The sequence below is a fragment of the Bombina bombina genome, chromosome 12 (assembly GCF_027579735.1).
Source record: "Bombina bombina isolate aBomBom1 chromosome 12, aBomBom1.pri, whole genome shotgun sequence".
NCBI lineage: Eukaryota > Metazoa > Chordata > Amphibia > Anura > Bombinatoridae > Bombina > Bombina bombina.
In genome coordinates this window covers 103,627,268-103,771,446 of record NC_069510.1, presented here as the reverse complement: position 1 = coordinate 103,771,446, position 144,179 = coordinate 103,627,268, and the positions used below count along the sequence as shown (strand labels likewise).

Below are 144,179 nucleotides of genomic sequence, written 5' to 3'. Positions count from 1 at the left end.
ATAGTAGTCAATGGGAATCGGAAAACAGAAATCTTATGTTCGATGCTGCTAGAGTGAAGCATATCACCTAATAAAACTCAATGGAAAGCATTATTAAATATGTATACCCTGAAAAATATATATATATATATATATATATTATTGATCTACATTTAATGCATTATTAGATATAGAGATAAAAAAATTGCTTTGAATGGATTATGCTCCAACTTTGTCTCTCTTTAAAAATCAGGGATTACATATTTTGTGCACAGTTTTGCACCTAACTTGTCGCAATAATAAATATACAAAGACAAAAGAACTACATAATAGGCTTAATTAGCAGCTAGCTCCCACTATTGTAAATTAAATATTTTATTTCCTATCCCTTTCAAATAGTGATAGATCTCAAATACATATACTCTGTATATACACACACATAGAAGTTGCAAATATAACGTAATCGTAGTAAAATATGTACAGTATATACAAATTTTAAAAAAAATAATTCCCTCTCCATTTTGCTAAGAATATGTCGCTACTTGCTATCTTTAAAATTTGATTTAAACAAACCAAATTACAATCTATATACAATCATGTGCTGACAAGGTATGTGCTATGTTCGTGTACTGTACTGCGATGATATAAATAAAGTTGTGAAAAACCCGAATAGCTGCAACATCGATGACTGTTAGTTAACAACAGTCCGATCCTCTTTGAACCGTACTTGACGTGCATGTTTTTGAAGTTTTTTTTTTGATAATTATGGCGAGCGTATTAAGGTTGCGATGTATGACGAAGTTTGGCGATCGTATTGACGCCCGCGAATGCACCATAGTTGACGCTTTGATAAATAGAGGCCATAGTGTGGTCATCTGTCTGAAGTAGAATGTATGGAGAATGTATGGGATTGTCAACAGCCTGAAGACACAGAACCGTCAGCATGTCTGTGTGTAGTGTAACATTGCTCAGTGACCACAAATAATTTACTTACATTTGCATGTTTGTTACTAATTAAATATGCAAATTATATCCACATGGCAATTTGCATACTGATATAACCTATATCTTATAAGCAGCAAACAAAACTTTGTAGAATCTATGAGCTGCTGGCGGTTCTGCAGTTAAGGGTCCTGGGTGGATTTATGTGAGGTGCAGAGTTTAAATCTGATCTAAGCCCAACCTCACACTCCCTGAAGGAAAAACACAATGGGTCATACTGTTTTATTTTCCAGGTTTTTTTTTTTTTTTTTAGGAAAACTGTCTTGCAGGAAAGTTGAAGTTTTTAGCAAACAGCCCTTAAGCGCAAGTCAGTAACTGGTTAATTCTAAGTGCAATTTAAACACCCCATACACTTGACCCCACTGGGTATGAGCAAATGTATTTGACATTTAACCACACTTAGAATTGGCCAATTACTGGCCATAGGAAAGAGGAACAAAGAAGTTACCCCATATATTCCCCTTCAGACAGACAGCCATCCCTAGTCTTCTCCTTCATGCCAAATAGTCCTAGAGAACAAAGTGAAAGCAGTTAGTGACAGATGGCCCTGCCCAGTGATTCTTCTAATAAAGCAAACTAATGTAGTGAAATAAGGACAGACATAAAAAACGAGTCCCTTAATTTAAAGGGGTATGCTCAAATTAGGAATCACTGAGGGACGCTGTACCTTTAATTTAAGTAAATACACGCAAACACTTATATGGTCAGTGTACACAAATCAGGGCGCTGACAAAGACCGGCCAAATATACATAAACAACTCATACTGTGAATCCCACTGGTTACAGGAGACTGTGTGTGTGGCTACTGGAGGTAGTGTTTTTGTACTGTGAAGCAGTGTGACTGTGTGTGTCTGTATGTGTTAGGGTGTGTTGGTGCTATGAGGCAGTGTGGCTGTATGTGTCTGTATGTGTAAGGGTGTGTTGGTGCTGTGAGGCAGTGTGACTGTATGTGTCAGGGAGTGTTGGTGCTGTGAGGCAGTGTGACTGTGTGTCAGGGTGTGTTGGTGCTGTGAGGCAGTGTGACTGTATGTGTCTGTATGTGTCAGGGTGGGTTGGTGCTGTGAGGCAGTCTGTCTGTATGTGTCAAGGTGTGTTGGTGCTGTGAGGCAGTGTGACTGTATGTGTCTGTATGTGTCAGGGTGTGTTGGTGCTGTGAGGCAGTCTGTCTGTATGTGTCAAGGTGTGTTGGTGCTGTGAGGCAGTGTGACTGTATGTGTCTGTATGTGTCAGGGTGTGTTGGTGCTGTGAAGCAGTGTGACTGTGTGTGTCTGTATGTGTCAGGGTGTGTTGGTGCTGTGAGGCAGTGTGACTGTGTGTGTCTGTATGTGACAGGGTGTGTTGGTGCTGTGAAGCAGTGTGACTGTGTGTGTCTGTATGTGTCAGGGTGTGTTGCTGCTGTGAAGCAGTGTGACTGTGTGTGTCTGTATGTGTCAGGGTGTGTTGGTGCTGTGAGGCAGTGTGACTGTATGTGTCTGTATGTGTCAGGGTGTTTTGGTGCTGTGAGGCAGTGTGACTGTATGTGTCTGTATGTGTCAGGGTGTGTTGGTGCTGTGAGGCAGTGTGACTGTATGTGTCAAGGTGTGTTGGTGCTGTGATACAGTGTGACTGTACGTGTCAGGGTGTGTTGGTGCGTTTTTGTATGTGTCAGGGTGTGTTGGTGCTGTGAGGTAGTGTGACTGTGTGTCTCTGGGTGTGTCGGTGATGTGAAGCAGTGTGACTGTGTGTGTCTGTATGTATGTGTCAGGGTGTGTTGGTGCTGTGAGTCAGTGTGACTGTATGTGTCAGGTTGTGTTGGTGCTGTGAAGCAGTGTGACTGTATGTGTTGTTGCTGTGAATCAGTGTGACTGTGTGTGTCTGTATGTATGTGTCAGGGTGTGTTGGTGCTGTGAGGCAGTGTGACTGTATGTGTCAGGGTGTGTTGGTGCTGTGAGGCAGTGTGACTGTATGTGTCAGGGTGTGTTGGTGCTGTGAGGCAGTGTGACTGTATGTATCAGGGTGTGTTGGTGCTGTGAGGCAGTGTGACTGTATGTATCAGGGTGTGTTGGTGCTGTGACGCAGTGTGACTCTGTGTGTCTGTATGTGACAGGGTGTGTTGGTGCTGGAGGCAGTGTGACTGTATGTATCAGGGGGTGTTGGTGCTGTGACACAGTGGGACTCTGTGTGTCTGTATGTGACAGGGTGTGTTGGTGCTGTGAGGCCGTGTGACTGTATGTGTCTGTATGTGTCAGGGTGTGTTGGTACTGTGATGCAGTGTGACTGTGTGTCTGTATGTGACAGGGTGTGTTGGTGCTGTGAGGCAGTGTGACTGTATGTATCAGGGTGTGTTGGTACTGTGACGCAGTGTGACTGTGTGTCTGTATGTGACAGGGTGTGTTGGTGCTGTGAGGCAGTGGGACTGTATGTGTCGGTGCTGTGAGGCAGTGGGACTGTGTGTCTGTATGTGTCAGGGTGCGTTGGTGCTGTGACGCAGTGTGACTGTGTGTCTGTATGTGACAGGGTGTGTTGGTGCTGTGAGGCAGTGTGACTGTATGTATCTGTATGTGACAGGGTGTATTGGTGCTGTGAGGCAGTGAGGCAGTGCGACTGTGTCAGGGTGTGAGGTAGTGTGACTGTGTGTCTATGTGTGTCTGTATGTGACAGGGTGTGTTGGTGCTGTGAGGCAGTGTGACTGTATGTGACAGGGTGTATTGGTGCTGTGAGGCAGTGTGACTGTGTCAGGGTGTGAGGTAGTGTGACTGTGTGTCTATGTGTGTCTGTATGTGTCAGGGTGTGTTGGTGCTGTGAAGCAGTGTGACTGTTTTTGTATGTGTCAGGGTGTGTTTGTGCTGTAACGTAGTGTGACTCTGTGTCTGTATGTGTCAGGGTGTGTTGGTGCTGTGAGGCAGTGTGACTGTATGTGTCTGTATGTGACAGGGTGTGTTGGTGCTGTGAGGCAGTGTGACTGTATGTGTCTGTATGTGACAGGGTGTGTTGGTGCTGTGAGGCAGTGTGACTGTGTGTGTCTGTATGTGACAGGGTGTGTTGGTGCTGTGAGGCAGTGTGACTGTATGTGTCTGTATGTGACAGGGTGTGTTGGTGCTGTGAGGCAGTGTGACTGTATGTGTCTGTATGTGACAGGGTGTGTTGGTGCTGTGAGGCAGTGTGACTGTGTGTGTCTGTATGTGACAGGGTGTGTTGGTGCTGTGAGGCAGTGTGACTATATATGTCTGTATGTGTCAGGGTGTGTTGGTGCTGTGAGGCAGTGTGACTGTGTGTGTCTGTATGTGACAGGGTGTGTTGGTGCTGTGAGGCAGTGTGACTGTATGTGTCTGTATGTGACAGGGGGTGTTGGTGCTGTGAGGCAGTGTGACTGTATGTGTCTGTATGTGACAGGGTGTGTTGGTGCTGTGAGGCAGTGTGACTGTATGTGTCTGTATGTGACAGGGTGTGTTGGTGCTGTGAGGCAGTGTGACTGTATGTGTCTGTATGTGACAGGGTGTGTTGGTGCTGTGAGGCAGCGTGACTGTATGTGACAGGGTGTGTTGGTGCTGTGAGGCAGCGTGACTGTATGTGTCTGTATGTGACAGGGTGTGTTGGTGCTGTGAGGCAGCGTGACTGTATGTGTCTGTATGTGACAGGGGGTGTTGGTGCTGAGAGGCAGTGTGACTGTATCAGGCCCATTTATCAAGCTCCGTATGGAGCTTGAAGGGCCGTGTTTCTGGCGAGTCTTCAGTCTAAGGACAGCTACTCCATAACCCTGCCCGCCTGCTCAGAGCAGGCGGACAGGAATCGCCGGACATCAACCCGATCGAATACGATCGGGTTGATTGACAGCTCAGGGGCGGCGTTGCAAAGTTAAATGCGGAGAGCGTATTGCTCTACGCATTTAGTGAGGTCTTGCGGACCTGATCCGCAGTGTCGGATCAGGTCCGCAAGCCCTTTGATAAATGGGCCTGAAAGTGCCTGAAAGTGTCAGGGTGTGTTGGTGCTGTGGGGCAGTGTGACTGTATGTGTCTGTATGTGTCAGGGTGTGTTGGTGCTGTGAGGCAGTGTGTCTGTATGTGTCAGGGTGTGTTGGTGCTGTGGGGCAGTGTGACTGTATGTGTCTGCATGTGTCAGGGTGTGTTGGTGCTGTGAGGCAGTGTGACTGTATGTGTCAGTGTGTGTTGGTGCTGTGACGCAGTGTGACTGTATGTGTCAGGGTGTGTTGGTGCTGTGACGCAGTGTGAATGTATGTGTCAGGGTGTGTTGGTGCTGTGACGCAGTGTGACTGTATGTGTCAGGGTGTGTTGGTGCTGTGGGGCAGTGTGACTGTATGTGTCAGGGTGTGTTGGTGCTGTGGGGCAGTGTGACTGTATGTGTCTGCATGTGTCAGGGTGTGTTGGTGCTGTGAGGCAGTGTGTCTGTATGTGTCAGGGTGTGTTGGTGCTGTGGGGCAGTGTGACTGTATGTGTCTGCATGTGTCAGGGTGTGTTGGTGCTGTGGGGCAGTGTGACTGTATGTGTCAGGGTGTGTTGGTGCTGTGAGGCAGTGTGACTGTATGTGTCAGGGTGTGTTGGTGCTGTGAGGCAGTGTGACTGTGTCTGTATGTGACAGGCTGTGTTGGTGCTGTGACGCAGTGGGACTCTGTGTGTCTGTATGTGACAGGGTGTGTTGGTGCTGTGAGGCAGTGGGACTGTATGTGTCGGTGCTGTGAGGCAGTGTGACTGTATGTGTCAGGGGGTGTTGGTGCTGTGAGGCAGTGTGACTGTATGTGTCTGTATGTGTCAGGGTGTGTTGGTGCTGTGACGCAGTGTGACTCTGTGTGTCTGTATGTGACAGGGTGTGTTGGTGCTGTGAGGCAGTGGGACTGTATGTGTCTGTATGTGTCGGTGCTGTAAGGCAGTATGTCTGTATGTGTCAGGGTGTGTTGGTGCTGTGAAGCAGTGTGACTGTGTGTGTCTGTATGTGTCAGGGTGTGTTGGTGCCGTGAAGCAGTGTGACTATATGTGTCTGTATGTGTCAGGGTGTGTTGGTGCTGTGAGGCAGTGTGACTGTGTGTGTCTGTATGTGTCAGGGGGTGTTGGTGCTGTGAGGCAGTGTGACTGTATGTGTAAGGTTGTGTTGGTGCTGGTGCTGTGAGGCAGTGTGACTGTATGTGTAAGGTTGTGTTGGTGCTGTGATACAGTGTGACTGTAAGTGCCAGGGTGTGTTGGTGCTGTGAGGTAGTTTGACTGTGTGTCTGGGTGATGTGAAGCAGTGTGACTGTGTGCGTTTGTATGTGACAGGGTGTGTTGGTGCTGTGAGGCAGTGTGAATGTATGTGTCTGTATGTGTCAGGGTGTGTTGGTGCTGTGAGGCAGTGTGACTATGTGTGTCTGTATGTGCCAGGGGGTGTTGATGCTGTGAGGCAGTGTGAATGTATGTGTCTGTATGTGACAGGGTGTGTTGGTGCTGTGAGGCAGTGTGAATGTATGTGTCTGTATGTGACAGGGTGTGTTGGTGCTGTGAGGCAGTGTGACTGTATGTGTCTGTATGTGACAGGGGGTGTTGGTGCTGTGAAGCAGTGTGACTGTGTGTGTCTGTATGTGTCAGGGTGTGTTGGTGCTGTGAGGCAGTGTGACTGTATGTGTCTGTATGTGTCAGGGTGTGTTGGTGCTGTGAGGCAGTGTGACTGTATGTGACAGGGTGTGTTGGTACTGTGAGGTAGTGTGACTGTATGTGTCAGGGTGTGTTGGTGCTGTGAGGTAGTGTGACTGTATGTGTCAGGGTGTGTTGGTGCTGTGACGCAGTGTGACTGTATGTGTCAGTGTGTGTTGGTGCTGTGACGCAGTGTGACTGTATGTGACAGGGTGTGTTGGTGCTGTGAGGTAGTGTGACTGTATGTGTCAGGGTGTGTTGGTGCTGTGACGCAGTGTGACTGTATGTGTCAGGGTGTGTTGGTGCTGTGACGCAGTGTGACTGTATGTGTCAGGGTGTGTTGGTGCTGTGACGCAGTGTGACTGTATGTGTCAGTGTGTGTTGGTGCTGTGACGCAGTGTGACTGTATGTGACAGGGTGTGTTGGTGCTGTGAGGTAGTGTGACTGTATGTGTCAGGGTGTGTTGGTGCTGTGACGCAGTGTGACTGTATGTGACAGGGTGTGTTGGTGCTGTGAGGCAGTGTGACTGTGTGTGTCTGTATGTGTCAGGATGTCTTGGTGCTGTGATGGAGTGTGTTTGTATGTGTCTGGTGTGTTGGTGCTGTGAAGCAGTGTGACTGTATGTGTAAGGTTGTGTTGGTGCTGTGAAGCAGTGTGACTATGTGTAAGGTTGTGTTGGTGCTGTGAAGCAGTGTGACTGTATGTGTAAGGTTGTGTTGGTGCTGTGAAGCAGTGTGACTGTATGTGTAAGGTTGTGTTGGTGCTGTGAAGCAGTGTGACTGTATGTGTCTATATCAGGGTGTGTTGGTGCTGTGAGGCAGTGTGACTGTATGTGTCAAGGTGTGTTGGTGCTGTGATACAGTGTGACTGTACGTGTCAGGGTGTGTTGGTGTATTTTTGTATGTGTCAGGGTGTGTTGGTGCTGTGAGGTAGTGTGACTGTGTGTCTCTGGGTGTGTCGGTGATGTGAAGCAGTGTGACTGTGTGTCTGTATGTATGTGTCAGGGTGTGTTGGTGCTGTGAGTCAGTGTGACTGTATGTGTCAGGTTGTGTTGGCGCTGTGAAGCAGTGTGACTGTATGTGTTGTTGCTGTGAATCAGTGTGACTGTGTCTGTATGTGTCAGGGTGTGTTGGTGCTGTGACGCAGTGTGACTGTATGTGTCAGGGTGTATTGGTGCTGTGACGCAGTGTGACTGTGTGTCTGTATGTGTCAGGGTGTGTTGGTGCTGTGAGGCAGTGTGACTGTATGTATCAGGGTGTGTTGGTACTGTGACGCAGTGTGACTGTGTGTCTGTATGTGACATGGTGTGTTGGTGCTGTGAAGCAGTGTGACTGTGTGTGTCAGGGTGTCTTGGTGCTGTGATGGAGTGTGTTTGTATGTGTCTGGTGTGTTGGTGCTATGAGGCAGTGTGACAGTATGTGTAAGGTTGTGTTGGTGCTGTGAAGCAGCGTGACTGTATGCGTCTGTATGTGTCAGGCTGTGTTGGTGCTGTGAGGCAGTGTGACTATGTGTCAGGGTGTGTTGTTGCTGTGAAGCAGTGTGACTGTATGTGTCAGGGTGTGTTGGTGCTGTGAGGCAGTGTGACTGTATGTGTCAGGGTGTGTTGGTGCTGTGAGGCAGTGTGACTGTATGTGTCAGGGTGTGTTGGTGCTGTGAGGCAGTGTGAATGTATGTGTCAGGGTGTGTTGGTGCTGTGATGCAGTGTGACTGTTTTTGTATGTGTCAGGGTGTTTTGTGACTGTGTGTTTGTGTGCGTCAGGGTGTGTTGGTGCTGTGAGGCAGTGTGACTGTGTGTGTCTGTATGTGTCAGGGGGTGTTGGTGCTGTGAGGCAGTGTGACTGTGTGTGTCTGTATGTGTCAGGATGTCTTGGTGCTGTGATGGAGTGTGTTTGTATGTGTCTGGTGTGTTGGTGCTGTGAGGCAGTGTGACTGTATGTGTAAGGTTGTATTGGTGCTGTGAGGCAGTGTGACTATGTGTAAGGTTGTGTTGGTGCTGTGATACAGTGTGACTGTACGTGTCAGGGTGTGTTGGTGCTGTGAGGTAGTTTGACTGTGTGTCTGGGTGTGTCGGTGATGTGAAGCAGTGTGACTGTGTGTGTCTGTATGTGTCAGGGTGTGTTGTTGCTGTGAATCAGTGTGACTGTGTGTGTCTGTATGTGTTTGTATGTGTCAGGGTGTGTTGCTGCTGTGAAGCAGTGTGACTGTGTGTGTCTGTATGTGTCAGGGGGTGTTGGTGCTGTGAGGCAGTGTGACTGTGTGTGTCTTTATGTGTCAGGATGTCTTGGTGCTGTGATGGAGTGTGTTTGTATGTGTCTGGTGTGTTGGTGCTGTGAGGCAGTGTGACTGTATGTGTAAGGTTGTGTTGGCGCTGTGAAGCAGTGTGACTGTATGTGTCTATATCAGGGTGTTTTGGTGCTGTGGGGCAGTGTGACTGTATGTGTCAGGGTGTGTTGCTGTGAAGCAGTGTGACTGTATGTGTCAGGGTGTGTTGGTGCTGTGATACAGTGTGACTGTACGTGTCAGGGTGTGTTGGTGCATTTTTGTATGTGTCAGGGTGTGTTGGTGCTGTGAGGTAGTGTGACTGTGTGTCTCTGGGTGTGTCGGTGATGTGAAGCAGTGTGACTGTGTGTGTCTGTATGTATGTGTCAGGGTGTGTTGGTGCTGTGAGTCAGTGTGACTGTATGTGTCAGGGTGTGTTGGTGCTGTGAGGCAGTGTGACTGTGTGTCTGTATGTGTCAGGGTGTGTTGGTGCTGTGAGGCAGTGTGACTGTATGTATCAGGGTGTGTTGGTACTGTGACGCAGTGTGACTGTATGTATCAGGGTGTGTTGGTACTGTGACGCAGTGTGACTGTATGTATCAGGGTGTGTTGGTACTGTGACGCAGTGTGACTCTGTGTCTGTATGTGACATGGTGTGTTGGTGCTGTGAAGCAGTGTGACTGTATGCGTTGTTGCTGTGAATCAGTGTGACTGTGTCTGTATGTGTCAGGGTGTGTTGGTGCTGTGACGCAGTGTGACTGTATGTGTCAGGGTGTGTTGGTGCTGTGACGCAGTGTGACTGTGTGTCTGTATGTGTCAGGGTGTGTTGGTGCTGTGAGGCAGTGTGACTGTATGTATCAGGGTGTGTTGGTACTGTGACGCAGTGTGACTGTATGTATCAGGGTGTGTTGGTACTGTGACGCAGTGTGACTCTGTGTCTGTATGTGACATGGTGTGTTGGTGCTGTGAAGCAGTGTGACTGTATGCGTTGTTGCTGTGAATCAGTGTGACTGTGTCTGTATGTGTCAGGGTGTGTTGGTGCTGTGACGCAGTGTGACTGTATGTGTCAGGGTGTGTTGGTGCTGTGACGCAGTGTGACTGTGTGTCTGTATGTGTCGGGGTGTGTTGGTGCTGTGAGGCAGTGTGACTGTATGTCTGTATGTGTCAGGGTGTGTTGGTGCTGTGAGGCAGTGTGACTGTATGTATCAGGGTGTGTTGGTACTGTGACGCAGTGTGACTGTGTGTCTGTATGTGACATGGTGTGTTGGTGCTGTGAAGCAGTGTGACTGTGTGTCAGGGTGTCTTGGTGCTGTGATGGAGTGTGTTTGTATGTGTCTGGTGTGTTGGTGCTGTGAGGCAGTGTGACAGTATGTGTAAGGTTGTATTGGTGCTGTGAAGCAGCGTGACTGTATGCGTCTGTATGTGTCAGGGTGTGTTGGTGCTGTGAGGCAGTGTGACTGTGTGTGTCAGGGTGTCTTGGTGCTGTGATGGAGTGTGTTTGTATGTGTCTGGTGTGTTGGTGCTGTGAGGCAGTGTGACAGTATATGTAAGGTTGTGTTGGTGCTGTGAAGCAGCGTGACTGTATGCGTCTGTATGTGTCAGGGTGTGTTGGTGCTGTGAGGCAGTGTGACTATGTGTCAGGGTGTGTTGTTGCTGTGAAGCAGTGTGACTATGTGTTTGTATGTGTCAGGGTGTGTTGGTGCTGTGAGGCAGTGTGACTGTGTGTGTCAGGGTGTGTTGGTGCTGTGATGCAGTGTGACTGTTTTTGTATGTGTCAGGGTGTTTTGTGACTGTGTGTTTGTATGTGTCAGGGTGTGTTTGTGCTGTAACGTAGTGTGACTCTGTGTCTGTATGTGACAGGGTGTGTTGGTGCTGTGAGGCAGCGTGACTATATGTGTCTGTATGTGTCAGGGGGTGTTGATGCTGTGAGGCAGTGTGACTGTATGTGTCTGTATGTGTCAGGGGGTGTTGATGCTGTGAGGCAGTGTGACTGTATGTGTCTGTATGTGTCAGGGTGTGTTGGTGCTGTGAGGCAGTGTGACTGTATGTGTCTGTATGTGTCAGGGTGTGTTGGTGCTGTGAGGCAGTGTGACTGTATGTGTCTGTATTTGTCAAGGTGTGTTGGTGCTGTGAGGCAGTGTGACTGTGTTTGTCAGGGTGTTTTGGTGCTGTGAGGCAGTGTGTCTGTATGTGTCGGTGCTGTGAGGCAATGTGACTGTGTGTGCCTGTGTGTGTCAGGGTGTGTTGGTGCTGTGAGGCAGTGTGACTGTATGTGTCTGTATGTGTCTGTGCTGTGAGGCAATTTGACTGTGTGTCTGTATGTGACAGGGTGTGTTGGTGCTGTGAGGCAGTGTGACTGTGTGTGTCTGTATGTCTCGGTGCTGTGAGGCAATGTGACTCTGTGTCTGTATGTGACAGGGTGTGTTGGTGCTGTGAGGCAGTGTGCCTGTGTGTGTCAGGGTGTGTTGGTGCTGTGAGGCAATGTGACTGTGTGTCTGTATGTGTCGGTGCTGTGAAGTAGTGTGACTGTTTGTATCAGTGCTTTGGGGCACTGACACTGTGTGTGTGGCTACAGGAGGTGGTGTGTTTGTGATGTGGTGTGTGTGTATGTGTCAGGTGTCTAACTATATTTAAAGGGACAGAGTGCAGGCGTTTCTATGCTTCTGACCTTAGTACTGTGTCGCACACACCCAGTTCAGAATTTGATGGTTTGTTCAGCACTGTGGGTAAGTAGTGGGGAAGCTGTCCTTGCATATAGGGAACTGATCAGTGTGTGATTGTATTATATGGCATTGGGGCAGTACAAGCACTGAAGGACATACATGTGTATTCTTGCAGACTTTGGTCATTTCTATTGCACTTAGTGACACTCTTTATTGCCTATTGTATGCCTCTACGTATAGTGACCTCCTCAGACTGTGATGGTTTGTATGGCACTGGGGACACAGTACCAGAATGAGAGGTTGTCTATATATATATTGGGATCTGCTCAGTATGTGATTGGTTCTATTGCACTGGTTTGCATTTCACTGGGGACCTAGAACTGTCATGGCGGAGTGCCCTTGTATATAGTGATCTCCTCAGAGTGTCTGTATGGCTTAGGAGGGTCAGATAACTGGAATGGGAGGGTGGTCCTACGTACGGGGAACAACTCAGACTGTGATTGTTAATGCTAGGGGCATGGGATGGTGTCCCTGTGTATAGTAATTTACTAAGACTGTGATAGTCTGTAACACACTAAGGAACATAGTACCAGCATGATAGGGTATTGTGTGTATGGGGACCTATTCAGGTTTGTGTGTTTTTTATGACATTAAGAGTAGAGTACTGGCATGGGAGGGCGTCCCTGTGTATAAAGAGCTACTATTATGATTGTTTATATGACGAGGGTGGGGGGGGCAGAGAATGGGCACGAGAAGCTATCCCTTTATATAGGGATCTGCTCAGGCTGTTAAGGTTTTGAAAACACTTTAGGCACAATGTTGGCTTGGGAGATGTAACTGTATATAGGGATGTTATCAGAGTGTGATGGTTTCAGTGCACAAGCAGAATACTGGAATGGGAGGTTGTTCCTGTATAGACACCTGCTCAGACTGTGAGGGATTGTATGGAGCAGGGGACACATTGGGAGGGTACCTTTGTGTACAGGGACCAAATCACTCCTATGATAAGGTGTCACTGTGATCTGCACAGAGGTCATTTCTATGGCACTGGAAGGTGCACTATTGTCTCTGTGTATAGGGATTAGTTAAGGCCATGACAGTTTATATGACACTGGGCCAGAGTAATGGTATAGAAGGGTGTTTCTGTGTATAGAAACCTATCAAGACTGTGACTGTGTTTATTTAATGCTAGATAGCATAGTACTGACATGAAAGGGTATAGAGACCTGTTATTTCTTATGACATTGAAGGTACAGTACAGGTATTGGTGGGCTCCATGTGTCTAGGAACCTGCTCAGCCAGTTGTACTTTGTATGGCACTGAGGGCCAAACCTGCTCAGACTGTGATGGCTTTTAAAACACTGAGTGCACAGTACTGGCATTAGAAGATGTATCTGTATAGAAAAATCAGCCCAGATTATAATAGTTTGTATGGTACTGGGGTCGGAGAACTGGCATGGGAGTGTGCCACTGTGTTTAGGGACCTCATCCGAATGTGGTGATTTTTATGGCACTAGGGGGAAGAGTACTGGTATATGGAGGGGCCCCTGTGTATAGGCACTTTCTACACGTTAAAGGCTTCCATAGCACTGGATGACTATTGAAGGATATAACAGGGTTCTCCATATACTGTGGCCCACCATTCGCCCTAAGGCTACCTCTTTCGCTAACATTTCCTCAACTGCTTGGGGGTGTTGAAATGCAGATTTAAGGTTACGGACTGCTGAGGAAGTGGACGCAGGATCTCCAACAGGGATGAGGAAACCAAATGATAACCTCAGGAACTCCGCCGCACTCCTATCGGGGTAGGCCATAAGCAAGTTACATATTTCTCCTAGGTTCAGTGGTGTATGGGCCCTTTCTAGCTGAAGCCGGTCTGAATTCCCTCCCCCCGACTAATGCCTGACGCCTGGAACAATCTGCACCTGCGTGAGGCCTACTGTAATAGATGGAGATGTGCCAAAAAAGACATAGGAAACCTTTCTTGCACTGTTTTTTTTTCTGGAAGCACCAGTATTCTCTACCTCCCTGCCTTTTAACTAGCTGTTCTGCATGCCTGTCGTTGCAGGCCTAACTGGTGGAATAGCTGCGCTATCAGATAGCTACCAACCGGAAAAGGGGTCAATTTCCTTCATCCCGAAATAGAGTAGTGGATTGGCTTCTAATCTACCCTGAAATCAGAGCCATATTGACGACAGGCTGCACAATTACCCTCCGCCATTTAAGTGGTGAGCCACCCTAGATAGCTCAAATATATTCACATACCTCCTATCTATTCTAGCTATTTGCTGCTTCAGGTGAGAATGCAGCGAGTGCACTATGCACTGGTGCATGTCTAAAAATGTTCGCTATGAGTGTCCTAGTGGAACAAGATTGGCTACCTGAGTGTTATTGGCGCTGCAACGCTCTGACCCCTTACTTCTATACCTAAATTCACTAAGCCCACTTCGCTAGCCCCTTTCACATCTACCAGTCTCCTCATGTACCTAAAGAATCCCCCATGGAGTAACTATCCTCATCCCTATTGTGTGGTGCAAGACATGACTCATCAGCTGCAGCCGCCACTGCATCTCCAGATGTTGTGGGTATCGCCACTAAAAGGGGTAGGCCTTAGGGCCTGCGTTGTGGCAGGGTCTGTTGGCGCTGCCACAGGCAGGACCTGGTGTTGTGTAGAGGTATCCCCGCTGGATGTCGTTGCTGCTGATGCCATGGGTACCGATTCCTGTAGCTGATGCACCTCCTGGAGTACTGGGTACCCCTACCAAAGGTGCTGGCCTGAGGGTCTGCAATGCCGTACCATCAGATGTTGAAGCTGCTGCTGCAGATACTGGTAGTGACTTCTTGGGGAGCATCCACACTGGACCTTGTCGCTGCTGCATCCATGGGTGCCTGTGGGACAAAAAATGCAAGTGGGGGTATCACAGGAACCAGCAATGATGCCCTGAACCCCTTGATCCTTACTCCCTGACCCACTGTCACCCTGAATCCCAACACACCTCCAGCGAGCAGCCGCTTGCGCAAACTTATCATAAGGTTCATATATCCAGGCTTTCTGACTGATCACCTGCTAGCATTGTTTAATTCCTGCACGCCAATATTGTTACTCTTTAATACCCTTTTTCTAATCAACCACAGCCCTTTTCCTTGCCCCATCTCCCTTATTTCTACCGCCACTCTGCCCTCTTAATCTATGACCCCGGCGGTCATCACTGGGTCCTGGCGCCACACTTACCTGTGAGTGTGCCAGAGTCGCTGACCGCCGAGAGTACTAAGGCTCTATCCGCTTTGCCGCAGCTGCCCGCCCTTATGCGCTGCCACCTACAACTAAGATGGCGATGTCACATGGGTGATCGCATGCTAGAGTGGAGGTGGGGCGTAGCAGAAGCGCGCAAAACCGGCACCATGTTGGAGGGGGCAGGGGGCGCTACACTGTGGGCCCTAGCCCCCGCCTGAAGCCAAACAAGCCCCAATTGCAGATTTGGCTCTCACCCAGAGGCCACTCGCTGGCCAGGATTAAGTAAAGGAGAAGCTGATGCTAAAGGGCTGACCGTTTCCTCCAATATCTGGTCTATAGCCTCAGGCCCCCTACCGGATAGGCATCTGAGGAGGAAGGATTAGTAGCCGCCATGTTAGAGGACAGGGGGACCTGTGGAGGAATGGTAGAAATATATAGAGGGGCAGAGGGGATAGAAGGAAAGGGAGAGATAACAGAATCAGAAACAAATGAGGAAAGAGACACTGAAGGGACAGAGGAGGGGGGAGAAAAGAAAGGAGCAGAAGAAAAAGCAGCAGGACAAAAAGGAAAATTGCATGCTGTCATCCGCAATGCTTCGTCCATAACTGGCAACCAAACAACCTGTAACTTGGAAGGGAAGACCAAAAACCGTTTAGAGACCCTACTTCCTGTCTGCAGTCACTAATATAGGCTCTGCAACATCTCCCTCTAGCTGCAAGACAACAGGTTAGTGACCCTACTTCCTGTCTGCAGTCACTAATATAGGCTCTGCAACATCCTCCTCTAGCTACAAGACAACAGGTTAATGACCCTACTTCCTGTCTGCAGTCACTAATATAGGCTCTGCAACATCTCCCTCTAGCTGCAAGACAACAGGTTAGTGACCCTACTTCCTGTCTGCAGTCACTAATATAGGCTCTGCAACATCTCCCTCTAGCTGCAAGACAAGAACAGGTTAGTGACCCTACTTCCTGTCTGCAGTCACTAATATAGGCTCTGCAACATCCTCCTCTAGCTACAAGACAACAGGTTAATGACCCTACTTCCTGTCTGCAGTCACTAATATAGGCTCTGCAACATCTCCCTCTAGCTGCAAGACAACAGGTTAGTGACCCTACTTCCTGTCTGCAGTCACTAATATAGGCTCTGCAACATCTCCCTCTAGCTGCAAGACAAGAACAGGTTAGTGACCCTACTTCCTGTCTGCAGTCACTAATATAGGCTCTGCAACATCTCCCTCTAGCTGCAAGACAACAGGTTAGTGACCCTACTTCCTGTCTGCAGTCACTAATAAAGGCTCTGCAACATCTCCCTCTAGCTGCAAGACAAGAACAGGTTAGAGACCCTACTTCCTGTCTGCAGTCACTAATATAGGCTCTGCAACATCCTCCTCTAGCTACAAGACAACAGGTTAATGACCCTACTTCCTGTCTGCAGTCACTAATATAGGCTCTGCAACATCCTCCTCTAGCTACAAGACAACAGGTTAATGACCCTACTTCCTGTCTGCAGTCACTAATATAGGCTCTGCAACATCCCCCTCTAGCTGCAAGACAAGAACTTTCTGTCTGCAGTCACTAATATAGGCTCTGCAACATCTCCCTCTAGCTGCAAGACAAGAACAGGTTAGAGACCCTACTTTCTGTCTGCAGTCACTAATATAGGCTCTGCAACATCCCCCTCTAGCTGCCAGATCAAATAATACACCTACACATAGACCTAGCAGTTCAGACAAAACGTAACCCTTAAGTTGCTGCGTGCTTAATCAGCCCTCCACTTTCCAAAAATGCATGTCTGGCTTCTCAGTATTTAGTTAAATCCTAAATTACAAATTTCACCCCTGCTATGTTAAAATTTAACCATAGGTGTCCATCCTCAGGCCCAAAGACAACCATTCAGCCCAATTTATTTATTTTAATTTGTTTTAATTGACCAGAGTGTATAGATTATAAACATATAAATACATTGTGTGTGAGTATAAAACAATATTAATTGTCAGGGGGAGGAAGTCTTGGTGGGTTCCCACACTTGTTTTTGTAGGACTTGAAATCAATCAACATGTCTGTCTAATTATCAACATGTCTGTCTAATTACAAGGTGTGCCCTTACACATTACTCAATATTGTGTGTGTATGGGATTTAAATTTATACTATATATGGAATCCCATGACCAGTTAATATCAGTCAGCATCTGAAACAAACCACCCCCCCAAAAAAAAATTGTAAAAAAAAATGCTGCTCTAAACCCCTATCATTCATCAACCTTTCCAAATCATTAGATAAGCATCTACTTCCAACCACACAATTTGTGGAGAAAGAATCAGTGACGGTTCCAGACTCAAGCCAGCCATCCTCTTCCACACCCAAAAACAGAGAAACAGAGTAAGTCCAGAACAATGTTTATCAGATTAACTATGGGAGGGGGGAGTCATCTGGGGTGGTCTCTGTGCCTCTTCCTCCAGCAGGAACTCACCAGGTCTGTATACAGGAACCTCTCCCCATCAACAGGTGTGCAGAGCCTGCAAAAGACAAATAGACACTCAGAATTTTCATCAGAGTAGCTGGGTCATAGATAAAAAGGGTCTCACTACCTCAGTGCTGTCCCTGCTAATCACTGGGGCATCATACAAAGGAACCAGAGCCCCTCAGAACGGGGGCAGCACTGAGGTAGTGAAAGGGGGACAAAATAACCCAATAGTTGTACTATATAATAGAGATGCGAACCATAGGTAGTTGTGTGGTATAATGCGCAGAACTTACAGTGGCCTTCTCACCTGAAAGACAGAAATGAGACAATTAGCAAGAGAAAAACCAGTGCTGTTATCCCCTAGGTTAGGGCATACTACATTGAGACAATGTTTCCTGTGAATTGATTACCCTCCATAACAAATCTAACAGTATGAACTCCAGCTCATTTTAGTTATAACCCACTTCGTTGGGCCCTGATATTATATAAATGGCTAACCAACATGTACCCCCCAGGATTAGCACATAGTTGGTCTCTAGGAGGATCTAGTACATTTTCTTGAATGTATGAGGCACTTGCACCAGAAAAAAATAAAAATATTGAAGTCAAAAGTTGCTTCAGAGGGAAGAAATGGGCACTGGGTTCATAGACAAAGTCTGGCAGTAACAAGAGGGAACAGCTCTGATCTACATACGAGCTAGGACATCTTTACAAGGATCACCTAAATCAGTGTTTCTGAGATCCAGTCCTTAAAGGGACACTGAACCCAATTTTTTTCTTTTGTAATTCAGATAGAGCATGCAATTTTAAGCAACTTTCTAATTTACTCCTATTATCAATTTTTCTTTGTTCTCTTGCTATCATTATTTATAAAAGAAGGCATCTAAGCTTTTTTTTTGGTTTCAGTACTCTGGACAGCACTTTTTTATTGGTGGATGAATTTATTCACCAATCAGCAAGGACAACCCAGGTTGTTCACCAAAAATGGGCATCTAAACTTAATTCTTGCATTTCAAATAAAGATACCAAGAGAATGAAGAAAATTTGATAATAGGAGTAAATTAGAAAGTTGCTTAAAATGTCATGCTCAATCTGAATCACGAAAGAAAATTTTTGGGTACAGTGTCCCTTTAAGTATTGCTAACATGTCAGCTTTTCAGGATACCTGAAGTAAAACAATCAGCTGATGGCTGAGATTTCACCTGTACTAGATCAGATAACATAAAAATGTTGCCTGTCTGAGTACTCAAAGGGACAGTCTAGTCCAAAACAAACTTTCATTATTCAGATAGGGCATGAAATTTTAAACTATTTTCAAATTTACTTCCATCACCAATATTGCTTTGTTCTCTTGGTATTCTTACTTGAAAGCTAAATCTAGGAGGTTCATATGCTAATTTATAAGCCCTTGAAGGCTGCCTCTTCTCTCAGGGCATTTTGACCGTTTTTCACCACTAGAGGGTGTTAGTTCATGTGTTTCATATAGATAACACTATGCTCACACACATGGAGTTCCTACGAGCCAGCACTAATTGGCTAAAATGCAAGTCTGTCAAAAGAACTGAAGGGGCAGTTTGCAGAGGCTTAGATACAAGATAATCACAGAGGTAAAAAGTATTAATATAACTGTTGGTTATGCAAAACTAGGGAATGAGTAGTAAATAAAGGGATTATCTATCTTTTAAAACAATATTCTAGTGTAGACTGTCCCTCAAGGAATAAGGAGACACACTGACCTAAATAAAAAAATAGTCAGAGAGATAGTTCATAATTCAGAGCTGGGAGGAAACTTAGATTAAGAGCAGGGGATAGGCAGAGCCCTAGATAAGGGCATAACGTGCCTATAACGTGTTATATTACAATAAGGACAGCAATGTGGCCATGTTACATGTAGGGGCAAAGGGTAAGCACCTGGGTATCTGCACACTGAGGCCTACATGAGTGATACAGATACTGGTGCCTACTCATCTGCCTTAGCACTCACATTCCCTATTGTACACAACTTTTAGGGGCACTACCCTGAGAGTGGGGTCCTCAGGCTGGTATGCGCTTTGGGGGCTCCACAATGTCAGGGATGAAGGTATGAGAAAGTGCAATGTACATTTTGTATTTAGAATTTGAAGAAGTGTTTATGGTATCAGGTGTAATATTTAGTATTACTTATACAAGTAATAGCGACATGGAATACATTGGGAGGAGAATATGGGCACTAGGCTGAAGAGCCTCACAAATGCTAAGGATGGCCCTGCAGTCAGGTTTACATAGACTGGGAGAGTAAAAACAATGGACTTCCCCAAAAGTTAAAGGACTCACCATAAGAAAAAGCAGTGACTTCCTCTCCATCATAGGAATCTACTGATATCAAAGCAAGAAGAAATTATCACCTGACCATCAAAAGATTACCCAAAACACCCATCCACAATATCCATTAACTACTATTCAGAGCATCTAGAAGATAATAACTGCTCCCTACTGTAGCAGAATAGTCTTTTATACCCTGCAGCCCAGCCCCTTCTGTGTCACATGACTCATTCCAGCCAGTAATGGCCATCCACTATTCAGCTCCCAGGACAGGTGTACAATTTCAATAATCAGTGTATATACTGTGTTAGGAAAGCACACGTGTCTCATCAGCAGAGCAGTCTTTTATACCCTGTAGCCCAGCCCCTTCTGTGTCACATGACTCATTCCAGCCAATAATGGCCATCCCTATTCAGCTCCCAGGACAGGGGTACAATTTCAATAATCAGTGTATATACTGTGTTAGGAAAGCACACGTGTCTCATCAGAAAATAATACAATATATCTGATTCTTATGCATGATTCATAAATATGTATTACTTCCCATTAACTGCAAAAGACTGGTTGCACATACATCTGTCCATTATCTGTCAGTGTCTCCCTGTCACTGTGCTCATGAAATCAGCTCTGCACCCCCTGCACTATATGTCTCCCTGTCAGTGTGCTCATGTCATCAGCTCTGTACCCCTGTACTATGTGTCTCCCTGTCACTGTGCTCATGTCATCAGCTCTGTACCCCTGTACTATGTGTCTCCCTCTCACTGTGCTCATGTCATCAGCTCTGTAACCCTGTACTGTGTGTCTCCCTGTCACTGTGCTCATGTCATCAGCTCTGTACCCCTGTACTATGTGTCTCCCTGTCACTGTGCTCATGTCATCAGCTCTGTACCCCTGTACTATGTGTCTCCCTGTCACTGTGCTCATGTCATCAGCTCTGTACCCCTGTACTGTGTGTCTCCCTGTCACTGTGCTCATGTCATCAGCTCTGTACCCCTGTACTGTGTGTCTCCCTGTCACTGTGCTCATGTCATCAGCTCTGTACCCCTGTACTATGTGTCTCCCTGTCACTGTGCTCATGTCATCAGCTCTGTACCCCTGTACTGTGTGTCTCCCTGTCACTGTGCTCATGTCATCAGCTCTGTACCCCTGTACTGTGTGTCTCCCTGTCACTGTGCTCATGTCATCAGCTCTGTACCCCTGTACTGTGTGTCCCCCTGTCACTGTGCTCATGTCATCAGCTCTGTACCCCTGTACTGTGTGTCTCCTGTCACTGTGCTCATGTCATCAGCTCTGTACCCCTGTACTGTGTGTCTCCCTGTCACTGTGCTCATGTCATCAGCTCTGTACCCCTGTACTGTGTGTCTCCCTGTCACTGTGCTCATGTCATCAGCTCTGTACCCCTGTACTATGTGTCTCCCTGTCACTGTGCTCATGTCATCAGCTCTGTACCCCTGTACTCTGTGTCTCCCTGTCACTGTGCTCATGTCATCAGCTCTGTACCCCTGTACTGTGTGTCTCCCTGTCACTGTGCTCATGTCATCAGCTCTGTACCCCTGTACTGTGTGTCTCCCTGTCACTGTGCTCATGTCATCAGCTCTGTACCCCTGTACTCTGTGTCTCCTGTCACTGTGCTCATGTCATCAGCTCTGTACCCCTGTACTATGTGTCTCCCTGTCACTGTGCTCATGTCATCAGCTCTGTACCCCTGTACTCTGTGTCTCTGTCACTGTGCTCATGTCATCAGCTCTGTACCCCTGTACTGTGTGTGTCCCTGTCACTATGCTCATGTCATCAGCTCTGTACCCCTGTACTATGTGTCTCCCTGTCACTGTGCTCATGTCATCAGCTCTGTACCCCTGTACTGTGTGTCTCCCTGTCACTGTGCTCATGTCATCAGCTCTGTACCTCTGTACTGTGTGTCTCCCTGTCACTGTGCTCATGTCATCAGCTCTGTACCCCTGTACTGTGTGTCTCCTGTCACTGTGCTCATGTCATCAGCTCTGTACCCCTGTACTGTGTGTCTCCCTGTCACTGTGCTCATGTCATCAGCTCTGTACCCCTGTACTCTGTGTCTCCCTGTCACTGTGCTCATGTCATCAGCTCTGTACCCCTGTACTATGTGTCTCCCTGTCACTGTGCTCATGTCATCAGCTCTGTACCCCTGTACTCTGTGTCTCCTGTCACTGTGCTCATGTCATCAGCTCTGTACCCCTGTACTATGTGTCTCCCTGTCACTGTGCTCATGTCATCAGCTCTGTACCCCTGTACTGTGTGTCTCCCTGTCACTGTGCTCATGTCATCAGCTCTGTACCCCTGTACTATGTGTCTCCCTGTCACTGTGCTCATGTCATAAGCTCTGTACCCCTGTACTCTGTGTCTCCCTGTCACTGTGCTCATGTCATCAGCTCTGTACCTCTGTACTCTGTGTCTCCCTGTCACTGTGCTCATGTCATCAGCTCTGTACCCCTGTACTCTGTGTCTCCCTGTCACTCTGCTCATGTCATCAGCTCTGTACCCCTGTACTGTGTGTCTCCCTGTCACTGTGCTCATGTCATCAGCTCTGTACCCCTGTACTGTGTGTCTCCCTGTCACTGTGCTCATGTCATCAGCTCTGTACCCCTGTACTGTGTGTCTCCCTGTCACTGTGCTCATGTCATCAGCTCTGTACCCCTGTACTGTGTGTCTCCCTGTCACTGTGCTCATGTCATCAGCTCTGTACCCCTGTACTGTGTGTCTCCCTGTCACTGTGCTCATGTCATCAGCTCTGTACCCCTGTACTCTGTGTCTCCCTGTCACTGTGCTCATGTCATCAGCTCTGTACCCCTGTACTGTGTGTCTCCCTGTCACTGTGCTCATGTCATCAGCTCTGTACCCCTGTACTGTGTGTCTCCCTGTCACTGTGCTCATGTCATCAGCTCTGTACCCCTGTACTGTGTGTCTCCCTGTCACTGTGCTCATGTCATCAGCTCTGTACCCCTGTACTGTGTGTCTCCCTGTCACTGTGCTCATGTCATCAGCTCTGTACCCCTGTACTATGTGTATCCCTGTCACTGTGCTCATGTCATCAGCTCTGTACCCCTGTACTATGTGTCTCCCTGTCACTGTGCTCATGTCATCAGCTCTGTACCCCTGTACTGTGTGTCTCCCTGTCACTGTGCTCATGTCATCAGCTCGGTACCCCTGTACTGTGTGTCTCCCTGTCACTGTGCTCATGTCATCAGCTCTGTACCCCTGTACTCTGTGTCTCCCTGTCACTGTGCTCATGTCATCAGCTCGGTACCCCTGTACTATGTGTCTCCCTGTCACTGTGCTCATGTCATCAGCTCTGTACCCCTGTACTATGTGTCTCCCTGTCACTGTGCTCATGTCATCAGCTCTGTACCCCTGTACTGTGTGTCTCCCTGTCACTGTGCTCATGTCATCAGCTCTGTACCCCTGTACTGTGTGTCTCCCTGTCACTGTGCTCATGTCATCAGCTCTGTACCCCTGTACTCTGTGTCTCCTGTCACTGTGCTCATGTCATCAGCTCTGTACCCCTGTACTATGTGTCTCCCTGTCACTGTGCTCTTGTCATCAGCTCGTGTACCCCTGTACTGTGTGTCTCCCTGTCACTGTGCTCATGTCATCAGCTCTGTACCCCTGTACTGTGTGTCTCCCTGTCACTGTGCTCATGTCATCAGCTCTGTACCCCTGTACTCTGTGTCTCCCTGTCACTGTGCTCATGTCATCAGCTCTGTACCCCTGTACTATGTGTCTCCTGTCACTGTGCTCATGTCATCAGCTCTGTACCCCTGTATTATGTGTCTCCCTGTCACTGTGCTCATGTCATTAGCTCTGTACCCCTGTACTGTGTGTCTCCGTCACTGTGCTCATGTCATCAGCTCTGTACCCCTGTACTCTGTGTCTCCCTGTCACTGTGCTCATGTCATCAGCTCTGTACCCCTGTACTCTGTGTCTCCCTGTCACTGTGCTCATGTCATCAGCTCTGTACCCCTGTACTATGTGTCTCCCTGTCACTGTGCTCATGTCATCAGCTCTGTACCCCTGTACTATGTGTCTCCCTCTCACTGTGCTCATGTCATCAGCTCTGTACCCCTGTACTGTGTGTCTCCCTGTCACTGTGCTCATGTCATCAGCTCTGTACCCCTGTACTGTGTGTCTCCCTGTCACTGTGCTCATGTCATCAGCTCTGTACCCCTGTACTGTGTGTCTCCCTGTCACTGTGCTCATGTCATCAGCTCTGTACCCCTGTACTGTGTGTCTCCCTGTCACTGTGCTCATGTTATCAGCTCTGTACCCCTGTACTCTGTGTCTCCCTGTCACTGTGCTCATGTCATCAGCTCTGTACCCCTGTACTGTGTGTCTCCCTGTCACTGTGCTCATGTCATCAGCTCTGTACCCCTGTACTGTGTGTCTCCCTGTCACTGTGCTCATGTCATCAGCTCTGTACCCCTGTACTCTGTGTCTCCCTGTCACTGTGCTCATGTCATCAGCTCTGTACCCCTGTACTAGTGTGTCTCCCTGTCACTGTGCTCATGTCATCAGCTCTGTACCCCTGTACTGTGTGTCTCCCTGTCACTGTGCTCATGTCATCAGCTCTGTACCCCTGTACTCTGTGTCTCCTGTCACTGTGCTCATGTCATCAGCTCTGTACCCCTGTACTATGTGTCTCCCTGTCACTGTGCTCATGTCATCAGCTCTGTACCCCTGTACTCTGTGTCTCCCTGTCACTGTGCTCATGTAATCAGCTCTGTACCCCTGTACTGTGTGTCTCCCTGTCACTGTGCTCATGTCATCAGCTCTGTACCCCTGTACTGTGTGTCTCCCTGTCACTGTGCTCATGTCATCAGCTCTGTACCCCTGTACTATGTGTCTCCCTGTCACTGTGCTCATGTCATCAGCTCTGTACCCCTGTACTGTGTGTCTCCCTGTCACTGTGCTCATGTCATCAGCTCTGTACCCCTGTACTATGTATCTCCCTGTCACTGTGCTCATGTCATCAGCTCTGTACCCCTGTACTGTGTGTCTCCCTGTCACTGTGCTCATGTCATCAGCTCTGTACCCCTGTACTATGTATCTCCCTGTCACTGTGCTCATGTCATCAGCTCTGTACCCCTGTACTATGTGTCTCCCTGTCACTGTGCTCATGTCATCAGCTCTGTACCCCTGTACTATGTGTCTCCCTGTCACTGTGCTCATGTCATTAGCTCTGTACCCCTGTACTGTGTGTCTCCCTGTCACTGTGCTCATGTCATTAGCTCTGTACCCCTGTACTGTGTGTCTCCTGTCACTGTGCTCATGTCATCAGCTCTGTACCCCTGTACTATGTGTCTCCTGTCACTGTGCTCATGTCATCAGCTCTGTACCCCTGTACTGTGTGTCTCCCTGTCACTGTGCTCATGTCATCAGCTCTGTACCCCTGTACTGTGTGTCTCCCTGTCACTGTGCTCATGTCATCAGCTCTGTACCCCTGTACTCTGTGTCTCCCTGTCACTGTGCTCATGTCATCAGCTCTGTACCCCTGTACTATGTGTCTCCCTGTCACTGTGCTCATGTCATCAGCTCTGTACCCCTGTACTATGTGTCTCCCTGTCACTGTGCTCATGTCATTAGCTCTGTACCCCTGTACTCGTGTGTCTCCCTGTCACTGTGCTCATGTCATCAGCTCTGTACCCCTGTACTATGTGTCTCCCTGTCACTGTGCTCATGTCATCAGCTCTGTACCCCTGTACTATGTGTCTCCCTGTCACTGTGCTCATGTCATCAGCTCTGTACCCCTGTACTGTGTGTCTCCCTGTCACTGTGCTCATGTCATCAGCTCTGTACCCCTGTACTATGTGTCTCCCTGTCACTGTGCTCATGTCATCAGCTCTGTACCCCTGTACTATGTGTCTCCCTGTCACTGTGCTCATGTCATCAGCTCTGTACCCCTGTACTGTGTGTCTCCTGTCACTGTGCTCATGTCATCAGCTCTGTACCCCTGTACTGTGTGTCTCCCTGTCACTGTGCTCATGTCATCAGCTCTGTACCCCTGTACTGTGTGTCTCCCTGTCACTGTGCTCATGTCATCAGCTCTGTACCCCTGTACTCTGTGTCTCCCTGTCACTGTGCTCATGTCATCAGCTCTGTACCCCTGTACTCTGTGTCTCCCTGTCACTGTGCTCATGTCATCAGCTCTGTACCCCTGTACTCTGTGTCTCCCTGTCACTGTGCTCATGTCATCAGCTCTGTACCCCTGTACTGTGTGTCTCCCTGTCACTGTGCTCATGTCATCAGCTCTGTACCCCTGTACTCTGTGTCTCCCTGTCACTGTGCTCATGTCATCAGCTCTGTACCCCTGTACTATGTGTCTCCCTGTCACTGTGCTCATGTCATCAGCTCTGTACCCCTGTACTATGTGTCTCCCTGTCACTGTGCTCATGTCATCAGCTCTGTACCCCTGTACTCTGTGTCTCCCTGTCACTGTGCTCATTTCCATCAGCTCTGTACCCCTGTACTAGTGTGTCTCCCTGTCACCTGTGCTCATGTCATCAGCTCTGTACCCCTGTACTCTGTGTCTCCCCTGTCACTGTGCTCATGTCATCAGCTCTGTACCCCTGTACTATGTGTCTCCCTGTCACTGTGCTCATGTCATCAGCTCTGTACCCCTGTACTATGTGTCTCCCTGTCACTGTGCTCATGTCATCAGCTCTGTACCCCTGTACTGTGTGTCTCCCTGTCACTGTGCTCATGTCATCAGCTCTGTACCCCTGTACTGTGTGTCTCCCTGTCACTGTGCTCATGTCATCAGCTCTGTACCCCTGTACTCTGTGTCTCCTGTCACTGTGCTCATGTCATCAGCTCTGTACCCCTGTACTATGTGTCTCCCTGTCACTGTGCTCATGTCATCAGCTCTGTACCCCTGTACTGTGTGTCTCCCTGTCACTGTGCTCATGTCATCAGCTCTGTACCCCTGTACTGTGTGTCTCCCTGTCACTGTGCTCATGTCATCAGCTCTGTACCCCTGTACTGTGTGTCTCCCTGTCACTGTGCTCATGTCATCAGCTCTGTACCCCCTGTACTGTGTGTCTCCCTGTCACTGTGCTCATGTCATCAGCTCTGTACCCCTGTACTCTGTGTCTCCCTGTCACTGTGCTCATGTCATCAGCTCTGTACCCCTGTACTCTGTGTCTCCCTGTCACTGTGCTCATGTCATCAGCTCTGTACCCTGTACTGTGTGTCTCCCTGTCACTGTGCTCATGTCATCAGCTCTGTACCCCTGTACTCTGTGTCTCCCTGTCACTGTGCTCATGTCATCAGCTCTGTACCCCTGTACTGTGTGTCTCCCTGTCACTGTGCTCATGTCATCAGCTCTGTACCCCTGTACTGTGTGTCTCCCTGTCACTGTGCTCATGTCATCAGCTCTGTACCCCTGTACTCTGTGTCTCCCTGTCACTGTGCTCATGTCATCAGCTCTGTACCCCTGTACTGTGTGTCTCCCTGTCACTGTGCTCATGTCATCAGCTCTGTACCCCTGTACTGTGTGTCTCCCTGTCACTGTGCTCATGTCATCAGCTCTGTACCCCTGTACTGTGTGTCTCCCTGTCCACTGTGCTCATGTCATCAGCTCTGTACCCCTGTACTGTGTGTCTCCTGTCACTGTGCTCATGTCATCAGCTCTGTACCCCTGTACTATGTGTCTCCCTGTCACTGTGCTCATGTCATCAGCTCTGTACCCCTGTACTGCTGTGTCTCCCTGTCACTGTGCTCATGTCATCAGCTCTGTACCCCTGTACTATGTGTCTCCCTGTCACTGTGCTCATGTCATCAGCTCTGTACCCCTGTACTGTGTGTCTCCCTGTCACTGTGCTCATGTCATCAGCTCTGTACCCCTGTACTGTGTGTCTCCCTGTCACTGTGCTCATGTCATCAGCTCTGTACCCCTGTACTATGTGTCTCCCTGTCACTGTGCTCATGTCATCAGCTCTGTACCCCTGTACTATGTGTCTCCCTGTCACTGTGCTCATGTCATCAGCTCTGTACCCCTGTACTGTGTGTCTCCCTGTCACTGTGCTCATGTCATCAGCTCTGTACCCCTGTACTTTGTGTCTCCCTGTCACTGTGCTCATGTCATCAGCTCTGTACCCCTGTACTATGTGTCTCCCTGTCACTGTGCTCATGTCATCAGCTCTGTACCCCTGTACTGTGTGTCTCCCTGTCACTGTGCTCATGTCATCAGCTCTGTACCCCTGTACTGTGTGTCTCCCTGTCACTGTGCTCATGTCATCAGCTCTGTACCCCTGTACTCTGTGTCTCCCTGTCACTGTGCTCATGTCATCAGCTCTGTACCCCTGTACTATGTGTCTCCCTGTCACTGTGCTCATGTCATCAGCTCTGTACCCCTGTACTATGTGTCTCCCTGTCACTGTGCTCATGTCATCAGCTCTGTACCCCTGTACTGTGTGTCTCCCTGTCACTGTGCTCTTTTTCCCCCCCCCCCCCCCCCTGTCATCAGCATCACTCGTACCCCTGTACTCTGTGTCTCCCTGTCACTGTGCTCATGTCATCAGCTCTGTACCCCTGTACTATGTGTCTCCCTGTCACTGTGCTCATGTCATCAGCTCTGTACCCCTGTACTGTGTGTCTCCCTGTCACTGTGCTCATGTCATCAGCTCTGTACCCCCTGTACTATGTGTCTCCTGTCACTGTGCTCATGTCATCAGCTCTGTACCCCTGTACTATGTGTCTCTGTCACTGTGCTCATGTCATCAGCTCTGTACCCCTGTACTGTGTGTCTCTCTGTCACTGTGCTCATGTCATCAGCTCTGTACCCCTGTACTGTGTGTCTCCCTGTCACTGTGCTCATGTCATCAGCTCTGTACCCCTGTACTGTGTGTCTCCCTGTCACTGTGCTCATGTCATCAGCTCTGTACCCCTGTACTCTGTGTCTCCCTGTCACTGTGCTCATGTCATCAGCTCTGTACCCCTGTACTCATGTGTCTCCCTGTCACTGTGCTCATGTCATCAGCTCTGTACCCCCTGTACTCTGTGTCTCCCTGTCACTGTGCTCATGTCATCAGCTCTGTACCCCCTGTACTGTGTGTCTCCCTGTCACTGTGCTCATGTCATCAGCTCTGTACCCCTGTACTATGTGTCTCCCTGTCACTGTGCTCATGTCATCAGCTCTGTACCCCTGTACTCTGTGTCTCCCTGTCACTGTGCTCATGTCATCAGCTCTGTACCCCTGTAATCTGTGTCTCCCTGTCACTGTGCTCATGTCATCAGCTCTGTACCCTGTACTCTGTGTCTCCCTGTCACTGTGCTCATGTCATCAGCTCTGTACCCCTGTACTGTGTGTCTCCCTGTCACTGTGCTCATGTCATCAGCTCTGTACCCCTGTACTCTGTGTCTCCCTGTCACTGTGCTCATGTCATCAGCTCTGTACCCCTGTACTATGTGTCTCCCTGTCACTGTGCTCATGTCATCAGCTCTGTAACCCCTGTTCTGTGTGTCTCCCTGTCACTGTGCTCATGTCATCAGCTCTGTACCCCTGTACTGTGTGTCTCCCTGTCACTGTGCTCATGTCATCAGCTCTGTACCCCTGTACTGTGTGTCTCCCTGTCACTGTGCTCATGTCATCAGCTCTGTACCCCTGTACTCTGTGTCTCTGTCACTGTGCTCATGTCATCAGCTCTGTACCCCTGTACTCTGTGTCTCCCTGTCACTGTGCTCATGTCATCAGCTCTGTACCCCTGTACTGTGTGTCCCCCTGTCACTGTGCTCATGTCATCAGCTCTGTACCCCTGTACTGTATGTCTCCTTGTCACTGTGCTCATGTCATCAGCTCTGTACCCCTGTACTCTGTGTCTCCCTGTCACTGTGCTCATGTCATCAGCTCTGTACCCCTGTACTATGTGTCTCTGTCACTGTGCTCATGTTATCAGCTCTGTACCCCTGTACTATGTGTCTCCCTGTCACTGTGCTCATGTCATCAGCTCTGTACCCCTGTACTATGTGTCTCCCTGTCACTGTGCTGATGTCATCAGCTCTGTACCCCTGTACTATGTGTCTCCCTGTCACTGTGCTCATGTCATCAGCTCTGTACCCCTGTACTGTGTGTCTCCCTCTCACTGTGCTCATGTCATCAGCTCTGTACCCCTGTACTATGTGTCTCCCTGTCACTGTGCTCATGTCATCAGCTCTGTACCCCTGTACTATGTGTCTCCCTGTCACTGTGCTCATGTCATCAGCTCTGTACCCCTGTACTATGTGTCTCCCTGTCACTGTGCTCATGTCATCAGCTCTGTACCCCTGTACTGTGTGTCTCCCTGTCACTGTGCTCATGTCATCAGCTCTGTACCCCTGTACTCTGTGTCTCTCTGTCACTGTGCTCATGTCATCAGCTCTGTACCCCTGTACTGTGTGTCTCCCTGTCACTGTGCTCATGTCATCAGCTCTGTACCCCTGTACTGTGTGTCTCCCTGTCACTGTACTCATGTCATCAGCTCTGTACCCCTGTACTGTGTGTCTCCCTGTCACTGTGCTCATGTCATCAGCTCTGTACGCCTGTACTATGTGTCTCCCTGTCACTGTGCTCATGTCATCAGCTCTGTACCCCTGTACTATGTGTATCCCTGTCACTGTGCTCATGTCATCAGCTCTGTACCCCTGTACTGTGTGTCTCCCAGTCACTGTGCTCATGTCATCAGCTCTGTACCCCTGTACTCTGTGTCTCCTGTCACTGTGCTCATGTCATCAGCTCTGTACCCCTGTACTCTGTGTCTCCCTGTCACTGTGCTCATGTCATCAGCTCTGTACCCCTGTACTCTGTGTCTCCTGTCACTGTGCTCATGTCATCAGCTCTGTACCCCTGTACTCTGTGTCTCCCTGTCACTGTGCTCATGTCATCAGCTCTGTACCCCTGTAAAATATGTCTCCCTGTCACTGTGCTCATGTCATCAGCTCTGTACCCCTGTACTATGTGTCTCCCTGTCACTGTGCTCATGTCATCAGCTCTGTACTCCTGTACTATGTGTCTCCCTGTCACTGTGCTCATGTCATCAGCTCTGTACCCCTGTACTATGTGTCTCCCTGTCACTGTGCTCATGTCATCAGCTCTGTACCCCTGTACTATGTGTCTCCCTGTCACTGTGCTCATGTCATCAGCTCTGTACCCCTGTACTGTGTGTCTCTCTGTCACTGTGCTCATGTCATCAGCTCTGTACCCCTGTACTGTGTGTCTCCCTGTCACTGTGCTCATGTCATCAGCTTTGTACCCCTGTGCTCTGTGTCTCCCTGTCACTGTGCTCATGTCATCAGCTCTGTACCCCTGTACTATGTGTCTCCCTGTCACTGTGCTCATGTCATCAGCTCTGTACCCCTGTACTGTGTGTCCCCCTGTCACTGTGCTCATGTCATCAGCTCTGTACCCCTGTACTCTGTGTCTCCCTGTCACTGTGCTCATGTCATCAGCTCTGTACCCCTGTACTGTGTGTCCCCCTGTCACTCTGCTAATGTCATGAGCTCTGTACCCCTGTACTCTGTGTCTCCCTGTCACTGTGCTCATGAAATAAGCTCTGCACCCCCTGTACTATGTGTCTCCCTCTCACTGTGCTCATGTCATCAGCTCTGTACCCCTGTACTATGTGTTCCCCTGTCACTGTGCTCATGTCATCAGCTCTGTACCCCTGTATTCTGTGTCTCCCTGTCACTGTGCTCATGTCATCAGCTCTGTACCCCTGTACTGTGTGTCTCCCTCTCACTGTGCTCATGTCATCAGCTCTGTACCCCTGTACTCTGTGTCTCCCTGTCACTGTGCTCATGTCATCAGCTCTGTACCCCTGTACTATGTGTCTCCCTGTCACTGTGCTCATGTCATCAGCTCTGTACCCCTGTACTGTGTGTCTCCCTGTCACTGTGCTCATGTGATCAGCTCTGTACCCCTGTACTCTGTGTCTCCCTGTCACTGTGCTCATGTAATCAGCTCTGTACCCCTGTACTCTGTGTCTCCTGTCACTGTGCTCATGTCATCAGCTCTGTACCCCTGTACTCTGTGTCTCTGTCACTGTGCTCATGTCATCAGCTCTGTACCCCTGTACTCTGTGTCTCTGTCACTGTGCTCATGTCATCAGCTCTGTACCCCTGTACTCTGTGTCTCTGTCACTGTGCTCATGTCATCAGCTCTGTACCCCTGTACTGTGTGTCTCCCTGTCACTGTGCTCATGTCATCAGCTCTGTACCCCTGTACTCTGTGTCTCCCTCTCACTGTGCTCATGTCATCAGCTCTGTACCCCTGTACTGTGTGTCTCCCTGTCACTGTGCTCATGTCATCAGCTCTGTACCCCTGTACTGTGTGTCTCCCTGTCACTGTGCTCATGTCATCAGCTCTGTACCCCTGTACTGTGTGTCTCCCTGTCACTGTGCTCATGTCATCAGCTCTGTACCCCTGTACTCTGTGTCTCCCTCGTCACTGTGCTCATGTCATCAGCTCTGTACCCCTGTACTGTGTGTCTCCCTGTCACTGTGCTCATGTCATCAGCTCTGTACCCCTGTACTCTGTGTCTCCCTGTCACTGTGCTCATGTCATCAGCTCTGTACCCCTGTACTATGTGTCTCCCTGTCACTGTGCTCATGTCATCAGCTCTGTACCCCTGTACTATGTGTCTCCCTGTCACTGTGCTCATGTCATCAGCTCTGTACCCCTGTACTATGTGTCTCCCTGTCACTGTGCTCATGTCATCAGCTCTGTACCCCTGTACTCTGTGTCTCCCTCTCACTGTGCTCATGTCATCAGCTCTGTACCCCTGTACTATGTGTCCCCCTGTCACTGTGCTCATGTCATCAGCTCTGTACCCCTGTATTGTGTGTCTCCTGTCACTGTGCTCATGTCATCAGCTCTGTACCCCTGTACTATGTGTCTCCCTGTCACTGTGCTCATGTCATCAGCTCTGTACCCCTGTACTCTGTGTCTCCCTGTCACTGTGCTCATGTCATCAGCTCTGTACCCCTGTACTGTGTGTCTCCTGTCACTGTGCTCATGTCATCAGCTCTGTACCCCTGTACTCTGTGTCTCCCTCTCACTGTGCTCATGTCATCAGCTCTGTACCCCTGTACTGTGTGTCTCCCTGTCACTGTGCTCATGTCATCAGCTCTGTACCCCTGTACTCTGTGTCTCCCTCTCACTGTGCTCATGTCATCAGCTCTGTACCCCTGTACTCTGTGTCTCTGTCACTGTGCTCATGTCATCAGCTCTGTACCTCTGTACTCTGTGTCTCTGTCACTGTGCTCATGTCATCAGCTCTGTACCCCTGTACTGTGTGTCTCCTGTCACTGTGCTCATGTCATCAGCTCTGTACCCCTGTACTATGTGTCTCCCTGTCACTGTGCTCATGTAATCAGCTCTGTACCCCTGTACTGTGTGTCTCCCTGTCACTGTGCTCATGTCATCAGCTCTGTACCCCTGTACTGTGTGTCTCCCTGTCACTGTGCTCATGTCATCAGCTCTGTACCCCTGTACTGTGTGTCTCCCTGTCACTGTGCTCATGTCATCAGCTCTGTACCCCTGTACTGTGTGTCTCCCTGTCACTGTGCTCATGTCATCAGCTCTGTACCCCTGTACTCTGTGTCTCCCTGTCACTGTGCTCATGTCATCAGCTCTGTACCCCTGTACTGTGTGTCTCCCTGTCACTGTGCTCATGTCATCAGCTCTGTACCCCTGTACTGTGTGTCTCCCTGTCACTGTGCTCATGTCATCAGCTCTGTACCCCTGTACTATGTGTCTCCCTGTGACTGTGCTCATGTCATCAGCTCTGTACCCCTGTACTGTGTGTCTCCTGTCACTGTACTCATGTCATCAGCTCTGTACTCCTGTACTGTGTGTCTCCCTGTCACTGTGCTCATGTCATTAGCTCTGTACCCCTGTACTCTGTGTCTCCCTGTCACTGTGCTCATGTCATCAGCTCTGTACCCCTGTACTGTGTGTCTCCCTGTCACTGTGCTCATGTCATCAGCTCTGTACCCCTGTACTATGTGTCTCTCTGTCACTGTGCTCATGTCATCAGCTCTGTACCCCTGTACTATGTGTCTCCCTGTCACTGTGCTCATGTCATCAGCTTTGTACCCCTGTACTATGTGTCTCCCTGTCACTGTGCTCATGTCATCAGCTCTGTACCCCTGTACTATGTGTCTCCCTGTCACTGTGCTCATGTAATCAGCTCTGTACCCCTGTACTGTGTGTCTCCCTGTCACTGTGCTCATGTCATCAGCTCTGTACCCCTGTACTGTGTGTCTCCCTGTCACTGTGCTCATGTCATCAGCTCTGTACCCCTGTACTATGTGTCTCCCTGTGACTGTGCTCATGTCATCAGCTCTGTACCCCTGTACTGTGTGTCTCCTGTCACTGTACTCATGTCATCAGCTCTGTACTCCTGTACTGTGTGTCTCCCTGTTACTGTGCTCATGTCATTAGCTCTGTACCCCTGTACTCTGTGTCTCCCTGTCACTGTGCTCATGTCATCAGCTCTGTACCCCTGTACTGTGTGTCTCCCTGTCACTGTGCTCATGTCATCAGCTCTGTACCCCTGTACTATGTGTCTCTCTGTCACTGTGCTCATGTCATCAGCTCTGTACCCCTGTACTATGTGTCTCCCTGTCACTGTGCTCATGTCATCAGCTTTGTACCCCTGTACTATGTGTCTCCCTGTCACTGTGCTCATGTCATCAGCTCTGTACCCCTGTACTATATGTCTCTCTGTCACTGTGCTCATGTCATCAGCTCTGTACCCCTGTACTATGTGTCTCCCTGTCACTGTGTTCATGTCATCAGCTCTGTACCCCTGTACTATGTGTCTCCCTGTCACTGTGCTCATGTCATCAGCTTTGTACCCCTGTACTATGTGTCTCCCTGTCACTGTGCTCATGTCATCAGCTCTGTACCCCTGTACTGTGTGTCTCTGTCACTGTGCTCATGCCATCAGCTCTGTACCCCTGTACTATGTGTCTCCCTGTCACTGTGCTCATGTCATCAGCTCTGTACCCCTGTACTATGTGTCTCCCTGTCACTGTGCTCCTGTCATCAGCTCTGTACCCCTGTACTGTGTGTCTCCCTGTCACTGTGCTCATGTCATCAGCTCTGTACCCCTGTACTCTGTGTCTCCCTGTCACTGTGCTCATGTCATCAGCTCTGTACCCCTGTACTGTGTGTCTCCTGTCACTGTGCTCATGTCATCAGCTCTGTACCCCTGTACTGTGTGTCTCCCTGTCACTGTGCTCATGTCATCAGCTCTGTACCCCTGTACTATGTGTCTCCCTGTCACTGTGCTCATGTCATCAGCTCTGTACCCCTGTACTATGTGTCTCCCTGTCACTGTGCTCATGTCATCAGCTCTGTACCCCTGTACTGTGTGTCTCTCTGTCACTGTGCTCATGTCATCAGCTCTGTACCCCTGTACTCTGTGTCTCCCTCTCACTGTGCTCATGTCATCAGCTCTGTACCCCTGTACTGTGTGTCTCCCTGTCACTGTGCTCATGTCATCAGCTCTGTACCCCTGTACTCTGTGTCTCCCTCTCACTGTGCTCATGTCATCAGCTCTGTACCCCTGTACTCTGTGTCTCTGTCACTGTGCTCATGTCATCAGCTCTGTACCTCTGTACTCTGTGTCTCTGTCACTGTGCTCATGTCATCAGCTCTGTACCCCTGTACTCTGTGTCTCCCTGTCACTGTGCTCATGTCATCAGCTCTGTACCCCTGTACTCTGTGTCTCCCTGTCACTGTGCTCATGTCATCAGCTCTGTACCCCTGTACTCTGTGTCTCCCTGTCACTGTGCTCATGTCATCAGCTCTGTACCCCTGTACTGTGTGTCTCCCTGTCACTGTGCTCATGTCATCAGCTCTGTACCCCTGTACTATGTGTCTCCCTGTCACTGTGCTCATGTCATCAGCTCTGTACCCCTGTACTGTGTGTCTCTGTCACTGTGCTCATGTCATCAGCTCTGTACCCCTGTACTATGTGTCTCCCTGTCACTGTGCTCATGTCATCAGCTCTGTATCCCTGTACTATGTGTCTCCCTGTCACTGTGCTCATGTCATCAGCTCTGTACCCCTGTACTGTGTGTCTCCCTGTCACTGTGCTCATGTCATCAGCTCTGTACCCCTGTACTATGTGTCTCCCTGTCACTGTGCTCATGTCATCAGCTCTGTACCCCTGTACTGTGTGTCTCCCTGTCACTGTGCTCATGTCATCAGCTCTGTACCCCTGTACTGTGTGTCTCCCTGTCACTGTGCTCATGTCATCAGCTCTGTACCCCTGTACTCTGTGTCTCCTGTCACTGTGCTCATGTCATCAGCTCTGTACCCCTGTACTGTGTGTCTCCCTGTCACTGTGCTCATGTCATCAGCTCTGTACCCCTGTACTATGTGTCTCCCTGTCACTGTGCTCATGTCATCAGCTCTGTACCCCTGTACTGTGTGTGTCCCTGTCACTGTGCTCATGTCATCAGCTCTGTACCCCTGTACTATGTGTCTCCCTGTCACTGTGCTCATGTCATCAGCTCTGTACCCCTGTACTATGTGTCTCCCTGTCACTGTGCTCATGTCATCAGCTCTGTACCCCTGTACTCTGTGTCTCCCTGTCACTGTGCTCATGTCATCAGCTCTGTACCCCTGTACTATGTGTCTCCCTGTCACTGTGCTCATGTCATCAGCTCTGTACCCCTGTACTGTGTGTGTCCCTGTCACTGTGCTCATGTCATCAGCTCTGTACCCCTGTACTATGTGTCTCCCTCTCACTGTGCTCATGTCATCAGCTCTGTACCCCTGTACTGTGTGTCTCCCTGTCACTGTGCTCATGTCATCAGCTCTGTACCCCTGTACTATGTGTCTCCCTGTCACTGTGCTCATGTCATCAGCTCTGTACCCCTGTACTCTGTGTCTCTGTCACTGTGCTCATGTCATCAGCTCTGTACCCCTGTACTGTGTGTCTCCCAGTTACTGTGCTCATGTCATCAGCTCTGTACCCCTGTACTGTGTGTCTCCCTGTCACTGTGCTCATGTCATCAGCTCTGTACCCCTGTACTGTGTGTCTCCCTGTCACTGTGCTCATGTCATCAGCTCTGTACCCCTGTACTGTATGTCTCTCTGTCACTGTGCTCATGTCATCAGCTCTGTACCCCTGTACTATGTGTCTCCGTCACTGTGCTCATGTCATCAGCTCTGTACCCCTGTACTGTGTGTCTCCCTGTCACTGTGCTCATGTCATCAGCTCTGTACCCCTGTACTGTGTGTCTCCCTGTCACTGTGCTCATGTCATCAGCTCTGTACCCCTGTAATCTGTGTCTCCCTGTCACTGTGCTCATGTCATCAGCTCTGTACTACTGTACTATGTGTCTTCCTGTCACTGTGCTCATGTCATCAGCTCTGTACCCCTGTACTGTGTGTCTCCCTGTCACTGTGCTCATGTCATCAGCTCTGTACCCCTGTACTATGTGTCTCCCTGTCACTGTGCTCATGTCATCAGCTCTGTACCCCTGTACCCTGTGTCTCCCTGTCACTGTGCTCATGTCATCAGCTCTGTACCCCTGTACTGTGTGTCTCCCTGTCACTGTGCTCATGTCATCAGCTCTGTACCCCTGTACTGTGTGTCTTCCTGTCACTGTGCTCATGTCATCAGCTCTGTACCCCTGTACTGTGTGTCTCCCAGTCACTGTGCTCATGTCATCAGCTCTGTACCCCTGTACTGTATGTCTCCCTGTCACTGTGCTCATGTCATCAGCTCTGTACCCCTGTACTATGTGTCTCTCTGTCACTGTGCTCATGTCATCAGCTCTGTACCCCTGTACTATGTGTCTCCCTGTCACTGTGCTCATGTCATCAGCTCTGTACCCCTGTACTCTGTGTCTCCCTGTCACTGTGCTCATGTCATCAGCTCTGTACCCCTGTACTGTGTGTCTCCCTGTCACTGTGCTCATGTCATCAGCTTTGTACCCCTGTACTGTGTGTCTCCCTGTCACTGTGCTCATGTCATCAGCTCTGTACCCCTGTACTCTGTGTCTCCCTGTCACTGTGCTCATGTCATCAGCTCTGTACCCCTGTACTGTGTGTCTCCCTGTCACTGTGCTCATGTCATCAGCTCTGTACCCCTGTACTGTGTGTCTCCCTGTCACTGTGCTCATGTCATCAGCTCTGTACCCCTGTACTCTGTGTCTCCCTGTCACTGTGCTCATGTCATCAGCTCTGTACCCCTGTACTATGTGTCTCCCTGTCACTGTGCTCATGTCATCAGCTCTGTACCCCTGTACTGTGTGTCTCCCTGTCACTGTGCTCATGTCATCAGCTCTGTACCCCTGTACTGTGTGTCTCCCTGTCACTGTGCTCATGTCATCAGCTCTGTACCCCTGTACTATGTGTCTCCCTGTCACTGTGCTCATGTCATCATCTCTGTACCCCTGTACTGTGTGTCTCTCTGTCACTGTGCTCATGTCATCAGCTCTGTACCCCTGTACTGTGTGTCTCCCTGTCACTGTGCTCATGTCATCAGCTCTGTACCCCTGTACTCTGTGTCTCCCTGTCACTGTGCTCATGTCATCAGCTCTGTACCCCTGTACTGTGTGTCTCCCTGTCACTGTGCTCATGTCATCAGCTCTGTACTCCTGTACTATGTGTCTCCCTGTCACTGTGCTCATGTCATCAGCTCTGTACCCCTGTACTGTGTGTCTCCCTGTCACTGTGCTCATGTCATCAGCTCTGTACCCTGTACTCTGTGTCTCCCTGTCACTGTGCTCATGTAATCAGCTCTGTACCCCTGTACTATGTGTCTCCCTGTCACTGTGCTCATGTCATCAGCTCTGTACCCCTGTACTATGTGTCTCCCTGTCACTGTACTCATGTCATCAGCTCTGTACCCCTGTACTATGTGTCTCCCTGTCACTGTGCTCATGTCATCAGCTCTGTACTCCTGTACTATGTGTCTCCCTGTCACTGTGCTCATGTCATCAGCTCTGTACCCCTGTACTGTGTGTCTCCCTGTCACTGTGCTCATGTCATCAGCTCTGTACCCCTGTACTATGTGTCTCCCTGTCACTGTGCTCATGTCATCAGCTCTGTACCCCTGTACTGTGTGTCTCCCTGTCACTGTGCTCATGTCATCAGCTCTGTACCCCTGTACTGTGTGTCTCCCTGTCACTGTGCTCATGTCATCAGCTCTGTACCCTGTACTCTGTGTCTCCCTGTCACTGTGCTCATGTAATCAGCTCTGTACCCCTGTACTATGTGTCTCCCTGTCACTGTGCTCATGTCATCAGCTCTGTACCCCTGTACTCTGTGTCTCCTGTCACTGTGCTCATGTCATCAGCTCTGTACCCCTGTACTCTGTGTCTCCTGTCACTGTGCTCATGTCATCAGCTCTGTACCCCTGTACTGTGTGTCTCCCTGTCACTGTGCTCATGTCATCAGCTCTGTACCCCTGTACTATGTGTCTCCCTGTCACTGTGCTCATGTCATCAGCTCTGTACCTCTGTACTGTGTGTCTCCCTGTCACTGTGCTCATGTCATCAGCTCTGTACCCCTGTACTATGTGTCTCCCTCTCACTGTGCTCATGTCATCAGCTCTGTACCCCTGTACTGTGTGTCTCCCTGTCACTGTGCTCATGTCATCAGCTCTGTACCCCTGTACTATGTGTCTCCTGTCACTGTGCTCATGTCATCAGCTCTGTACCCCTGTACTATGTGTCTCCCTGTCACTGTGCTCATGTCATCAGCTCTGTACCCCTGTACTATGTGTCTCCCTGTCACTGTGCTCATGTCATCAGCTCTGTACCTCTGTACTGTGTGTCTCCCTGTCACTGTGCTCATGTCATCAGCTCTGTACCCCTGTACTATGTGTCTCCCTCTCACTGTGCTCATGTCATCAGCTCTGTACCCCTGTACTGTGTGTCTCCCTGTCACTGTGCTCATGTCATCAGCTCTGTACCCCTGTACTATGTGTCTCCTGTCACTGTGCTCATGTCATCAGCTCTGTACCCCTGTACTATGTGTCTCCCTGTCACTGTGCTCATGTCATCAGCTATGTACCCCTGTACTGTGTGTCTCCCTGTCACTGTGCTCATGTCATCAGCTCTGTACCTCTGTACTATGTGTCTCCCTGTCACTGTGCTCATGTCATCAGCTCTGTACCCCTGTACTGTGTGTCTCCCTGTCACTGTGCTCATGTCATCAGCTCTGTACCCCTGTACTGTGTGTCTCCCTGTCACTGTGCTCATGTCATCAGCTCTGTACCCCTGTGCTCTGTGTCTCTCTGTCACTGCCCCTGCCAGTCTGTCACTATGCCCATGTCCTCAGCTCTGCGCCCCTGTGCTCTGTGTCTTCCTGTAACTGTCCTTGCCAGTCTGTCAGTGTGTCCAGTTCCTGGAGTCTGCACCATTTGTGCTCTGTCTCCCTCCTTCCACTTTGAAGGACATTGATGGGAACAGCTGAAATAAAGGGAAGGCAGTCTGCAATTTGCTAGATAGTATCTGACTTTTTCAGATTACAAAACTCAACAAGAAATGTAATATTTTTCTTTTATATGCTTTTAATTCTTTTTCATTACTGTACAGTCACTTGCGTTTATTAATAAGTGGGGGTCTTACAGGCTGGTATTAGCTGTATTACAAGTTATCAGTAAGTCAGTTTGCAGCAATAAAGCACTAATGTATCTGCTAGGTTGTACAATATGGTCTAGTCAGCTTCTGAGGTCTCTCCTCCTCAGGTGGGTTGTCTCTGTCCCACAGGAGGTAGGTCCCATAAGTAGGGGGAGGGTTCTGGTTTCAGGTGAAGGGAACTGAAGACCAGGAGACTGTGTGAGTGAACAGGAAGTGTCCCTGGGTCAGAATGTTCCGCAGTTCCAGGAGGCGGAGGTCTCAGGTGAGGGGGACAGTCACTAGACAGGTGGCTGGGGGGTACATTTATGCACTGCACATCTCCTTAGCTCTGTCTCTTTTGTGTGTGTCTCTCTTACAGGCTAAGGCACACAGCTGTCTCACCCTCTCCTTCTAGGCAAGGGATCACTCATTCAGTATCTGCCTGAATGTCTAGGATATGGCAGAAACTGTCAAAAATACAAAGAGATATAGTGCAGAGCTAAACATATTAACCTGAAAATGTCAAAGCAAATGACACCAACTGATCAGGTCTAGTGATGGTAGTAGGTGCATAGAATGGCCGCCCAGCTGAAATGTAAAATAATTCAACAATTTGTATTGTTAATATTAGAGAACAGATATATAACCAGAGTGTCACAGCCCTCAGCTGTTGTGTCACTTCAGTTAAGAACTGTGGTAGGAATATCTATCACTGTCCTGTCTTTAAAGAGATGTAAAACCCTGTGAGATTGTTATTTCATCAGCTCATGTATAACTGTCCCTAACTGGGCTCAGCAGAAGAGATAACAGACTCTTAAACTCAGGAAACCTAGCTTGCAACATGGTGGAGACCTATGATTTATGGAAAGTAACGTTATACTATTTTCTTCAATATTTAAAGTATTATATATCATCTAGCCTTTATTTACTGTTAAATGTTCCCTTAGGTGCAATAATAATGCAGTCTATAATTTTTTTTAGTGATTTATTGTTTTAGCGTTATATTGTCTATACTTCTTAGTACACAGTGTTTTTAATGTAATATTATTGTTATGTTAATAGAGTGGGGGGCTTATTTAGAGGTGTCATTTTAATTGTAACCACATATGGCTCGATTTATCAATCAAGGGCGGACAGGGGTGTACATATGCGCCCCTATCCGCCCAAGGGTGCCGATTTATTATTGTGCGGGCGGACATCGATAAATGTCAACAGCATACGCTGTCGACATTTATCATTGCACAAGCATTTCTAGTGAAATGCTTGTGCAATACCACCCCCTGCACATTTGCGGCCAATCGACCGCTAGCAGGAGATGTCAATCAACCCGATCGTATCCGATTGGGCTGATTGCTGTCCGCCACCTCAGAGGAGGCGGACGAGTTAAGGAGCAGCGTTATTATGACCGCTGATTCTTAACTTACATTTCCGGCGAGCTGGAAAGTACGGGGGTAGATAGCAGCATCCGCTGTTTGGTAAATCGACCCCAATTTCTCCTCTATGGCGGGCTGTCGGAATTTAACATTACACATGAGTGCTATTTTGCGCTTGCATGCAATCCCGCCCCATGCCCGCGCACAGCCAATCACATTCGGGCAGTAGCTGTCAATCTTGCCGGTCAGACGAGACTGGGGAGATTGAAATTCTCCACCTAATAGTTGGAGAAGAGGGTTGGTGATAAATCGTGGCTGCAGGTTCTCTTGTGAGAGCCTGCAGTCGTAGGGAAGGAGAAGAAGGGCTTGATAAATCGAGCCCATCATGCTCACCAAAGCTGAAAGTTCAGATCCACTGAATAACACTAAGCCAGGGATAAGAGCTTCCTTATACAAAACTCACTGGTAGGAAGAGACATCTCACAGTAAAAGAAACTTTCTTTTTTGAGCATTATATTGTTAAATTAGAGTTGACACCTGTCCGGGAATGACCCAGACAGTTCGGGTTTCCATTTGTGTGTCCAGGTTTGAAGATGAGTCAGACCTGGAGATGCAAATGTCTGGTTTTGGGGGGAACAGCCACAGCCAAAAAAGGTGACATTATGCATTTGTAACATACTACACAGGCCTACTGTTATTTCTCTTTTGCGTGTGTGTCTTTGTGTCTGAGTGTGCCTGAGTGTTAGTGTGTCTGTGTATAAGTGTCTTTGTGCATTAGAGTGTGTGTCTTTGTGTCTGAGTGTGCCTGAGTTTGCCTGAGTGTTAGTGTGTCTGTGTATAAGTGTCTTTGTGCATGAGAGTGTGTGTCTTTGTGTGGGAGTGTGTCTGTGTGAAAGTGTCTTTGTGCATGAGAGTGTGTGTCTTTGTGTCTGAGTGTGCCTGAGTGTTAGTGTGTCTGTGTATAAGTATCTTTGTGCATGAGAGTGTGTGTCTTTGTGTCTGAGTGTGCCTGAGTGTTAGTGTGTCTGTGTATAAGTGTCTTTGTGCATGAGAGTGTGTGTCTTTGTGTGGGAGTGTGTCTGTGTGTAAGTGTCTTTGTGCATGAGAGTGTGTGTCTTTGTGTCTGAGTGTGCCTGAGTGTTAGTGTGTCTGTGTATAAGTGTCTTTGTGCATGAGAGTGTGTGTCTTTGTGTGGGAGTGTGTCTGTGTGTAAGTGTCTTTGTGCATGAGTGTGTGTCTTTGTGTCTGAGTGTGCCTGAGTGTTAGTGTGTCTGTGTATAAGTGTCTTTGTGCATGAGAGTGTGTGTCTTTGTGTGGGAGTGTGTCTGTGTGTAAGTGTCTTTGTGCATTAGAGTGTGTGTCTTTGTGTCTGAGTGTGCCTAAGTGTGTCTGAGTGTTAGTGTGTCTGTGTATAAGTGTCTTTGTGCATGAGAGTGTGTGTCTTTGTGTCTGAGTGTGCCTGAGTGTTAGTGTGTCTGTGTATAAGTGTCTTTGTGCATGAGAGTGTGTGTCTTTGTGTGGGAGTGTGTCTGTGTGTAAGTGCATTTGTGCATTAGCGTGTGTCTTTGTGTCTGAGTGTTAGTGTGTCTGTGTATAAGTGTCTTTGTGCATTAGAGTGTGTGTCTTTGTGTCTGAGTGTGCCTGAGTGTGTCTGAGTGTTAGTGTGTCTGTGTATAAGTGTCTTTGTGCATTAGAGTGTGTGTCTTTGTGTGGGAGTGTGTCTGTGTGTAAGTGTCTTTGTGCATGAGAGTGTGTGTCTTTGTGTCTGAGTGTGCCTGAGTGTTAGTGTGTCTGTGTATAAGTGTCTTTGTGCATGAGAGTGTGTGTCTTTGTGTGGGAGTGTGTCTGTGTGTAAGTATCTTTGTGCATGAGAGTGTGTGTCTTTGTGTCTGAGTGTGCCTGAGTGTTAGTGTGTCTTTGTATAAGTGTCTTTGTGCATGAGAGTGTGTGTCTTTGTGTGGGAGCATGTCTGTATAAATGTATTTGTGCATGAGAGTGTGTCTTTGTGTGTTTGTCTTTGTGTTTGTCAGTCTTTGTGTGTGTGTGTGTGTGTGTGTGTGTGTGTAAGTGTGTGTGTGTGAGAGCATTAGTGTCTGTGTGTGTGTGTGTGAGAGCATTAGTGTCTTTGTGTGAGTGTGAATATCTATGTGCGACTTTGTGCTATTATACATAGTGCGTACTCTGCAAAAAAAAACTGTGCTGTGCACGGCACAAGAGTGTTTCGGACGGAACCAAAAGTGGCAAACCTAATTGTTCTGTATGTGTCTCTCATTTACCGTTCTAATATACTTTGCTGCGTCCTCGCAGTTCTGATGAGATTTCTTAGGTAATCTCACCAGACCAGACAGGTTTAGAGAATCGGGCCCTGAGTTGTCACCTAGTTAAAAATAGAAGACAAGCTGTACCTTCAGGTGACTTGTCATCTGCCAGCATCTCTACCACCTGAGAGATGTCATAGGTTTGCTGCGTTGTTGAGCGGCAAATTACAAATGAGCGGGGCACTTACGTTTCACCAGGATAGTTCACTAATGCCTAGAGCCCTGACATATAGTAACAAGTTATTTCCATAAAGTTGTATGAACCAATTGTGGAGCACAACCTCTTGTTCTAGCAGATTTATGATTTAGGTAGAACATACAATTTTTAACTTTCCAATTTACTTCTATTATCATAATTGCTGCATTCTCTTGTTATCATTTGTTGAAAAGCATACCCAGGTAGGCTCACGAGCAGCAATACACTACTAGGAGCTAGCTGCTGCATGGTGGCTAAACAGATATGCCTCTTGTCATTGGCTCACCAGATGTGTTAAGGTAGCTCCCAGTAGTGCACTGCTGCTTCTTCGACAAAGGATAACAAGAGAATGAAGCAAATTATATAATAGAAGTAAATTGGAACGTTGTTTAAAATGATCTAAATCATAAAAGAAAAAAAATGGTGTTTCATATCCCTTTAATGATACAATTCCCAGGCTTCTGAAATCCCTGAATGTTTAGCTCATACCCCCTCTAATGATTTGGTGATGACCCATCTATTTGTAAAAATAAATGTTTAAATGACTGTTTAATATTCTGTAATTTACTGAATTCCTTCATTGTGTTGTCATTTTCTACTGACCACTGTGTGTTATCAATGTAAACTGTACTGAGTTGTAAAATATTATATTCACTGTGTCACTCCTGCATATTTCTCACAGTGTGTCACAGATTCGCTCTGTCCCTTAAAAGATAGAGATTTTTACATATTTTAGCCTCTTCCACTTCTGCTGGAAGGTGACACCACGTATGTATCACTCCTTTAGTAAAGCAGTATATGCTCACATTGTACATGACGCACACCCGGTGCAGTAAATGTTTAATTCTTCTCCCCTACTAGGTACTGGACGCCAGTATAACAGGTGAGGGTCAGCCATGCAATTCCTGTACGGAACGATGCCCGGGTTTCCTCGCACACAGATGGAGGTACGCAATATCAGGATAAACTAAGAACATGTAACACACTTTGTGGCTCCGGTTGCCACTAGCGTGTCTCTGCTTGTCTTGTGGTCTGTGTCTGTCTCATATGTGGGAGAACCTGCCCTATATAACAGTGTCAGTCATTGTGTGTGTGTATCAGTCCCATGAGTCGCCCTTTGTAGTGTCAGCCATTTTTGTCCTGTTGTGAGCGCACAGTAGTGCACAAATTAAAGGGACATATTACTCAAAATTGTTCTATCTTATATATATATATATATATAAAAAAAAAAGAACATCAGTGCGCAAAAAGCCTATATCGCTCACATGCAACAGTTAGAGCGCCACTTGTAATCTAGCCCAAAAAGTTTGTGTAATAAAACTACTCTGCAATTTTAGTTTCGTTATATATTTTGCCCCCCTTTTGTGTAATTTAGCTCTTAAAATTGAGCAATTTGTAATGCTCAGAACATGAAATGCACCCTGCTATCTTCTCAAGGCTTACTCTACCACATATCTGTCCCTTATAGGCGTCAGCTGATACTGCAAATAAGTGCACTTTATACTAACATTCTAACTGTGGCTAGCCTTGTTGTCAGCTTACTAAAGCCCGGATTTGTTTTAAAAATGTTATCAGACTTAGCTGCTATGTTATTTTATAGCAACACAACAGAAAAGTCCTGTTACTGTCCCTTTAAAAGGATATTGTGATGCAAAAGTGATCCGCACTAATTCATTGGAGCATGCTATCTCTACATGACTGCCTCAAGCTTACAATATGTTTAACCCTTGCAAAGCACATAGCCATCAGTGAGCCAATCAGAAGTGGCAGATGCAGAACCCTCTAATCACTATTTCCTGCTCAGGATCTGCAGTGTTTGAGGCTCCCAAGAAGGCTCTTATGTGCTTAAAGGGACATGAAACCCAAACTTTTTCATTCATGATTCAAACAGAACATGTAATTTTAGGCAACTTTGCAATTAACTTCTATTATCTAGTTTGCTTAGTTCTCTTGATATTCTTTTCTAAAAAGAATACCCAGGCAGCTAGTGATTGGTGGCTGCACGTATATGCATGATATGTTCAGCTAGCTCCCAGTAGTGCATTACTGCTCTTTCAACAAATAATATCAAGAGATTGAAGCAAAGTTTACAATAGAAGTAAATGAGAAAGGTGTTTAAAATGATTTGCTCTGTCTGAATCATGAAATAAAATGTTTATTCTTTGTCCCTTTATCCCCATTGCGAAAGTTAAACACAAAGTTATCCAGGGTCCGCAATACAAAAATGAGATGCTCTAACAAATCAGCGCATGACATTGTCCCTTTAAAGGAACATGAAAGTCATGGATCAGAGACTTTTCAGTTTATGTATTCTTTGTTGAAAAGCATACCTAGGTAGGTTCAGCAATGCACTACTGGGTCCTGCCAGTGATTGGTGGATTCTCACATATGTTTTTATCCATTGTTTTACCCTGTTCAGCTAACTTCCAGCAGTCCACTGCTGCTCTTGTGCATACCTAGATATGCAGCTGACTTTAACTATGTGCTTAACCTTTTTGCACTATTCTTACATAGTTACACACACTATTTCTTACATAGTTAAATTTTTGCACTTGCGTGTCCTTTTAAACTTTTATATGTTATACATCTGTCAGCGTATGCTATATGGCCGTACACACTGTTCAGCAGAACATCCCTTCTTGCTGACAAGCCTATAATTTCAGTGGCCTCTGAACTATTTGCTCCCTGCACAAAAGCCAAGAAAAATCCACCAGCTATAATTATTCAGGATCAAAGGAACTACTCCAAAGGATCCAGCCTCTTTTCCCCATAGCCTGCGGACATATGGGGGCTGCAGACGTTAGTGTATACAGCGCTGCACATACTCTGAATGTTTCACTGGCCCTACCACATAGTTACAGACTAATTCTTCAGAGCCTGAGGCTTAGCAGATAAAGTGACATCCCTAGGGTAACCGGTAGCCAGTGCAGGAATTCCCAGATCTCCCTGTTGTAAAGCTGACTATGGGCAGCGCCCTGCTCCACCCCCCTCCCCTCTGTGTGATGTATATGTTGTCTTTTGTGTGGGATTAGGGAGGGAAGGTGTGTCCTGAAACTAGTGGGGATTGTGTTGATATTGGTGTCAACATCTGCATTTTATTGTGTGAGAGGCGAGATCTGTGTCAGTGCAGCTTGTTCAATACCTTCAATACTTCAATGCTTCAATACCTTTAAAGTTACAGTAAATGTTAAAGGGATAGTCTAGTCAAAAATAAACTTTTATGATTCAGATAGAGCATGGAATTTTAGGCAACTTTCTAATTTACTCCTATTATCAATTTTTCTTCGTTCTCTTGCTATCTTATTTTAAAAAGCTGAAAAGTAAGCTTTGGAGAATGCCCATTTTTGGTTCAGCACCAGGGTAGCGCTTGCTGACTGGATGGCTACATTTAGATACCAATCAGCAAGCACTACCAGGTGCTGAACCAATAATGGGCCGGCTTTTAAGCTTTATATTCCAGATTTTTTGAATAAAGATACCAAGAGAACAAAGAAAAATTGATAATAGGAATAAATTAGAAAGTTGCTTATAATTCCATGCTCTATCTCAATCACGAAAGTTTAATTTTGACTATACTATCCCTTTAAACGTGTTTTCAGATAATTGTGCAGCATGTACATAATCAATTAATAAGGGGCCACATTACAAGTAGCGCGCTAATTAATGCTTCCGCTCGAGTGTTAATTGCGCTAGAAGTTCGGCTTTTTGGGCTCGTCGGGTTGCGCTCGTATTATGAGTTGAAAGTGGAAAAAAAATCTACTACTCATTTGCAGTTTAGACTAAAGTCTTACAGGCCCATTTATCAAAGGGCTTGCGGACCTGATCCGACACTGCGGATCAGGTCCGCAAGACCTCGCTAAATGCGGAGAGCAATACGCTCTCCGCATTTAACATTGCACCAGCAGCTCACAAGAGCTGCTGGTGCAACGCCGCCCCCTGCTGACTCGCGGCCAATCGGCCGCCAGCAGGGAGCTGTCAATCAACCCGATCGTATTCGATCGGGTTGATGTCTGGCGATTCCTGTCCGCCTGTTCAGAGCAGGCGGACAGGGTTATGGAGCAGCGGTCTTTAGACCGCTGCTTCCTAAGTTGTGTTTCTGGCGAGTCTGAAGACTCGCCAGAAACACGGCCCTTCAAGCTCCATACGGAGCTTGATAAATGGGCCTGTTATTGTTTACTGGTGAGTAGTAGATTTTTTTTCTGACAAATTTTAGTTATGTCTCTTTATACTCCTACGTATCATGTGACAGCCATCAGCCAACCACAAATGCATATACGTATAGTCTGTGAATTCTTGCACATGCTCAGTAGGAACTGGTGACTCAAAAAGTGTAAATATAAACAGACTGCACATTTTGTTAATGGAAGTGAATTGGGAAGTTGTTTAAAATTGCATAATCTATCTGACTCATGAAAGTTACATTTTTTACCATGCATCAGTGTCAATGACGTAGAATCATTAAAACTCATTCTCATGGAAAAAAATACAACTTCAAAATTGTGAGCGCCCTTACTCACTGCTGTTCAGTTCCTTTATAATCAATGGAGCAGGATGCGTATTGTAACTGTTAACGTCTCAGCGCACTGTGAAAGAGATCAGTGTTACAAAAAAGCCTTCAAAACATTACTTAAAGGGATACTAAACCCATTTTTTTTCTTTTATGATTCAGATAGAGCATGTAATTTTAAGCAACTTTCTAATTTACTCCTATTATAAATGTTTCTTCGTTCTCTTGGTATCTTTATTTGAAAAGCAGGAATGAAAGCTTAGGAGCCGGCCCATTTTAGGTTCAGCACCTGGGCTCCGCTTGCTAAATGGTGGCTAAATGTACCCACCAATCAGCAAGCGCTATCCAGGGTGCTGATCCAAAAATGGCCCGGCAACTAAGCTTTCATTCCTGCTTTTTCAAATAAAGATACCAAGAGAATGAAGAAAATTTGATTATAGGAGTAAATTAGAAAGTTGCTTAAAATTGCATGCTCTTTCTGAATTATAAAAGAAAAAAAATTGGGTTTAGTATCCCTTTAAGAACAAACAAAAATGTAAAAAAAACCTCCCTATACAGAGCACTGGCACATATTCACAAAAGAAAAACGTGAAAACCATTAAAGAATGATAAAAAATTAGGCAACTTTGTTTTGAAATAGTGAGACAAGACAGATTCAATAGAGGATTTATAAATTCCGCAACCTTCAACGAGGTTTGGGTGAAAAATTCTGACCACAGAACTCCTACGGCCAGCCCAGGCCTACGGTTCCCACCTCAGCCCTGTTTTCCTGGACACTTATGATTTACACATGCTGCAGGGTGTGCAGAGAGGAACATGTATTGTGCTCCTGCACAGCTCTATTCATATCCCACCTTGCACACCCTGAAGCATGTGTAAATCATAAGTGTTCTGGAATACATGGCTTAGGTGCAACCCTAGGCCAGATCCTTGTAGCCATTTGCGAGTTTTCTGCGTCAAGATTACTTTATCCTAATAAAACAGATGTTTACATATTTTACAATAAGGAACCTTTACACAAACCGTTTTGCAAGCGCGTTTCTCTGTTTATTGTGGCTGTAATTCTCATTTTTCTGCATTGCTAGCGTTTCTCGCTCTCTAGTTGTGCTGAGGCATTTAACACAACTGTAGATGTTAACAGCAGGAGCGCGCTAACTTCTGAAACAATAGGAACGGTAAGTGAAGAGGGACTCAATGAATTGAGACAATGATGTCGCCTTAAAGGGACAGTGAACACCTTGAGATTCTACATATGAAGGGCTAGATTACAAGTGGAGCGCAAATTTGCCCGTTTGCAAGAGCGAGATAATCATCCAGCCATTACAAGTGGCTGGTTATTGCTACTGCAAGCTTGCGGTAGCAAATAGCGCTTATATAATTAACCAGAGATCGGATCTCTTGTTAATTTTATAAATCTGCCCCAAATGCCCCCAAAATGGCAGCATCTTTATTTTTTAATAAAATTGCTGCACTATCGTTATCGTGCACTGGTATTACAAAGTGGAGCACTAATATCGCTTGCTCTCAAGCGATATATAGCGCTCCACTTGTAATCTAGACCAAAATGTTTAGTTATGCAAAATAAAACAACTTTGCAACATACTTTCATTATTTATTTTGCCTCCTCTTTTAGCTCTGAAAATTAAGGATTTTCTAATTTTCAGAAATTTAAATACATTGTGTCGAATCCCAGCTGCATATCTGTAAATAATTCTCTTTTAATAACAACTGCAAAACAATGCACTTTATACTAACATTATGACAGTGGTTAGCCTTGTTGTCTGCAGACTAAAGCCCAGATTGGCTCCTCCAAATAAGGCAAATAGTGAGTGGAGTTTGGATATTAAAAACAATTGCTTAGGTGGGAATATTTATGGGAGGTCTTAGAAGCATTCAAATTCCCCTACAATGTTCAAATGGCAATACAGGCTCTCTACTCCACCCCCACAGCATCTGTCAAGGGGGTTGCTTTTTGCTCCCCAGCCTTTCCTATTTCCAACGGTACCAGGCAGGGCTGCCCCCTTTCACCATTACTTTTCGCCCCAGCCATTGAACCACTTGCTGAGCAGATTAGGACAGATCCCGGTATGGAGGGTATTACCCTATTTGGCACCACACACAAATTAGCGTTGTTTTCAGATTACATCACCATATTTTCTGCCAAGCCGGCGAAAACAATCCCAAGACTTTTAAGTATTTTAGAAACATTTGGGGAATTGTCCTACTATAAACTGAACCTATCGAAGACAGAAATTTACACTAATAGCTTTCAACAAGACTATATCCAATACCTAAAAACCCAATATCAGTTTAACTCTGGTAACCTTACTCACATTCCTCTTGCATCTAAAGCCACTACCCCTTTCACTTGTGCACTCTGGAACTCTCGCTCTGTTTACAACAAGCTCACTTATATACATGACCTCTTTATCTCTCGCTCCCTCAACCTTCTGGCTCTAACAGAAACCTGGCTCTCTCCCCTAGACACAGCATCCACTGCTGTCACATTGGGGTCTCCACTTCAGCCACACTCCTAGATCTGCTTATAGACAAGGAGGTGGTGTAGGCATTTTACTTTCCTCTCGTTGCACCTTTTAACAAATACATCTTATCTCTTCCCTCACATTTTCCCCATTCGAAACCCACATGATTCACTTATTCTCTCCCCTCTCTCTGTATGTGTTGCAGTTATATACCGACCCCCTGGCTCCTCAACGTAATTTCTAGACCACTTGGCTGCCTGGCTACCTTATTTCCTTTCCTCATTCTTGGCAACTTCAACATCCCTCTTGACAATCCCACTGCCTCCTCTGCAACAGCGACGTCACTAGGGTTGGTGTCACCTGGTCCGGTAACTCATGGTGTCCCCCCCCCCCCCCCGTAATGTTTTTTTTTTACTGATGTTACTTGTAAATCATAACTCCCATATATATACTGTGTGTGTGTGTGTGTCTGTGTATGTGTGTATATATATATATATATATATATATATATATATACATATATGTATATATACATATATGTCCCAAAAGAGTGCACTCTCACCGTCTGTTTATTGACCAAGGTGCAGGCAAATTAAATTTACTAAATCCACAACAGGCGTGCACTCACTGGAAATTTTTATATGTGCTTTATTTTGCATATTTATTTCCCTCAAAAGCCACTGACGTAACGTAGAGACCCAAAGACCCAAGTGATGTGATCTGTACAGAAGCATCTAACTAGACAGCAGATATTACTGATAGGAGAAACTTTCCCCTTGTGACTATTCTTCCATCAGATTAACTCTATCAGTTCCAGCAGCTACTGTACCTGTATTATCCCTCAGTCACTATGACAGAACTAAATATGCGCTCAGTGAATTGAACATGAGATTATTACTGGGTAAAAATTATGCATATTATATAATGTAAACGTACGTCAAAAATATTGCGTTACATCCAAGGTTCTCTTACCTGTCTGTGCCTTCGATAATTGGGTCTCAGCCTGGATAGGAAGCAACACTTTGGGACATGAAGCATCAACATTCAGAGTCCAAAGGGTCAAAAGAGGGAGGAAAGTACATAACACTTCCATTTTACCTCGATCCAATATAGGGGATGTCAGGAGGGACCCTGTAACCCGTCTGAAGTCTATAGTGCCAATAAAAGTATTCTATCACAGGACAGTGCCACACTCTGTGACCTTTCTCCTGTCACACTCCTCGTGCCCGCCCAGGATCAGCTCAGCTCTGCTCCACAGTAGCTGCAGATCCCCTCTCACACAGCAGCTTCCGGTCCACGTGACTCAGCCCCCAGTCTTGGCTGAAAAGCTCTGCCCTGCTCCTCTCTCTGTCCCGCAGACACTGTGTGGGTCCTACAGTCTGCTCATTGCCTGCCGGCCCGTCCCTTTTTCCATCCCCTTCTCACATAACCCGCGGCCGCGCACAAGAAGACACACTCACAGCAACGATTTAATAGGTGAGGTGACACCATCGCAGGAGGAGGCTTACTCGAGTAGAGTAAGTTCCTGCCTGGTGTTGTGTCACCCGGGTGCGGTCCGCACCCCCCCCTAGTGACGCCACTGCTCTGCAAAATAACTTCTGCAACTTACTTCCTCTTTCGGTTTGTCACAATGGACTGACTATCCCACTCACAAAGATGGTCACTCCCTTGATCTGATCTTTAGCTATCGATGCACTATTTCAAACTTCACAAACTCCCCTTTTCCTTTTTTTGACCACCATTTCCTCACTTGCAATATCTCATGCCTCCCTACAACTCTCTCTCCTTCTACTCCTCACACCAAACTTTACAGAAACATTATGTAATTAGATCAGCAACAGCTTGCTAATTCCCTCAAACCTCTCCTCTCATCCATCTCCTCCTTTTCCTGCCCAGACCAATCTATCTGCCACTATAATTCCACCCTTACATCAGTCCTTGACAATCTGACCCCTCTTACCATAGCTCGGAAATCACACACTCATCCTCAGCCCTGGCATACTCCTCTGACACGGTACCTACGCAGATGTTCCCGTACTGCTGAGCGGCACTAGAGAAAATCTTGGCGTTCAGCTGATTTTCTTCATTACAAGTACATCTTGAAATCCTACTATTCTGCCCTTAATCTCTATAAGCAACATTACTTCTCTACTCTTTTTTCAAACCCAAAATGTCTGTTCTCCACTTTCAATACTCTTCTCCGCCCACCCCCACCTCCTAATACAACTTCTCTGTCACATACTTCCATTCTCTCACCCCTTCAAATGCTTGCAATCAACCACAACCCACACAGCCATAAAGTTTGTTCTTTCTCCCCTGTTACTGAGGAAGAAGTTTCTGCACTTATACTGCACTCTAACCTCACTACCTGTCCCCTTGACCCTATCCCCTCACAGCTACTCCCTCCCTCTCTTCTACCCTTACACCTATACTCACACACATTTTCAACCTTTCCCTCAGCACCGGTATATTTCCCTCATCTCTGAAACATGCGCTGGTCACATCTATCCTCAAAAAACCTTCTCTTGATCCAACCTCCCCATCCAACTACCGCCGTATTTCCCTACTCCCTCTTGCCTCAAAGCTTATTGAAAAGCTAGTATATGCACGTCTATCCCATCCCTCCTCGACCCACTGTAATCTGGATTTCGTCCCCATCACTCCACAGACACAGCAATCGTTAAGGTTACCAATTACCTACTTACAGCAAAATCAAAAGGCCACTTCTCTCTGCTTATCCTCCTTGATCTGTCCGCAACCTTTGATACTGTTGACCACCCTCTTTTGCTCCAAATCCTCCAATCCTTCGGCATTTGTGACACAGCCCTCTCGTGGCTCTCTTCCTACCTGTCAAACCGTACCTTTAGTGTAGCCTTCTCTGGGACCTCCTCTGCCCTGTCACTACTTTCTGTTGGGGTACCGCAAGGCTTTATCCTTGGTCCCCTTCTCTTCTCAATCTACACGTCATCATTGGGTTCCCTAATAGTCCCATGGGTTACAATATCATTTGTATGCCGACCACACCCAAATTTACTTCTCTGCACCAGACCTATCGCCTTCCTTGCTAACCCGTGTCACTAACTGTCTTTCTCACATTTCTTCCTGGATTTTCTCTCACTACCTCAAGCTAAATCTCTCCAAAACTGAGCTCCTTTTTTCCCCCATTCTTCCAAAATCTCCACCCCCAATCTCTCTATAACTGTTGACAACTCCATCATTACCTCTACCTCGCATGCCCGATGTCTTGGGGTCAAATTTGACTCAGATCTTGTTTTCACTCCTCACATTCAGTGCCGCTTCCACCTTAAAAACATCTCTAAAATTAGACATTTCCTTACACAAGACACAACTAAGATTTTAATCCACTCTCTCATCCTTTGTGCCTCGATTACTGCAACTCTGTCCTCTCTGGTCTCCCCAGCTGCCGCCTATCTCCTTTACAATCCATAATGAATGCCTCTGCCAGGCTCATCTTCCTTACACGGCGCTCTTCATCTGCTGCACCTCTCTGCCAATCCCTTCACTGACTTCCTCTTGCCTCCAGGATAAAACACAAAATTCTCACTCTGACATACAAAGCCCTCAACTACACTGCTCCCCCCTATATCTCAGACCTTGTCTCCAGATACTGTCCCTCTCGTCCCCTTCGCTCTGCTCACGACCTCCTACTCTCCTCCTCTCTTGTTACCTCCTCACACTCCCGTTTACAGGACTTCTCCAGACTGGCTCCCATCTTGTGGAACTCTCTGAACCGCTCCACAAGACTCTCCCCTAGTTTTGAAAGCTTCAAGCGCTCCCTACAGACTCTACTGTTCAGGGATGCATACAACCTACACTAAACTTTCTCTATACCAGTTCCTCTCCTCCATAGCTATCTCCTTGAACCCCCTTAGCATGTAAGCCTAAGAGCCCAGCTGTTTGTAGATCACCTTCTTAAGAGCTGACTACAACAGTGCGACTCTCGACTGGGCCCTCTACCCTTTTGATGCCTATAAATGTTTCCTTGTATTCCGCCTATGTTTATAGCGCTGCAGAATCTGTTGACACAACTCCTTGGTTGCCTCCCACCCTTCCCCTATCCATTCTATAGCAGGTCTACTCACAGGCCTCCCAGAAACCTACCCAAATAATTGGACACGACTAGGGATTACACAAGACTTCAAATTTTTCTGAACAGTTGGAGATTTAAGACATCTCCCCGCCCATTCACCCCATGGGAAACTAGACGGAACCTCAGGGGTTGGCCACATAATCCCCTGTCCTTCCACTACACATTGATGGAAGGTGCCATACCTGATAATAAAGCCCCACACCTACTCAGATTGGAAAAAATCCTAAACTCCAACTTCACACCAAAGATTTGACAACAAACCATTATGACTACTAAAAAAAGCCATCGCCTGTGTCGCTCTCTTTAAAACGTACTACAAACTACTCACCCATTGGTACTATGTACCTTCCCGCCTATCTAAAATGACCCAGAATGTCATCCCTATGTGCTGGCGCAGATGTGGACATGTAGGGGACTTTAAACATATTTGGTGGGAATGTACCAAACTGAAATCTCTCTGGTACAGATGCTTTTCTACCCTATATAACCTAGGCCTCCAGCTCCCTAAAACCCCTGAATTAGCTCTCCTTCACATAGAACTACACTCCCTTCCCAAGCGACAATTATCTCTTTATTTATATCCTGATGGCGGTTAAACTATTCATAGCCAAATCCTGGAAACAGGAACTACCTCCGAGTTGGGCCACTGTTATAAACACCATGGCCTATATATACTCCATGGAAAAAAAAAAATTCTATGCTCAAAACCAATCCGACCTGTTTGAAATAATTTGGGCAGACTGGGTTTCACAGTACAACCACAACTGGACGCCAACATGCCAAGCACCATAATATAGTATGGGTTCCCTTAATACCCTCTCCCTCAATCTTACACACAAAGGACTCCCCGCTCATCTCATTAACAGCCTCCCCCCCCCATCTCCACTCTCTCTCCTTCCCTCTGCACCTCTCTTCTCCCTCTTGCCTTTCTCTCTCTCCAACTTTCTTATCAATATCCTTAAGGAAAGAGGATGTACCTAGATTGTTATACAATTGTCTTGAATTTCAGTCTGTATTTAAAATCTTTAGACCTGCGTGTCACATCCCACTGACAATCTACACCCTAGTTCTATGTGGATAATTTTGTTGTACACGTTTCATTATTGAAAATAAAAAAATATTTAATTTAAAAAAAAAAACAAAAAAACAATTGCAGTAAAAAGGATGTTAATTTGTTTTACAAATGTTAAGACTTGGTTGATATGTTATTCTATAGAAACACAACAAATGTTCTGTAATTAAAAATAGTTTACTGTCCCTTTAACAATGTGGTTGCCTGGCAACATAAAGAGCACCCATGCACCTAACAGATTGCGTACTGCTTCTAATGTACCGAGTGGTACAATATTATTAAATTATAACTATTTTTGCAGCATTAGTTTTATGGAAAATAATTTTAAAACTGATTATATCCATTGTAGAGTCATCTAATATTTTAGGTTAACGTTAATTTTTCACTGTATTAACCCCTTGCTGAACAAGAGGGCTGCAAAACAATTCACTTTATACTAACAATATGACTGTTGTTAGCTGCAGACTCAAGCCCAGATTGGCTCCTCCAAATTAGGCAAATGGTGGATGAAGTTTGGCTTTTGATAAACGATTGTAGCAAACACGATGTTAATTTGTTGTAATTCAAGGTTGTTGACCACAGCAATGTCGCTGTTTTGGGTGGCGACATATTGGTATAGCCAACATTCAACTCTGACATTCAAGCTACAAGACTGAAGAGTATCGTCCTTGTGGCAGTAAAAATCTGATGCCCTACACCATGTCCAAATATGGTTGATGGGACGTATAGAATTCCTATTAGGAATTCAGTGCACACACACACACCTTGATTACGAGTTTTGCTCTAAACGGGGTGCAAAAATGCGTTATTGCACTCTCCATATTGCTGCCATTACGAGTTACTGAAAAACCTTCTTGTGCTGTGCGTTATGGCGCGTTAAGCTCCATACCGCACAAAAACCAAGGGCTGAGTTTACGTGCTCGTGCATGCTTTCCCTCATAGACATCAATGGGGAGAAAGTGTTAGAAAAAAAACTTACACCTGTGATTGCGGAATGGCAAATCGCTGTAACACAACCCTATTGATGTCTATGGGGAAAATAAAGTTATGTTTAAACCTAACACCCTAAGATAAACTCCTAGGGGCATATTTATCAAGCTCCGTATGAAGGCTCGCCCGAAACAGAAGTTATAAAGCAACGGTCTAAAGACCGCTGCTTTATAACTTGTCCGGCTGCTCTGAGGCCGCAGACAGAAATCAACCTGATCGAATACGATCAGTTTGATTGACACCCCCTGCTAGCGGCCGCGAATCTGCAAATGCTGTCGGCATTTATCGATGTGTGGCGGACATGATGCGCTACTTCGTATTATGTCCACTCGCACATTGATAAATATGCCCCCTAGTCTAAACACCCCTAATCCGCCGCTCCCCGACATTACTGACATTAATAAAAGTTATTAACCCATAATCCGCCGCTCCCCAACACTGCCGACACTGATAAAAATTATTAACCCCTAATCCGGTTGGGTGGGGGGGTTACTTTTAGGGGGATTTAGTAATTTTTTAAAGTAAAAGAGCTGTTTAACTTAGGGCAATGCCCTACAAAAGTCCCTTTTAAGGGCTATTGGTAGTTTATTGTAGGTAAGGGGGTGTTTTTATTTTGAGGGGGCTTTTTTATTTTTATAGGGCTATTAGATTAGGTGTAATTGTTTTTATTTTTGATAATTTCATTTATTATTTTTTGTAATATTAGAGTTTTTTATTTTTCGGAATTTAGTGTTTTTTATTTTTTGTAATGTTTTTTTTATTTTTTTTTCGTAGTTTTAGATTTAAAAAAAAATGTAATTTAGGTTTTTAATTTGTAGTTTTTTTTTATTTTATTAGAATAGTTTAATTAGGTTAATTTATAGTTTAAACTTAGTTGTTTTTATTTTTTTAAAGATAGTTATATTGTAATTTTAATTTAAAGTTAGGGGGGTTTAGAGGTTAATAGTTTAATTTAGTGTTTTGCGATGTGGGGGGTGCGGCAGTTTAGGGGTTAATAGGTTTAGTTTATTAGTTACGATGTGGGGGGCTGGTGGTTTAGGGGTTAATAGGTTTATTTAATGTCAGTGATGTCGGGGGCTGCAGATTAGGGGTTAATCATTTTATTTAGTGTGGGCAATGTTGGAGAGTGGCGGATTAGGGGTTACTAGATTTATTTAGTGTTGGCGATGTTGGTGGACAGTGGATTAGGGGTTAATAGGTTTATTTAATAGTCGCGATGTGGGCGGCAGTTTAGGGGTTAATAGGTTTAATATAGTGTTTGCGATGCGGGAGGGTGGCGGTTTAGGGGTTAATAGGTAGTTTATAGGTGTTAGTGTACTTTGTAACATTTTAGTTATGAGTTTTTTTTAAACATTTTTGTCTCAGTGGAATGGATCGTGTCGGTATAGGCTGTAACGCAGGCATTTTAGCCGGACCGCACAACCTGTAATACAGGCGCTATGAAAATCATGCACTCAAACGTCATTTTTTGAGTGCAGAATGGACGTTGGATTACAGGCTAAAATGTTTGCGGTATAGCTATACTGCCGCGACTCGTAATATGCGTTCCCGGGCGCTCCACGCGCAATGGCCAATTTTACAGCGGTGTTCCGCAAAACTCGTAATCTAGCCGACAGTTAGCTATGAGGTCTTCTTGGTAATTTTAGACACATTCAAATAAGGTCTTCTGGCATGCTAGGGGTTAAGGTTTTGGTAACCCTAAATTTTGCGTTTTCTGTATATATCTAAATCTATAGTACATCTTTGTCTATTTGCATTATCTGCACATTTTATGCTTCTTCCGCTGCTAGAGAAACATGTAGCAACGTTAGGGACTCATCCTCCGCATTAGTAGCAGGCAGACCAGAGTGACGTATTAATAATAATGATGTAAGAACAGCTGTCAGCAAATTACAATTAAAGGAACCTGACATGTTTACAGGTTTAGCCAGTTTAGTCAGATTTATTATTTTATTATAGGATCTTTTTTTTTTTTTAAGTACAATGCAAAAATAAAATATAATTTTTTTGACAACTTAGTGAAAAATGTAGGGCACGGAAGCACAGAGAGGCAAGGGTTTCTCTGGCGTACAACTAATGGCGCTATTCTAAAATCATGTTAGGGAGAATTTAAAGGGAATAGAATTCAAAATCACGTTTTCATGATTCAGAGCGTACAATAAAAAAAGGGCTCTAGTTTACTTCTATTATGAATTTTCCATCTTCTCTTCATCTCCTTTGCTCAAAATTAACTGCTTTCTATTAGAGCATACTGAGGTATGCTCATTAGCATGCACATGACTTGAGTACATGGGGCGCGATCCGATATAGATCGCAGTTTGCGGCGCAAGCGAGGGAACCGGCGTCGCCCGCAGTTTAAGCTCGCAACTCGAGCTATCCCATATAAGTCGCCGTCAGATGCTAACGTGCCGTAAGTCTGACAAACCAGCGTTGTCCAGAAATCTGCGCAAGTACAAATTTCTGGCGTCGCCAGTGACTTGCGGCACGTTAGAAACTGCCGGCGCCTATAAAACCTGACTAAAGTCTAAAACACCCGCACTGTCTAACACGCCTCCCTAACATAGCCCGACACGTCTAACCCTCTATCCGCTATCCCCCCTCTCTAGCCTAACAATAAAAAAGCTATTAACCCCTAAACCGCCGCTCCCGTACCCCGCCGCAACCTAATAAAGTTATTAACCCCTAAACCGCCGCTCCCGTACCCCGCCGCCAGCTATATTATATCTATAACCCCCTAAAGTGAGCCCCTAACACCGCCGCCATCTATATTAAAATTATTAACCCCTAATGTAAGCCCCTTACACCGCCGCCATCTCTATTAAAATGATTAACCCCTAATTTAATCTACCTACCCCGCCGCCAGCTATATTATCTATATTAACCCTAAGTATATTATAGTTAATATAGGTATTACATTATATATATTAACTATATTAACCCTAATTATATTAGGGTTAATATAGTTAATATAGTTACTATAGTATTTATATTAACTATATTAACTCTATCTAACCCTAACTAAATTTATATTAAATTAATCTAATTCATTTATAAACTAAAATATTCCTATTTAAATCTAAATACTTACCTATAAAATAAACCCTAAGATAGCTACAATATAATTAATAATTACATTGTAGCTATGTTAGGGTTAATATTTATTTTACAGGTAAATTGTTAATTATTTTAACTAGGTATAATAGCTATTAAATAGTTATTAACTATTTAATATCTACCTAGTTAAAATAATTACCCAATTACCTGTAAAATAAATCCTAACCTAAGTTACAAATACACCTACACTATCAATAAATTTAATAAACTACAAACATCTATCTAAAAATACAATTAAATTAACTAAACTACAAAAAAAAAAAACACTAAATTACAAAAAATAAAAAAAAGATTACAAGATTTTTAAGCTAATTACACCTATTCTAAGCCCCCTAATAAAATAATAAACCCCCAAAATAAAAAAAAATTCCCTGCCCTATTCTAAATTAAACAAATTTCAAAGCTCTTTACCTTACCAGCCCTTAAAAGGGCCTTTTGTGGGGCATGCCCCAAAGAATTCAGCTCTTTTGCATAATTCTTCTTTGCCGCTTGGAGGAAGACATCGCCCGGATCGGATCAGGAGTTCGGCCCGGTGTGGTGAAGACAAGGTAGGGAGATCTTCAGGGGGGTAGTGTTAGGCTTTTTTAAGGGGGGTTTGGGTGGTTTTAGAATAGGGGTATGTGGGTGGTGGGTTGTAATGGGGGGGGGGTATTGTATTTGTATGCAAAAGAGCTGAATTCTTTGGGGCATGCCCCACAAAAGGCCCTTTTAAGGGCTGGTAAGGAAAAGAGCTTTGAAATTTGTTTAATTTAGAATAGGGCAGGGAATTTTTTTTTATTTTGGGGGTTTATTATTTTATTAGGGGGCTTAGAATAGGTGTAATTAGCTTAAAAATCTTGTAATAATTGTATTTTTAGATAGATGTTTGTAGTTTATTAAATTTATTGATAGTGTAGGTGTATTTGTAACTTAGGTTAGGATTTATTTTACAGGTAATTGGGTAATTATTTTAACTAGGTAGATATTAAATAGTTAATAACTATTTAATAGCTATTATACCTAGTTAAAATAATTAACAATTTACCTGTAAAATAAATATTAACCCTAACATAGCTACAATGTAATTATTAATTATATTGTAGCTATCTTAGGGTTTATTTTATAGGTAAGTATTTAGATTTAAATAGGAATATTTTAGTTTATAAATGAATTAGATTAATTTAATATAAATTTAGTTAGGGGTGTTAGGGTTAGATAGAGTTAATATAGTTAATATAAATACTATAGTAACTATATTAACTATATTAACCCTAATATAATTAGGGTTAATATAGTTAATATATATAATGTAATACCTATATTAACTATAATATACTTAGGGTTAATATAGATAATATAGCTGGCGGCGGGGTAGGTAGATTAAATAAGGGATTAATAATTTTAATAGAGATGGCGGCGGTGTAAGTGGTTTACATTAGGGGTTAATAATATTAATATAGCTGGTGGCGGTATAGGGGGATTAGATTAGGGGTTAATAATTTTTATATAGGTGGCGGCGGTGTAAGGGGTCAGATTAGGGGATAGATAAGGTAGATGACAGCGGTGTAAGGGGTTCTAATTAGGGGATAGATAAGGTAGATGGCGGCGGTTTTAGGGGCTCACAGTAGGGGGTTAGTTTATGTAGATGGCGGCGGGGTCCGGGAGCGGCGGTTTAGGGGTTAATAACTTTATTAGGGATTTCGGGGGGGGGATCGCGGTTGACAGGTAGATAGACATTGCGCATGCGTTAGGTGTTAGGTTTATTTTAGCAGATCGCGGTTGACAGGGAGATAGACATTGCGCATGCGTTAGGTGTTAGGTTTATTTTAGAAGATCGCGGTTGACAGGGAGATAGACATTGCGCATGCGTTAGGTGTTAGGTTTATTTTAGCAGCCAGTTTAGGAAGTTACGGGGCTCCAATAGTCAGCGTAAGGCTTCTTACGGCTGCTTTTTGTGGCGAGGTGAAAATGGAGTAAGTTTTCTCCATTTTCGCCACGTAAGTCCTTACGCTGCATATTGGATACCAAACTGCGCGGGTTTGGTATACCTGCCTATAGCCCAAAAAACTACGGGCGACAGCAGAAATATACGCGCGTAACTTCTAGGTTACGCCGTATATGTGATACCAAACCCGCGCAAATATTGGCGTCGCCGGCTTTTGCGGGCGACGATTTTTATCGGATGGACCCCTAGATGTATAATATTGTAACCAGCATTGTTGCAAACACTGTTGCCATATAATGCTTACGTTACGAGCACGCTCCTTAGCCTGCCTTAGTATGATCTCATGAAAATAAGTTATTAGGAATGGGAGACAGAGCAAAAACGTTTTTAGTTTTGATCATAAAAGTAAACTGAAAAGTTTAAAATCAGACACTCTACATAAAGCATGAAACTCTGACGTAGCCCCTTTAAAGTGATGGTAAGTCCTAGAGTTTTTGAAACGCTAGAATTTACCAGTGCTACAATTTAAAGGGGACTTTCAGTCATGAAGTTTAAAATACTTAATGCTGAAAGTTCCTTTATTTGTCTGCAGCGTATGCCGTGCTGAGCGCCTCAGGCCTCCCACGGCAGAACATTATTTTATTCAATGAGGTGACGTTTCCACCTCTCAGCCAATAGCCGTTCGACCCAGTTGGCATTAAGCTGTATGGCTAGCATGCTATTAGCTAACATCACCTCACTGATAAAATAGCATTCTGCTGTGGGAAACCTGAGGCGCTAAGCACGGCATACGCTGCAGGCAAACAAAGGAATGTTCAGCATGAAGTATTTTATACCCTTTATTCATAGCATTGGTAAATCCTAGTGTTTCAAAAACTCTAGTATTTACCATCACTTTAAGCTGAAATCATATATTATGTGCATCTGGGCTGATGAGCGTGTAACAGGTTATGTGTAATACAGTGAGGATCTCTTCAGCCCACTGGTAACCTAATAGGAAGGAAATTCGGTTTACACCACTTGCTCTTTAATTACTTAGTTTCTGTAATAAGACTGTAGTTTGGGAGTAACTGGAATAGTTTCCGTCTTATGTCATGGTTATGGAGTGTCATCCTCTGTTACAGTGCGTATTTGGGTGTCATCTTTTATTACAGTGTGTATCCTGGTGTCATCATCTGTTACAGTGCGTATCTGGGTGTCATCCTCTGTTACAGTGCGTATCTGGGTGTCATCCTCTGTTACAGTGCGTATCTGGGTGTCATCCTCTGTTACAGTGCGTATCTGGGTCTCATCCTCTGTTACAGAGCGTATCTGGGTCTCATCCTCTGTTACAGTGCGTATCTGGGTGTCATCCTCTTTTACAGTGTGTATCTGGGTCTCATCCTCTATTACAGTGTGTATCTGGGTCTCATCCTCTATTACAGTGTGTATCTGGGTGTCATCCTCTGTTACAGTGCGTATCTGGGTGTCATCCTCTGTTACAGTGCGTATCTGGGTGTCATCCTCTGTTACAGTGCGTATCTGGGTCTCATCCTCTGTTACAGTGCGTATATGGATCTCATCCTCTGTTACAGTGCGTATCTGGGTGTCATCCTCTGTTACAGTGTGTATCTGGGTCTCATCCTCTGTTACAGTGCGTATCTGGGTCTCATCCTCTGTTACAGTGCGTATCTGGGTCTCATCCTCTGTTACAGTGCGTATCTGGGTCTCATCCTCTGTTACAGTATGTATCTGGGTCTCATCCTCTGTTACAGTGTGTATCTGGGTCTCATCCTCTGTTACAGTGTGTATCTGGGTCTCATCCCCTGTTACAGTGTGTATCTGGGTCTCATCCCCTGTTACAGTGCGTATCTGGGTGTCATCCTCTGTTACAGTGCGTATCTGGGTGTCATCCTCTGTTACAGTGCGTATCTGGGTGTCATCCTCTGTTACAGTGCGTATCTGGGTGTCATCGTCTGTTACAGTCCGTATCTGGGTCTCATCCTCTGTTACAGTGCGTATCTGGGTGTCATCCTCTGTTACAGTGCGTATCTGGGTGTCATCGTCTGTTACAGTCCGTATCTGGGTCTCATCCTCTGTTACAGTGCGTATCTAGGTCTCATCCTCTGTTACAGTGCGTATCTGGGTCTCATCCTCTGTTACAGAGCGTATCTGGGTGTCATCCTCTGTTACAGTGCGTATCTGGGTGTCATCCTCTGTTACAGAGCGTATCTGGGTGTCATCCTCTGTTACAGTGCGTATCTGGGTGTCATCCCCTGTTACAGTGCGTATCTGGGTGTCATCCTCTGTTACAGTGCGTATCTGGGTGTCATCCTCTGTTACAGTGCGTATCTGGGTGTCATCCTCTGTTACAGTGCGTATCTGGGTGTCATCCTCTGTTACAGTGCGTATCTGGGTATCATCCTCTGTTACAGTCCGTATCTGGGTCTCATCCTCTGTTACAGTGCGTATCTGGGTGTCATCCCCTGTTACAGTGCGTATCTGGGTCTCATCCTCTGTTACAGTGCGTATCTGGGTGTCATCCTCTATTACATTGCGTATCTGGGTCTCATCCTCTGTTACAGTGCGTATCTGGGTGTCATCCTCTGTTACAGTGCGTATCTGGGTCTCATCCTATGTTACAGTGCGTATCTGGGTGTCATCCTCTGTTACAGTGCATATCTGGGTGTCATCATCTGTTACAGTGCGTATCTGGGTGTCATCCTCTGTTACAGTGCGTATCAGGGTGTCATCATCTGTTACAGTGTGTATCTGGGTGTCATCATCTGTTACAGTGCGTATCTGGGTGTCATCCTCTGTTACAGTGCGTATCTGGGTGTCATCATCTGTTACAGTGCGTATCTGGGTGTCATCCTCTGTTACAGTGCGTATCTGGGTGTCATCCTCTGTTACAGTGCATATCTGGGTGTCGTCCTCTGTTACAGTGCGTATCTGGGTGTCATCCTCTGTTACAGTGCGTATCTGGGTGTCATCCTCTGTTACAGTGCGTATCTGGGTGTCATCCTCTGTTACAGTGCGTATCTGGGTGTCATCCTCTGTTACAGTGTGTATCTGTATATATGTGTGTATATATATATATATATATATATATATATATATATATATATATATATATATATATATATATATATATATATATATATATATATATATATATATATATATATATATATATAGAGACAAAAGATAAATGAACCAGTAGAAAGAATCCACTGAATCACTCCCAGGCGCTCACTATCAAATAAAGCAATGCCACAAGGTATATACTCTATACCCAGCACCTCATAGAGGTATATATATTTTTTCAGTAGGTAGTATCCAGCTGCCAAAACCCAAAAAGAATAGAGGAGACCTATCACTCCTCAAAAAGGGACATAAAAAGAAAGGGGCAGGGTGGCGCAGACAGCTCAAACTAAAAATATATATAATAGATAAAAGATAAATATATAAAATTTATACAGTTTATAGTAAAATATTATAGCAATGCATAGTTAAAATAACATAAAATAAATAATTAATATAATGCAGTATGTTACAAATGTCCATAAGCAATATCAAAAATCCTAAACGATCAGAGGTAATCAGGAGCACATCAAATGTAGAGGATAGAGTCTTCAGATTTTAATCCCCTATTAGATGTGCACTTACTTGAATGAACCTCAATCACATGAGGTAAGAATGTAGCACTTTCAAAACAGAATGAGGCACTCCCTGTAGAAAAGATAGAATCATCCACTGGATCTCCCAGAATGCAGACTTCTGTATCTTGGAATATGGATAGTAGAATCCTCCAAAGATCCTCGTGCTCTCTTTAGTAAGTAGTAACTTACACAGATGAAGACTCCCTACAAAAGCAGCTGTACTGTGTGCTCAGAGACAGAGAGCATGGAGACCAGCAGTGTGCTCTGTGCTTAGACTCACGCACGTGAGTCTAAGCACAGAGCACACTGCTGGTCTCCATGCTCTCTGTCTCTGAGCACACAGTACAGCTGCTTTTGTAGGGAGTCTTCATCTGTGTAAGTTACTACTTACTAAAGAGAGCACGAGGATCTTTGGAGGATTCTACTATCCATATTCCAAGATACAGAAGTCTGCATTCTGGGAGATCCAGTGGATGATTCTATCTTTTCTACAGGGAGTGCCTCATTCTGTTTTGAAAGTGCTACATTCTTACCTCATGTGATTGAGGTTCATTCAAGTAAGTGCACATCTAATAGGGGATTAAAATCTGAAGACTCTATCCTCTACATTTGATGTGCTCCTGATTACCTCTGATCGTTTAGGATTTTTGATATTGCTTATGGACATTTGTAACATACTGCATTATATTAATTATTTATTTTATGTTATTTTAACTATGCATTGCTATAATATTTTACTATAAACTGTATAAATTTTATATATTTATCTTTTATCTATTATATATATTTTTAGTTTGAGCTGTCTGCGCCACCCTGCCCCTTTCTTTTTATATATATATATATATATATATATATATATATATATATATATATATAAAAGCATATACAGATATATTTACAGGGAACACACAGTTCCCCATAGACTGCATTGTAAAGCCACTTTTCAGTGCCAAAAAGGGACCTCACATGTTATTTTGGGGGCAATTGGGGACATTTAAAAAATGATGAACCAACTTGCAGTAGCAATAACCAGCTACTTATAATGGCTGGTTATTTATTGTGTGCCCGTAAATGGGCAAATTTGCCCATATGCAGGAGCGTGATAAATGAGTGCTCTACTTGTAAACTAGCCCTTAATGTTTGTTTCTGAAGCACAGGGTGTTAGCAACATTCTCGCTGGGATAGGAAGTCAGCACAATCGCCTCATGAGCATAGTTGAGTGACGTTATGTTAAACAATTTAGCTGTGATCACACTACACTACACTACATTACACTACACTACACTACCCTACATTACACTACCCTACATTACACTATCCTACATTACACTACACTACATTACACTACACTACATTACATTACACTACCGTACACTACACTACATTACACTACACTACATTACATTACACTACACTACACTACACTACATTACACTACACTACACTACACTACACTACACTACATTACACTACATTACACTACACTACACTACTCTACTACACCTTCACATTTACAACACACAGCAGGACTATCACAAGCTACTGAGAGATGAAGCTTGGTAATGTATGTTTGCGTTATTCCTGACTTGTAAGTGTGTCTTCAACATGCGTGTGGGTCTCTGTGTGCATGTAGGTTTGTAGCATAAGACAAAACATTAAAGGGACGTGACACCCAAACATTTTTATTCACTATTCAGATACAGTAAACGATTTTAAACAAATTTCCAGTTTACTGAACTACAAATTTTGCATTATTCTCTTGGTATCCTTTATTAAAGAAGTAGCAATGTACTACCGGGAGCTAGTTGAACACATCAGTATGCCAATGATAAAAGGTATATTTGTACAGCCACCAACCAGCAGCACATGAACCTACCTAGATATGCTTTTCAACAAAGGATACCAAAACGACAAAGCAAATTAGATAATAGAATTAAATGGGAAAGTTGTTTAAAATTGTATGCGCTATCTGAATCATGACAAATTATTTTTGGGGGGTTTCATGTCCCTTTAACGGGACAGAATTTGTTACAGCACTTCATGTCTTGTATTTCTGACCCTAGCTGACTACAGGGTCAATTTCAACTGTGTTGATTGTGTTAATCAGCTGTTTTTCATTTCACACATTGGCCAGAAATGTGTGCATGTCCTCAGCTCGGAAAAACAAGCAACAAAGGACCAGCTCCCAGGGCTAAGCTCGACTAAATTATATATATATATATATAATGTATCTGATCATCCTTCCTAAGCGTATAAAACATTAATGTAATATGCATTGGGGCCGATTTGCCCCTGATGCCCCTGTTTCTGCGCGAACAACAGCAGTTATGAAGCAGCGGTCTTAAGACTGCTGCTCCTTAACTCGTCCGTGCCTCTGAGGCTGCGGACATCAACCTGCCCGATCCTATACAATCGGGTTGATTGACACTCCCTGCTAGCGGCGAATCTGCAGGGAGCGGCATTGCACAAGCAGTTCACCAGAACTGCTTGTGCAATTTTAAATATGCTTTTCAACAAAGGATACCAAAACGACAAAGCAAATTAGATAATAGAATTAAATGGGAAAGTTGTTTAAAATTGTATGCGCTATCTGAATCATGACAAATTATTTTTGGGGGGTTTCATGTCCCTTTAACGGGACAGAATTTGTTACAGCACTTCATGTTTTGCATTTCTGACCCTAGCTGACTACAGGGTCAATTTCAACTGTGTTGATTGTGTTAATCAGCTGTTTTTCATTTCACACATTGGCCAGAAATGTGTGCATGTCCTCAGCTCGGAAAAACAAGCAACAAAGGACCAGCTCCCAGGGCTAAGCTCGACTAAATTATATATATATATATAATGTATCTGATCATCCTTCCTAAGCGTATAAAACATTAATGTAATATGCATTGGGGCCGGGCCGAACTCCTGATCCGATCCGGGCGATGTCTTCCTCCAAGCGGCAAAGAAGAATTCTTCCTCCGGCGACGTCTTCCTCCAAGCGGCAGCAAAGTCTTCATTCTTCCGGCGGCATCTTCAATCTTCTTTCTTCGCTCCGCCGCCGCGGAGCATCCATCCCGGACGACTGCTGAACTACGAATGAGGTACCTTTAAATGACGTCATCCAAGATAGCGTCTGCCGAATTTCGATTGGCTGATAGGATTCTATCAGCCAATCGGAATTAAGTTAGAAAAATCTGATTGGCTGATTGAATCAGCCAATCAGATTCAAGTTCAATCCGATTGGCTGATCCGAACAGCCAATCAGATTGAGCTCGCATTCTATTGGCTGTTCCGATCAGCCAATAGAATGCGAGCTCAATCTGATTGGCTGTTCGGATCAGCCAATCGGATTGAACTTGAATCTGATTGGCTGATTCAATTAGCCAATCAGATTTTTCTAACTTAATTCCGATTGTTATTCTGAATCCTATCAGCCAATCGGAATTCGGCGGACGCCATCTTGGATGACGTCATTTAAAGGTACCTCATTCGTAGTTCAGCAGTCGGCCGGGATGGATGCTCCGCGGCGGCGGAGCGAAGAAAGAAGATTGAAGATGCCGCCGGAAGAATGAAGACTTTGATGCCGCTTGGAGGAAGACGTCGCCGGAGGAAGAATTCTTCTTTGCCGCTTGGAGGAAGACATCGCCGGAGGAAGAATTCTTCTTTGCCGCTTGGAGGAAGACATCGCTCGGATCGGATCAGGAGTTCGGCCCGGTGTGGTGAAGACAAGGTAGGGAGATCTTCAGGGGGGTAGTGTTAGGCTTTTTTAAGGGGGGTTTGGGTGGTTTTAGAATAGGGGTATGTGGGTGGTGGGTTGTAATGGGGGGGGGGTATTGTATTTGTATGCAAAAGAGCTGAATTCTTTGGGGCATGCCCCACAAAAGGCCCTTTTAAGGGCTGGTAAGGTAAAGAGCTTTGAAATTTGTTTAATTTAGAATAGGGCAGGGAATTTTTTTTTATTTTGGGGGTTTATTATTTTATTAGGGGGCTTAGAATAGGTGTAATTAGCTTAAAAATCTTGTAATAATTGTATTTTTAGATAGATGTTTGTAGTTTATTAAATTTATTGATAGTGTAGGTGTATTTGTAACTTAGGTTAGGATTTATTTTACAGGTAATTGGGTAATTATTTTAACTAGGTAGATATTAAATAGTTAATAACTATTTAATAGCTATTATACCTAGTTAAAATAATTAACAATTTACCTGTAAAATAAATATTAACCCTAACATAGCTACAATGTAATTATTAATTATATTGTAGCTATCTTAGGGTTTATTTTATAGGTAAGTATTTAGATTTAAATAGGAATATTTTAGTTTATAAATGAATTAGATTAATTTAATATAAATTTAGTTAGGGGTGTTAGGGTTAGATAGAGTTAATATAGTTAATATAAATACTATAGTAACTATATTAACTATATTAACCCTAATATAATTAGGGTTAATATAGTTAATATATATAATGTAATAGGAGTCAAAGGGTAAACAGCGCTTATGGAGATTCTTAAAAACTGAATAATATTAAAATCTCGGCAGTGTTGGTGGGTAAAGAAAACAAAAAAAAAAAAAAAAAAAAAAAGGGAAGAGAAGTATATGAATATACGTATATATATTAGAGTCTTTGATAGGATATTGGAATCCTAGTGTAATGAAGGCGTAATAGATACCCTTACCAAAAGTTACCTCAATCCTATGAGGTAAGTTTGCCGCATTGGAGGATGTATCTAGTGGTTGAATGAATCCTGGATGTTCTGGTCTGTATAAAATCGCTGCCTCTTGGAGTAGAATGGGATGTGGGTCCCCTTTGTGCTGGTTTCTTTAGGAAACTTCCTGTATTTATTGCCTCTTGGAGCTTGGTTTTCTTGTCTTGGTATGAACTTTAGGATGTCAGAGCAGGTGACGTGGTTACAGGGTACTTATTTCTTTTTTCTTTTCTTATTTTTTTTTTTTATACTTCTCTTCCCTTTTTTTTTTTTTTTTTTTGTTTTCTTTACCCACCAACACTGCCGAGATTTTAATATTATTCAGTTTTTAAGAATCTCCATAAGCGCTGTTTACCCTTTGACTCCTATTCTTCCTATATTGTATAGACTTAGTCTATCATACAATATTTGTACCTTGTACCTTCATAGCTGCTCTATGAGATTTTCATACCTCTGACTAGCGCATTTACTTGAGTAACGCCTGTTTCCACTCACTGACACTGAATGGTAACATTCTACTTAATTCTATACATATATAATGTAATACCTATATTAACTATAATATACTTAGGGTTAATATAGATAATATAGCTGGCGGCGGGGTAGGTAGATTAAATAAGGGATTAATAATTTTAATAGAGATGGCGGCGGTGTAAGTGGTTTACATTAGGGGTTAATAATATTAATATAGCTGGTGGCGGTATAGGGGGATTAGATTAGGGGTTAATAATTTTTATATAGGTGGCGGCGGTGTAAGGGGTCAGATTAGGGGATAGATAAGGTAGATGACAGCGGTGTAAGGGGTTCTAATTAGGGGATAGATAAGGTAGATGGCGGCGGTTTTAGGGGCTCACAGTAGGGGGTTAGTTTATGTAGATGGCGGCGGGGTCCGGGAGCGGCGGTTTAGGGGTTAATAACTTTATTAGGGATTTCGGGGGGGGGGATCGCGGTTGACAGGTAGATAGACATTGCGCATGCGTTAGGTGTTAGGTTTATTTTAGCAGATCGCGGTTGACAGGGAGATAGACATTGCGCATGCGTTAGGTGTTAGGTTTATTTTAGAAGATCGCGGTTGACAGGGAGATAGACATTGCGCATGCGTTAGGTGTTAGGTTTATTTTAGCAGCCAGTTTAGGAAGTTACGGGGCTCCAATAGTCAGCGTAAGGCTTCTTACGGCTGCTTTTTGTGGCGAGGTGAAAATGGAGTAAGTTTTCTCCATTTTCGCCACGTAAGTCCTTACGCTGCATATTGGATACCAAACTGCGCGGGTTTGGTATACCTGCCTATAGCCCAAAAAACTACGGGCGACAGCAGAAATATACGCGCGTAACTTCTAGGTTACGCCGTATATGTGATACCAAACCCGCGCAAATATTGGCGTCGCCGGCTTTTGCGGGCGACGATTTTTATCGGATGGACCCCTAGATGTATAATATTGTAACCAGCATTGTTGCAAACACTGTTGCCATATAATGCTTACGTTACGAGCACGCTCCTTAGCCTGCCTTAGTATGATCTCATGAAAATAAGTTATTAGGAATGGGAGACAGAGCAAAAACGTTTTTAGTTTTGATCATAAAAGTAAACTGAAAAGTTTAAAATCAGACACTCTACATAAAGCATGAAACTCTGACGTAGCCCCTTTAAAGTGATGGTAAGTCCTAGAGTTTTTGAAACGCTAGAATTTACCAGTGCTACAATTTAAAGGGGACTTTCAGTCATGAAGTTTAAAATACTTAATGCTGAAAGTTCCTTTATTTGTCTGCAGCGTATGCCGTGCTGAGCGCCTCAGGCCTCCCACGGCAGAACATTATTTTATTCAATGAGGTGACGTTTCCACCTCTCAGCCAATAGCCGTTCGACCCAGTTGGCATTAAGCTGTATGGCTAGCATGCTATTAGCTAACATCACCTCACTGATAAAATAGCATTCTGCTGTGGGAAACCTGAGGCGCTAAGCACGGCATACGCTGCAGGCAAACAAAGGAATGTTCAGCATGAAGTATTTTATACCCTTTATTCATAGCATTGGTAAATCCTAGTGTTTCAAAAACTCTAGTATTTACCATCACTTTAAGCTGAAATCATATATTATGTGCATCTGGGCTGATGAGCGTGTAACAGGTTATGTGTAATACAGTGAGGATCTCTTCAGCCCACTGGTAACCTAATAGGAAGGAAATTCGGTTTACACCACTTGCTCTTTAATTACTTAGTTTCTGTAATAAGACTGTAGTTTGGGAGTAACTGGAATAGTTTCCGTCTTATGTCATGGTTATGGAGTGTCATCCTCTGTTACAGTGCGTATTTGGGTGTCATCTTTTATTACAGTGTGTATCCTGGTGTCATCATCTGTTACAGTGCGTATCTGGGTGTCATCCTCTGTTACAGTGCGTATCTGGGTGTCATCCTCTGTTACAGTGCGTATCTGGGTGTCATCCTCTGTTACAGTGCGTATCTGGGTCTCATCCTCTGTTACAGAGCGTATCTGGGTCTCATCCTCTGTTACAGTGCGTATCTGGGTGTCATCCTCTGTTACAGTGTGTATCTGGGTCTCATCCTCTATTACAGTGTGTATCTGGGTCTCATCCTCTATTACAGTGTGTATCTGGGTGTCATCCTCTGTTACAGTGCGTATCTGGGTGTCATCCTCTGTTACAGTGCGTATCTGGGTGTCATCCTCTGTTACAGTGCGTATCTGGGTGTCATCCTCTGTTACAGTGCGTATCTGGGTGTCATCCTCTGTTACAGTGCGTATCTGGGTGTCATCCTCTGTTACAGTGCGTATCTGGGTGTCATCCTCTGTTACAGTGCGTATCTGGGTGTCATCCTCTGTTACAGAGCATATCTGGGTGTCATCCTCTGTTACAGTTTGTATCTGGGTCTCATCCCCTGTTACAGTGCGTATCTGGGTCTCATCCTCTGTTACAGAGCATATCTGGGTGTCATCCTCTGTTACAGTGCGTATCTGGGTCTCATCCCCTGTTACAGTGTGTATCTGGGTGTCATCCTCTGTTACAGTGCGTATCTGGGTCTCATCCTCTGTTACAGTGCGTATCTGGGTCTCATCCTCTGTTACAGTGCGTATATGGATCTCATCCTCTGTTACAGTGCGTATCTGGGTGTCATCCTCTGTTACAGTGTGTATCTGGGTCTCATCCTCTGTTACAGTGCGTATCTGGGTCTCATCCTCTGTTACAGTGCGTATCTGGGTCTCATCCTCTGTTACAGTGCGTATCTGGGTCTCATCCTCTGTTACAGTATGTATCTGGGTCTCATCCTCTGTTACAGTGTGTATCTGGGTCTCATCCTCTGTTACAGTGTGTATCTGGGTCTCATCCCCTGTTACAGTGTGTATCTGGGTCTCATCCCCTGTTACAGTGAGTATCTGGGTGTCATCCTCTGTTACAGTGCGTATCTGGGTGTCATCCTCTGTTACAGTGCGTATCTGGGTGTCATCCTCTGTTACAGTGCGTATCTGGGTGTCATCGTCTGTTACAGTCCGTATCTGGGTCTCATCCTCTGTTACAGTGCGTATCTGGGTGTCATCCTCTGTTACAGTGCGTATCTGGGTGTCATCGTCTGTTACAGTCCGTATCTGGGTCTCATCCTCTGTTACAGTGCGTATCTGGGTGTCATCCTCTGTTAAAGTGCGTATCTGGGTGTCATCCTCTGTTACAGTGTGTATCTGGGTCTCATCCTCTGTTACAGTGCGTATCTAGGTCTCATCCTCTGTTACAGTGCGTATCTGGGTCTCATCCTCTGTTACAGAGCGTATCTGGGTGTCATCCTCTGTTACAGTGCGTATCTGGGTGTCATCCTCTGTTACAGAGCGTATCTGGGTGTCATCCTCTGTTACAGTGCGTATCTGGGTGTCATCCCCTGTTACAGTGCGTATCTAGGTGTCATCCTCTGTTACAGTGCGTATCTGGGTGTCATCCTCTGTTACAGTGCGTATCTGGGTGTCATCCTCTGTTACAGTGCGTATCTGGGTGTCATCCTCTGTTACAGTGCGTATCTGGGTATCATCCTCTGTTACAGTCCGTATCTGGGTCTCATCCTCTGTTACAGTGCGTATCTGGGTGTCATCCCCTGTTACAGTGCGTATCTGGGTCTCATCCTCTGTTACAGTGCGTATCTGGGTGTCATCCTCTATTACATTGCGTATCTGGGTCTCATCCTCTGTTACAGTGCGTATCTGGGTGTCATCCTCTGTTACAGTGCGTATCTGGGTCTCATCCTATGTTACAGTGCGTATCTGGGTGTCATCCTCTGTTACAGTGCATATCTGGGTGTCATCATCTGTTACAGTGCGTATCTGGGTGTCATCCTCTGTTACAGTGCGTATCTGGGTGTCATCATCTGTTACAGTGTGTATCTGGGTGTCATCATCTGTTACAGTGCGTATCTGGGTGTCATCCTCTGTTACAGTGCGTATCTGGGTGTCATCATCTATTACAGTGCGTATCTGGGTGTCATCCTCTGTTACAGTGCGTATCTGGGTGTCATCCTCTGTTACAGTGCATATCTGGGTGTCGTCCTCTGTTACAGTGCGTATCTGGGTGTCATCCTCTGTTACAGTGCGTATCTGGGTGTCATCCTCTGTTACAGTGCGTATCTGGGTGTCATCCTCTGTTACAGTGCGTATCTGGGTGTCATCCTCTGTTACAGTGTGTATCTGTATATATGTGTATATATATATATATATATATATATATATATATATATATATATATATATATATATATATATATATATATATATATAAAAGCATATACAGATATATTTACAGGGAACACACAGTTCCCCATAGACTGCATTGTAAAGCCACTTTTCAGTGCCAAAAAGGGACCTCACATGTTATTTTGGGGGCAATTGGGGACATTTAAAAAATGATGAACCAACTTGCAGTAGCAATAACCAGCTACTTATAATGGCTGGTTATTTATTGTGTGCCCGTAAATGGGCAAATTTGCCCATATGCAGGAGCGTGATAAATGAGTGCTCTACTTGTAAACTAGCCCTTAATGTTTGTTTCTGAAGCACAGGGTGTTAGCAACATTCTCGCTGGGATAGGAAGTCAGCACAATCGCCTCATGAGCATAGTTGAGTGACGTTATGTTAAACAATTTAGCTGTGATCACACTACACTACACTACATTACACTACACTACACTACCCTACATTACACTACCCTACATTACACTACCCTACATTACACTATCCTACATTACACTACACTACATTACACTACACTACATTACATTACACTACCGTACACTACCATACATTACACTACACTACATTACATTACACTACACTACACTACACTACATTACACTACACTACACTACACTACACTACACTACATTACACTACATTACACTACACTACACTACTCTACTACACCTTCACATTTACAACACACAGCAGGACTATCACAAGCTACTGAGAGATGAAGCTTGGTAATGTATGTTTGCGTTATTCCTGACTTGTAAGTGTGTCTTCAACATGCGTGTGGGTCTCTGTGTGCATGTAGGTTTGTAGCATAAGACAAAACATTAAAGGGACGTGACACCCAAACATTTTTATTCACTATTCAGATACAGTAAACGATTTTAAACAAATTTCCAGTTTACTGAACTACAAATTTTGCATTATTCTCTTGGTATCCTTTATTAAAGAAGTAGCAATGTACTACCGGGAGCTAGTTGAACACATCAGTATGCCAATGATAAAAGGTATATTTGTACAGCCACCAACCAGCAGCACATGAACCTACCTAGATATGCTTTTCAACAAAGGATACCAAAACGACAAAGCAAATTAGATAATAGAATTAAATGGGAAAGTTGTTTAAAATTGTATGCGCTATCTGAATCATGACAAATTATTTTTGGGGGGTTTCATGTCCCGTTAACGGGACAGAATTTGTTACAGCACTTCATGTCTTGTATTTCTGACCCTAGCTGACTACAGGGTCAATTTCAACTGTGTTGATTGTGTTAATCAGCTGTTTTTCATTTCACACATTGGCCAGAAATGTGTGCATGTCCTCAGCTCGGAAAAACAAGCAACAAAGGACCAGCTCCCAGGGCTAAGCTCGACTAAATTATATATATATATATATAATGTATCTGATCATCCTTCCTAAGCGTATAAAACATTAATGTAATATGCATTGGGGCCGATTTGCCCCTGATGCCCCTGTTTCTGCGCGAACAACAGCAGTTATGAAGCAGCGGTCTTAAGACTGCTGCTCCTTAACTCGTCCGTGCCTCTGAGGCTGCGGACATCAACCTGCCCGATCCTATACAATCGGGTTGATTGACACTCCCTGCTAGCGGCGAATCTGCAGGGAGCGGCATTGCACAAGCAGTTCACCAGAACTGCTTGTGCAATTTTAAATGGCGACAGCGTATGCTGTCGGCATTCAGCGAGTGGCGGACATCATACGCTACAGCCCGATTGTGTCCACCTCTTCTGTAATATTTCTGAAAATGTTCTCACTCAAAGAAACCAGTCTGAAATCCTTTTATAACTTTTGTCATTTTGACAAAAGCGCCTCCTTCTTATAATATAGTGTGACCGCCCCATAAGGGAGGAAACATTCAAATGATGAGCTGTAGACCCACCCCCTAAGAGCCTTATATCCAAGTACATTCATTTTATATATACACATACATTGTTAGACAAATCCCTGACTACCTGTATATATGTGTGTATCTCTGTAGGGTTCACTCAGTCTCTTTATAGCACTGTGACCTGGAAACCCCTGTGGTAGCTACAACTATAGATAACTGACTCAAATTTTTGATGGGACCAGCAATCTAAAACTTGAATAGCAAATAAAGGGTTTGAAATATTTTTCAAATTATAGTAAAATAAAATGCATTATTAGAATTATAAACATGCATGTAATAAAAAATACTTGCTTTTGATTTTGAAAAGAAGCTTCTTAATACTGTAAAATTTAGTTTATTTAGCCTAAAACAAGCGGCAGCGAACACCCATAAAAGTATGCAGCGTTTTATTATAATGAGTTACTGAGCCCCATCCGATCGTGAATTAGTTGTGGCCATTTTAAATGAATATTCATAATAATTGTATGGGGGATATTATCCAAAATGGTCTGCAGCCATCTTCGTTTCTACTAGTACTTCCGCTCTATGTCGCGCCACTTCCCTCTGATGCCGACATCACCACCTGTCCGCTCTGCATCTGCCCTCCTTGCTTAGTGACGCGCCTCTACACAGAGCTTACACAGGAGTGGCAATATGGACCTTAATTGCACATGCGGGGGTCGCCATGATGCTTCTACCTTGGTAGAACATCGGAATAGGATTTTTATAATTAGATAAATTGTCGGTTTGGCAGAATAAATATTTTTAACTATAAACTACAAGCAAACGGTAATAAAACATTAATAAATCATATTTGTAAAAACATTTAATATTTCATACTGTTTCATAAGAGATTAATATAGTTTCTATTTAAGGTACATTATAATCCAAAGGTTATTTGTCCTAAAATAAGGATTCTTTTTTAATTATGTAACATGAAGCTGTATATTTAATTTTTTGGTAAATTAATTCCATTAATACATTCACAATGTCATACTCTCCCAGAGGTTTCTGTCAGATTATTTTGGCCATTTTTTTTTCCGCCTTATCACATATTGTTAGTTGTGTATTTTTTAAAACTGTGAATTTGTGTCTTCAGAAATAATACACATCTTTTTCACAGCAAAATGTTGTACAATAAACATATAGGAGTTGAGAAATAGACCTTTAAGGGAAATAAACCCCACATTTTTTCATTCATGATTCATATAGAGCATACAATTTTCAGATTTACTTATTTTATCAAATGTTCACTGGGTGAGCCTGCGACAAGCAGCTAGCTCACAGTAGTGTGTTGCTTCTGAGCCTACCTATGTATGCTTTTCAACAATGGATACCAAGAGAATGAAGCAAAAAAGATAAGAGGAGTAAATTGGAAAGTTGTTTAACATTGCATGTTCTATCTGAATCATTAAAGTTTTTGACTTTACTGTCCCTGTAATGCCTTTGCTACCCTGCAAATCTTTGTACACAGAATCAACTCTTACTAAGTTTCAAGAAGCTTGATGAATAAAAGATTGTTTAGAGTGGAATAGATCTGCACAAGGGTCTACGTGTGAGCAGGGAGGGGCAAGCATTAAAAACTAAATTTATTGTTACCTGAATAATAAATTCCTTTTTTTCTTGGTAGTGCGAGTTCACGAGTCCTTACTCTTGGGAATGACATTACCTGGCCACCAGGAGGAGGCAAAGACACGCTACCGGAGCTCTAAATATCCCTCCTACTTCCTATTCCCTCACAGTAGTACTTTTAGACGAGAAAAAGAAAAAGAAAGACAGTAGGGTAAAGAGGTGCAAACTTGGATTGCCACCACCATAAGTAATTTGGGTGAGTTTGTGGACTCTCACTACCATGCACAGAGGTACCGGAGCCAGTGTAGATTTAAAGGGGTACAGCCTGTAAAACAAAACACACAGGCCTCTATTTATCAAGCTGTCAACCGCAAATACGCTGGAATTCCGCAGCGTATTTGTGGCGAGCCTGATTCGCCTTAGTTATCAAACCCTACAGACCGGCAAAAGTAGAATTTAGTGACGTAACATACGATCCGCCGGACTCAGTCCGACACAGATTGATGCTTACGTCACTACAGATGTTCCGAACGCAAGCTCGGCACAATCTGACTACTTTTGGAAGTTATCAAATTTCTACCAGGTACGCTCGGCACTCTTCCGGCCCAGCGTACCTGGTTTTCAATCAGCTGCCCTGGAGGCGGCGGATGCCATAGGAATCAATGGGAGTCGGAAAGCAGTGAAAGCTCATGTTCGCTGCTGCCCAATATCCCATTGATTTCTATGGGAATGTCTACACCTAACACCCTAACATGTACCCCGAGTCTAAACACCCCTAATCTGCCCCCCCTACACCGCCGCCTCCTACATTATACTTATTAACCCCTAATCTGCCCCCCCTACACCGCCGCCACCTACATTATACTTATTAACCCCTAATCTGCACCCCCTACACCGCCGCCACCTAAATAAAAGTTATTAACCCCTATCCTGCTGCTCCCGGACCCGCTGCCACCTACATTATATTTATTAACCCCTAATCTGCTGCCCCCAACGTCGCCGCCACTATATTAAATTTATTAACCCCTAAACCTAAGTCTAACCCTAACACCCCCCTAACTTAAATATAATTTAAATTAATCTAAATAAATATTCCTAGCATTAAATAAATTATTCATATTTAAAACTAAATACTTACCTATAAAATAAACCCTAAGATAGCTACAATATAACTAATAGTTACATTTGTATCTTTCTTAGGGTTTATATTTATTTTACAGGCAACTTTGTATTTATTTTAACTAGGTACAATAGTTATTAAATAGTTATTAACTATTTAAGACTTCCTAGTTAAAATAAATACAAATTTACCTGTAAAATAAAACCTAACCTAAGTTACAATTACTCCTAACACTACACTATAATTAAATAAATTAACTAAATTAACTACAATTAATTACAATTAAATAAAATTATCTAAAGTACAAAAACAAACACTAAATTACAGAAAATAATAAAATAATTAAAAAAAATTAAACTAATTACACCTAATCTAATCCCCCTAATAAAATAAAAAAGCCCCCCAAAATAATAAAAATCCCTACCCTATACTAAATTACAAATAGCCCTTAAAAGGGCTTTTTGCGGGGCATTGCCCCAAAGTAATCAGCTCTTTTACCTGTAAAAAAAAAATACAATACCCCCCAACATTAAAACCCACCACCTACACACCCAACCCTACTCTAAAACCCACCTAATCCCCCCTTAATAAAACCTAACACTAACCCCCTTGAAGATCACCCTACCTTGAGACGTCTTCACCCAACCGGGCAGAAGTGGTCCTCCAGACGGTCCGAAGTCTTCATCCTATCCGGGCAGAAGGGGTCCTCCAGACGGGCAGAAGTCTTCATCCAGGCGGCATCTTCTATCTTCATCTATCCGGAGCGGAGCGGGTCCATCTTCAAGACATCCGATGCGGAGCATCCTTCCAGGCCGACGACTACCCGACGAATGAATATTCCTTTAAATGACGTCATCCAAGATCCAATCAGCCAATAGGATTGAGCTTGCATTCTATTGGCTGATTGGAACAGCCAATAGAATGTGAGCTCAATCCTATTGGCTGATTGCATCAGCCAATAGGATTTTTCCTACCTTAATTCCAATTGGCTGATAGAATTCTATCAGCCAATCGGAATTCAAGGGACGCCATCTTGGATGACGTCATTTAAAGGAATATTCATTCGTCGGGTAGTCGTCGGCCTGGAAGGATGCTCTGCGTCGGATGTGTTGAAGATGGACCCGCTCCGGATGGATGAAGATAGAAGATGCCGTCTGGATGAAGACTTCTGGCCGTCTGGAGGACCTCTTCTGCCCGGATAGGATGAAGACTTCGGACCGTCTGGAGGACCACTTCTGTCCAGTTGGGTGAAGACGTCTCAAGGTAGGGTGATCTTCAAGGGGTTAGTGTTAGGTTTTATTAAGGGGGGATTGGGTGGGTTTTAGAGTAGGGTTGAGTGTGTGGGTGGTGGGTTTTAATGTTGGGGGGTATTGTATTTTTTTTTTACAGGTTAAAGAGCTGATTACTTTGCGGTAATGCCCCGCATAAAGCCCTTTTAAGGGCTATTTGTAATTTAGTATAGGGTAGGGATTTTTATTATTTTGGGGGGCCTTTTTATTTTATTAGGGGGATTAGATTAGGTGTAATTAGTTTTAAATTGTTTTAATTATTTTATTATTTTCTGTAATTTAGTGTTTGTTTGTTTTTTTGTACTTTAGATAATTTTTCTTAATTGTATTTAATTGTATTTTTAGTTTAGTAAATTTATTTAATTATAGTGTAGTGTTAGATGTAATTGTAACTTAGGTTAGGTTTTATTTTACAGGTATATTTGTCTTTATTTTAACTAGGAAGTTAATAAATAGTTAATAACTATTTAATAACTATTGTACCTAGTTAAAATAAATACAAAGTTGCCTGTAAACTAAATATAAACCCTAAGATAGCTACAATGTAACAGTTATATTGTAGCTATCTTAGGGTTTATTTTATAGGTAAGTATTTAGTTTTAAATAGGAATAATTTATTTAATGATAGTAATATTTATTTAGATTCATTTAAATTTATATTTAAGTTAGGGGGTGTTAGGGTTAGATTTAGGTTTAGGGGTTAATCAATTTAATATAGTGGCGGCGACGTTGGGGGCGGCAGATTAGGGGTTAATAAATGTAGGTGGCGGCGGTGTAGGGGGGGCAGATTAGGGGTTAATAAATATAATGTAGGTGGCGGTGGGCTCCGGGAGCGGCGGTATAGGGGTTAATATATTTATTAGAGTTGCAGCAGGGTCCGGAGCGGTGGTATAGGGGTTAATATATTTATTAGAGTTGCGGTGGGCTCCGGGAGCGGCGGTATAGGGGTTAATATATTTATTAGAGTTGCAGCAGGGTCCGGGAGCGGTGGTATAGGGGTTAATATATTTATTAGAGTTGCGGTGGGGTCCGGGAGCGGCGGTATAGGGGTTAATATATTTATTAGAGTTGCGGTGGGCTCCAGGAGCGGCGGTATAGGGGGTAAACAGTATAGTATAGTGTGGGTGTTTAGTGACAGGGTAGCAAGAAAGCTGTAAAAAAGCCGAAGAGCAGCAAAATTGATGACTGTTAGTTAACAACAGTCTGCTGCTCATCGCTCCGTACTTGGTGCGTGGTTTTTTGAAAGCTTTTTTGATAATTTTGAAGAACGTATTCAGGTCCGCGGCAGCGATGTTAGGCGATCTTAGGCGAGCATATTGGTGCCGTCCAATGCAGGTAAGTTGACGGCTTGATAACTAGAGGCCACAGTCAGTAACTTACTGCCAATCATAATGCACATAGGCCTCCTGTATGTGAACTCCGGACACTCTCTAATATTGTAAAACCCTGTATGTGCAGAAGCCAGCAACTGTGCTCCAACTGCCCATATATGTGAAAAGGGTTTCCTCACTATGGGAATAGTAAAGACTGGAGTTGCTAGCTACAGTACTTAATAAGTACCTGCAGTAGTGGAAACATACTCTTGAGCAGTGGTGTAGTATACTTTCTCCAACATAGGTGTGTCCGGTCCACGGCGTCATCCTTACTTGTGGGATATTCTCTTCCCCAACAGGAAATGGCAAAGAGCCCAGCAAAGCTGGTCACATGATCCCTCCTAGGCTCCGCCTACCCCAGTCATTCTCTTTGCCGTTGTACAGGCAACATCTCCACGGAGATGGCTTAGAGTTTTTTAGTGTTTAACTGTAGTTTTTATTATTCAATCAAGAGTTTGTTATTTTAAAATAGTGCTGGTATGTACTATTTACTCAGAAACAGAAAAGAGATGAAGATTTCTGTTTGTATGAGGAAAATGATTTTAGCACCGTAACTAAAATCCATGGCTGTTCCACACAGGACTGTTGAGAGCAATTAACTTCAGTTGGGGGAACAGTGTGCAGTCTCTTACTGCTTGAGGTATGACACATTCTAACAAGACGATGTAATGCTGGAAGCTGTCATTTTCCCTATGGGATCCGGTAAGCCATGTTTATTAAGATAGTAAATAAGGGCTTCACAAGGGCTTATTAAGACTGTAGACTTTTTCTGGGCTAAATCGATTCATTATTAACACATATTTAGCCTTGAGGAATCATTTATTCTGGGTATTTTGATATGATTATATCGGCAGGCACTGTTTTTGACTCCTTATTCTTTAGGGGCTTTCCCTAATCATAGGCAGAGTCTCATTTTCGCGCCTGTATTGCGCACTTGTTTTTGAGAAGCATGACATGCAGATGCATGTGTGAGGAGCTCTGATACATAGAAAAGACTTTCTGAAGGCGTCATTTGGTATCGTATTCCCCTTTGGGCTTGGTTGGGTCTCAGCAAAGCAGATTCCAGGGACTGTAAAGGGGTTAAATATAAAAACGGCTCCGGTTCCGTTATTTTAAGGGTTAAAGCTTCCAAATTTGGTGTGCAATACTTTTAAGGCTTTAAGACACTGTGGTGAAATTTTGGTGAATTTTGAACAATTCCTTCATACTTTTTCGCAATTGCAGTAATAAAGTGTGTTTAGTTTAAAATTTAAAGTGACAGTAACGGTTTTATTTTAAAACGTTTTTTGTGCTTTGTTATCAAGTTTATGCCTGTTTAACATGTCTGAACTACCAGATAGATTGTGTTCTGACTGTGGGGAAACCAAGGTTCCTTCTCATTTAACTATATGTATTTTATGTCATAATAAAATTTAGTAAAAATGATGCCCAAGATGATTCCTCAAGTGAGGGGAGTAAGCATGGTACTGCATCATCCCCTCCTTCGTCTACACCAGTCTTGCCCATACAGGAGGCCCCTAGTACATCTAGTGCGCCAATACTCCTTACTATGCAACATTTAACGGCTGTAATGGATAATTCTATCAAAAACATTTTAGCCAATATGCCCGCTTATCAGCGAAAGCGCGACTGCTCTGTTTTAGAAAATTCTGTAGAGCATGAGAACGCTGATGATATGGTTTCTGAAGGGCCCCTACACCAGTCTGAGGGGGCCAGGGAGGTTTTGTCTGAGGGAGAAATTTCAGATTCAGGAAACATTTCTCAACAAGCTGAACCTGATGTGATTACTTTTAAATTTACGTTGGAACATCTCCGCGCTCTGCTTAAGGAGGTGTTATCCAATTTGGATGATTGTGATTATCTGGTCATTCCAGAACCACTATGTAAAATGGAAAAGTTCTTAGAGAGGGCCCCCCGAAGCTTTTCCTATATCCAAGCGGGTGGCGTACATTGTTAGTAAAGAATGGGACAGGCCCGGTATACCTTTAGTACCTCCCCCCATATTTATAAAATTGTTTTCCTATAGTCGACTCCAGAAAGGACTGATGGCAGACAGTCCCCAAGGTCGAGGGGGCGGTTTCTACTCTACACAAGCGCGCCACTATACCCATAGAAGATAGTTGTGCTTTCCAAGATCCTATGGATAAAAAAATAGAAGGTCTGCTAAAGATGTTTGTTCAGCAAGGTTCCCTTCTACAACCAATTGCATGCATTGTCCCTGTCACTGCAGCCGCGTGTTTCTAGTTTGATGAGCTAGGAAAGGCGATTATTAGTAATTCTCCTTCTTATGAGGAGATTATGGACAGAATTCGTGCTCTTAATTGGCTAATTCTTTCACCCTAGACGCCACCTTGCAATTGGCTAGGTTAGCGGCGAAAAAATGCTGGGTTTGCTATTGTGGCGCAGAGCGCTTTGGTTAAAATCTTGGGCAGCGGATGCGTCTTCCAAGAACAAATTGCTTGACATTCCTTTCAAGGGGAAAACACTCTTTGGCCCTGACTTGAAAGAGATTATCTCTGATATCACTGGGGGCAAGGGCCACGCCCTTCCTCAGGATAGGTCTTTTCAAGACCAAAAATAAACCTAAGTTTCGTCCCTTTCGCAGAAACGGATCAGCCCCAAGGGCTACGTCCTCTAAGCAGGAAGGTAATACTTCTCAAGCCAATCCAGCCTGGAGACCTATGCAAGGCTGGAACAAAGGAAAGCAGGCCAGGAAACCTGCCACTGCTACCAAGACAGCATGAAATGCGGGCCCCCGATCCGGGACCGGATCTGGTGGGGGGCAGACTCTCTCTCTTCGCTCAGGCTGGGGCAAGAGATGTTCTGGATCCTTGGGCGCTAGAAATAGTCTCCCAAGGTTATTCTCTGGAGTTCAAGGGGCTTCCTCCAAGGGGGAGGTTCCACAGGTCTCAGTTGTCTTCAGACCACATAAGAAGACAGGCATTCTTACATTGGGTAGAAGACCTGCTAAAAATGGGAGTGATTCATCCTGTTCCATTAGGAGAACAAGGGATGGGGTTCTACTCCAATCTGTTCATAGTTCCCAAAAAAGAGGGAACGTTCAGACCAATCTTAGATCTCAAGATCTTGAACAAGTTTCTCAAGGTTCCATCGTTCAAGATGGAAACCATTCGCACACTTCTTCCTTCCATCCAGGAAGGTCAATTCATGACCAAGGTGGATTTCAAGGATGCGTATCTACATATTCCTATCCACAAGGAACATCATCGGTTCCTAAGGTTTGCATTCCTGGACAAGCATTTCCAGTTCGTGGCGTTTTCTTTCGGATTAGCCACTGCTCCTAGGATTTTCTCATAGGTACTAGGGTCCCTTCTGGCGGTGCTAAGACCAAGGGGCATTGCTGTAGTACCTTACTTGGACGACATTCTGATTCGAGCGTCGTCCCTTCCTCAAGTAAAGGCTCACACGGACATTGTCCTGGCCTTTCTCAGATCTCACGGATGGAAAGTGAACGTGGAAAAGAGTTCTCTATCTCCGTCAACGAGGGTTCCCTTCTTGGGAACTATAATAGACTCCTTAGAAATGAGGATTTTTCTGACAGAAGCCAGAAAAACAAAACTTCTAGACTCTTGTCGGATACTTCATTCCGTTCCTCTTCCTTCCATAGCGCAGTGCATGGAAGTGATAGGTTTGATGGTAGCGGCAATGGACATAGTTCCTTTTGTGCGCATTCATCTAAGACCATTACAACTGTTCATGCTCAGTCAGTGGAATGGGGACTATTCAGACTTGTCTCCGAAGATACAAGTAAATCAGAGGACCAGAGACTCTTTCCGTTGGTGGCTGTCCCTGGACAACCTGTCACAAGGGATGACCTTCCGCAGACCAGAGTGGGTCATTGTCACGACCGACGCCAGTCTGATGGGCTGGGGCGCGGTCTGGGGATCCCTGAAAGCTCAGGGTCTTTGGTCTCGGGTAGAATCTCTTCTACCGATAAATATTCTGGAACTGAGAGCGATATTCAATGCTCTCAAAGCTTGGCCTCAGTTAGCGAGGGCCAAGTTCATACATCAACCATCAGGGGGGAACAAGGAGTTCCCTAGCGATAGAAGAAGTGACCAAAATCATTCTATGGGCGGAGTCTCACTCCTGCCACCTGTCTGCTATCCACATCCCAGGAGTGGAAAATTGGGAAGCGGATTTTCTGAGTCGTCAGACATTGCATCCGGGGGAGTGGGAACTCCATCCGGAAATCTTTGCCCAAGTCACTCAACCGTGGGGCATTCCAGACATGGATCTGATGGCCTCTCGTCAGAACTTCAGAGTTCCTTACTACGGGTACAGATCCAGGGATCCCAAGGCGGCTCTAGTGGATGCACTAGTAGCACCTTGGACCTTCAAACTAGCTTATGTGTTCCCGCCGTTTCCTCTCATCCCCAGGCTGGTAGCCAGGATCAATCAGGAGAGGGCGTCGGTGATTTTGATAGCTCCTGCGTGGCCACGCAGGACTTGGTATGCAGATCTGGTGAATATGTCATCGGCTCCACCATGGAAGCTACCTTTGAGACGAGACCTTCTTGTTCTAGGTCCGTTCGACCCACTCCAGCTGACTGCTTGGAGATTGAACGCTTGATCTTATCAAAGCGAGGGTTCTCAGATTCTGTTATTAATACTCTTGTTCAGGCCTGAAAGCCTGTAACCAGAAAAATTACCACATTATTTGGTATATCTGTTGGTGTGAATCTGCAGGATTCCCTTGGGACAAGGTTAAGATTCCTAAGAGTCTATCCTTCCTTCGAGAAGGATTGGAAAAAGGATTATCTGCAAGTTCCTTGATGGGACAGATTTCTGCCTTGTCTGTGTTACTTCACAAAAAGCTGGCAGCTGTGCCAGATGTTCTAGCCTTTGTTCAGGCTCTGGTTAGAATCAAGCCTGTTTACAAAATTTTGACTCCTCCTTGGAGTCTCAACCTAGTTCTTTCAGTTCTTCAGGGGGTTCCGTTTGAACCCTTACATTCCGTTGATATTAAGTTATTATCTTGGAAAGTTTTGTTTTTGGTTGCAATTTCTTCTGCTAGAAGAGTTTCAGAATTATCTGCTCTGCAGTGTTCTTCTCCTTATCTGGTGTTCCATGCAGATAAGGTGGTTTTGCGTACTAAACCTGGTTTTCTTCCAAAAGTTGTTTCTAACAAAAACATTAACCAGGAGATAGTTGTGCCTTCTTTGTGTCCTAATCCAGTTTCAAAGAAGGAACGTTTGTTGCACAACTTGGATGTAGTTCGTGCTCTCAAATTTTACTTAGCAGCTACTAAGGATTTCAGACAAACTTTGTCTTTGTTTGTTGTTTATTCTGGTAAACGGAGAGGTCAAAAAGCAACTTCTACCTCTCTCTCCTTCTGGATTAAAAGCATTATCCGATTGGCTTATGAGACTGCCGGACGGCAGTCTCCTGAAAGAATCACAGCTCACTCCACTAGGGCTGTGGCTTCCACATGGGCCTTCAAGAACGAGGCTTCTGTTGATCAGATATGTAAGGCAGCGACTTGGTCTTCACTGCACACTTTTTCTAAATTTTACAAATTTGATACTTTTGCTTCTTCTGAGGCTATTTTTGGGAGAAAGGTTTTGCAAGCCGTGGTGCCTTCCATTTAGGTGACCTGATTTGCTCCCTCCCTTCATCCGTGTCCTAAAGCTTTGGTATTGGTTCCCACAAGTAAGGATGACGCCGTGGACCGGACACACCTATGTTGGAGAAAACAGAATTTATGTTTACCTGATAAATTACTTTCTCCAACGGTGTGTCCGGTCCACGGCCCGCCCTGGTTTTTTTAATCAGGTCTGATAATTTATTTTCTTTAACTACAGTCACCACGGTAACATATGGTTTCTCCTATGCAAATATTCCTCCTTAACGTCGGTCGAATGACTGGGGTAGGCGGAGCCTAGGAGGGATCATGTGACCAGCTTTGCTGGGCTCTTTGCCATTTCCTGTTGGGGAAGAGAATATCCCACAAGTAAGGATGACGCCGTGGACCGGACACACCGTTGGAGAAAGTAATTTATCAGGTAAACATAAATTCTGTTTTCTCTGCCCTCTGAGATCAGAAAGAAAAAATGAGAGGTGGACCCTGAAATCCCATACTGTAACTAACAGTAGAAAGTTCCTAGTAGGGAAGTATAACCATCTGGCCATAACAGAAGCAGGCGTGGGAACTTCCCATCATCGCCCATGGCAGGCTGCTGTGCAAATACTTTACCAAAAATATTTATATTGCACCAGCCATCTAATCCATACCCTCTCTTCGGGGAACTATCCACTAAAGATCAATTAGAATGAGTATTCACGAAATATCAAGTTCACTTATGTCCTCTCTCCTTGTCCTCTCTTTGACAAGGCAAAGAACTACTGGGAGGGAAAGGGAAGTAGGAGTAGGGTGTCTTTGCCTCCCCTTAATGGCCAGGTGATGTAATTCCCAAGACTAAGGATTTGTGGATTCTCACTTCCATTAGAAAGAAATGAAATATAATGTTATTGTTTTCGTTAAATAAAGATATTTAAATTGTTATTATTCATGTCAGCTGAAAAGTTGATCAAATGTGAACCTATTAAACTGTAGATAGTTCACCTCCCTATAATTTTATTAATTTCAAGGCACTATGTATTTATAATGGTGTATAACTAAATGAGTAATTTTCTGATATAACTGAAAAAATAGTCTGAAAAGTTATTCTAAAGATGAAAAAATTTAGAAAACCAGGATTTGAATTGATTTAAATTAAGTCTTCTAGTGATTTAAATCAATTTGATTTAAATCAAACCCTATACCATGATTTAGACACGAACATTATACAATTTGGGGAATTGGTAGAGTAAGATACAAATCACCAGAAGGCTGTTTAATCCACCCCTAGAAAGGGACAACCCAGATCCTTTAATTTTATTAAAAACTCTGTTTTATCTATAACAACCTCTTGTCTTTCAGTTGTATGCAATTATGTGGACATTGTAAGTCACCTGTTTTGTTTTTGTCCAGGAAAATCTGTCAACATTGTCAGTGCCCGTGGGAGGATCATGGCAGTGCAGGAAACCCTCAGGAGTTGGAACGTTCCTTGTGCCGTTTGGTCTCAGGAACACATCGGAACTCTGAGTGCAGCAGCAATTCTGACAGCCCTTCGGACAAGTATGCATGGGTGCCCTCTGGATTAACTCCTGAGCAGGTAACGCCACCACCCACATATTGTGCCCACTGTTCTTCTGTAATTAGCATATGGATTTGCTCTGCCCAGTATCCTACCCCATGCTACATGACCTGTCCTGTTCATACATGGTTCTTAGATGCACTTGTTTGACCATCTCCAGGTGTACCAGTACTTCAGCTGCCTTCCTGAAGGCAAGATACCCTACGTACAGAGCCCTGGGGAGAGATACAGAGTAAGACAGCTCCTCCGTCAGTTGCCCCCACATGACAGTGAGGTAAGAGCTTGGAGAAACATCAGCGCTGCACATGCATTCAGGCCTGCTTCTGTCCTATGGGCCACTTTATCTCCTGTTTTTCTCCTCTAGACCAGTTCCTCTATTTTTCTCTTGTCCTCTGCCAAGTCCCAACCACCAAGTTGACATTTCTGGTTCTGTCAGTAGAGTCTAGTGCTTTTTCCTGGTTATTTCTCCAGACCCCAGTTGGTTATTTCTTTAGAATCTAGTATGTTCCTTGTTCCTATAGCCCAATAGTTTATTGGTCCTTTTCCCAGAGTCCAGTGTTTTTCTTGGTTCTTTTTCTGTAGAGCCCAGTGGGTTTTTTTGGTTCTTTGTGAACAGCTTAGTAGTTTTTCCTAGTACTTTATGTAGACCCTAGTGTATACTGTTTCTTTCTACAGAGCCCAGTGCCTAATCCTAGTTCTTTTTACCAAGACCATTGCTTTCCTGAGTTATTCTCTACAACCCAGAGCTTTTTCTTGGTTGTTTCCCTAGAACCCAATGCTTTATTTGGCACCAAGTTCTAAGTTTTTTTCCTGTTTCTTCTCAATAGCCCAGTGCTTTTCTGGTTCTTTTACAATAGGATCTGGTGCATATTTTCAGGTTAATTCCATAAAGAGCCGAAAGCATTTTTTCAATGCTTTCCTGTTTTGTTCCGAAAACCCAGTTCCTTCTAGTTAATTCCATAGTGTGCTCTGCTAATTTTCTTAGAAGCCAGTGATTTGTTAAACCTGGTTGTTTCTGTAGAGTCTAGTGTGTTCCTTGTTCCTTCCATAGAGCCCAATAATTTCCCCAACTATTTCCCTAGAGCCCAGAGCTTTTTTTTTGTTCTTTCTCTAGAGCCCAGTGCTTTATTTGTTCTCTCTCTGCTTTCCCGGTTCTCTTTCTAGAGCCCAGTGCTTGTTTTTTTGTAGAGCCCAGTGCTTGTTTTTTTGTTCTTTTTCTAGAGCCCACAGTGTTTTGTACCTTTCTGTAAAGCGTAGTGTTTTTTTCCTTTTGCACTTTCTTGGTTCTTTCTCTAGAGCCCAGTGCTTTCCTGGTTCTCTCTCTAGAGCCCAATGCTTTCCTTGTTATTTCTATGCTTTCCTGGTTCTTTCCCTAGAGCCCAGTGCTTTCCTTGTTTTTTTTCTCTGGAGCCAATGCTTTCATTGTTCTTTCTCTAGAGCCCAGTGCTTTCCAGGTTCTGTGTTTTTTGTTTTGTTTTTTGCTTTAGAGCCAGACACATTTTGTCTGGTTCATTCAGTTAAGAACCCATTGCCTATTTTCTAGTTCTTACCATTAAAAAAGAACAAAAGAAAACTTTTGTTTGTCCTTTCCTGGTTCTTCCTGCAGAGACAATTATTTTCCTATGGCCCAATGTTTCTTCTAGGCTCTTCCCTAAAGCCTAGTCCAGTCCTGGTTCTTTACGTAGACAGTACTTTTTTGTTGGGGGGGGGGGTTCTAGTCTATCCTAATATCCCACTGCTTTCCTGGTTAATTCTTTCCAGCCAAGTTTTTTCTAGTTCTTTTTGTACAACTTAGTTATTTTACTGGCTCCTTCTGTAGAGCCCAGATATTTTTCCTAGTGCTTTCTGTAGAACCTAGAGCCCAATAATTTCCTGACTCTTTTCCTAGAGCCCATTGTTTTTCATAGTTCTTTCTCTAGAGCCCATTGATTTTTATGGTTCTTTCACTAGAGCCCAGTCTTTTTTCCTTAACTCTTTATGTAGAACCTAGTGTGTTCCTTGTTCTTACTCTAGAGCCAATAGTTTTCATGTCTCTTTCCCTAGAGCCCACTGCTTTTTCCTGGCACTTTCTGTGGTGCCTGGTGATTTTTTTCTTGATTCTGTCTGTGGAGCCCACTGTTTTTTTGTTTGTTTTATATCTTCCTTTTATTAGGCCAAGACATATATCTAAAAATGTTCAAAGAATGCTCTGTGGATAAGAAACATGCATCTCCTTGGTTCTTATCCAGAGAGCATTGTATTTTTCCAGATTTTTTTTCCTAGAGCCCAGAGCTTCTGTAATATTGTTTTTCTTCAAGCACATATCTTTTCCTGTTTCCTGGTCTACCCTGTGACTTAGCATTGCCTACTTCCTGGTTATCTCTTCAGCTCAAGGCTTCTTATTCATGGTTCTCCTTTCAGCTCATGACTACCTACACCTGGTCCTACCTCTTGGTAAGGATACCTTTACCTGTTCAGTCCTCTGGTTCATGGCTACCTACACCTTTATCTGGTTCAGGGCTACATACTCTTCCCTCTAGCTCAGTGCTACCTGGTTTTCTCTTTTCATGGTTCCTTGATCTCATTTGTTGCCATAGTGATTTCTTGGTTCTGGTCTTTCTTAAAACACTTCTTACTATGCTCTCAAACCCAGTTTATTCTGGTGTTCTTGTTTCCTACATTTGTTTCCTGTGTGGATGATTCTATGACAGGCCCAATACCGATGTTAGTTGTAAGCCGGTCCTGTCCCAGGCCCGGTACTGCTGCTCTTTGCAGGGAGAGGAAGAAGAGGAACAGTTGACTGTTTTCAGCCAGAAACGGAGACTTGAAAATCTGGGTCGTGGTTCTGTGCATCCAGTCTCCGGAACCATTAGTGGTACCGTGTGCCAGAGGGTGAGATGACTTTACGTAAAAATACAACTTTTGTATGTTCATGTAAATATATTAAAATGTATTACCCCTAATAAGCCTCCTTTGTGCACACAAACACATACACATGACACGTATACACTGACATATATTCACATACACATGCATATTCATTGTTCACACATACACACACACGCACCTTAATATACAGTATATGCACATGCTTAAACATATTCACACACACACATGTATTTATCCATATGCACACAAACATACACATGCTTACAAATACACACACACACACATATATATATATATATATATATATATATATATATACACACGCATACACATATAACATAATTTATGTAAGAACTTACCTGATAAATTCATTTCTTTCATATTAGCAAGAGTCCATGAGCTAGTGACGTATGGGATATACATTCCTACCAGGAGGGGCAAAGTTTCCCAAACCTCAAAATGCCTATAAATACACCCCTCACCACACCCACAATTCAGTTTAATGAATAGCCAAGAAGTGGGGTGATAAAAAAGTGCGGAAGCATATAAAATAAGGAATTGGAATAATTGTGCTTTATACAAAAATCATAACCACCACAAAAAAAGGGCGGGCCTCATGGACTCTTGCTAATATGAAAGAAATGAATTTATCAGGTAAGTTCTTACATAAATTATGTTTTCTTTCATGTAATTAGCAAGAGTCCATGAGCTAGTGACGTATGGGATAATGATTACCCAAGATGTGGATCTTTCCACACAAGAGTCACTAGAGAGGGAGGGATAAAATAAAGACAGCCAATTCCTGCTGAAAATAATCCACACCCAAAATAAAGTTTAATGAAAAACATAAGCAGAAGATTCAGACTGAAACCGCTGCCTGAAGTACTTTTCTACCAAAAACTGCTTCAGAAGAAGAAAATACATCAAAATGGTAGAATTTAGTAAAAGTATGCAAAGAGGACCAAGTTGCTGCTTTGCAAATCTGATCAACCGAAGCTTCATTCCTAAACGCCCAGGAAGTAGAAACTGACCTGGTAGAATGAGCTGTAATCCTCTGAGGCGGAGTTTTACCCGACTCAACATAGGCAAGATGAATTAAAGATTTCAACCAAGATGCCAAAGAAATGGCAGAAGCTTTCTGGCCTTTTCTAGAACCGGAAAAGATAACAAATAGACTAGAAGTCTTTCGGAAAGACTTAGTAGCTTCAACATAATATTTCAAAGCTCTAACAACATCCAAAGAATGCAATGATTTCTCCTTAGAATTCTTAGGATTAGGACATAATGAAGGAACCACAATTTCTCTACTAATGTTGTTGGAATTCACAACTTTAGGTAAAAATTCAAAAGAAGTTCGCAACACCGCCTTATCCTGATGAAAAATCAGAAAAGGAGACTCACAAGAAAGAGCAGATAATTCAGAAACTCTTCTGGCAGAAGAGATGGCCAAAAGGAACAAAACTTTCCAAGAAAGTAATTTAATGTCCAATGAATGCATAGGTTCAAAGGGAGGAGCTTGAAGAGCTCCCAGAACCAAATTCAAACTCCAAGGAGGAGAAATTGACTTAATGACAGGTTTTATACGAACCAAAGCTTGTACAAAACAATGAATATCAGGAAGAATAGCAATCTTTCTGTGAAAAAGAACAGAAAGAGCAGAGATTTGTCCCTTCAAGGAACTTGCAGACAAACCCTTATCTAAACCATCCTGAAGAAACTGTAAAATTCTCGGTATTCTAAAAGAATGCCAAGAAAAATGATGAGAAAGACACCAAGAAATATAAGTCTTCCAGACTCTATAATATATCTCTCTAGATACAGATTTACGAGCCTGTAACATAGTATTAATCACAGAGTCAGAGAAACCTCTTTGACCAAGAATCAAGCGTTCAATCTCCATACCTTTAAATTTAAGGATTTCAGATCCTGATGGAAAAAAGGACCTTGTGACAGAAGGTCTGGACTTAACGGAAGAGTCCACGGTTGGCAAGAGGCCATCCGGACAAGATCCGCATACCAAAACCAGTGAGGCCATGCCGGAGCTACCAGCAGAACAAACGAGCATTCCCTCAGAATCTTGGAGATTACTCTTGGAAGAAGAACTAGAGGCGGAAAGATATAGGCAGGATGATACTTCCAAGGAAGTGATAATGCATCCACTGCCTCCGCCTGAGGATCCCGGGATCTGGACAGATATCTGGGAAGTTTCTTGTTTAGATGAGATGCCATCAGATCTATTTCTGGAAGTTCCCACATTTGAACAATCTGAAGAAATACCTCTGGGTGAAGAGACCATTCGCCCGGATGCAACGTTTGGCGACTGAGATAATCCGCTTCCCAATTGTCTACACCTGGGATATGAACCGCAGAAATTAGACAGGAGCTGGATTCCGCCCAAACCAAAATTCGAGATACTTCTTTCATAGCCAGAGGACTGTGAGTCCCTCCTTGATGATTGATGTATGCCACAGTTGTGACATTGTCTGTCTGAAAACAAATGAACGATTCTCTCTTCAGAAGAGGCCAAAACTGAAGAGCTCTGAAAATTGCACGGAGTTCCAAAATATTGATCGGTAATCTCACCTCCTGAGATTCCCAAACTCCTTGTGCCGTCAGAGATCCCCACACAGCTCCCCAACCTGTGAGACTTGCATCTGTTGAAATTACAGTCCAGGTCGGAAGCACAAAAGAAGCCCCCTGAATTAAACAATGGTGATCTGTCCACCACGTTAGAGAGTGTCGAACAATCGGTTTTAAAGATATTAATTGAGATATCTTTGTGTAATCCTTGCACCATTGATTCAGCATACAGAGCTGAAGAGGTCGCATGTGAAAACAAGCAAAGGGGATCGCGTCCGATGCAGCAGTCATAAGACCTAGAATTTCCATGCATAAGGCTACCGAAGGGAATGATTGTGACTGAAGGTTTCGACAAGCTGAAATCAATTTTAGACGTCTCTTGTCTGTTAAAGACAGAGTCATGGACACTGAATCTATCTGGAAACCCAGAAAGGTTACCCTTGTCTGAGGAATCAATGAACTTTTTGGTAAATTGATCCTCCAACCATGATCTTGAAGAAACAACACAAGTCGATTCGTATGAGATTCTGCTAAATGTAAAGACTGAGCAAGTACCAAGATATCGTCCAAATAAGGAAATACCACAATACCCTGTTCTCTGATTACAGACAGAAGGGCACCGAGAACCTTTGTAAAAATTCTTGGAGCTGTAGCTAGGCCAAACGGCAGAGCCACAAACTGGTAATGCTTGTCCAGAAAAGAGAATCTCAGGAACTGATAATGATCTGGATGAATCGGAATATGCAGATATGCATCCTGTAAATCTATTGTGGACATATAATGCCCTTGCTGAACAAAAGGCAAGATAGTCCTTACAGTGACCATCTTGAACGTTGGTATCCTTACATAACGATTCAATATTTTTAGATCCAGAACTGGTCTGAAGGAATTCTCCTTCTTTGGTACAATGAAGAGATTTGAATAAAACCCCATCCCCTGTTCCGGAACTGGAACTGGCATAATTACTCCAGCCAACTCTAGATCTGAAACACAATTCAGAAATGCTTGAGCTTTCACTGGATTTACTGGGACACGGGAAAGAAAAAATCTCTTTGCAGGAGGTCTCATCTTGAAACCAATTCTGTACCCTTCTGAAACAATGTTCTGAATCCAAAGATTGTGAACAGAATTGATCCAAATTTCTTTGAAAAAACGTAACCTGCCCCCTACCAGCTGAGCTGGAATGAGGGCCGCACCTTCATGAGGACTTAGAAGCAGGCTTTGCCTTTCTAGCAGGCTTGGATTTATTCCAGACTGGAGATGGTTTCCAAACTGAAACTGCTCCTGAGGATGAAGGATTAGGCTTTTGTTCTTTGTTGAAACGAAAGGAACGAAAACGATTATTAGCCCTGTTTTTACCTTTAGATTTTTTATCCTGTGGTAAAAAAGTTCCTTTCCCACCAGTAACAGTTGAGATAATAGAATCCAACTGAGAACCAAATAATTTGTTACCCTGGAAAGAAATGGAAAGTAGAGTTGATTTAGAAGCCATATCAGCATTCCAAGTCTTAAGCCATAAAGCTCTTCTAGCTAAAATAGCTAGAGACATAAACCTGACATCAACTCTGATAATATCAAAAATGGCATCACAGATAAAATTATTAGCATGCTGAAGAAGAATAATAATATCATGAGAATCATGATCTGTTACTTGTTGCGCTAAAGTTTCCAACCAAAAAGTTGAAGCTGCAGCAACATCAGCCAAAGATATAGCAGGTCTAAGAAGATTACCTGAACACAGATAAGCTTTTCTTAGAAAGGATTCAATTTTCCTATCTAAAGGATCCTTAAACGAAGTACCATCTGACGTAGGAATAGTAGTACGTTTAGCAAGGGTAGAAATAGCCCCATCAACTTTAGGGATTTTGTCCCAAAATTCTAATCTGTCAGACGGCACAGGATATAATTGCTTAAAACGTTTAGAAGGAGTAAATGAATTACCCAATTTATCCCATTCTTTGGAAATTACTGCAGAAATAGCATTAGGAACAGGAAAAACTTCTGGAATAACCACAGGAGATTTAAATACCTTATCCAAACGTTTAGAATTAGTATCAAGAGGACCAGAATCCTCTATTTCTAAAGCAATTAGTACTTCTTTAAGTAAAGAACGAATAAATTCCATTTTAAATAAATATGAAGATTTATCAGCATCAATCTCTGAGACAGAATCCTCTGAACCAGAAGAGTCATCAGAATCAGAATGATGATGTTCATTTAAAAATTCATCTGTAGGGAGAGAAGTTTTAAAAGATTTTTTACGTTTACTAGAAGGAGAAATAACAGACATAGCCTTCTTTATGGATTTAGAAACAAAATCTCTTATGTTATCAGGAACATTCTGCACCTTAGATGTTGAAGGAACTGCAACAGGCAATGGTACTTTACTAAAGGAAATATTATCTGCATTAACAAGTTTGTCATGACAATTAATACAAACAACAGCCGGAGGAATAGCTACCAAAAGTTTACAGCAGATACACTTAGCTTTGGTAGATCCAGCACTAGACAGCGATTTTCCTGTAGTATCTTCTGACTCAGATGCAACGTGAGACATCTTGCAATATGTAAGAGAAAAAACAACATATAAAGCAAAATTGATCAAATTCCTTAAATGACAGTTTCAGAAATGGGAAAAAATGCCAAAGAACAAGCTTCTAGCAACCAGAAGCAATGAAAAATGAGACTTAAATAATGTGGAGACAAAAGCGACGCCCATATTTTTTAGCGCCAAATAAGACGCCCACATTATTTGGCGCCTAAATGCTTTTGGCGCCAAAAATGACGCCACATCCGGAACGCCGACACTTTTGGCGCAAAATAACGTCAAAAAATGACGCAACTTCCGGCAACACGTATGACGCCGGAAACGGAAAAGATTTTTTGCGCCAAAAAAGTCTGCGCCAAGAATGACGCAATAAAATGAAGCATTTTCAGCCCCCGCGAGCCTAACAGCCCACAGGGAAAAGAGTCAAATTTTTGAAGGTAAGAAAAAATGATTAATTCAAATGCATTATCCCAAATATGAAACTGACTGTCTGAAAATAAGGAATGTTGAACATTCTGAGTCAAGGCAAATAAATGTTTGAATACATATATTTAGAACTTTATATAAAAGTGCCCAACCATAGCTTAGAGTGTCACAGAAAATAAGATTTACTTACCCCAGGACACTCATCTACATGTTTGTAGAAAGCCAAACCAGTACTGAAACGAGAATCAGCAGAGGTAATGGTATATATAAGAGTATATCGTCGATCTGAAAAGGGAGGTAAGAGATGAATCTCTACGACCGATAACAGAGAACCTATGAAATAGACCCCGTAGAAGGAGATCACTGCATTCAAATAGGCAATACTCTCCTCACATCCCTCTGACATTCACTGCACGCTGAGAGGAAAACCGGGCTCCAACTTGCTGCGGAGCGCATATCAACGTAGAATCTAGCACAAACTTACTTCACCACCTCCATCGGAGGCAAAGTTTGTAAAACTGAATTGTGGGTGTGGTGAGGGGTGTATTTATAGGCATTTTGAGGTTTGGGAAACTTTGCCCCTCCTGGTAGGAATGTATATCCCATACGTCACTAGCTCATGGACTCTTGCTAATTACATGAAATAAATATATATATATATATATATATATATATATATATATATATATATATATATATATATATATATATACACACACACACACACATATTTATCCATATGCACACAAACATACACATGCTTACAAATACACACACACATATATATATATATATATATATATACATTTTGATACACATAACAGATATACATACACACATGCACAGATGTTCACACATTCACATGCATGCACACACACACACAAATACATATTCACATACATTTGTGCACAGGCATATTCACTTACATTCTCACACAAGCATGCATGCACACAATCAATTAAAGGACCACTCAATGCAATTCAATTGCATAATAAACAAGTACATAGTAAAAAGACAATGATTTAACACCTACTCTGAATTTCAAATAAGCAGTAGACAAATTTTTATATTTTATTCCATTTTCCAGCCCCCTATATCATGTGACAGACATCAGCCAATCACAGACTAGTATACGTATACCCTGTGTGCTTCTGCACACGCTCAGTAGGATCTTGTTCCCCAGAAAGTGTGAATATAAACAGACTGTGCAAAATTTGATATTGGAAGTAAATTGGAAAGTGTCTTAAAACTGCTGCTCTTTCTAAATGATAAAAGTGTATTTTGACTCGAGTGTCCCTTTAACAGGCAAAGCTATAATAAAGAAGGTATTGTTTCTAATGAAGCCTGCAGGTTATATATTATGCAGCACAAGCATACATTTGTAATAATGAATCATTGTTTCTGCTCTCTCTAATCTCACATTGTGCACCTGGGTGCTCCATTCTGTTAAACATAATAAATAAAGTACCAATGTTGAGGTTCTGATTGGCTGGACAGGATTTTATACTAAAGGGAGGGGGGCGCCTCTGCACCGTGATCTGTTTGTGCCACGCTTAAAACTAGATAAATTATGGGGTGCTCAATTAAATGTACAATTTAAAATAAACACCCTTTGAATATTCAAGAATGCATTGTGCATCACTAGACTTGTTTTTACCTTGATGTGCTGTGTTATTCTATATATGCTGATTAGTTGTATTTAGATGGGATCCAGGTTTTGCTTTTAATATAAATGGGCAGCGCAGACTGCGGATGTCAAGACGTGACCATTAACCTTACACCTTCTCTCTTGCAGTGTGGGCTTCAGATAAATAAAGGTGATGTGGCAGTGTTCGCCTCCCGGGCAGGACATGGCTCTTGCTGGCACCCACAATGTTTCAACTGTGCCCGCTGCTCTGAGCTACTCTGTGACCTAATCTATTTCTACCAGGAAGGGCAGGTGTACTGTGGGCGACACCATGCTGAGCTCAAGCGCCCTCGATGCCTGGCATGTGATGAGGTGAAGATGATTTGTACTATTATCTACAGTACAGAGGGATAAGGGGTTGATTCAAATCTTTCAGATTGTGCTTTTTTTTTATTATCCAAGTGATCACAATCTAAATTATACCACAATTTCTGTATTAACATAGTAAATGATGTTGAAAAAAAGACACAAGTCCATCAAGTTCAACCTATACAAATCTAATATACTTACAAAAAAGCTCCAGTTGAGCTTAAATTAATCCCATTAAAAGGTGACCCATTTAACACAAGCAATCATATCCATGAATTCTGTTTCTAGCCAGAAATGTATCCAAACCATTTTAAATGTATCTAATATATTGGCATTCACTACCTCCTTTGGTAATCAGTTCGACAATTTTAGAAGATGATCATATCAGATCCAAAACGAATATCTGCCAATTCACCCGTAGGATGCATGGACAACATCCATATTGGTAATCAAAATTTACTTAAAGTCGCTAAAGTCATAGGAAAGAATTTAAAAAATCAATGAGACTTGAAATGTGTAGGATATACTTATCTTCTGATATTTTCACCTTGTAATGCCAGAACGCTAAGCACCGTTCCTCCGCCCGCCATATTTGTCAATTGATTGACAGATGACTCAACTGCAATCCACTAATCATTGTTTCCCCCGTGCTACACATTTGTGCAAAGGGGCTGAACACCCCAGGGGGGGAGGGTGGAACAATAATTTATGGATTGCAGATGAGTCAATATGGCGGACGGAGAAACGGTGCTAACTGTTCTGGCATTACAAGGTGGAAAATATCACATTTCATGAATGAAAGTCTCATTCATTTTTTAAATTCTTTCCTATGACTTGAGCGACTATGCTCAAGTTTACAATCACTTTAAGTTATCATAAGTGATAGACAACTATACTGAAGGTATAGCAATACAGGGAGTGCAGAATTATTAGGCAAGTTGTATTTTTGAGGATTAATTTTATTATTGAACAACAACCATGTTCTCAATGAACCCAAAAAACTCATTAATATCAAATCTGAATAGTTTTGGAAGTAGTTTTTAGTTTGTTTTTAGTTATAGCTATTTTAGGGGGATATCTGTGTGTGCAGGTGACTATTACTGTGCATAATTATTAGGCAACTTAACAAAAAACAAATATATACCCATTTCAATTATTTATTTTTACCAGTGAAACCAATATAACATCTCAACATCCACAAATATACATTTCTGACATTCAAAAACAAAACAAAAACAAATCAGTGACCAATATAGCCACCTTTCTTTGCAAGGACACTCAAAAGCCTGCCATCCATGGATTCTGTCAGTGTTTTGATCTGTTCACCATCAACATTGCGTGCAGCAGCAACCACAGCCTCCCAGACACTGTTCAGAGAGGTGTACTGTTTTCCCTCCTTGTAAATCTCACATTTGATGATGGATCACAGGTTCTCAATGGGGTTCAGATCAGGTGAACAAGGAGGCCATGTCATTAGATTTTCTTCTTTTATACCCTTTCTTGCCAGCCACGCTGTGGAGTACTTGGACGCGTGTGATGGAGCATTGTCCTGCATGAAAATCATGTTTTTCTTGAAGGATGCAGACTTCTTCCTGTACCACTGCTTGAAGAAGGTGTCTTCCAGAAACTGGCAGTAGGACTGGGAGTTGAGCTTGACTCCATCCTCAACCCGAAAAGGCCCCACAAGCTGATCTTTGATGATACCAGCCCAAACCAGTACTCCACCTCCACCTTGCTGGCGTCTGAGTCGGACTGGAGCTCTCTGCCCTTTACCAATCCAGCCACGGGCCCATCCATCTGGCCCATCAAGACTCACTCTCATTTCATCAGTCCATAAAACCTTAGAAAAATCAGTCTTGAGATATTTCTTGGCCCAGTCTTGACGTTTCAGCTTGTGTGTCTTGTTCAGTGGTGGTCGTCTTTCAGCCTTTCTTACCTTGGCCATGTCTCTGAGTATTGCACACCTTGTGCTTTTGGGCACTCCAGTGATGTTGCAGCTCTGAAATATGGCCAAACTGGTGGCAAGTGGCATCTTGGCAGTTGCACGCTTGACTTTTCTCAGTTCATGGGCAGTTATTTTGCGCCTTGGTTTTTCCACACGCTTCTTGCGACCCTGTTGACTATTTTGAATGAAACGCTTGATTGTTCGATGATCACGCTTCAGAAGCTTTGCAATTTTAAGAGTGCTGCATCCCTCTGCAAGATATCTCACTATTTTGACTTTTCTGAGCCTGTCAAGTCCTTCTTTTGACCCATTTTGCCAAAGGAAAGGAAGTTGCCTAATAATTATGCACACCTGATATAGGGTGTTGATGTCATTAGACCACACCCCTTCTCATTACAGAGATGCACATCACCTAATATGCTTAATTGGTAGTAGGCTTTCAAGCCTATACAGCTTGGAGTAAGACAACATGCATAAAGAGGATGATGTGGTCAAAATACTCATTTGCCTAATAATTCTGCACTCCCTGTAGAGTGCGCCTAAGGAGTAAAAGTGAAATGGGTGCTGGGAAATCTGAATAAAAATATAAATGGATACTGAAATCTGAAATAGATTCTAGTTGGACGTCTATTTCTAGAATGAAAATAGATTAAATCAATTAGTGCGCCCACCAGTGGTTCAGTATGATCTATTTATGGTGTTCAACAATATAAAATTATTGTATATATTGTTTAAAATAAAATCAATAAATAAATAAGCAGGTGTTTGAACAAGAACAAAAATATGTATGGAAATCTATTGTAAAAAATATAAGAATAATATGAGAATATGCTGATCAATAATGAGATCGAGATTTCACAAACATAAATATGAGAGCGCAATTACTAAATAAAAATTTTTTAGAACATAAAGAATAAAGCATAATAGAAAAGCAAATAAAGAATCTGAAACTAATACTCAGATCAAACTTATCCGTGTATCAAAGTCCAAAAGATATATAACATATAACCGTGATATGTGATGTATAATGTCCAACAGTGTGGATCCGTCTCTGATAAGATGGTATGAAGAGGCTGCTAGTCTTGATATTGAGTGGTTGGTCAACAAATCTACAGGATAGATAAGAAAAGACAGCGCCTCATAGTGCAGGTAACTCCCATACGTGAAAATGGCGCAGTGGCTACAGACAAGTGAAAATATACTCACAAGTATATTGGCACTCTTATTAAAAGAAGTGCGAATATGCAGGCTGACGTTCTCAGCAGTCAGTACGCTGAAGTGCGGGTGATGCGGTATGTCTTGTATGTAGCTGTGGATTCTCCTCCGTCGCTGGCCGAAATCCCTCTATGAGCGGGTAATACAAAAGATGCGGCTTTTAGATGACCCAAATAGCTCCGTGAGAGCTGTCAACAGTGAGCCGTGTATAAAAAGCAATGGCAAAACCCTCCAGGAGACAGGAATAAAGGTGCAAATAGTCTCTGGGTAAAATACAGTCGTTGTTTATTAATGAGCTTAAACGCGTTTCTTGGCCGCAAGCTCCTGGCCGTTTCATCAGATTGATTCATCATATTCTGATGAAACGGCCAGGAGCTTGCGGCCGAGAAACGCGTTTAAGCTCATTAATAAACAACGACTTTATTTTACCCAGAGACTATTTGCACCTTTATTCCTGTCTCCTGGAGGGTTTTGCCATTGCTTTTTATACACAGCTAACTGTTGACAGTTCTCACGGAGCTATTTGGGTCATCTAAAAGCCGCATCTTTTGTATTACCCGCTCATAGAGGGATTTCGGCCAGCGACGGAGGAGAATCCACAGCTACATACAAGACACACCGCATCACCCGCACTTCAGCGTACTGACTGCTGAGAACGTCAGCCTGCATATTCGCACTTCTTTTAATAAGAGTGCCAATATACTTGTGAGTATATTTTCACTTGTCTGTAGCCACTGCGCCATTTTCACGTATGGGAGTTACCTGCACTATGAGGCGCTGTCTTTTCTTATCTATCTACACTTTAAGTTATCGACCACAAGAGATCAACAGCCAAAGGCACTTGATAAATCATCACCCACGTATCAATTTTTAATACGTATGGGACAAACCATCTGCACATGCTCAGACCAGGAAAACAAGACAGTTGTGAAATCAATACAAATATAAATACCAATGTATAAATATCAGCAAATCATTTTAAAAACGTATTTTAATAAAAAAATAAGTCGCCGTATTTAGTTGCAACACCCACACATGGACTCCATTAAACCACTATTAAAGGAAGCACTCACTGTTGCATGTTAGTCATGTTGCGAATGTTTCTGGTAAGCTGTGGCGGCGAAAGGCATGTGATGTAAGGTTAAAAGAGCGCAAGTCTGACATTTTCGATTTCCGCATGTGTAGCCATTATTATACTTTAAAGGCGTTGTTGTCGGAAAATTTTGTCTCATGGCATTGATCAAGCTAGGCTGTGCTTCACTTGGGAGGAGTGTGATTTAAAGGACATAAATGTTGGCCTATAAGATACATATGAATTACTTCCATGTCTGGATATGTATTTAATGCTTCATTTGAAAGCCCTAAACCACTGCTGCATCTGGGGCTGTGCTCTGCTCTCCGGATGTGCACTCTGAAGAATTTCTACTGTATGAACAAGCGGCAAGCGGGCAGGTCACCTGTATACACAAAGTGCTTTCATTTTATTAACTGTATACTATTACTCCCTTGTGCCCTGCAGTACACCATAGACACCAGTGTTATATATTACAGTGGTGATGGTGAGCAGGTAGATAGGCTTGTGCTCCTCATATAGGAATGCTAACCTATCTGGTAGTGTTCTGATACCATAATAGTTGCCCAGCATCTCCACTCTCCCCTGCCACATGCAAGAGTCTCCTCAACACTTTGTTTTCCTCTTATGCTGCCCTGTTTGTGTCTTCCTCTCCCCCCTTGATCATGCCTAGTGTGTACCTTCCGATCATGCCTAGTGTGTACCTCCCAATTGTGCCAGATGGAACTTGCATATTGTCCTTACTTAGCTTATAGCATCCTACCTATAGTACCAGTCTGCCCTACCATCCTGACTATAGTATTTATCTGCTCTACCAGCCTGACTATAGTATTTATCTGCTGTACCTGCCTGACTATAGTACTCGTCTGCCCTACCAGCTTGACTAAAGTACCGTCTACCCTACACGCCTGACTATAGTACCCAACTGCCCTATCAACCTTATTATAGTACTTGTCTGCTCTACCAGCCTGACTATAGTACCCATCTGCCGGTTCAGACTGACTATAGTACCCGTCTGCCCTACCAACCTGACTATAGTACCAGACTGCCCTACCGGCCTGACTATCGTACCCTTCTGTCCTAGCAGCCTGACTATAGTACCCGTCTTCTCTACCAGCCTATAGTAACCATCTGCCAGACCAGACTGCATTTAGCCCTTACATGCCGTACTAGCCTGCCTACAGTATCCGTCAGCCCAGACTGCATATAGTATTTATATGCCATACTAGCCTGCCTACAGTATCCATCTGCCAGACCACACTGCATATAGTACCAGTCTGACTGTAGTAACCATCTAACTTACCAGCCTGGCTATAGTACCCGTCTGCCCCCATCTGCCCTACCAGCCTGACTATAGTTTGTCTCCCCTTTTAATGTGCTTACCATAGCACAATCTATAATGTTTGTGCCTATACCATAAGAAATAATTTAACCTATGCTTTAATAGGATAAGCTCTATTGACTATTTACTGACTCTGCATTACTGCATTCATGTTAATGGTTAATAATAGCTCTCGGATTGAAAGAGCTTAGCCTACTATTTTGTATTTGCATGCAGTAGCCTTCATTTCTCATTTATAGAGCAAACCACATTGGGTTAATATTTGTGCACATCGTAATTATATGAGCTATGGTTTAAGTGTTTCTAACTAGTATGATGTGGCTTGTATGTCTGTTATTCTTTATGCCTAACTATTAATAAAGTAATGATTCATATGACTGGGATATAAGAATGACTTTACATTTAATATCATTTTCACTTTAGAAATTACTTTTTTGATTATAAAATTAGGATTGGGCATACTTTTTCAGTTGTTTCTTCTGTCTGCAACTTTATTGGAGTTTTACATTTTTTTTGCCTTCATCCTAACTAGATGTGCTTAGGTGATAAGTGACAAAATAGTATAAGCACCGTAGCTCACCAATAAACATTGCATTATCTCTACCCCCCACTTTTACCTTGACTATAGTACTCATCTGCCCTACCAGCCTGACTATAGTACCCATCTGCCCTACCAGCCTGACTATAGTACTCATCTGCTGTATCAGCCTGACTATAGTACTCATCTGCCCTACCAGCCTGACTATAGTACTCATCTGCTGTATCAGCCTGACTATAGTACCCATCTGCCCTACCAGCCTGACTATAGTACCCATCTGCCCTACCAGCCTGACTATAGTACCCATCTGCCCTACCAGCCTGACTATAGTACTCATCTGCCCTACCAGCCTGACTATAGTACCCATCTGCCCTACCAGCCTGACTATAGTACTCATCTGCCCTACCAGCCTGACTATAGTACCCATCTGCCCTACCAGCCTGACTATAGTACTCATCTGCCCTACCAGCCTGACTATAGTACCCATCTGCCCTACCAGCCTGACTATAGTACCCATCTGCCCTACCAGCCTGACTATAGTACCCATCTGCCCTACCAGCCTGACTATAGTACTCATCTGCCCTACCAGCCTGACTATAGTACTCATCTGCCCTACCAGCCTGACTATAGTACCCATCTGCCCTACCAGCCTGACTATAGTACCCATCTGCCCTACCAGCCTGACTATAGTACTCATCTGCCCTACCAGCCTGACTATAGTACCCATCTGCCCTACCAGCCTGACTATAGTACTCATCTGCCCTACCAGCCTGACTATAGTACCCATCTGCCCTACCAGCCTGACTATAGTACTCATCTGCTGTATCAGCCTGACTATAGTACCCATCTGCCCTACCAGCCTGACTATAGTACTCATCTGCCCTACCAGCCTGACTATAGTACCCATCTGCCCTACCAGCCTGACTATAGTACCCATCTGCCCTACCAGCCTGACTATAGTACTCATCTGCTGTATCAGCCTGACTATAGTACCCATCTGCTGTATCAGCCTGACTATAGTACTCATCTGCTGTATCAGCCTGACTATAGTACCCATCTGCCCTACCAGCCTGACTATAGTACCCATCTGCTGTATCAGCCTGACTATAGTACTCATCTGCTGTATCAGCCTGACTATAGTACTCATCTGCCCTACCAGCCTGACTATAGTACTCATCTGCTGTATCAGCCTGACTATAGTACTCATCTGCTGTATCAGCCTGACTATAGTACCCATCTGCCCTACCAGCCTGACTATAGTACTCATCTGCCCTACCAGCCTGACTATAGTACTCATCTGCTGTATCAGCCTGACTATAGTACTCATCTGCTGTATCAGCCTGACTATAGTACCCATCTGCTGTATCAGCCTGACTATAGTACTCATCTGCCCTACCAACCTGACTATAGTACTCATCTGCCCTACCAGCCTGACTATAGTACCCATCTGCCCTACCAGCCTGACTATAGTACCCATCTGCTGTATCAGCCTGACTATAGTACCCATCTGCCCTACCAGCCTGACTATAGTACCCATCTGCTGTATCAGCCTGACTATAGTACTCATCTGCTGTATCAGCCTGACTATAGTACCCATCTGCCCTACCAGCCTGACTATAGTACCCATCTGCTGTATCAGCCTGACTATAGTACCCATCTGCCCTACCAGCCTGACTATAGTACTCATCTGCCCTACCAGCCTGACTATAGTACTCATCTGCTGTATCAGCCTGACTATAGTACCCATCTGCCCTACCAGCCTGACTATAGTACCCATCTGCCCTACCAGCCTGACTATAGTACCCATCTGCCCTACCAGCCTGACTATAGTACCCATCTGCTGTATCAGCCTGACTATAGTACCCATCTGCCCTACCAGCCTGACTATAGTACCCATCTGCTGTATCAGCCTGACTATAGTACTCATCTGCCCTACCAGCCTGACTATAGTACTCATCTGCCCTACCAGCCTGACTATAGTACCCATCTGCCCTACCAGCCTGACTATAGTACCCATCTGCCCTACCAGCCTGACTATAGTACCCATCTGCCCTACCAGCCTGACTATAGTACCCATCTGCCCTACCAGCCTGACTATAGTACTCATCTGCCCTACCAGCCTGACTATAGTACTCATCTGCCCTACCAGCCTGACTATAGTACTCATCTGCCCTACCAGCCTGACTATAGTACCCATCTGCTGTATCAGCCTGACTATAGTACCCATCTGCCCTACCAGCCTGACTATAGTACCCATCTGCCCTACCAGCCTGACTATAGTACTCATCTGCCCTACCAGCCTGACTATAGTACCCATCTGCCCTACCAGCCTGACTATAGTACCCATCTGCCCTACCAGCCTGACTATAGTACCCATCTGCCCTACCAGCCTGACTATAGTACCCATCTGCCCTACCAGCCTGACTATAGTACCCATCTGCCCTACCAGCCTGACTATAGTACCCATCTGCCCTACCAGCCTGACTATAGTACCCATCTGCTGTATCAGCCTGACTATAGTACCCATCTGCCCTACCAGCCTGACTATAGTACCCATCTGCCCTACCAGCCTGACTATAGTACCCATCTGCCCTACCAACCTGACTATAGTACCCATCTGCTGTATCAGCCTGACTATAGTACTCATCTGCCCTACCAGCCTGACTATAGTACTCATCTGCCCTACCAGCCTGACTATAGTACTCATCTGCCCTACCAGCCTGACTATAGTACTCATCTGCCCTACCAGCCTGACTATAGTACTCATCTGCTGTATCAGCCTGACTATAGTACTCATCTGCTGTATCAGCCTGACTATAGTACCCATCTGCTGTATCAGCCTGACTATAGTACTCATCTGCCCTACCAGCCTGACTATAGTACTCATCTGCCCTACCAGCCTGACTATAGTACTCATCTGCTGTATCAGCCTGACTATAGTACCCATCTGCTGTATCAGCCTGACTATAGTACCCATCTGCCCTACCAGCCTGACTATAGTACCCATCTGCCCTACCAGCCTGACTATAGTACCCATCTGCCCTACCAGCCTGACTATAGTACTCATCTGCCCTACCAGCCTGACTATAGTACTCATCTGCCCTACCAGCCTGACTATAGTACTCATCTGCCCTACCAGCCTGACTATAGTACCCATCTGCCCTACCAGCCTGACTATAGTACTCATCTGCCCTACCAGCCTGACTATAGTACTCATCTGCCCTACCAGCCTGACTATAGTACCCATCTGCCCTACCAGCCTGACTATAGTACTCATCTGCCCTACCAGCCTGACTTAAGTACTCATCTGCCCTACCAGCCTGACTATAGTACTCATCTGCCCTACCAGCCTGACTATAGTACTCATCTGCCCTACCAGCCTGACTATAGTACCCATCTGCCCTACCAGCCTGACTATAGTACTCATCTGCCCTACCAGCCTGACTATAGTACTCATCTGCCCTACCAGCCTGACTATAGTACTCATCTGCCCTACCAGCCTGACTATAGTACCCATCTGCCCTACCAGCCTGACTATAGTACTCATCTGCCCTACCAGCCTGACTATAGTACCCATCTGCCCTACCAGCCTGACTATAGTACCCATCTGCTGTATCAGCCTGACTATAGTACCCATCTGCCCTACCAGCCTGACTATAGTACCCATCTGCCCTACCAGCCTGACTATAGTACCCATCTGCTGTATCAGCCTGACTATAGTACTCATCTGCCCTACCAGCCTGACTATAGTACTCATCTGCCCTACCAGCCTGACTATAGTACTCATCTGCCCTACCAGCCTGACTATAGTACTCATCTGCCCTACCAACCTGACTATAGTACTCATCTGCCCTACCAACCTGACTATAGTACTCATCTGCCCTACCAGCCTGACTATAGTACTCATCTGCCCTACCAGCCTGACTATAGTACTCATCTGCCCTACCAGCCTGACTATAGTACTCATCTGCCCTACCAGCCTGACTATAGTACTCATCTGCTGTATCAGCCTGACTATAGTACCCATCTGCCCTACCAGCCTGACTATAGTACCCATCTGCCCTACCAGCCTGACTATAGTACCCATCTGCCGTATCAGCCTGACTATAGTACCCATCTGCCCTACCAGCCTGACTATAGTACCCATCTGCCCTACCAGCCTGACTATAGTACCCATCTGCTGTATCAGCCTGACTATAGTACCCATCTGCCCTACCAGCCTGACTATAGTACCCATCTGCCCTACCAGCCTGACTATAGTACCCATCTGCTGTATCAGCCTGACTATAGTACTCATCTGCCCTACCAGCCTGACTATAGTACCCATCTGCTGTATCAGCCTGACTATAGTACCCATCTGCCCTACCAGCCTGACTATAGTACCCATCTGCTGTATCAGCCTGACTATAGTACCCATCTGCCCTACCAGCCTGACTATAGTACCCATCTGCTGTATCAGCCTGACTATAGTACCCATCTGCTGTATCAGCCTGACTATAGTACCCATCTGCTGTATCAGCCTGACTATAGTACCCATCTGCTGTATCAGCCTGACTATAGTACCCATCTGCAGTATCAGCCTGACTATAGTACCCATCTGCTGTATCAGCCTGACTATAGTACCCATCTGCTGTATCAGCCTGACTATAGTACCCATCTGCTGTATCAGCCTGACTATAGTACTCATCTGCTGTATCAGCCTGACTATAGTACTCATCTGCCCTACCAACCTGACTATAGTACTCATCTGCTGTATCAGCCTGACTATAGTACTCATCTGCCCTACCAACCTGACTATAGTACTCATCTGCCCTACCAACCTGACTATAGTACTCATCTGCCCTACCAACCTGACTATAGTACTCATCTGCCCTACCAGCCTGACTATAGTACCCATCTGCCCTACCAACCTGACTATAGTACCCATCTGCCCTACCAGCCTGACTATAGTACTCATCTGCCCTACCAGCCTGACTATAGTACCCATCTGCCCTACCAGCCTGACTATAGTACCCATCTGCTGTATCAGCCTGACTATAGTACTCATCTGCCCTACCAGCCTGACTATAGTACCCATCTGCTGTATCAGCCTGACTATAGTACCCATCTGCCCTACCAGCCTGACTATAGTACCCATCTGCTGTATCAGCCTGACTATAGTACCCATCTGCCCTACCAGCCTGACTATAGTACCCATCTGCCCTACCAGCCTGACTATAGTACTCATCTGCCCTACCAGCCTGACTATAGTACCCATCTGCTGTATCAGCCTGACTATAGTACCCATCTGCCCTACCAGTCTGACTATAGTACCCATCTGCCCTACCAGCCTGACTATAGTACCCATCTGCCCTACCAGCCTGACTATAGTACTCATCTGCCCTACCAGCCTGACTATAGTACTCATCTGCTGTATCAGCCTGACTATAGTACCCATCTGCCCTACCAGCCTGACTATAGTACTCATCTGCCCTACCAGCCTGACTATAGTACCCATCTGCCCTACCAGCCTGACTATAGTACCCATCTGCCCTACCAGCCTGTCTATAGTACCCATCTGCTGTATCAGCCTGACTATAGTACTCATCTGCCCTACCAGCCTGTCTATAGTACCCATCTGCTGTATCAGCCTGACTATAGTACCCATCTGCCCTACCAACCTGACTATAGTACCCATCTGCTGTATCAGCCTGACTATAGTACTCATCTGCCCTACCAGCCTGACTATAGTACCCATCTGCTGTATCAGCCTGACTATAGTACTCATCTGCTGTATCAGCCTGACTATAGTACCCATCTGCCCTACCAGCCTGACTATAGTACTCATCTGCCCTACCAGCCTGTCTATAGTACCCATCTGCTGTATCAGCCTGACTATAGTACCCATCTGCCCTACCAGCCTGACTATAGTACTCATCTGCCCTACCAGCCTGTCTATAGTACCCATCTGCTGTATCAGCCTGACTATAGTACCCATCTGCCCTACCAGCCTGACTATAGTACCCATCTGCCCTACCAGCCTGACTATAGTACCCATCTGCTGTATCAGCCTGACTATAGTACTCATCTGCTGTATCAGCCTGACTATAGTACTCATCTGCTGTATCAGCCTGACTATAGTACTCATCTGCCCTACCAACCTGACTATAGTACCCATCTGCTGTATCAGCCTGACTATAGTACCCATCTGCTGTATCAGCCTGACTATGGTACTCATCTGCCCTACCAGCCTGACTATAGTACTCATCTGCTGTATCAGCCTGACTATAGTACTCATCTGCCCTACCAGCCTGACTATAGTACCCATCTGCTGTATCAGCCTGACTATAGTACTCATCTGCCCTACCAGCCTGACTATAGTACTCATCTGCTGTATCAGCCTGACTATAGTACTCATCTGCCCTACCAGCCTGACTATAGTACCCATCTGCTGTATCAGCCTGACTATAGTACCCATCTGCCCTACCAGCCTGACTATAGTACCCATCTGCTGTATCAGCCTGACTATAGTACTCATCTGCCCTACCAGCCTGACTATAGTACTCATCTGCTGTATCAGCCTGACTATAGTACTCATCTGCCCTACCAGCCTGACTATAGTACCCATCTGCTGTATCAGCCTGACTATAGTACTCATCTGCCCTACCAGCCTGACTATAGTACTCATCTGCTGTATCAGCCTGACTATAGTACTCATCTGCTGTATCAGCCTGACTATAGTACTCATCTGCTGTATCAGCCTGACTATAGTACCCATCTGCCCTACCAGCCTGACTATAGTACTCATCTGCCCTACCAGCCTGACTATAGTACTCATCTGCCCTACCAGCCTGACTATAGTACTCATCTGCTGTATCAGCCTGACTATAGTACTCATCTGCCCTACCAGCCTGACTATAGTACCCATCTGCCCTACCAGCCTGACTATAGTACTCATCTGCCCTACCAGCCTGACTATAGTACCCATCTGCCCTACCAGCCTGACTATAGTACTCATCTGCCCTACCAGCCTGACTATAGTACCCATCTGCTGTATCAGCCTGACTATAGTACTCATCTGCTGTATCAGCCTGACTATAGTACCCATCTGCCCTACCAGCCTGACTATAGTACCCATCTGCCCTACCAGCCTGACTATAGTACTCATCTGCCCTACCAGCCTGACTATAGTACCCATCTGCTGTATCAGCCTGACTATAGTACTCATCTGCTGTATCAGCCTGACTATAGTACTCATCTGCCCTACCAGCCTGACTATAGTACCCATCTGCCCTACCAGCCTGACTATAGTACTCATCTGCCCTACCAGCCTGACTATAGTACCCATCTGCCCTACCAGCCTGACTATAGTACTCATCTGCCCTACCAGCCTGACTATAGTACTCATCTGCCCTACCAGCCTGACTATAGTACTCCTCTGCTGTATCAGCCTGACTATAGTACTCCTCTGCTGTATCAGCCTGACTATAGTACCCATCTGCCCTACCAGCCTGACTATAGTACTCATCTGCTGTATCAGCCTGACTATAGTACTCATCTGCCCTACCAGCCTGACTATAGTACCCATCTGCCCTACCAGCCTGACTATAGTACCCATCTGCTGTATCAGCCTGACTATAGTACCCATCTGCTGTATCAGCCTGACTATAGTACCCATCTGCTGTATCAGCCTGACTATAGTACCCATCTGCTGTATCAGCCTGACTATAGTACCCATCTGCTGTATCAGCCTGACTATAGTACTCATCTGCCCTACCAGCCTGACTATAGTACCCATCTGCTGTATCAGCCTGACTATAGTACTCATCTGCTGTATCAGCCTGACTATAGTACCCATCTGCCCTACCAGCCTGACTATAGTACCCATCTGCCCTACCAGCCTGACTATAGTACTCATCTGCCCTACCAGCCTGACTATAGTACCCATCTGCCCTACCAGCCTGACTATAGTACCCATCTGCCCTACCAGCCTGACTATAGTACTCATCTGCCCTACCAGCCTGACTATAGTACTCATCTGCTGTATCAGCCTGACTATAGTACTCATCTGCCCTACCAGCCTGACTATAGTACTCATCTGCTGTATCAGCCTGACTATAGTACTCATCTGCCCTACCAGCCTGACTATAGTACTCATCTGCTGTATCAGCCTGACTATAGTACTCATCTGCCCTACCAGCCTGACTATAGTACCCATCTGCCCTACCAGCCTGACTATAGTACTCATCTGCTGTATCAGCCTGACTATAGTACTCATCTGCTGTATCAGCCTGACTATAGTACCCATCTGCCCTACCAGCCTGACTATAGTACTCATCTGCCCTACCAACCTGACTATAGTACCCATCTGCCCTACCAGCCTGACTATAGTACCCATCTGCCCTACCAGCCTGACTATAGTACCCATCTGCCCTACCAGCCTGACTATAGTACTCATCTGCTGTATCAGCCTGACTATAGTACCCATCTGCCCTACCAGCCTGACTATAGTACTCATCTGCTGTATCAGCCTGACTATAGTACCCATCTGCCCTACCAGCCTGACTATAGTACTCATCTGCTGTATCAGCCTGACTATAGTACCCATCTGCCCTACCAGCCTGACTATAGTACTCATCTGCTGTACCAGCCTGACTATAGTACTCATCTGCCCTACCAGCCTGACTATAGTACTCATCTGCCCTACCAGCCTGACTATAGTACTCATCTGCCCTACCAGCCTGACTATAGTACCCATCTGCCCTACCAGCCTGACTATAGTACCCATCTGCCCTACCAACCTGACTATAGTACTCATCTGCTGTATCAGCCTGACTATAGTACCCATCTGCCCTACCAGCCTGACTATAGTACCCATCTGCTGTATCAGCCTGACTATAGTACTCATCTGCCCTACCAGCCTGACTATAGTACTCATCTGCCCTACCAGCCTGACTATAGTACTCATCTGCCCTACCAGCCTGACTATAGTACTCATCTGCCCTACCAGCCTGACTATAGTACTCATCTGCTGTATCAGCCTGACTATAGTACCCATCTGCTGTATCAGCCTGACTATAGTACTCATCTGCCCAACCAGCCTGACTATAGTACCCATCTGCTGTATCAGCCTGACTATAGTACTCATCTGCCCTACCAGCCTGACTATAGTACCCATCTGCTGTATCAGCCTGACTATAGTACCCATCTGCTGTATCAGCCTGACTATAGTACTCATCTGCTGTATCAGCCTGACTATAGTACCCATCTGCCCTACCAGCCTGACTATAGTACCCATCTGCCCTACCAGCCTGACTATAGTACCCATCTGCCCTACCAGCCTGACTATAGTACTCATCTGCCCTACCAGCCTGACTATAGTACCCATCTGCCCTACCAGCCTGACTATAGTACCCATCTGCCCTACCAGCCTGACTATAGTACCCATCTGCCCTACCAGCCTGACTATAGTACCAATCTGCCCTACCAGCCTGACTATAGTACTCATCTGCTGTATCAGCCTGACTATAGTACTCATCTGCCCTACCAGCCTGACTATAGTACTCATCTGCCCTACCAGCCTGACTATAGTACCCATCTGCTGTATCAGCCTGACTATAGTACTCATCTGCTGTATCAGCCTGACTATAGTACCCATCTGCTGTATCAGCCTGACTATAGTACCCATCTGCTGTATCAGCCTGACTATAGTACCCATCTGCTGTATCAGCCTGACTATAGTACCCATCTGCCCTACCAGCCTGACTATAGTACCCATCTGCTGTATCAGCCTGACTATAGTACTCATCTGCTGTATCAGCCTGACTATAGTACCCATCTGCTGTATCAGCCTGACTATAGTACTCATCTGCTGTATCAGCCTGACTATAGTACCCATCTGCTGTATCAGCCTGACTATAGTACTCATCTGCTGTATCAGCCTGACTATAGTACCCATCTGCTGTATCAGCCTGACTATAGTACTCATCTTTCAGACCAGACTGCATATAGCACTTAAATGCCATACCAGCCTGACTATAGCAACCATCTGCCAAAACAGCCTGCCTATAGTACCAATCTGCTGTACTAGCCTGTCTATAGTGCTTACCTGCCATACAAGCCTACCTATATTACTTGCCTGCCATATCAGTCTGCCTACAGTACCTGTCCCCAGAACCAGTCTGCCATACCAGCCATACCATATCTTCAGTACCAGCCTGCCTATAGTACCTGTCTACTTTAGCCAGGCTAGCACTGCAGATGGATACTATAGGTAGTATCAGTCTGAAGTACCAATGTGTCCATAATACTCATCTTCAGTACCAGCCTGCTTATAGTACCAGTCTGTCATACAAGTATAGTACCTGCATGCTATAGCAGTGTCCTCATAAAAAAAATAATTGTAATCTTGTAAAAGATAGATTATTTTACACCTGTGCTTTTTTGATTGTGGTAATCCTGATAATTATTTTTATATAAAATCTATCTCTTTCTATAAGGTACATGACATTAAAACCACTGTGGCACAAGAATTCTAATTGTCTCTTTCCTTAGGTGATCTTCTCTGTAGAGTGCACTCAAGCAGAGGGGTATCACTGGCACACGGCACACTTCTCCTGCTTTGAGTGTGAATGTTCCCTTGGCGGACAGCGTTATGTGATGAGAGACAACCGCTTGTACTGCAGCTCATGCTACGAGAGACTATTCTCCCAGTACTGTGACAGCTGTGGAGAGAGCATTGGTAAGACGGCACATACTTCAGATTAAATAAAACTTTATACAGAACAGGGTACTAATGTACATGAGACAATAGGTATAGCGTCAACATTTTGTTAGGCGTGTGAGTCTCTGTGTGCATGTAGGTTTGTAGCAAAAGACAAGACATTAAAGGGACATGGAACCCAAAAATTTTCTTTCATGATTCATATAAAGAATACAATTTAAACCAACTTTCCAATTTACTTCTATTATCTAATTTGCTTTATTCTCTTAGTATCCTATGTTGAAGAAACAGCAATGCACTACTGCTCGCTAGATGAACAGTAGTGCAACCACCAATCGGCAGCTCCTGAGCCTACCTAGGTATCCTTTTCAACAAAGGATATCAAGAGAACAAAAAAAAAATAAGTATTAGAAGTAAATTAGAAAGTTGTTTAAAATCACATTCTCTATCTGAATCATAAAAGAAAAAAATGTGGGTTTCATTTTCCTTTAAGTATACAATGCTATTGTATATGTTTAGCGTTTTTATATATTTTTAAATCAATAAAATGAAACATATATATATATATATATACTTGAAACATATGTATGTAGGATAAACTTGTGGATAGATTTATAGCTGTGGTGTCCCTTAGGCAGAAGTATTTTTTTAAGCATTCCCTATCAAATGTTAAAAAGCATGTGAATGCCAAAATTATACTATGGGGCCAATTTATCATCGGTTTGTCCGACAGGATCCGCTCAATCCGATAGACATCGATGAATGCCGAAAGCATATGCTGTTGGCATTTATCATTGCACAAGTAGTTCTGGTGAACTGCTTGGCAAATGCCGCCCCCTGCAGATTTGCGGCCAATCTTCCGCTAGCAGGGGGTCAATCTTCCGCTAGCAGGGGGTGTCAATCAGCCTGATCATATTCGATGGGTTGATTGCTGTCCGCCGCTCAGAGCAGGCGGAGCAGCGGTCTTAAGACCGCTGCTTCTTAACAACTGTTTCCGGCCAGCCTGAAGGCTTGCGCGGAAACAGGGACATTAGGGGCCGTTTGGCCCTTGATAATTTGGCCCCTATATATTTATTATTATATTATATTACTTCATTGTATGGATAGTGGAGTTTTAACATTTGATTGATCAAGTGTTTTTGCCATTGAATTTCCTAAGGCCTAGATTTGGAGTTTGGCGTTAGCCGTGAAAACCAGCGTTAGAGGCTGCTAACGCTGGTTTTAGGCTAACTTCGGTATTTGGAGTCACTCAAAATAGGGTCTAACGCTCACTTTTCAGCCGCGACTTTTCCATACCGCAGATCCCCTTACGTAAATTGCGTATCCTATCTTTTCAATGGGATCTTTCTAACTCCGGTATTTAGAGTCGTGTCTGAAGTGAGCGTTAGACATCTAACGACAAAACTCCAGCCGCAGGAAAAAAGTCAGTAGTTAAGAGCTTTCTGGGCTAACGCCGGTTTATAAAGCTCTTAACTACTGTGCTCTAAAGTACACTAACACCCATAAACTACCTATGTACCCCTAAACCGAGGTCCCCCCACATCGCCGCAACTCGATTACATTTTTTTAACCCCTAATCTGCCGACCGCCACCTACGTTATACTTATGTACCCCTAATCTGCTGCCCCTAACACCGCCGACCCCTGTATTATATTTATTAACCCCTAACCTGCCCCCCACAACGTCGCCTCCACCTACCTACACTTATTAACCCCTAATCTGCCGACCGGACCTCACCGCTATTCTAATAAATGTATTAACCCCTAAAGCTAAGTCTAACCCTAACACTAACACCCCCCTAAGTTAAATATAATTTTAATCTAACGAAATTAATTAACTCTTATTAAATAAATTATAATTAAAATTAAATTATAATTATATTATAGCTATTTAGGATTTATATTTATTTTACAGGTAACTTTGTATTTATTTTAACCAGGTACAATAGCTATTAAATAGTTAAGAACTATTTAATAGCTAAAATAGTTAAAATAATTACAAAATTACCTGTAAAATAAATCCTAACCTAAGTTACAATTAAACCTAACACTACACTATCAATAAATTAATTAAATAAACTACCTACAATTACCTACAATTAACCTAACACTACACTATCAATAAATTAATTAAATACAATTCCTACAAATAAATACAATTAAATAAACTAGCTAAAGTACAAAAAATAAAAAAGAACTAAGTTACAAAAAATAAAAAAATATTTACAAACATAAGAAAAATATTACAACAATTTTAAACTAATTACACCTACTCTAAGCCCCCTAATAAAATAACAAAGCCCCCCAAAATAAAAAAATGCCCTACCCTATTCTAAATTACTAAAGTTCAAAGCTCTTTTACCTTACCAGCCCTGAACAGGGCCCTTTGCGGGGCATGCCCCAAATAATTCAGCTCTTTTGCCTGAAAAAAAAAACATACAATACCCCCCCCCCCCAACATTACAACCCACCACCCACATACCCCTAATCTAACCCAAACCCCCCTTAAATAAACCTAACACTAAGCCCCTGAAGATCTTCCTACCTTATCTTCACCATACCAGGTTCACTGATCCGTCCTGAAGAGCTCCTCCGATGTCCTGATCCAAGCCCAAGCGGGGGGCTGAAGAGGTCCATGATCCGGCTGAAGTCTTCATCCAAGCGGGAGCTGAAGAGGTCCATGATCCGGATGAAGTCTTCATCCAAGCGGGAGCTGAAGAGGTCCATGATCCGGATGAAGTCTTCTATCAATGGCATCTTCAATCTTCTTTCTTCCGGATCCATCTTGCAGACCTCCGACGCGGAACATCCTCTTCTCCCGACGCCTACTAGCCGAATGACGGTTCCTTTAAGGGACGTCATCCAAGATGGCGTCCCTCGAATTCCGATTGGCTGATAGGATTCTATCAGCCAATCGGAATTAAGGTAGGAATATTCTGATTGGCTGATGGAATCAGCCAATCAGAATCAAGTTCAATCCGATTTGGCTGATCCAATCAGCCAATCAGATTGAGCTTGCATTCTATTGGCTGATCGGAACAGCCAATAGAATGCGAGCTCAATCTGATTGGCTGATTGGATCAGCCAATCGGATTGAACTTGATTCTGATTGGCTAATTCCATCAGCCAATCAGAATATTCCTACCTTAATTCCGATTGGCTGATAGAATCCTATCAGCCAATCGGAATTCGAGGGACGCCATCTTGGATGACGTCCCTTAAAGGAACCGTCATTCGGCTAGTAGGCGTCGGGAGAAGAGGATGTTCCGCGTCGGAGGTCTGCAAGATGGATCCGGAAGAAAGAAGATTGAAGATGCCGTTGATAGAAGACTTCATCCGGATCATGGACCTCTTCAGCTCCCGCTTGGATGAAGACCTCATCCGGATCATGGACCTCTTCAGCTCCCGCTTGGGTGAAGACTTCAGCCGGATCATGGACCTCTTCAGCCCCCCGCTTGGGCTTGGATCAGGACATCGGAGGAGCTCTTCAGGACGGATCGGTGAACCTGGTATGGTAAAGATAAGGTAGGAAGATCTTCAGGGGCTTAGTGTTAGGTTTATTTAAGGGGGTTTGGGTTAGATTAGGGGTATGTGGGTGGTGGGTTGTAATGTTGGGGGGGGGGTATTGTATGTTTTTTTTTTTACAGGCAAAAGAGCTGAACTTCTTGGGGCATGCCCCGCAAAGGGCCCTGTTCAGGGCTGGTAAGGTAAAAGAGCTTTTAACTTTAGTAATTTAGAATAGGGTAGGGCATTTTTTATTTTGGGGGTCTTTGTTATTTTATTAGGGGGCTTAGAGTAGGTGTAATTAGTTTAAAATTGTTGTAATATTTTTCTTATGTTTGTAAATATTTTTTTATTTTTTGTAACTTAGTTCTTTTTTATTTTTTGTACTTTAGCTAGTTTTATTTAATTGTATTTATTTGTAGGAATTGTATTTAATTAATTTATTGATAGTGTAGTGTTAGGTTAATTGTAGGTAATTGTAGGTAGTTTATTTAATTAATTTAATGATAGTATAGTGTTAGGTTTAATTGTAACTTAGGTTAGGATTTATTTTACAGGTAATTTTGTAATTATTTTAACTAGGTAGCTATTAAATAGTTCTTAACTATTTAATAGCTATTGTACCTGGTTAAAATAATGACAAAGTTGCCTGTCAAATAAATATTAATCCTAAAATAGCTATAATATAATTATAATTTATATTGTAGCTATATTAGGATTTATTTTACAGGTAAGTATTTATCTTTAAATAGGAATCATTTATTTAATAAGAGATAATTAATTTCGTTAGATGTAAATTATATTTAATTTAGGGGGGTGTTAGGGTTAGACTTAGCTTTAGGGGTTAATACATTTATTAGAATAGCGGTGAGCTCCAGTCGGCAGATTAGGGGTTAATAATTGAAGTTAGGTGTCGGCGATGTTAGGGAGGACAGATTAGGGGTTAATACTATTTATTATAGGGTTAGTGAGGCGGATTAGGGGTTAATAACTTTATTATAGTAGCGCTCAGGTCCGGTCGGCAGATTAGGGGTTAATAAGTGTAGGCAGGTGGAGGCGACGTTGTGGGGGGCAGATTAGGGGTTAATAAATATAATATAGGGGTCGGCGATGTTAGGGCAGCAGATTAGGGGTACATAGGTATAATGTAAGTAGCGGCGGTTTACGGAGCGGCAGATTAGAGGTTAATAATAATATGCAGGGGTCAGCGATAGCGGGTGCGGCAGATTAGGGGTTAATAAGTGTAAGGTTAGGGGTGTTTAGACTCGGGGTACATGTTAGAGTGTTAGGTGCAGACGTAGGAAGTGTTTCCGCATAGCAAACAATGGGGCTGCGTTAGGAGCTGAACGCTGCTTTTTTGCAGGTGTTAGGTTTTTTTTCAGCTCAAACAGCCCCATTGTTTCCTATGGGGGAATCGTGCACGAGCACGTTTTTGAGGCTGGCCGCTTGCGTAAGCAACTCTGGTATCGAGAGTTGAAGCTGCGTTAAATATGCTCTACGCTCCTTTTTTGGAGCCTAACGCAGCCTTTATGTGGACTCTCAATACCAGAGTTATTTTTATGGTGCGGCCAGAAAAAAGCCGGCGTTAGCTACGCGGGTCTTTACCGACAAAACTCCAAATCTAGGCCTAAGTGTTTTACTGTAAACAAAATGTTTGTGCAGTGTGTGTTTGTTTGGTGTGTGTAAGTGCTGTGTGTATTATTTGTGCGGTGTGTGTGTACACTCCTACCCTTCTAGAATGTAAGCTCTCACAGGAATAGGGCCCTCAATTCCTTCTGTGTTTGTTTGTTCAAATTGTGTCTTGTCTCTTTGGGGTCGATTTATCAAAGCCTACGACAGGCTTCGCATCCCTTATGACTGCAGGTTCTCACAAGAGAACCTGCAGTCCGTATTTAACAAGCAGCTTTCCTAACCTTTCGCCACCTCTTAGGTGGGAATTTCAATCTCAAGAGATTGACAGCTCTTGCCCGCGCGTGATTGGCTGTGCACGGGCAGGGGGCGTGATTGCACGCAAGCGCAAAATAGCGCTCGTGTGCAATGCTGAATTCCGTATTCGCGTATGTGCGCCCCTGTCCGCTGCAGCTTGATAAATCGACCCTTACAAGTATTTTAGCATTGTTTTACTTATATCAATTGTACCCATGGACAGCGCTGCGGAATATGTTGGCGCTTTATAAATAAAGTAACATAATAATAATAATATTTTTTGCAGAGTGTGCACAGCATGGGCTCGTTTCCATGGAGCCGTAAATGATTTTGCACAAAGTCGCAAAAGGGAAAAAATGCTGTCAGAAGCCAGATCACTTATCGACAGTTTCTGATGGCGCGTTGGACACCAGCTGCCGAAAAAAAATTATGTGTCCCATAGAAAATAATAGAAGTTGAAAAGCGCAAATTTAAGGAGCTGTCGATAAGATCTCAAACATTACGGCATACTGAACTAGGTGTAAAAAAAAAAAAAGGCCTCTTTTCCATTGAGATCTTAAAGTTTGCAAACAATGCAACTTTTTCTCTTTTTTTAAATTTATTTTGTAAATTATACGATTTAGTCCTGCCCCCGGCAGGTTGGCGTTATGTTCTTAATTATATATCAATATGTACTTTTTTATATAAATATAATCAAGCATATAGCTCCAACAAGACTATGCCTGAGGAAGCCCTAAATATTACAAATAAAAATAAATTTAACAAAAAAAGCTGATCTTAATTTAAAATATGTTCATTTAATTCTTTGGTTATTTATTAGGTGACCAAATCACTTTACCTGGCTCAAAAAACATAAGACTCCTAACTACCGTGTCTTTCCCTCTCTAGCCAATCATAAGCAAGGAGTGCAGGCGCTAAACATAACTTTTATAATCTAAGGTTGGGTTACCATAGCATCAAACTTGTTATGGTGGGATTCTTGAGAACTCTGACTTTGGATGTAAGCGTTAACACAATGCAGACCGACTGCACCCATTGCACAAACTATTTCAATAGAAATCTGGTTGTAAACTACTTTTAGCTGTCAGCAATTTCGGTAGCTTACGGCTCCATGTTTAACGACTCAATGGAAACAAGCCCTGTGTGGTGTGGTTTGTGTTGAGTGTGAGTGACTGTCTGTCTGTATATCATTTTTGCAGAGTATATGGGGTGTCTGTGTAGTGTGTATGTAGCTTGAGTATGCAGTTTGACTTCCAGGAAACTGGTGCAGGTAATCACTTGTGTCCAAGCTACAGCACCATACAGATATTTAGGACTACAACTCCCACAAACCACTGCTGCCAAATACTGATAATGAGCATACCTTGATTAATTTTTTTGACTATATTCTTCTACAGCATGTACTCAAAATAAGGGACTTAAAAACCTGCTATGGGGGGCAGACAGAACAGTATGTAACAGCAATTAAGTGCTGCATTGGAAAATGTCTGCATGCACAATGAATGTTTTATACACATAGAGCATATAAACCATTAAGCGTTGCATTGCAAAAGGTCTGCATACACAATAAATGTTTTAGATATTTGTATCCACCTATAAGCATTTGAGTGGTCTCCATTTTATCCTGCAGGTGTAGAAGAAGGCCAGCTGTCATACAGTGGGCAACACTGGCATGCATCAGAGAGCTGTTTCTGCTGTAGTCACTGCAAGATATCCCTGCTGGGGAGACCCTTTCTGCCCCGACAAGGACAGATCTACTGCTCACGGACCTGCAGTCAGCCTAATAGAGGAATCAACAGATCCATAACTCCCACGCAGATCGAGATGTGCTCTCCAAGACAGACCAGAGATGTGGGTACCTCAACAAATAACGACCCTGAAGGGGAGAGCTTTGGAGAGCGCAGGATGGGGGGAGGCCAGAGGTCCTTGTCTATGATAGACCACTCAGGGACCACTCAGCCCTGCAATTCTCATGTTCCCCCCATGCGCTCAATACATTCCAGTCTAAGGGGGGCTCCTTCAGAATTTTCCCGTTCAGCACCTCAAAGACAGTCTCTTCCTGATCTTAGCAATCATACCAGGTCAGCCCCGAGGGTCAGTTTTAAGCTCCCTCAAAGTTCTGAGATCCATACTGCCATCAGCTTCTCTCATCCATCTTTCAGTTCTTCGTCCTCATCTTCATCTTCTGACGATGAACAAGAAGGTTACTTTTTGGGAGAGCCTATTCCCCTGCCACCATTCATGAGACCTCCAGGGTATATGGCTCCTCTTCCTTCAACTTCCACCCCAAAAAAGAAAGACAAGAACTGTATCCTCTCATGACCACAATGTCATGATATGTCAACCCAAGCTCTCCACAACACTGTTTCATAATGCCACCAGATCCTCTCCAGACCACATATGTTATCATGTGTCACCCTGCTTTTCATGACTACAGTGTAATGATATGTCAACCCAACCTCTAATGATCACAATGTCATTGTGTCAGTCAACCCAACCTCCAACCTCTCCTACCCATTTTGTCATGGAGCCACCTTAGCCTGTTCAAAACCACAGTGTCACAATGCCTTTCTAAACAACATGTCATGGCATGTCACACCAGCTTATACTGACCAAACTGTCAAGAGATGTTGCCACAACTTTACTGAACTTGCACTGCTACATAATGCATTTATATTCTCTACGGTCATTGTTTTACCTAATTACAAGCTGTCCCCATCTAGGTTCCATTTGAGAATCCTTTTGCTTTTTGCCAGAGGATTCTCTGTATTGCAAAACACATGGTGCTCCTTCATACTGGATGTTTGATTTGTGCTATACACATATACACTATGCCAAATAATCCCATGGAAGGTGGAAATGTGTTGGTGCTCATTCACTGAGCACAGTGCCCCCCATTTGGGCAGCCTGAGTATGCATCCAGCATAGTATTTACAAAGGGACAACAGTTATGCAGGAGGACCACTGATAAATCCATTAGCAGTACACAAAAGAGCAGGTAACAAATTAGAAAAATACTGTCCATGTGCTTACCAAAACATTTTTTTTTTTGTTTTTATGCTTTTGGTAGCATAGCTGTAACCACTAGTAAATGGCATTGAAGGCATTGTCCTTTTCAGCCAGTGAGATACTGATCTTTCAAAATCAAGTGAGCACAAACCTGTATATCCTGGTAAATTCAATATCATTTTAAACAGCTTTAACGGTTTTCCTTTTTTCCAAATAAAAATATTTTTTTCATCTTTGATTGATGCTCTTCAATATGTATGTAAAGCGTGTAATGTCCATTAAAGTGAAACACAAGACCCTATTGGTCACATGTGAAGTTGAGGTTCTCACCATTAGACTGTTATACAACTGGTATACACCAAGCTTTGTATGCTCACATATTATATTGAGGAGTTCTGTTTCAGAGTTGTCCAACGTTTACCCTCAAGGTAAATATGATTTAAGTTATCCCTGTGTTTGAGTAGCTGGTACAATAACTAATTAACTGGCTTGTACCCACACTAAAAGATCCTTACAGTGCTCTCCGGCTCTTAAAGGGACAGTATAAACCAATTTTCATATAACTGCATGTAATAGACACTACTATAAAGAAGAGTATGCACAGATACTGATATAAAAATCTAGTATGAAACCTTTTAAAAACTTACTTAGAAGCCAATTTAGCACTGTTGGTGAGGTTAGTCAGGGACACCCACTGAAAAGGGCTGGGAAAACAGGAAGAGCAGACATTCCCCCCTCCCCCCCCCCCCGCATATGAAAAGACAGATAACATAAACAGGAGACAGCAGGAATCTGTAAATGCGTGAATACATCTGACACTGTGGGGATTGGTTAGGAGTCTGAAAATCAGCACAATGTCCTTAAAAAATAAGCAAAACTATACATTGTTACAAAAACACTTCCAGATGGGCTATATAAATGGATCATCTACAAAACATGTATGCAAAGAAAAATCTAGTTTGTCCCTTTAACCACTAAATACATCTATGAGCATAATCCCTGCATCCCTCTAATCATGTGCAACAATTCTCCTTCAGATACCTGCAGTGTAACTTAGGTTCCAAAATAGTGGCCCCCATAATTAAAGGGAGGTGAATGAAATGTATTTAGGGTCCCTTGATGGATAAATGCTAGAAAAAAAATCCTTAGTATAAACAAAAGTCTAGAAATGATTTAATTAGAAAGCACATTAGACATAGCTCATTTGTGCATCATTCTGTTATGGAAATGAGCTTGGGTTTGTCCAGCCAATCACAGCCTGTACTTGTACGGCAAACTAATATTTAGCACTCACTAAGAGGTCTGTAAATACTGACTGTCTGTGCCTGCCACATATGTCTGTAAATCTTTTTATGGAATTATTAGATATGTGGATCCCAATTAAATTGTTCATGGTTCAATAGCCTTTGGTGTAAAGGATCGATTCGAATTTCGGTTCGGATCTATTCGAATTTGGAAAAATTTGAATGAATTCGTTTCGTATTTATTCGGATTCGGAAAAAATTTGGTTCGAATCGATTCGGAAATTCGGAATTTCGGTAAGTGTTAGGTGGGATGTGCTGTATATTACACTAGTATTATGTACTGTATATTAGGTTTAACCCATAGCAAAGTAATACAACCTAATATACTGTACAATACTAGTGTAATACACGGCCATCCGAATCTACCGAATACATCCGAATCGATTCGGATGTATTCTAATCGATTTGGATGTATTTGATTAGATTCGGATTTATTCGGTAGATTCGGCAGTATTTTAATTCGGAAATTCAAATCGATCCGAATCTCCGAATTTTCAGAATTTCCGAATCGATCCGAAACTAATCGCACATGTATAGTAATGACTGAAACAGATAACTCAGTAGCTTGGCCTGGAATGGCCCGTGCTTGGCTAATGGTGACACACTCAGGCCAGAGTTTGTCAGAGGGAAGTTGTGGTATTTGCAAACACCATTAATCCAGGGACTAAATGTTAAAAACATAGTTAAAGGGACAGTAAAGTCATAATTAGACATTCATGGTTTAGACAGTGCATACAATTATTATAGTACTTATATTACTTCATTTGCTTTCTTCTCTTGTTATCCTTTGCTGAAAGGTTTATCTAGGTAAGCTTAGGAGCAGCAAAGAACCTAGTTTCTAGCTGCTGATTGGTGGCTGCATATTTATACAGATTGTCATTGGCTCACACATGTGTTCAGTTAGCAACCAGTAGTGCATTGCTGCTTCTTCAACAAATGATACCAAGAGAATGAAGGAAATTTGACAATAGAAGTAAACTGGAAAGTTGTTTAAAATTGTTTGTTCTACCTAAATCATAAAAATCATGTCCCTTTAAAGGCACAAGTAACCTCAAATTTGTATTTCATGATTCAGATAGTCATGTACAATTTAAACAACTTTCCAGTTGACTTCTAATATCAGATTTGCTTCATTCACCTTCTTTTCTTTGTTGAAGGAGCAGCAATGCACCACTGGGAGCTAGCTGAACACATTGAGGCCCATTTATCAAGCTCCGGATGGAGCTTGAGGGCGCGTGTTTCTGGCGAGTCTTCAGCCTAAAGACCGCTACTCCATAACCCTGCCCGCCTGCTCTGATGAGGCGGACAGACATCGCCGCAATTCAACCCGATCAAGTACGATCGGGTTGATTGACACCTCCCTGCTGGCGGCCCATTGGCCGCGAGTCTGCAGGGGGCGGCGTTGCACCAGCAGCTCTTGTGAGCTGCTGGTGCAATGCTGAATATGGAGAGCGTATTGCTCTCCGCATTCAGCGATGTCTGTCGGATCAGGTCCGACAGACATTTGGTAAATGGGCCTCTTAGGGTTAGACAAAGACAAGAGGCATATATGAGCAGCCACCAATAAGCAGCTAGCACAGAGTAGTGCATTGTGCTCCTGAACCTACCTAGGTGTGATTTTCAACAATGGATAGAAAAATCACAAAGCAAATTAGATGATAAAAGTACATTGGAAAGTTGTTTAAAATGGCATCATCTGTCTGTATCATGAAACTTGACAGTTTTGTTGGAAATATTGGGCGCATGGGTGGTTTGGGATTGGGGTATGGTGGCAATATTTAGCATTTGTTACACACAGGTTCTTCGCTAGCTACTGCCCCCTGTTTACCGCTAGAGTAAAGGTGACACATGCAAAAATGAGGGTGCCCGCATGATGCCAGTGCAGACAGTGTGAGATGCTAGGATTCTGCAGTTTGCACATGGGTACCCTTAGGCTTCATGCAGTACCACTGCACTTTGTATCAGAGTACCTGCATATGCCAGCTCAGACAGTGCGAGATGCTAGGATTCTGCAGTTTGCATATGGCCACCCTTAGGCTTCATGCAGTACCACTGCACTTTGTATCAGAGTACCCGCATATGCCAGCTCAGACAGTGTGAGATGCTAGGATTCTGGAGTTTGCACATGGGTACCCTTAGGCTTCATGCAGTACCACTGCACTTTGTATCAGAGTACCCACATATGCCAGCTTAGACAGTGCGAGATGCTAGGATTCTGCAGTTTGCATATGGGCACCCTTAGGCTTCATGCAGTACCACTGCACTTTGTATCAGAGTACCCGCATATGCCAGCTCAGACAGTGCGAGATGCTAGGATTCTGCAGTTTGCATATGGCCACCCTTAGGCTTCATGCAGTACCACTGCACTTTGTATCAGAGTACCCGCATATGCCAGCTCAGACAGTGTGAGATGCTAGGATTCTGCAGTTTGCATATGGCCACCCTTAGGCTTCATGCAGTACCACTGCACTTTGTATCAGAGTACCCGCATATGCCAGCTCAGACAGTGCGAGATGCTAGGATTCTGCAGTTTGCATATGGCCACCCTTAGGCTTCATGCAGTACCACTGCACTTTGTATCAGAGTACCCACATATGCCAGCTCAGACAGTGCGAGATGCTAGGATTCTGCAGTTTGCATATGGCCACCCTTAGGCTTCATGCAGTACCACTGCACTTTGTATCAGAGTACCCACATATGCCAGCTCAGACAGTGCGAGATGCTAGGATTCTGCAGTTTGCATATGGCCACCCTTAGGCTTCATGCAGTACCACTGCACTTTGTATCAGAGTACCCGCATATGCCAGCTCAGACAGTGCGAGATGCTAGGATTCTGCAGTTTGCATATGGGCACCCTTAGGCTTCATGCAGTACCACTGCACTTTATATCAGAGTACCCGCATATGCCAGCTCAGACAGTGCGAGATGCTAGGATTCTGCAGTTTGCATATGGGCACCCTTAGGCTTCATGCAGTACCACTGCACTTTGTATCAGAGTACCCGCATATGCCAGCTCAGACAGTGCGAGATGCTAGGATTCTGCAGTTTGCATATGGGCACCCTTAGGCTTCATGCAGTACCACTGCACTTTGTATCAGAGTACCCGCATATGCCAGCTCAGACAGTGCGAGATGCTAGGATTCTGCAGTTTGCATATGGGCACCCTTAGGCTTCATGCAGTACCACTGCACTTTGTATCAGAGTTCCCGCATATGCCAGCTCAGACAGTGCGAGATGTTGGCAAATCTGCAGTTTTCACACAGACCCCCTTAGGCTTTTTGCTGTACCACTTCACTGTGTAACATCTGTGTACTTATCATTGTATTGTACAAATGTTATAACAGACCAAAGAATAAAGTTCTGAGACAAACTGGAAAATAAAGCATAAAATTATAGTATTTAACCCTTTTGTGTGTTTCCAACCTTTTGAGGCAGCTAAAGTGTAAAAGAATAATTGAGATTGTAAAAAATATGTTTGAACTAGAAATACAAAGTTATTTCGTAATAAGCAATGAGAAAAAAGCAAATACCAGAGCCAGGATGCCAGTGCAAAGGTAGATTTATTCTGGTAGGAAACTGTAAGACAGGGAAGCTCCTACTATCTGACGCGTTTCGCGCATGGGCACATGCGCTTCATCAGAGATGGAAATTTCGTAATAAGTTGAGTATTCAGAACATCCATAAAGATTAATTTAAAAAACAATCAAAATAGTAGAAAAGGTAAATATAATGCTGCAAGGCAGATAACCTGTACAAACTGAACAGCGGCCCCTTTTTCTCAGTGTGTATTACATGTCCAAAACGGATGTGAGCTAATAAAGAAAATAAGTGATAAGAGTTTCAGACACCTGCATGTTTAATAGTTTATTATATAATTAATAACCAGTGTGACACACAACTTAAAAGTAACATATGCAAAGGGTTGTTTGGGAATCTGTGGCACAATATATATACAGAGTTCAAAAGAAAGATGTTCTGGATATCATGTGTTTCCATAAAAACGCTTCTTTATTAGGCAATCCACAATAAGAACATGAGTATGCACAGTCAGTACATAAATAGCAACCTCCGAAGCAAACAGGCAAGGAGACTGCTGGGTTAGACTGCAGCAGACATGTTTCGTGCCTTCTGGCACTTGTTCACTGCTGATCCACAAATGATTTTGAAGAAACAGCACACCTTTGCTTTTTCAGTGGGGCACGGAACAAAAAAGGACTTGCCAGGTCCCAGTCAATCCAGATTCAAAGAGTATTCCAGCCACCAAGTTTTCTTAAACGACCTTTATTTCACATGGGGTCCCAAACAAACAGTTACAACGTTTCAAGCCACACCAGGCTCTTAAGGGTAAAACTTTCTAGTTCTTTACCTGCTACGTGGAAAAACACCCACTATTAACCCCAATAACCCAATAAAAGACACAGACACCAGTTATGGGAGCAAAAAACCCCTTCCCCCGTCTGGGGAGAGGGGTTGTATTTATTAAACAAATAACTTAATTAAATAACCTAATAAACAAATAACGTTGGCTGGCAAGAAAAAAGGCACCCCTGTCCTACAACTCCAAAGCAAGGGGTGCGACCGCCCTAAGGGAACGGGGGACGCCCCCCAAACCCGACAGCCTAGGGGATTTTTTAGGAGGGATCGTGCAGGGAGCCACCAAGCGTCGGCCCTTGCGGCTTTCGTTATATGTGCTCGCCTGTCCCCCTCCTCTTATTACCCCCCAGGCTGTCCCTACTGGATGTTTGTCGCACCCCCTTCTGCCGCCGCAACAGGAACATGACGCCATGTTCCTAACCAACTGAAGTTGAGGGACCCCCGAACTCTGCAGACAACGGTTCCTCAGCCAAAAGACTGTTAGTTCCGAAGGGGGGTCCCTGAAACAGAAAATTAAAGCACTTTGGACTTACAAAGGTCCGAGTGACTATTCAGCCCCCAGCCAAAGTGTTACTATTGCCAGCATCGCCTGCACGCCGTCAACTGGAACACACCCGCCATAACTGGAACCGAAATCTGTAACTTGGGAGGGAAGGGAGGGAAGACAGAAAACAGGTTAGTGACCCTACTTCCTGCCTACAGCCCTTAATATAGGTTGTGCAACAACTCCCTCTAGCTGTCAGACCAGCTACACACACACACATGCAATAATGCACGTAGCAACTAAGTCAAAAGTTAACCCTTAAGTTGCTGCGTGCTTAATCAGCCCTCCACTTTCCTAAGGGTAAAACTTTCTAGTTCTTTACCTGCTACGTGGAAAAACACCCACTATTAACCCCAATAACCCAATAAAAGACACAGACACCAGTTATGGGAGCAAAAAACCCCTTCCCCCGTCTGGGGAGAGGGGTTGTATTTATTAAACAAATAACTTAATTAAATAACCTAATAAACAAATAACGTTGGCTGGCAAGAAAAAAGGCACCCCTGTCCTACAACTCCAAAGCAAGGGGTGCGACCGCCCTAAGGGAACGGGGGACGCCCCCCAAACCCGACAGCCTAGGGGATTTTTTAGGAGGGATCGTGCAGGGAGCCACCAAGCGTCGGCCCTTGCGGCTTTCGTTATATGTGCTCGCCTGTCCCCCTCCTCTTATTACCCCCCAGGCTGTCCCTACTGGATGTTTGTCGCACCCCTTCTGCCGCCACCCAAAGAGGACACGGAACTCTTGCCGCCACTACAAACTCAGTGAAGCCAGAACCCGTCTGATGTTCCCCAAAAATAAATCATTCCCAACCTCCGACAGGTGTATTTCGTCCCTCCGGAAAAGCCCTGGGGTGTCAATTCGGGTGTTATTGTGAGTGATGACCTTACCCCCACCTGCTAACACAGCCTTGCTGATGTCTCTATTGAGCTTCCTCTTTACTCTAAAGCCTGCCTTGCGAGAGCTCATATGCCTCCAAACATTCCTGGAGATAATCTGGGACCACACAATCCTGACCTCAGGAAACTGGGTCGCCAACCATTTGATGTCTGCTATCATCATACTCGCCAAATCCCCCATGGGCATGGTCCCAACATCATTTCCCCCCAAATGTAAAACAATCACATGAGGGCGCCCCCAGCGCCTTCTGGCCTCTGCCACTTGTGTCGGCAACTCCGACCACATCATCCCTCGCTTGCCAAGCCACCGGATTCCTATCCTCCTCGCTGGCAACCCCAACTGTAAACCTCCTGCGCCTGCCACTGCACGCAAGGCAGCCCAATGGACATACGAATGCCCCACAATCCACACTCTCATGCACGGGCGCCCTCCACCTGTAACAATAAAGAAATAGAACCAACCTGGCTTCCTCAAACCTAACCAACAATAACAACTGGAACTTATCTAACGTATTAAACAACAACATCACGCTTCAGCGGTCTTATATATTTTTTAAACTTGTCTGACGCCCACCGCCCTAAGACCTTGATTTCCTTCTCTGACGACCCCGCCATGGCCGCGTCAGTGGCAGCCCCGATCCTAAACGAATGCGGGGCCACCACCGAGGGGTCCCATCCTAAACTCAAGACTACCTTCCTCAGAACCACTCTAAATTGAAAAACAGATAAGAAGGAACCGTTCGCGTGGACCAAAAACGCACCCTCAACCTTTGGCCTGACGTCTGTATACTTTTTACAGCACTGAACCGGGCAAATTAATGGCTCCACCTGCGATAGCAAATTGAGCCATTTTCCTTTCCCCAACTGATCCGTCTTGGATCGAGCCACAAATACCAGGACCACGTCCCCCTCAAGCCTAACATGCTCCATCAGCAGCGCATACCCCCTAGCGCCCTTGGATGGAGCCACTAATTCGCTGACACGCAGCGCAGCGAAGTAAGCCAGCGAAAATGCAGCTGAAAAGAGGACAACCTCATACTCTGAACTGCAGACAATCGGGAGGACCTGCATCATACTCAACAGCCTATCCCTAGTTACTGGTTCTCTGATATCCTTTTTAACCACTGTAACCCTATGTGCCCCTTTGATGGCTGCCCTGGCCAGAAAAGACTTTGACATATCTGGGACTCCATATAACTTGGAAAAGAAAGAAACGGCCGCTGCCCTGCTGCCTATGGCGCCCGGCGCCACTCCTTTCTCATGTAAACACGCCACCCACTGCAAAAAACTATGCACGCCTGGCGTGCTCCAGGATAAACCCTGCATGGACAGAAAGTCCTCCCATTCGGCCCAATACCTGCGGTATGAATGCCATGTTCTCGCCGCCAGCGACCCTTGCAGCAACTTTAGCGCAGTTCCCCAGAACTCACCACCTGCCAGAGATAAGCAGGACAAACGTCACCCCGCGCCTCAGCTGCAGGCGCAGATTCCCTAAACCTATCCCACTGACCCCTGGACAGCGAATCCGCTATCACGTTGCGGACCCCGGGGACATGTCTCGCCGTGAACATAATGTTATGTCGCAGACAGAGCAGGACAAGCTGACGCAACACGTTAACTACTGGGGGGGAGGAAGCCGATAGCCTGTTGATAGCGTGCACCACGCTCAGGTTATCGCACCAGAAAGTAACCGCCCGGTTCCGTAAGCGCCCGTGCCACAGCTCAACAGCTACTAAGATGGGGAAAAGCTCCAGCAGTGTCAAGTTTTTTAACAACCCTGTGCTGCCCCATGCGGCCGGCCACGGCGCCGCGCACCACGAACCTTCAAAATAGGCACCTAAACCATGACCCCCAGCGGCGTCGGTGTATAGGTGCAGCTGTTGGCTGCTGACTGGTTTGGGTAACCAAATCCTTACGCCATTGAAGTCGCGCAGAAATGAGGCCCAGACTGACAGGTCACTCAAGATATCTGCAGAAATCCTAACCGGGGCCCTAGGTAATCTAAGTCCCCTGGTTGCCGCCTCCATTCTGCGATTAAAAATCTTGCCCATAGGGATCACCCTAGACGCGAAATTCAAGAGGCCAAGCAGAGACTGAAAGTCACGCAACGTGGACCTCCCAGCCTCTCTGATGGCTAGAATAGCTGCCAATGCAGCATCAATCTTAGCCCTAGGCAACCTACATTCTCCCTTCGTGGTATCGATTTCGATACCCAGGAAGACAATACGCGTACCAGGTCCTTCCGTCTTTTCCGCTGCCAAAGGAACACCTAGGCGCGAAGAAAGATGAATCATACTAGCAAGCAACCTTGCGCAATCCCCAGATCCTGCCCTACCCATCAACAAGAAGTCATCTAAATAATGCGCTACATGTTCCAGCCCGGACTCGCGAACCACTGCCCAATGCAAAAAGGAACTGAATAACTCAAAGTAAGCGCACGAAATGGCGCAACCCATTGGTAAGCAGCGGTCCACGTAGTACCGATCCTGAAACCTGCACCCCATCAGATAGAAACTCCCCGGATGGATAGGCAGGAGGCGAAAGGCAGATTCAATGTCGACCTTCGCCATCTCCGTCCCTTGCCCTAAACCTTGAATAACCGCCAACGCGGATTCAAAGGATTGGTAAGAAACAGACGTGTCTCCCTCATCGAGCGCGTCGTTCACGGACGCACCCTCAGGGTGAGACAAATGCTGTATCAGCCTGAACTTCCCGGGCTCTTTCTTTGGCACTACGCCTAGAGGGGAGACAACTAAGTTCCCCAAAGGGGGACTTAAATAAGGGCCGGCCATGCGCCCTAACTCTACTTCCTTGGCTATCTTATCCGCCACGGCCTGTGGATGTTGCGCAACAGATTTCAGGTTGCGAACTATAGGGGAGGAGAAAACGGGGCGCTTAACTGGAATGTAAAAACCATATGACAAACCGGATCTAAGGAAGCCAGCCGCTACCTGATCCGGATATTCCCTAAGCAAGCTACAAATTTCCCCTAGCCTCAGGGGTGTATGCGCCCTTTCCCGCAGCTTGCGGTCTAAATGGGGGCCTCCCCCCGCTTGAATCACGACGCCTGGAGCACTCAGAGCCCGCGTGGGCCCCACTGCAGTAGATGCAGATGTGACGAAAGAGACACTGGGTTCCTTTATCACACTGCTTCTCTTGGAACTTCCAACACTCTCTCCCCCCCCCGCCGTCTAAACTGCCTATTCGGCATGCCAGGCAACGCCGGCCTCGTGGGAGTAACGACTGCGCTGTCTGATAGCTCCAGGCCCGAGAACAAATCCATTTCCTTCATTCCAAAATGAAGAATCGGATTAGATTCCAACCTGCGCCGGAACTCGGCGTCGTATTGACGCCATGCTGTCCCTTTACCTCTTGTATGAATGTCATCGATGACTTCCATATACTTGAGGATATTCAGGTTATGTTGAGGGTTAGCTTCCAAATAACAAGAAGCCAATACTCGGAAGCACCGCATCCATTCCTCGTATGTCTCAGGTCTCTTGGCTTTCTTATCGCCAGACCCCTCCTCAACTCTCTCTTTCAGATCCTGCGCTAGCCTAGACAGCTCAAAGATCTTAACGTACCTCCCTTCCTTAATACGCCTAGCAACGCGCGGTTTGAGATGTGAATGGAGCGAATGCACGATGCACGGATAAGTATCCGACGTGCTGGCCACTAGCGACTTTGATGAGCAAGCCTGACTACCCGGCTGGGAACCCAGGACTGACAGTCCCTGGGATCCACCCGGCGCCCCTAAGCTAACTGAGCCTACAACGCTGGCCCCCTTTGCGTCCGCTATCTTCCTAATGTACCTAAACAGCTTGCGCTGACCTTTGTCCTTGAAACCTGATGAACTATCAGAGTCCCCTGTGGAGAAACCATCCTCCCCCCTACAGTGTGGTGCAATCAAGGACTCACCAGCTCCAGTAGCTGTTTCTGCTCCTGATGACGCAGGAACCGACACCAAAGGCATAGGTCGAGGTGTCTGTCGTGCTGCGGGGATCACCACTGCAGCTGACGTCCCGGCTTGACTTGGTGTTGCTGCCGCAGCCTCAGCCGCGGTAGATGTAGATGCTGTCGATGCCATCGCAACCTGTAATACAATAGGGCAAGTGGGGGTATCACCGGAATCGACAATAAGGTTCTGTGCCCCCTGTCCCTGACTCTGTGATACACCTACCCCCTGCAAACTGCCTGGGCCCCTGGCTAAAAGTCTCTTTTTTAAGCTGGCCAAAATATTCATGTACCCCCCTGATTTATTTATGCGTTTCCCAGTGGGGGTTAAATCTACTGCTTGATGTCCCTTCTTAATTGCCCCTTGTCTCGTGCGTTGTGGCTTACTGACCCCTGCAGCCTTTTTGAGAGGACCTTTTCCCTTTTTGCCTGCCCCCTGGCCCTTTCTATAACTCCCAGCCTCACCCTGAGCCCTATTGCCAGGACCGGATACCCCACTTACCTGGGAGGGTATCCGATTGCTGCCTGGCCTGTTGATTGCTGTGTGATGCGCAGCCTCCGGTCTCTGCGCGCGGGCTCTCTCTGAGCAAGATGGCGCCGAGACCCGGAGGGCGCGTGACGTCACCGGGGGCGGAGTCGGCGACGTAACGCGCGCGTGCACCTGGGAGGAAGACCGCATGGCTCCTAGACCATGCGGCGCAGACGGCCCTGCACTAGAAGGCCCTGGATCCGCCTCTCCACCACCGACTACCCTCTGACCGGCAGTCAGAGGAGGAGAGTCGGATCCATCGGACAGACCGGTCTCACTCAGAAGCAAGGGGGACATAGGGTCCCCCTCCACCATGTGAGGATCCGGAGCAGAAGGAGCAGCAGGACCGGTCCCCCCATGCATGCAAGATGCAGGGGCTGCAAACGGCAAGCTGCTAGGCAGGATGGATGTTTGAGGGGGGTTGCCCAAGGGGAAATAAGAGGCCCTAGTCAGTGCAGGGAAGAAAGAAGGGGAGGAAGAGAAAATAGGCACAGCAAGAGAAGAAGAAAAAGAAACCACAGGAACAGAAGAAGGGGAGGAAAAAATTACAGAAGAAGAGACAGAAGAAGAAGGAAGAGGTATAGAATAGGCAGGGAGAAAAGAGGGGGAGGGAGGAGGGGGAGCAGGGAGAGAAGAGGACAGGAGAGCATAAGTAGCATGAGGAAAAGGCATAGCTGAGGGAACAGAGGGAGAGGGAGGAATGATATCACCCATAGTATAGGCTAATGTCCTCCTTCTCTTTTCAGGTGAATCCTGCTCTTCACAAAAACGCCTTGGAGGCCTGGAAGTGCGACGAGGCTTCACCATGCTTCCACCTGCAAGACAGAAAACAGGTTAGTGACCCTACTTCCTGCCTACAGCCCTTAATATAGGTTGTGCAACAACTCCCTCTAGCTGTCAGACCAGCTACACACACACACATGCAATAATGCACGTAGCAACTAAGTCAAAAGTTAACCCTTAAGTTGCTGCGTGCTTAATCAGCCCTCCACTTTCCTAATCATGTATAATTAGATACACAGGTGTATGCCTTATATACCCTTACCTATTATTCTACATCCTGTGTTAGAATCCAACTGCACAACAGTGCCATCTTGTGGATGCAATAATTCAATGCAACTCCAAATTCAACACAGGAGGTGAATAAACACATAGATAAAATCACTTAAAAAGACATATACAACCAAGTACAAATTTAAAAAGAGGAACAATGCATAGCAAAATTATTTCAAACAGCTGATGTTATTTATGTTGTCAATAGAGAAAAAGAATTTTATCTTAATACATTATCACAGATTTTATCAGAGAAAAAGACTCCAGTCAAAATCTTTGTTCATACCCTTTGGCTTCATGCACTCTAGTTTATATACCCAGAACATCTCTCTCATTTTTAATAGTCGTTCCCTATCTCCACCCCTTCTAGGCCTAACTACTTGTTCAATAATTTGAAACCTAAGTTGACTGATATTATGACCCATAGAGAGGAAGTGAGAGGAAACTGTGCGCTTCTTTATTCTTACATCTGATATTAGATTTGTGTTCAGTTATCCTCTCCCTTACATCTCTACAGGTCTCGCCAATATAAATTTAGCCACACGGACATTTAATAAGATAGATACAGTATGTAGCCCTGCATGTGAGATATTTATTTTATATTTCTTCCCAGTAATGGGATGATAAAAAATTTCCTCTTTGATCATAGAGCTACAGTGGGAACAATTCAGACATGGGTAGCAGCCATATCTCTTAGGCCCAATAGGCCTCTCTACCAGTTACACCCATATTCCACTACTTCCCTAAAATCCACAAGGATAGATTTAACCCCCCAGGACGTCCGATTATTGCAGGGATCAACTCCCTTAATGAACCACTTTCAGATTTAATAGACAGTTTTCTGCAACCACTAGTTAAAGCACTCCCTAGTTTCATACAGGATACAACTGCCCTCCTACTTAAACTGAGTCAGATTGAATGGAAATCGACATATCGATTCCTAGTTGTAGTTGTAACATCACTCTACACCTCTATTTCACATGGAAAGGGTATTCAGGCCATTGAGTATTTTTTTGAACATCATAGCAACTATGATAGTGCAACAAAACAGTTTTTACTAACATCCATTGAATACCTCCTCACACACAACTTTTTCATGTTCGAGGGGGGTTTCTATCTCCAAAGACGTGGAACCGCTATGGGGGCAAAATTTGCGCCCTGTTACGCCAATCTCTTCATGGGATGGTGGGAGCGGTTCCACGTCTTTGGAGATGGAAACGCCCTTCAAAAGAATATCATTTTATATGCCCGGTTCATAGATGATCTTATTTTCATAATTGACAGTGACGAACAAAATATTGATCTATTTTGTGACTATCTTAATAACAATAGTAGCGGAATTAAATTAATAGGAGAACAGAATCTAAACACTATTTGTTTTTTGGACATTAAGATTACTGGTAAAGACAATGGCATCATTGAAACCGACCTACATAGGAAACCCACATCAGGGAACACCATACTAGAATACAAATCTTGCCACCCTAGACACACTATACAGGGGATACCGAAGGGCCAATTTATAAGAGCTAAGCTAAATTGTACAACAGAAGTGACTTATAACCTACAGGCCAAAATATTGACCAACCGCCTCAAAGAAAGAGGCTATGAACCAAAAGTATTAGAGAAAGCACGCAAAGAAGTAGATTATCTACCTAGGGAGGATTTGTTAAGATATCGTGACAAAAAAGAAGAAAATGAAAAGAAATTAGATCATTCGAAACCTAAGTTCATAACTACATATAGCCTAGAATATGGCAAAATATGTAATATAATTAAAGAGAGTCTTCCTATACTATATACTGATCCTGGGCTTAAACAGGTTATACAGAATGGCTGCGAATTCATATCAAGGAAAGGGAAATCTATTGGTAATTTTATTTCTCCTTCTGATTGTTCAATTAAACCTAATAGCTGCTGGCTCCAAAAAAGAAAGGGTTTCTTTAAATGCAGAAAAAAAGTATGCAAAACTTGCAGCTATTTTTCTGAGGGTGATAATTTCACTTCCACATCTATACATAAAATTTACAATACCAACTTTTTCATGAATTGTGACACAACTCACGTAATATACCTACTGACCTGCAGGGGGTGCTCTAAGCAGTATGTAGGGAGAACTAAGAGACCCCTAAAGGACAGGTTCTTGGCTCATATTAGATCAATAGAGGATGAGGAGCCTGACACCCCCATTGCCCGACATTTTAGGGAATTACATAATGCTGACCCCAAATTATTAAGTTTACAAGCTATAGACCATATACCACTGTGGAAAAGGGGTGGGGATAGAGAATCTAAACTAAATATAAGGGAAATATTTTGGATTTTTACCCTAAACACAACTATCCCCCAGGGTCTAAATTTCAGAAGAGATATTGATTTATGTATCCTCCATGTTAAGGTTTCAATAATTGTACCTACTCTTATAGAAGTGCTAGATATGAAAAATTATGTGATAAATTAAGTTTATACAATTGGATTTAGTGTACAGCACTTTTATATGAAGGTATCAGCCAGCCAGATAGTATTCACTTAAGGCTATTAAGGAGACTATGTTAATGTATGTATGTACCTTTAAGAGAAATGCCTATTTAAGGTGAGATGATTGGGTTAACCTGTGAGCAGTGAACAAGTGCCAGAAGGCACGAAACATGTCTGCTGCAGTCTAACCCAGCAGTCTCCTTGCCTGTTTGCTACGGAGGTTGCTATTTATGTACTGACTGTGCATACTCATGTTTTTATTGTGGATTGCCTAATAAAGAAGCGTTTTTATGGAAACACATGATATCCAGAACATCTTTCTTTTGAACTCTGTGTATTTCTACAGCGCTTGAGACGAGAGCGCTGTGTTCTGGTTGGTGAGTCCATATCTCGGCGTGTGACGTCATCCCACGCTCCATAGTGCCGTGAATACAGGAAGAGGGTAAGGCAGAGCGCGTCGCTCGAATCTGGTCTTGTTTATATATATATATATATATGTTATATTTAAGGGATATTCTGGTGTAAAAATAAAAGGCTTTATTTAGAGCATTTTGCTTTTAAACAAGATCCGTTATATTAATAAGTGCATAACCCCCTGCAAAGAATTAAGTACATAGTCAAAACTGTGGCACTCCAGATCAGAACACAGTTAGCGAGAAAATCAGGACCAGGGATACATGCATATTCTCCATTCACTGGCTGTATCTTTATCCTGAGCAGGATGGGGGTATTCCAGAAGTGCAACCTACTTCACGTTTAACCTTTTTAAAGGGGTTAAACACATAATAAAATAGAGAATTTGTTTAAAAATAATTTTAAAATGTATCAAATGTAAAATTATAAAAAAATAATTTTAAAATATATTAAGGACTAGATAACTAGTGGAGCACTATTTAGCACTTTCGCTCCCACGCTAACTCCGCTAGAAGCAAGCTTTTTACGTGCATCGGGTAGCGCACATATTACAAGTTGAAAGTAAAAAGTTATTGCACACCTGCTAACCCATTGCCCGCGAAAAAGCCGAAGTTAGAATATCGTGTGCACATTCACGTATTTCCCCATAGAAATACGTGGAAACCTGATTGCATATTCTTAAATGCGCTAACCCAACATGAAAATATGAATATTTCACGTTGCAATGTTCTTCACATAGAAGACTATGTTCTATTTATTCATACATATTTCTATATATATCTGATGGTATTTTTGTACAATATAAATCTATACATATATATATTATATATATATATATATATATATATATATATATATATATATATATATATATATATATATGTGTGTAAATAAAGGTGGAATACCAGCGCTAAAACGTCATTCTTTGTAGGTAAATATGTGATAAAACTTATAGGTTGATGTTTAGTATTAGTCTATACCTACCTAAGGTATTTATACAAGTGAAAGGGACAAGTGTCCCAATGAGTAGATAGTATAAATGTTCCTTATCCTGCTGCATGACATAGATACAGGGTACCCTTAACACCGTTAGAAATTATGATAAACAAGAGAAAATCTATTTAACTCAGCGCACAGATAAAGTCTTTTAGCATCTATTGTAAGATCTTGGAAGTCCAATGATGAAAAGCACGATAAATGGTAAATGGTTTTCTTCTTACTAGAGATTATCCCAATCATATAAGGTAATGTTTGCACTCGAAAGCCAGTGGGGACACTCCTCTTGTGTCTTCCCTGTGAAGGTCCTTCGGTCTGTAATTCTTGTCCTAGGTTGTTTCCTAAGATAGATGGATGTTGTAGACCGCTCCCAACTCTGGAGAGAAAGAGAGCCTCCAGAGTGTTTCTGATTTTGAGAGAGACACTTTGCAGCTGAGCTGAGAAAAAGACTGAGACACACAATAGACTATTGAACAATACACTTCTCTACAGAAAACTGCAGTGAACAGTGTTTCCACTGGAACAGTCTACTGAGAACATGTTGTACCACTACACTTCGTATCATAGTACCCTCATATGCCAGCTCTTACTATAGATGCTAAAAGACTTTATCTGTGCGCTGAGTTAAATCGATTTTCTCTTGTTTATCATATATATATATATTTATAAATGCTTAGAACATTTCTGCTATGTGCAGAACATTGGAATTTATAATATTTACAGTAAATGCATAGTTAAAACCTTTATTAAGTATGAATATTGCATAAAAATGTTTTTCATGTTTCCATCTAGTTAACAGCAAAGGACTCCAATGCACTTGTTGATATGTCTATATGTGTATACATATGTATTTATGTGTTTATATGTGTATATATGTCTGTAAATACATATATACACATATAAATACATATGTATTCACATATAGACATATATATATATATATATATATATATATATATATATATATATATATATATATATATACATACATACATATTTAGACATGTGTATGTATCTCTGTATTAAAGCCCTTTGCCTACCTTTTTTTCTAACACCTGAGACCTCATATCGTTGAGCCTTTCTAACTTTTTTGTGCAATATGCATGCGCTATTCAATTTTTCTTCATAATGAAATCCAAACGCGCTCCCATTTCGTGCATGCGTATTTGTAACAGCTATGATTTCCCCTAGTAGCAAATATTGAACGGCATTGAAAAGTGGCATTGGCGATTTGTGCATGCCCATTAAAAAGCGGCATTGGCAATTTGCGCATGTGCATTGTAATCCAAGATCGTGAACGCGCATTTGAGAGCACCTAGAGAGCGGGTGGGACCGCTGAAGACGTCACACAATGAAGAAGAAGGAAGTAGGGCTTGGGAGGAGTCGGGATCAAAACAGTGGTGAATTAGAAATATAATTTTTATTAAAACTATGGCAGAAATCGAAAAAATAACTTAGCGACTACATGAAGGGGCTAATGATAAATGGTAGGTTGTCTTTAAGAAAGGCTAGCTTTACCTTAACTTTAAGTAAGAGACCATCAAATTGATTCTATGGATTAGGACAAGGAGATTGGGCTATAATCTCCTGATTACTGTTATCCGAAAAATCACTTTAGGTAATAAATCATATTAAGTCCATAAAAACTGTCTTATCTTGATGAAAATAAGACAATGAATCTTGCAAGAAAGAGCAAGAAAATCAGAAAGACTTCCGGCAGAAGATATTGCTAAAAGCAACAAAAACTTCTAAAACAGAAGCTAAATGTCCAAACCATGCAGGTTCGAAAAAAGAGAAACCTGCAAAGTTTGTAAAAAAAACAAATTAATGTTCCAAAGAGGAGAAATTGGACCATGGATATATCCTGACTAAGCCTAGACAAAGCCTTGATGTTAAGACACTTAGCAATTTTCCTTTAGTATGAATCACAAACAGCCAAAATATGACTCTTTAAAGATGTAGCAGATAAGTTATTATCTGAACCAGTTTGCAGGAGAATTCTAGTCCATAAATATGAGATGATTGAGATCTTGATGATTGGAGAAAGTTTGACATCTGAATCAGATTTGCAAACCGTGTTCTGTAGGGCCTGACTGGAGAAGTCAGATTAATGGAGAATGCTCTCTTCAATTCAATCTATAACTCTTGGTAACAGAAGTCATCAAGTCTATCTCTGGGAAACCTAATTGTTCCATAATCTAGTAAAAACTATCGGAAGGAGAAAATGTTCTTGTGGAAGGGATTATCTACTAAGAAAATCTGCTTCCTAGATTTCCTTCCTGGTATACGAAACATAGAAAAAAATTCT

At 44.1% G+C, this 144,179-nt stretch overlaps 1 protein-coding gene across 1 annotated transcript; it reads left to right on the top strand.

Annotated features, from left to right (window-relative positions):
* Positions 1-40,302: 40,302 nt before the first annotated feature.
* Positions 40,303-125,564, top strand: PRICKLE3 (prickle planar cell polarity protein 3). Its single transcript, XM_053696209.1, has 8 exons — positions 40,303-40,378; positions 44,844-44,929; positions 89,493-89,676; positions 89,819-89,932; positions 92,389-92,529; positions 99,876-100,079; positions 116,722-116,908; positions 123,950-125,564. The coding sequence occupies exons 1-8, from the start codon at positions 40,346-40,348 to the stop codon at positions 124,639-124,641; spliced, it is 1,641 nt and encodes a 546-aa protein (XP_053552184.1). The 5' UTR covers positions 40,303-40,345; the 3' UTR covers positions 124,642-125,564.
* Positions 125,565-144,179: the final 18,615 nt, after the last annotated feature.

Bases quoted from the DNA above. Each gene is read 5' to 3' on its own strand.
- PRICKLE3 (XM_053696209.1), top strand. From the start codon at position 40,346: ATGTTCCGCAGTTCCAGGAGGCGGAGGTCTCAG. The intron at 40,379-44,843 runs GTGAGGGGGACA...CTCCCCTACTAG, and splicing joins CCAGGAGGCGGAGGTCTCAG to GTACTGGACGCCAGTATAAC. The intron at 100,080-116,721 runs GTGAAGATGATT...CTCTTTCCTTAG, and splicing joins GATGCCTGGCATGTGATGAG to GTGATCTTCTCTGTAGAGTG.